The following is a 135416-nucleotide window of genomic DNA, read 5'->3' on the forward strand; positions in this document are numbered from 1 at the left end:
AGTGTGTGTTTTTGGACACGTGTACATATGTGTATTTCGCCCCTATCCTGTTTCAACTCTCGCCGCCTTTGCTGTTGCTGCCTTATCGCATTTTGAAGCCAGACACTGTCATCAAAGATTAAGCATTACTTTATGCACGTAAAAAGAACCTGTGTGCTTTGATGCTGAGAGAGGAGACAGAGGTGTGGCAGCTGTGCGAGTCATAGTTGTGGATATTTTCAGGATGCTGCCTGAAAACATGGCAGCAGTGAAGACATCATAAGCCCATAAATGATGCAGTCCCCCGTGTGGATGAAAAGTACGGCAGCTTGACTTATTCTGCTCACCATCAGGTGCTACAGTGTGCATCTGTTTACAGCACGGCCTGAGGCTCGACTACATTTACAATGAACTGACCTGCTTGAGCTGCCTTTTAGAAGTGAAGGATCATGGATGATGCTGGTTTCTCGCTGCAGTTCAAATGGGTTTTCTACACAATTCTGTTTGCTTGCGGAAGAATGTTTGTTTTTCATTCCATGAAAGACTCCCTTCAGACAGGAGGTTACGGTCCATTCGGACCAAAGCCTCACGCCACGAGAGCAGCTTCTTCCCCTCTGCTGTTGGACTGTTGAACACCAACTGACTAACATGCTGCCCTGCACTTTAGTTACTTCAGTACAGGAACTGATTTCTGCTCACGTCATTATCCACCTGCTGTTCATTTGCACTGTTTACCTCACCTACTCGCACTATACTTCCACCCTGCACTACCTCACTTTTGGACTACCTCCAGAACCATATTTATTTTACTTATCTTATTTTATTTTGTTTTACCTTATTGTATTTTATTCTACTATTATATGTTACTTGTTACTTTCTATGTATGCACCAATCACCAAGACAAATTCCTAGTAGAAACCTCTTCACTTACAATGGCAATAAAGACGTTTCTGACGAAAAGCCACACTCTCTGCTGAAGGGTAAAATGCAACACACATGAAACAGAACAAACCAAGCTCGTTTTCCCCAGAAGTCAAATCCTCAGTTTGACTGCACACCAGCACTGTTTTACATTAAGAACAAGCACCCAGATGTCCGAGGATGAGCTGAAAGTTACCCAGATGAGCTCTGAGCAGCTGCTGGACAGCTCCTGTCACTTCATCAGCGCTGACAGGGTCATGCAGTCCAGTGTGCTCATTTCTCCAGCTCTGACGCAGCAGAAAAACAAAGTGTGGAAATAGTTCATCTATGCAGGTCTTATGCTCTCCTCACTCAGAGCCTCAATGTCCGGTCAGACAACCTCCCAGCAAAGCTCACTGGAGAGCTGGACTACAGGGAAAGCTCCTGTCTTATCTCACCTTTTTGTGTGTATGTGTGTTAGTTAAAGGTTAATTGTTGCGAGGCTATTTAAGGCAAAATTGAACACCATCAGGAATGACCACTTGGAATGTCAAACATGTCGCTTTAGAGATAAGAATTATCACCAGCTCTGCAGGTTTGCTTAGCATTTTAGTCTCTTTGAATTAACTGTGTTAGTGTTACAGCACGTGTTATCACGAACAGGTAGAGCACGAGATATCTGATGAAGTGAGACAGCACTGAAAGGATGTCACATCACCACACAGACAGAATTCACTGATGGTGTGGACTTCATCCTGCCTTGGGCTGCTTTTCCATTTTTTCATTCAACATCACATGTACAGGGCCAGAAACACGACCGCTCCACTGCTGTAACAAGCCCAAACTCAGAGCCCCAGCCGACGCTGACTCGAGTGACATCACCGGGGGACGTTTAACAGACTTCACGCAGCCCGTTTCACTGGATGGGAAAATCCTGCCACATTTTTCACACTTTACATGAGCAACAATATCAGATAGGTAGTCCATCATCAGAAACTCTCGTTTCCCACTCATATTTCCTCTGCGGTTATTCAAACAAAGTTCAGCCGTGTGAGCTGCATGTGAAATCACTGTGGGTTCAGCAGGGCAGAGGTCACTTCTAACCAGAACAAGCAAAACAGAGGAATGGTGCAAGATTTAAGTCCCAGGCCTCATTTAAAAGGCCAATGTCAAGTTTAAAACTTTCCTCTGTTGCTGCTTAGTAAGTTGCAGTCATATATTTGCATTTTCTGGTGTCACTGCTGTTGCCTAAGTGCAGCTCAAAAGAGGTAAAAGATGACACTGAGTAAGATAAGTTATGTCAGAGCCACCAGGATTCATTACAGTTTAAAATTTAGATGTGGATTTAGCCAGCCTATCGAACGCTTCGGTGATGAAGTGTGGAGGAGTCTGCAGCTCTGGATGACCCATCCCCCACATCCTGTCATCCCTTCACACTCTGCTTGTGCTGATTAATTCATCACTGCTGCAACTTCGGTGGCTTTTCAGCATCTCTGGCTGCTGATTTATGTATTTGTTACTGTAAACGATGGGTTAATCGTCGTGTTCCTTCTGCTGTAGTGCCTTTTCCCTGTGTTTTATCATGTTTTTAAGTTGCTGGTTGAATAGGAGAAGTTTGTGGTGCTGAGTCATGTGAGAGCTGCAAATGAATTATATTTATGTCACCAGCCATTTCTAAATGCAAACATTACACATTCATAAAAATGCATCTCGTCTGTATCATCTAAATAATGTCAGGTTATCAGATGGTGTCTTACAGATTTCTGATGTTAGCCTTGGTATAATAATGATAATAACACAGCATGAAACCTTCATGTCTACAATCGTTTGAGATCAAGAAAAACATTTTGCTTACTGTTTGTGCAGATGTTTTACCTGCAGGGTTAACATTCAAGGCAAAAGCTAAAGATAAGCTTGGAGGAACACAACGACTGAATCAGGTTCTGATGATAACGTGTAAGCCTCAGCCTGCATGTTGCAGCAGGCGATCCCACATGCTCGGTGTTTGTTTAGTCACTGCATGTAAAAGTATGTAAGTGTTGTTCTACAATTTCAGTGTAGTTTTTCACCAGTGAAATGTTATTTTTTAAGTGTTCCTCCTAAGCGCTCTGAGGGCACACCTGTTCACCGGTTCGCAGGCGTTCATTTCCGTCATGACCACAGTCACTGTTTGTCCGTGTCGCTGTGACTGTCTCAGGTCTGTGCTCAGCCACTGGACTGACTAAATCCTGCAGTCGAGCACCAGATAAATCATTCTGTCATGTGTTTACTGAAACGCTACTCACCACAGAAGAGAAGGTGATATGTGAGAAGAATTTCTTCAGCAAACATTTAGAGCAGCGATTCTTACGATTAATCCATAAGTCTGTTTCCTCCGAGGACGAGTGATATGAGATAACTGACAGAGACGGCCTGCTCAGACACTTCATATTGCACAACATTACACAATGCAGCCTTATCTTGCACAGAATTTTGCACTACTCGTTTCATATTTGCACTACTCTTTCATTTGCACAATACTGCAATACCGTTGTAAATATTTCATCCCTGTCACTGTTTGTATCTTTTTTTATCCTGGTTGTTTTTATATATATATATACAGTATTGTTATAGATTTATAGTATTACATATATTGCAGGTTATTGGGCTTATACCGGGACCAGGGAAACTAATTCTGTTCCACCTCGTGTTTCTACATGTGTGAAATGACAATAAAGCTCCTTGAATCAAATCAAAGTGTGAGACATTTTGTTTCGTCTCACCGGGCAGACATTGTCCATCCATCCATCTTTCAAGTTGTTTAACATTTGAATTCACTGTCAAAAAAATGTAATGCATTTTGTTCTCTTTTCAAAGGTCAGTTTCTATTTAGCTTTAGTCTTGTTCTTGTCGTAAAGAAAAGAAGAAAGGAAAAGGAAAATGAAAAAATTTCACCACAGTTTTCACTGACAACATTAAGTCTGCCTGAGATGCATCGCTTGGCCTCACTGATGTTGTTTTATGTCGACATAATTGCTGTGATCACATGATTAAAATGAACAAATAAGATGATCCCACAAACATTACATTCTAAGTTTATTTAAAACTTATCAGCCATTTCTAAAAATAAAGTCTTTTTCCATATTGCAAATGACTACCAAACTAAACCTTCCTCTGGCCGCCCGCCTCGCAGGTTCGTTGCAGGGAACACAACCTAAAATACACAAATGTCATCCACCCTTTTTGGTGGTTGTAGAAACACAGACGACGGCTGGCGGTGAAAGGGCATGGATGGAGTGTGGAGAGCAAAGGACGGCATTTGATCTGTGCTGACAGATCTGCTGTTTCACCGATGCCCGAGCAAACACACTGTCACACACATGAAAGTGCGTCTTTGTGACAAAACAATGAGGTTTTTGAGGTTGAAAGGCAGAAGAGCGCTGAAGGCGGAAGGCCAGCAGGAGGGGGGGGGCGCTTCAGAAACAGCTGTGGGTGGGCTGCATCCAGTAACAGGACTGTAAATACAAATGGAAGAATAGTAAGAACACTTCAGGGTGTCTACTGTTCAGGTTTGAGCCGTTTGTGTAATCAGAGGCAGGCTCCACCAACAGTCAGCTTCTGTTAATACTCTTTAATAGGGAAACCTTAAATAGAATATAGCTTAATAATTCAAGAATTTATGATGACTTACTTCAAACGCATCTCATATGTTCTCTCTTCATATTTCTTATATGTTGTAGTGACATATAGTTGTTATAGAATATGTGTTAGTAAGTTAATATTATTGGCTTTTATCTGCCCAAACTGCTCCATCCGGTGGACTGAGTCGTCGTGTTAAAGGTGGAACATGGAACGTCTAAACGTGACTTGAGCTTTGTTCTATGACTTACATCATCCCAGATGTTTCCAATAAAGTTCAAACCCAGAGATATGTGAGATTTTATTCAAGCTAACAACAAGTTCAGCATCCTTTCCTCCATTTCTGTAGGCTCAGCAAGCTCAACATTTGGTTGCTTGTTATTACTGCTAAACACCGTTGGCTTGTTATTACTGAGAGCTTCCTACCAGCAGAAACTACATGTTGTGAAAGACTCAGGAACAGGACATCATGGTCCTGCTCCCATCCTGAACCTGTCCTCCTCCTGTGCTGCTGTCCTCAGATGGGTATCTTTGTGGTTGTCATGGAGACAGCTACTCTTCCCCCAGATGCTCAAAGTGGACCTTGAGTTAAGATAAGAGAGTGTGTTTGTGGGTGAATGTGCCTGTGCTGTCATGGTCTCCCTCATGTTTTATGAGCGTCATGAATCCATATGTCACTGTGTGAGTCACGCTCCCTCTCGGCACCCATCAGTCCTGTCCTCTCTGTTGTCGTGACTCATTGTGTCCCTCCCTCTGTCTTCATTCACACAGACTTTAAGACGCTCCGCTCTGTCACTCGTCGAGCTTCTCTTCAGCTCTCTGTGGAAATGATTATTCATCGTAACCATTAATGACCTGGCGGCTGTCATCAGGGGTTCCTAAAGTCAAATTCACTTAAGCAGCTGCTGTCAATCTCACTGACACGCACTCCTAAAAACTTTTCTGCCATATGACTCAAATGAAATTAAAATGCAGCATGAAACAACCTTCACGAAATGATTTGTCCCGTGTCAATTATTCAACCATTCACAATCATTTGTGAATGATTCCCTATGTAACTAAACATATTTACACAACACAATTTTATTTTTTTTATTATTTTTTATACATTTTTTGGGTTATATATGGTTTCCACTATATCAGAAGCACTTGTGGAAACGCAGGCAGGGGCGCCATTTAACATAACAGTATACTGTTTAAAAATCTTACACTGTGGTATATGAATTCATGTCAAAAAGAAGGTAAAGGGTAGTCAAATGTGTGCAGTTTAGACTGCGCCTCCCCTCTGATTTCTCAAGCTGTTCAGTCTGTTAGCTTATTTATTTATTCACTGTGCCTAATTTTCCTGAGCCAAGTTTACATAATTTCCATCTAACTCATTAGGGAACTTGTGCAAGTGAAGCTGTGGCAGCGCCGAGTGCCGTCCAAGCAAACAGCTTCTGAGTGTAAACCCCGTGAACCCAGGCTGACATCGGAGAGCAGCCTTGTAATTGGAGGCTCTCAGCTCTGATCTGAGGCCGTGCACCAGAGAGAAGCCTCAGCAGCGCCCGCCTGATTCGCTGCTCAACGCGTCTTTCAGCCGCGACAGCAGACATAAGCTCCACAGCTCCGAGCAGAGTTTTTCAAAGGGTTCAGTATTCACTCAGAAGAAATGGAAGCAATGCAGCTGAGATGTTGTACTCCTGCATGAGGGTAACAGTTCCATCAGTGACTTTTCACTCTTAATGCTAAGAAAAACATTTTCACGGCACATGTGGATTCTTTCTGCTGTATTTCAACATATGTCAGGTTTTCTGCCTTCACATTAGCACAATTTTAGGGGAGCTGCTAAACAAAACCGGCCATCGCAAAAATCATAGAAAATCACATCAAATAACAAAGTGCCAAAACACAGAAGAAAGTGGACTGGAAGTAAACGTGTTCTCATCCCAGCTGGTCACAACCCTCTTTCGCAATCTTTCATTTAGAGTCGAAATGGCGTGTAAATACGTCATTATCTCTTATCAAGTGTTTCAATCACAGCTCTGTTTGCTTTTGAGGCTTCACACATCTCTGCTCTCTCTCTGCCTGTTGTCTAAATCATGATCTGTTTTTATGTGAACTTCAAAAGAATCTTTCTTTTGTTGTCACTGGAAGGTAAAAGAAGAAAAGAATCAGAGAGCTGCTGCCTGTTAATATTTTATTCCACCAACAGCAGAACTAACCAGACACAAAGTGTGCGAGACAGGTTAAAAGTGTGTGTTTTAATAAAATGACTGGATGTTCTTATGTGTTCATTGAGAAAGTTTCTGGTCACAGTAATCACCCCTCCTCTCAATGCTTTTTAAGTGCTGCTCACTAAAAACACTGCATCTTTTGAATATAAGCACATGATGAATACTGAAAGGTGGTGATGGCAGACTGGTTATTACTGTGTGTGTGTGCGTGTGTGTGTGTGTGTGTGTGTGCGTGTGTGTGCGTGTGCGTGTGTGTGTGTGTGTGTGTCTCGCTATCCTTGTTCTCGCACAAGATTCCTTTCGCACTGTCATAACTACAAGCCTCTCTGTAAGGTGTGTAAGATCTGTCAGTGAGGGTTTTACCAGAACTGAATAAGTGAGCTTTGTGGTTAAGAACAGACGGCACAGCACATACTGTTCTCCTCGAGTAACAGTGAAACCTTAGTCTGGACTCAAGTGTGTTCACTCTTCTGTCTTTGGAATCACTGCAGCCTACAGCATGACGGGAATGAGGAGAAATGCACCACGTTCAAGCCTAATCCAGGAGTTTGCAAACGCTTACACTGTGCACGTACAAGACCTGGTTCAAGCAGAAAATCGAGCTGTAAAGTAAGTGGAGATGGTTGTGAGCACAGTGCAGGCCTTCTGCAGCAGCTGAAACTGTTCAAACTGAAGAAGATAATCATGGTGCACTTCCAAACCCCCATCAGTTCATCCCCACCTCCACCATCTCCATCTGGTAAACTGCACATAGAAACTACTGCCGCACATTCCGGATATTTTCACTCCATACTGAGAACGTGTTGCACTTTCCCTGGTGCATCCATCATGCAATCTTTTAAAAAAAAGATTGGTCATATTTTATGATATGATTTTAATATTTTCTTGCAATTTTCATTCTTGTTACCCTCCTTGACTTACTGCTTTTAATCTTACTTGCTTTAAATTTTTCCTATAGCTCTCTAAGGAAAACTAAAGTCCTTTGAGTGATCAGCTGAAGTGAATCGGTGCATTGCTCTCCGTTTGTGCGTCACTGCTCACTTTCGGGGATCTGTGGGCAGCAGGCTGTTTTTGTATGGACTGATCTCTGTGTACACGAGTCAGCTGATCATCTCGTTTTGGCCTGTTGTCTGCATTGGCAAGTTTCCACTATTCATTTACCATCCAGCCAATTTCCTGAAGATGAAACAAAACTGCTGTGAATGGGAACTGGGGGCCTCCCTCCACATGCACAGGAATATCATCTTCGTGATTATTACACCACCCGAGTGCATCCAGCAGTGATACAGGCATCTGCTGAGGTACTCTGGTCCTGAGTCCATGCCAAATGGCAGGATGATGAGGCAGCGAGGCCTGCAGGGAGAGATGAATGAGCTCCTGCTCACTGAGCTGCTTGTGTTTTGTGCACTCGCTGGACCAACATGCCAGAATCCAAAGTGAGCACAAGTCTTTGTAAACATTTCAGCTGTGCCAACAACTGGTCCTGGCAGCACACAGGATCTCCTTACCTTTAGAGACTCATTAGCTCTGGAGGTCAGGAACAATCTTCACTGTTATTCATGGATATTTAATGTAGTGAACCTGAGGGTAGAATGACAGACTGCATGGACAGGTTTAAGAGGGGAGGGAGACGTATGCATCTAAATCACATCAGTGTAGTCCACGACGATTGAAGTTAAGTTGACATTTTGCTTTCTGGAGTTCTGGGTGATACATGAAACAATGAATGAACCAATAGTTCAGATTTTTCACCAAATCCACTAGATTACAAAATGATTTGATGACTGACAAGCTTCTTTGTGTGTTGGCCCTGCAATTGACTGGTGATCAGTCCAGGGTGTACCCGTAGTCAGCTGGGATAGGCTCCAGCTCCCCCGCGACCCTGATGGATAAGCAGTATAGAAAATGGATGGATGGATGGCTGGACTGACAAGCAAACTGACATGACCCCTCCCCCACAGCAGTCAGAATGACAATATAAGCCAGGAAGTGTTGGCTCTAACTGATCAGCCCCAGTGGCCTTTTTTTAAACAACAGAACCAAGAACATTAAACAATTTTATTTAAAAAATCCTACAACGTCATAATGGAAAGACCCGAGTCTTCTCTTGAACAAGGTTTATCTCAGTATGGATGCTTTCCGTCATGCTGTCAGACTCTCAGCCTGTGGGGGCTCTTTTAGTGGACATAACTTTCACCACACTGCAGCCTGAGGAGATCTGCAGGAGCAGTGCTGACACTTTGGGTATTTAAGTGTTATCCATTACACAACAAACTGTGTAAATGTTTTAAGACAACTGCCCTTTAAAGTGTACTGATGCTGAATATTACATGACATGGTTAACCTGCATGTGAGTGGAAATAATGTTTCAAATTCAGTTGTATCAATAACACTTTCCACTCATATCTCAAGAGGTTTAATTTGAAACAGAAAAAGAAGCGACCTAATTGTGATGAATCTCTTCATGTTTTGAATCGCTCCACTCGAGTCTGCTTTTTGGGTCCTTTTTTCTGCTAATCATAACACACTCTGGTTTCCACTCAATAACTACCATCCATTTGTGATCTGAAGGAACAAAGACAAAAACATTTTCTCAAGGATCACATCCACTTTGGATGGTTGCTGTCTGTTTTAGATCAATTGGACTCATTGAAGAACTGGACCAACTTCAACTCAGCCACAAGCTACAGCAGACATACATTACGCACTCCAGCCATCACAGTCAAAATGTAAAAGAGTTCAAGTGTGGGTATTTTCACTGCCCATTTTCTTTTTAGTACTAAACTTTTATTTCTGGTCTCAAAGCACATAAAATAATATTTGTAGTTGTGTCAGCGCTGTCTGCAGTTAATAGCCTACAGTTTTGATAAGTTAAAGTAAGTCTGGCAGCCTAATGTGAACCAAGGTGCTTTTGTTTCTTAAACCAGTGCCTGGACTCAACCACGGACTCACGTGTCAAAGTCCTGCAGCGCCCTGAAGACCTCTTTGTGTGACATAAATTTGGTGTTTCATTCAGTCAAATAAACATCATCTCTCAACATAATCCAGGCAGCAATTTCTCTTCCCTCATAAAGAAATTTACCATTGCAAATTAGTTGTATATATAAGTAATTTTCAGTGGACAAGGTTGCTCAGTGTATCCAAATGTGGTTAAAAAGACATTAAAAAGACAGCTTTGTGCTGAGTGGACCCGGTCAGCATGCACCACTCATCAGATGTGACTCTGCATTTCAGAAGACTGTGCAGTTGTGTTTAAACTGCCAGTCCTGACTTTCCATTCCATTAAACTCAATCAGTTCATTAAGAAAATGAAGCGTAGGGCACTAATGAAGCCTTGTTAACGAGGGAGATCAAACTGCCTCTCTGAGCTCAGTGTTTAATTAGGGAGGGAGGAAGGACAAGCTGAGAAATGGGGAGAGAGAGCACTGAGCTTAGCATTCAGGAAGTGTGCACTTCACACCTAAACACACCTATGCCACAGTTTGAAATGCCAGGAGGTGCTTAAAGTTTGTTACTGATCGTGTCTAAATGTTTCGTTTGACCAAAGGTGTTTTTTAAGGTATTTTTTTGTCCACCAGGTTTGTTTCTCAGTGTTCAGCGGGGGACATTCTTTTCTCTGTGACAAATGATTTGGATCAACTGATGCCCAGAAAACCACAGACCATCAAAACAGCATAAATAATAAGCCTTGCTTACTTTAATGTGCCTCAGTTTAATTTTGTAGCTTCAATTACTAACTGGTCAAATGAAATGTTAGAGCACTCATTTTCTAAGTTGAGATGCCATGGAGTCTGAACTAAGACAGTAATTGTAATATACACTGTACAGAAGTATTGGGACACCCGACCATTACATCAACAGGGACTTGCTTTGTGCACTGTAGACAAAAGAATCCAGACACACCTGTTTATTAGTGAATTCAGGTGTGGTATGGACAGGGGCTGATCTCCAGGGTTTGGGCTCGGCCCCTGACTTCAAGTGAAGGGAAATCTTAATGCTTCAGCACACCAAGACATTTTGGACAATGCTATGCTTCCAACTTTGTGGCAACAGTTTGTTGAAGGCCCTTTTCTATTCCAGCATGACTGTGCCCCAGTGCACAAAGCAAAGCTCCATAAAGACATGGTTGGATGAGTTTGGTGTGGAAGAACTTGACTGGCCCACACAGAGCCCTGACCTCAACCCCATCCAACACCTTTGGGATGAACTGGAACGGAGATTGTGAGCCAGGCCTTTTGGTCCAACATCAGTGTGTGACCTCACAAATGCTCTACTGCATGAATGGGCACAAATTCCCACAGAAACACTCCAACATGTTGTGGAAAGCCTTCACAGAAGAGTGGAAGCTGTTAGAGCTGCAAAGCTGTCTGTGAGTTTACAATGAGACGTCATTAAAGTCCCTGTTGGTGTGATGGTCAGGTGTCCCAATACTTTTATCCGTGTAATGTGTCTACAACCTTTAAATCCTGTCGAGAAGCCTCCAGAATCATTTAAACAAACTTAGATTAGAGATTAGAGCCTGCTTCATCAGTTCCACAAGTTTAAACACTTGGCTGAACTGAAGTGGAGAACACGTTGGAGTTCAGGTAGCGTAGTTTGTGCGTGTGTGCCATAGCACACAAACCATCCATCTGTATTATTACTGCAGCTGTTTAGAGGATTCAGCTTGTTCCATTAGAGAGATTTGGAAGAATAATGAACTCACAGGAATGAAACTTTTTGTGCTTGTGTAGTGTAATCCATCTTTCTTTTTTTCCAGCCGGTTGGTTTGATAAACAGCCTCTTATGTAAAGACTGAGAAGACGCAGAGAAAAGGCCGCAACACATGCAAGGAAAAGAATGAGAGAGAGAGTTTTCATCTTTAAAACAAGAAGAAGTTTGAAGGCTCATATTTCATTAAGTCGTTATTACAAGGCGCTGTTGTCGGCCCTGCAACCTGCTATAATCTGTAAGCCATTACCAGCGCCTAAAAATAACAGAGTTAACACGCTCAGCTGCCGAGCCAACCGGCAAAATTTTAATAAACGTCATGTAACCGCCGCAACAATCAGATTTAATGGGCCTGAACCACGGTAACAATGCATGGCCCCACAGCGTAGTTTGCATAAAGAATACAACAAGGAAACCCAATAACAGCAGAATATTTGTTTCTTTTACATATTTAATTCATAAAGTGCTGTTGTGTTTACAGTACTTCACATTTGGCTTAATATCCCTGAACGCTGTGCTGGGAATCACCAGTGAGACGGCTGAGGAGGGGAACAGGGAAGTATGGAAGGCCAGAGGGGCCACACAAAGAACCTGGGACCAGTGTGGTGGCATTTCTTTTATTTTTCACTATTACCATCATAAATATATATATAAACACTGGGCAACTTTGCTTCTCACAAGTCAAAACTATTTATTTTCCTGTTTTAAACTTAACTTATACATAAGCAGTTATAATTTTAGTGCCGATATAGCCAATTATACTACTAATAATGATCAGTATTATGATACGATCGGGTCACAAGGACACTCACTGCTTGGCAAAGGTTAGCTAGAGAACATTAGAACATTGAGCTAAAGTTACAACAGCATCAGAGCATCACGCTGTGCTACCAAAACATGTCAAAAGCTAATGCTACACTATTTGGCAAATACTGCCTGCTCGATATTGACTGAACTCAGTGTGTGAGGGCTGGCAGCAGCTCTGGTTTGCCAGCTAATTTTTCTGCTGAGATAATGTTAGCGCAGACTGCGTGTGTGTAGACCAGATGGACTCAGTGACGTCAGCTACAGCTCAGACGTATTCAGCAATGTTGTCCAAGAAAGGAGATGAAGAAGTGGAACCGATCTGCAAAAACAGAAGTGTGTTACTCTCACAAAGAAGTCGTCCCATGTAGCCACAAGGGGGAACTCTGATCTGAGGAAAGTGATTTTCTCTAAGTGTTACTCATTGGTTTTAATTTTTAATGTAGACATTTATGTTCCATAAATGTGTAGATCACATTTACGTGTTTTAGTAGTTCTAGTAAATTCCCATAATGAGCTTTCACAAGCAAGTCTGAAAGATTAAATGCGTCCCTGTTGGGATGGTATTCATTTCAGCCTAGCTCTGTGCTTTAGATTGCTGAAGAAATGACATTTTCACAGTGCCGATCTGACCAATGTATGTGTGCGTGTGCGTGTGTGTGTGTATGTGGAGCACTGACATATGACCATCTCACTACATGTGTTTCCTGACTTTAGAAACAAAATCTGCAGCCTATCTATAGCCTTAATTGATGATGTTCAGGCCTACACAAGTGGTGCCACATCGAGAATAACAATACTATCGAGACTGAGGAGGCGTATCGGACGAGGAGAGGGTGACAGTTTTCCTTTAGCAGGAAAAAGAGAGGAAACATGTTTGTTATCACTTCATCTGACTTTACCTTGAACTTTACATCTCTAAAAGCAGAGTTTTCTTCCTGAATATGCTGAATATGTAAGTGTGTGTGTGTGTGTGTGTGTGTGTGTGTGTGTGTGTGTGTGTATGAAAGAGACGGGGAGAGTGTATCAACATGTTCTGATCTGCACTTGAAATAAAATAATCAACAACTATTTATGAAGGCCAAACAGGCTGAGATGTTATTCTCAGGAGAGTCTAAGTATTAAATAGCAACACAGCTCTGCATGATTGCATTCACCTTCCTCAGCATAACCCCTGACACACATATGGGCTATTACCACCCTCCCCTGACACCCCCTGACAGCACATCGCCCCCACTTCCCCAGCACAAAGGAATCTACACAGCACCTTAAAATGCATCTTCAAAGCTAATCCACTCCACACATTGATTTGAGCAGATTTTGTTCCCACCGGCCTTCTGCAGCAGAGGCCACGGGTGGAAGGAGGGGGAGGAAACAGAAGGAGAAAGCAACAAAAAAACGAGACAAATCAAACGACAAAGCAAAAGATGTGAAGGGTGGAGAGGTGATGGGGTGAGACAGCACCAGAACCACACTGGAGTGAAGAACCAATCGAGCTTGGAGGAAAAGGTGAGTTTGATCAGAGAGACGGAGAGGAAAAAAAACAGGGCATAGAGGAAGAGAGGAACAAACAGAGCTGAGAGCAGCGACACATGGGTTCACCCCCCCTGTGGCCTCCATCCAGTGCTTTTAGAGAGCTCAGTCTGAACATGTCAAGTGGAAAATACCCGCCGATTATAAAAGTCTTTTTGGGGCAGAACAGAGTTGATGCACCACTGGCTTCATCATTGGAACAGTCACAGCAGCTATTCAGAAAAACACAAACACACTCGAGGCTTCATTTCTCTTTCACTACAGTCAACAGCCTTCACCTGGAAATTCAAGACATTTTAAACCGTTTCCATAAAGCAGCCACCTGGGGAGGGATCCCCCACCCTCTTCACGCCGTCAGCGGTCCGATTAGCTGGCACCTGCAAGGCACAAGGCCCAACTGTTCCTCTGGTGCCTGACATGGCAGCTCACTGCTAATGTGTGTTTCACTGCATGTTGCATGTGTGTGTTCAATCAGTGAAGGGTTAAATGCAGAGAAGAATTTGGGTGTATGTAAAAAATATACTGACAATAAAGGTTTGAAGTTTTTTTAAAAAACAAAAAGAGTCTCCGCTGTCCATTACTTCTCAACCCGAGGAAGGCGATCACAAACTGGGCAGCACACCTGAGGTGTAAAAGTCAGGCAGACGTACAGGTGGGAGCTCACCATGCAGCTGCTTTGGAACACCTGACGCCCCTCTGTGAAGAGGACTTTCATTTCATTCAATTTCATTTTCTTCTCCCTCTTTAGGCATCGTTTTTTCAAAGTGCTTTATTTTGCAGCTTACGATAAATGAGAGTCGATTGTAGATCCTCAGTGCAGTTCAGAGTAAACGCCAGGAGGGACCGTGTGTGGCGCCACGCCTCAGGTGAGCATGGATTAAAGCTTTTCATCGATGGTGAGCCCATGAGAGATGAATGTTTTTCAAATATTGTACTTATGCACAATTTTGTGGTGCTTTGAGTATTTTGTTGTTTGAGCATTTCTGATGTTTTTCGCTTTATCTACATCAGCGATGCTTCTGGCCACAGCGTTTACCCTGAGTTTCCCACATATAGATTTACACTCTGCCAGGTTAAATGCAGAAGTTTGTCTGTAAGTAAGAAACAGGTTAAACACCTCTGGCCCAACCTCTTTCTGCAGAAGAAAGGACCCTTTCCATCACTACCACCTGTCTCTGAAGCTTTTTCAGTTCAACTCCATTTCCATGCGAGCAGTAAAAGGTTAGGAACAAACCCCAGCTGGGTAGAGGCTCTGTTTGGATCCTCCTGCAGGTCAGGGCCACCTCGTAGCTCCAGGCAGAGTCAGGAAAGCAGGCGGGCAGGCACCTCCGCCACTACTTTCTGCTTTTCCTCTCTGTCTATCACCCTCCCCTTGGCCTCTCCTTTTCCCCTTTTTCTTCCTTTTCACTTTTCTTCCACCCCCTTAGGCAGCACCTTCAGTCCATCAACACCTCCTCTTCACGGAGAGAGGGAATCGATAACTCTCAGGTCTGAAGAGGAGGAGGAGGCATCGATTGCTCAGTCCCGCCAACTGCCCTTTCCCTGTCTGTTCAGTAAGCTGGAGGGCAGGAAGTTTAAGGGTGTTTTCATGTCAGACGGCCATTTATCTAATTTTGGACCTCCGGAGATGCAGCATGGCAACGTTAACCACTCTTTGCTCAACAATGAATTTGTCAGCAGGACCATCAGAGACCCTCACAGAACAGCAGCAATTCACAATGGCAAAAAGCACTTTAAATAAAAAATCAGTGGAAATAACATTTTCCCAGAACCTCATGCAGCCAGTAATCACTGCAATGACACATGCATTGTCATTTTGGAAAGAAAGAAAAAAAAATCACCAAGGAACATAAAAATATGTCAAGCAGCAGCTTACTAATGTCTCTGCAGTCAGGATGAAACTGAGTGCTCTCAGTTCAGGCCTGTCAGCACACAATCACATGTACTCTTCTGAGGCACAAGAACACACGCAGACGTCACACACTGAAGTGCAAATGATGGAGCATTCCACTGATCAACACCACTGATAACACAACACGATCTATTCATGATTTGCTAGCAGTTTGAAAGCCTTGGCTATATAATTATATAAGTTTTGAATGGATCCCATAAAATTTTGCATAGACATTTCAGAAGAGACAGCACCCACAGGGTGAAGTCAACTGGATTTTCCTCTCAAGCATCTGACTGCTTGTGTTTGACTTCTGCTCTTATTGCATGTATATAATCACTGAAATGACACGACAAAAATAAGGTTGATGTCGTAATAAACTGTACTGGTTTGTAAAGTGATACAGAGTCTAAAATCTCTACAGGGTCAAACACTCACCCCCTGCAGACTTACAAAAGTCGTCAAATGTCTGCTTGTTCACAGAAAACAGCTGCTGGCTTGGACTGGATTCCAAAACACCCACAGGAATTTCTCAAATCACCTGCAGCAATATATATTTTCTGCAGCGCAGTATTTTTAGCATTTGGCCAAAATAAAAGTGAACATTGCTTCTGCTTGTAGCTCACACTTCTGAATGAGCTGCTGGTCATAAACAGCTCACCCTGAATCCCATTTCCATTAACTTCAGGCATTCATGGCACTCTGCGTCTGGATTATACCAGAGCTACATATCCGTAGGTGGCTGAAGAAGTTTCTCTCCTCTCAGACATGTGAAGCCTTTTGATGTTTGACTCATTCTGCTGTTCTTTAAATTACGTTGGGTGACGTGACCTCGAATCACCGCAGTTCCCAGAAGATTATTAAACCGTCTGGATGAGTGAATGTCTGAACATGCTGATTTGCTTCAGCAAATAAAATTACTGCTCAGTATTAAGGTCACCTGGAGAGGATTTTAGACTGATGTTTTACCATGTGATTTGGCTCTTCTAACCTTCTGCACCTGTAACTCTGAAAATGAAGTAAAGATAAAGGAAAGAATGGTACAATATGACGAAGATAACGTTTATTAAAGAAAGAACATATACTGATGTGGACGTAATACAGCAGCTCAGTACATTATACATCCAGCATGGAGCTTCAGTGCCACCCAGTGTCCAGACACAGGTAGGACATCCTCTGTTCACACAAGTCCTGGCACTGCAGAACATTGTTCATTTATCAAAGTTTTATCAGAGTTTCATTGCAATTTCCTTTCAAAATAAAATTGAGTTTTCATTAGTTTGGGATTTTGTTTTGCTTTTACTCAAATGAAGTGTGCAGTTCTCTTGTGTAATCCGCCTTAGCTAATATTAGCACACAAGTCAGAGCTCTGAAAGTGTGTGCCTGAAGAGGAGCAGCTTAGATCCCTACTTAAACTACTTTTGGGAGGATAAAAGCCTGCTCTGTGTAATAACCCAGAAATATTAGTGAGACTGGACAAACCAGTCACTCACTAAAAATACGCACACACAGAGGCACACAAACATGCACAAGCTTTTAACACACTTGCTTTTGCTTTTTCAGCAAGACTTTGTCAAATGAGGTACAAAACCGCTGAGGAAATGGTGTGCTGTGTTGAGGTCTTATCATGACTTGTACATTATATGTCCTAACCTTTAATTCTCGCATCTCCTTACAGTGTGATATCAGCGCTGAGCAGCAGCTTCTGTTTCTGCTCGGCATCACTGATGCCCTTTTGTGCATCCTTCTGTAAAACCTCTGCATGCAGCCATTATAAACTCACTATAAAGATTAATTACAGCCCCCAAACGCTGCTCTCCTTCCTCTTCTCAGCGCACAAATCGAATTTATTGTGGAGACAGAGTGTTTTCTCAGGAGACAGATTGAACCATGTGCTGCTGTTTTAATTATTAAACTCACGTTGTTTTTTGACTTTTATTTGTTCTTACTTTCATTACTTTTTACACATACAGCATAACACATAAGAGCTGTTTTACTTAATTTAATTATCTGATGGTTCCTGTCCCACCCAACACACTGGGCAACAGGCGGGATCCACCCTGGACAGGAGACACATGGCTCACATATAGAGACGAACAACCATTCACTCTCACATCTGCTCCTACAGGCAATTTAAAGTCATGAATTATACAAACATGTATGTCTTTGGACTGTTAGGAGGCACACGTACCCGTGTGCTGTTAGCGCTGCCTCTGTTGTCAGGTGCCTCTGTGGGTCATTGTGTGCCTTCCTGTAGGCCTCCATAGCCTCCTCGATGCCCTTCTTCAGCGAGGCTCTCACAATGCTGTCCTGTGCTTTGTCACCTGATCTGAAGGCCGGTGGCTACACTCAGCTCACAGGCCTGCACAACACCGAGAGGGCTTCGAGGTCAGGGCGCCAGTATTGGGTAACAGTCCTGCTGTTTGTGTAAATACTGAGCCCCCCTCCTTCGCTCTTACCCAACTTCAACTAAAATAAGAAAAGAAGATGCAGGAGCATTTGGAGACAAATTCCAGGTAAGATGACAGTGGTTTGGTCAGTAGCAGCAGGGTCAACGATCTGTGTGCACAGCTGTCTGATATGATTTGATATATGATATGATATGATATGATATGATATGATATGATATGATATGATATGATATGATATGATATGATATGACGTGAGACATATCATACAGATGATAGAATTATAATCCCAATTCCAAAAATGTTGGGATCCTGTGTAAAACATACATTAAATAGCATGTGATCATTTGCTCGTCTGTACAAACACAGTACATTTAATGTTTGACTTCAACAACGTCATTGATTTTTGTAAATATTTGCTTATTCTGAATCTGATGTCAGCAATATGTTTCAAACAAGCTTGGACCGGAGCAAGAAAATACTGGGAAAGTTGTTGTTTGGAACAGTCCAGAGGCAGGACAGTTCATTGGTGACAGGTGACAGGATCAGGACTGGGTATAATGAGGATGAGATCTTTGCAAATCTGATGTCTGCAAACACAGTTTTTTCTGCAAATAATTGTATTCTGTTTTCATTTACATTTTACACAACACCCCAACATTTTGGAATCAAGGTTATATAATGTATTTTGGAGTATAAAGCAAAGCATAACATTTGCCATGGCACAGTATGATATGGTGCATAAGGGATATGAAATATAGTTTGAGGTGAAATGTGGGAAAACAGCAAGGCCGTAACCTCGAGTCACGGTCAGAGTGGACCAGATCTGATCCACTGGTAAACCTCTTCGGTCCGCCTCCTAACACTACATTTATCCAGCCTGGTCACAGAGCTGGCCTTTCTCATCAGCTTTGTTGAGCCTGTCGGCCTCACTGGCCTTGTTGACCCAATCCGAGCACCACAGCAAAGACCGGTGCACTGGAGACTACAGGCTGATCGAGGATCTGAAGGAGTCTGTTGCACACACTGGAGGATCTGTCACCATAGGAAGAAAAGTCTGCTCTGTCCTTTCCTGAAGAGCCTCATGTTATGAGATCAAGGTACTTGTATGAGTCCACCCTATCCACTTCCTCTCCTTGAGGGGTGGGATGAGGGAGTCTCCATCAGAGGTGTGAATGGGGACAGAAATGATGGGTGAGGACCTACCAAGCAGCAAAGCATCTGAGAGGCAAGTTATCTTGTACTCTGTGGTCAGGCTTGCTGCTTCATCCCATTCCACACACGTTCCCTCCCCGTATCTGTTCGTGGACACTCCGAGTTTCCTCTTTAAGAGCTCCGTTTTAAGACAGCGGGAGCCACTTTTAGAGAACCTTCAGACTTTCTGAATAATCACTCAAGTTGAACTGAACATGTGTGGACATGTGTCGAGATACACAACTCATTTCCTGATGTTAAGTTAAGCTGATGTAGGTTACCTTATCAACTCCTCAGTCACTCCTTGTACTTCCTCTTTGCACAATGACTTACCCAGCTCATTTTTTCATACTTACTGCCCACAAGCAGCAGTGCCCAAAGTGACACTGATGAAGGATGATGAAGGAATCCGAACCCATCGTCAACATGTTGACATGCGCCAGGACTTTATGTAAAATTTGTAAACAAACCTTGAACAACTTATGCAACCTTGAGAATATTCTGTCACTCAAGTTGATAAATAATTAACAGAGAAACAGCACTGACACTACTGACCCTTCACCTGGTTATATAATGTCTTTTAAACATTAATTTGGTCTCAGCTAACTCCAGATCACATCAAAAAATAACACCAGAGAAAACGAGAAATGAGAAAAGACAATATAATGTGCAGGAAGCGGTATGACGATGTAAGCTGTGACCACTTCCTTAAGCGGAAACATGAGTTTGGAAAATATCTTTTCTCAGCGAGATAAATTGTGGTTGAAGCGTTGGAGAATTGATCCTGCTCTCCTTAATCCTGTTTATTCTTTAGGTTGACGGGCAGTATGTTATCTTATCGGGCCGCTCCTATGGGCCTGCAGGACTGGGACGAGGAAGGTGATTTAAGTTAGGAACACATGACAAAGCGCGGTGGCGCATGGAACGTGCGTGGAGGGAGGCGCTGGTGACGTCTGAGGCGTTTATATGCGTCATTCTGGCCAATAAGCGCACTGGGCGCTGATTGGCTAGTGTATGGAAAGGTAACGCCCTCTTCTGGCAGGTTTCCGACTGTTTGACACAAGAAGCGGTGCGGCTCAAACCATTGGTGATATGAGGGGGAGTCACTGTATGTAGCTTTTTAAAACTAGACTTTTATTTGTTTGAGAAGGGTAATAAAGCGCCCTGGTAGACTTACAAAGTAATATATTAATTTATTATGGAATATGGTCAACGTATTTTGCTTTTCTCGATAAGGCACTGCGGACCAGCCCATCATTGTCCAACCCCTCAGAAGCCGGCGTTCCGTGAGTCACTAGAAAAATGATGTAACTTTTGCCGGCGATTCTCTTACCTTCAAACATACAAAGAGAAAAAGAAGTTTGTCCTGTCAAACCGCGTGTAGGGGGAACATTCTAACGCTTTTTGTTGAATAAATGGCTCGGTTTCGTGGTGAAAAGACAGCGGCAAACTGCCAGTAACTTACAGTTGTCTCTCCGTTGGACTCCGTACAGTGGAAGAATGAATACGGCTCGTCGCTGTTCATCTTTTCTCAGCCAGCTGTGTGTGTCCTCGAGGGGAGGACCGACAGCCAGGACACAGATCCCATCGGGAGAGGTCTCAGTCCCGATGGGCACACGGTACCGTCACCCCGCTGCGGTCGGGGGAGGAGGAGGGACGTGTCCCCCGCTGAATCCGAGCGGATCGACCAACACAGGAGCAGCACCAGGTAGCGTACACCTTTTCCTGATACTGTAACTCGAGTTGGCCTCTCCGCCAAACTGCGTTCAAAAATCGAACGTTTAAATCACGCTTATGAGTCCATGACTCAGTCGGGTTTACCATACTCAGACAAGAATGATTTATACGTCTTTAAGTTGCGTTGTCGATGAACTTTTCAGTTAGACTCTGAGACATGGCAGCCTACATCTGTGAAGCTGCTGATGTAACAGTCCCCTCTCTGTTACTGACGTCAGGTGCGGTATGGGGCTGTTTTTCAGAGTACGTACAAGACATTTTGGACAATGCTATGCTTCCAACTTTGTGGCAACAGTTTGTTGAAGGCCCTTTTCTATTCCAGCATGACTGTGCCCCAGTGCACAAAGCAAAGCTCCATAAAGACATGGTTGGATGAGTTTGGTGTGGAAGAACTTGACTGGCCCACACAGAGCCCTGACCTCAACCCCATCCAACACCTTTGGGATGAACTGGAACGGAGATTGTGAGCCAGGCCTTTTGGTCCAACATCAGTGTCTGACCTCACAAATGCTCTACTGCATGAATGGGCACAAATTCCCACAGAAACACTCCAACATGTTGTGGAAAGCCTTCACAGAAGAGTGGAAGCTGTTAGAGCTGCAAAGTTGTCTGTGGTGGTCAGGTGTCCCAATACTTCCGTCTATATAATGTAGGTAGTAAGCTCAAATGGCTTTAGAAGTGAATTACAACAAAGTACCTCTGAAGAAACCAGGAAATGTCACAGTATGTTTCTAAAGTTTCTTAACGTACTCGTTGCCATCTTCTGAACGTTATGACCTGAAAGCTAACGATAGTGCACAGCTTTGCCAGACTTCCAACTGACGTTTTTGAATATCTAAATCCATCCATTTTCTATACCCTTTGTCCGTCGGGGCGAGAAGCACCTGGGAGCAATGTAGAGTCGCCAGTTAACCTAATGTACATGTTTCTGGGTGATATTTAAATCAGGATATAGAAACTTTTTCCGGAAGTGCAGCATCCTTCTCATCGTCTGCCATTTGCCATTTCTGGGGCCTTCAAAACTCTCAGATACTCAGTGTTCTATCAGACAAAAAAGCAGAAAACACTGACATTTGAGATGCCACAACCAGCAAATGTGGGGCTTTGTGAAAAATGATTGGAACCATTATTGGGTTATCACAGTCGAATCGGATTAATTTTGTGTTGATTGACTTTGCAGCTCTCATTAAATTTTCAAATATGTCAAACAAAACAAATTCTTGTAATAAAGGGTCATTTTAGCCCAAAATCAAAATCTTTTTTAAAGTGCTAGCATTACATTTGAAAATCTAAATGGCCAGGTGTTTTTTAAGAAATCATGATCCGATTACTGACGAGGCTAGTGCCATAAGCTAACTAACTTAAAAATGCTGTTAGGGTTCGCCCAGAACAATAATAATCCTGACGAGTACTAGTCCCTCAATGGCCTCTTGCTGAATATCATCCAAGGAGAGGTGTTCATGTCTTTATTCGACATGTTCCTCGGAGTTTCTATAGGTGGTGCTCTTTTCTTCATCTCATCACCCACGGTGGCTAACACTGCTCCTGCTAAGTAGCCACTTCTATTTATTCCCCCTCTAAAAGTGTCATACAGGATGTTCTAGATGTTCTCCCCTGTGGCTCTTAAGCAGGTTCCTCTGTCTAGTAATCTGCTGGAGCAGCTTTCCTTCGTGCCACTGCAAACTACTGGCACTGCACTTCTTATCTCACTGCATTTAGTGCCACACTCAACTTAGCTGACAAACTGCCTGACAAGCCGCTTCTCCAACCTCTAGGCCACGGCTGTCTCAGCATAAGAGTTCAATTCACACATGCAATAACTTATTGCAATAACTTTTTTTTATTGATTTATTTTTTCCATGTGGGGGCAGCAGAAACAACTTGTGACCACAGCTTGTTGTCTCACAGTCCAGCTTGTGTCCACCCAATGAATGTAACTCCAGTGTTCACTCTCCTTTCAGCTCTGCATAAACTGTGTGAGGAACTTGTGTCGTTGTTTCAGACTTGTAAGTGCACAGCGGTTTCAGCTGAGATGAGACTCTGAATGTCATAGCGTGGAGACTTTGACCAGCGTTTGGGTCAAAGTAAGCGGCTCCAACCAGGTTGAAGGTGTATTTTAGGTGCTGTTTTGAGGAAATAGGTCAGGTCTCTAGTTTCACAACTGGTCACATCCACACAACCACACACAAACACATACATACATATTTGTGGCTGGGTCAGCAGCACAATGCGGCCTTAAATTAGCCACTTCAATGGTTTACTGAGTGTGAGGCCTCTGGAGGCTAAAACTCTTTATCTAACTCCATGCAGACCGTTAGTGGCCTCCATCTGTAATGGGATTGGTCAGGCCCAGTTGCATAAGCATTCAAGGGTCGGCAGGGGGGGATGCCCTCCGTCAGTCAGACCTAGATTAGCTTCCATTCAAAAGTTAGATCTCTTGAGTCAGCTTTGGTGTTGACTCAACAGAACTAAAGCTAAAGCACAAAACTGATCTGATGACTGCAACGAAGTTTGGCCTGTTTGCATGGATGTAAAATCCTTGGATTCAGTACAGTCCCATTAGTTCTAAAATCATTTGCCTGATCACATGGTGATCTTTGTCGACATGGTAAATTTTAGAGATATTAGTCACGATTATTGAAGGTTTCAACTCAAATGATGGTTGTCGATATCATCCTGCCAAAGCTCGTCCTGTGTCTTCTTTTCAGTGGAATTCAGCAGTTTCACAGTCAGCTCAGTGTCTGATTAATGTTACATGCGCACAGGACAACCCCTCATTCATTTTTCACCCTGTATCGCTTAATCTAATTTGTCACTCTGGTAATTCAGTTAATTGGCATGTGGTTGCCTCAGCAGAGGAGACGATGACCTGGAATTTGATCTCAGTACCACTCAGCTTATTGTTCAGCAGCAGCCTCACTCAGTCCTGGACCTGGAGGACTTCTGCCACCATGTGATCTTTTCTTTACCGCGTGAAAAAGCCTCCATGATCATTTTAGAAGACCAGTCTGATTTGGGCAAAAACCAAGAAGATTAACAGGAAGCAATGACGCCTCTGTAGAATAAACAGAAGATATAACTGCTTCTGATCCTTGATGCTGCTAAACTGGTCTGTCTGATGGGGAAGTGAAGGTTCATCAGCTTTAATTTATTATTATTATTTTTTTTTTTTATTTGGCTCCTTTCCTGTTCGTTGTGAGATCGCACAGCCAAGTTCAGTTTGATAAGTCGTCCAAAGTTCAGACTCGGTTGGCGCGCAGTAACACACAAACTGAGGCCGTGTCACAGCAGGCCTTTTCCCCGGCACACGTTTTGAGCTTTCACAGCATTTAGACAAAATAAACTACAGGCACATCTCATCCAGTGCAACAGTGTGGCTTAGTGATGTATTTTTAATATTTTTTGGTCAACAGTATTTTATCAGGCTCTTGATTCACAGGAGATCCTGTCACTGTTGGTTTGGGTCTTTTTATGTTGTTGACAGTAATGTAGGATGTAATGCAGAATGAACACATTCACTCAGTGCGAACTCTTTTCCTGCCTGACAGTTCATTGTTGACTGTCATTCCAGTTTGCTGGGTTTTCCTCTCTGGACTGTCTGCTCTGCAACATCCATTGCATGTCTGCCCGTCCTGGGTGAGGGATCCCTCCTCTGTTGCTCACCCTGAGGTTTCTTCCATTTTTTTCCTGTTAAAGGTTTTTCTGGGAGTTTTTCCTCAGTCGATGTGAGGGTCGAAGGGCAGAGGATGTTGCTGATATTATGTTAAGCCCTTTGAGACAAACTGCTTGTAAAAATGGGCCATACAAATAAAGTTGTCTTGTCTTGTCGTTCTGTCCATGAGAGGGACAGCGTTCTTCAGTGGGCCATATGTTAGTCACGTCCTTCATCTGACTATCACAGCAGCAGTCAGCGGGGTTGTCTCGTGAGTGTCACACTGTCTTACACACATCCCACTCAGTCCAGCTGTGCAGAGGGCGAAGCGAGACGACCGCGAGCGGCGACTGCCAGAAAAGAGGAAGACCGTTTGGTGGATAACAGACTGAAAACTGTGTGTGTGTGTGTGTGTGTGTGTGTGTGACTTTCCTCCATCCATTTTGGTCTATGTAAGTATCTGTTGTTGTATGTTGATATTGTATGTAGCCAACAGTTAAACCTGGTCCGGTCCAGTCAGCGTCAGTCCCCTGTGACAGTGTGGACAGGATGCGCTTTGACTGATGACATTGTTATTGTAGTAACAGCTGATCAGCATCCAGACCTTTGGGATCCATCAAACTGTCTGAATGATGATGCTGAAAACAACGATCAAAGTCATTATTGATTATGTGGATTGCAGAGTTGAACTGCATAGTCGACTGGCAAAAAGTTACTCATCAACTATTTTGATGAATAAACTTTTAAAAAAACATTTTCCGGTTTTTCAGAATGTGAAAGTTTGCTGCTCTCTTACTGTAAATTAAATATCTTTAGGTTTTTGAGTCATTTTGGCTGTGGGAAAATGTGACGGACATTTTTCACTATTTTATGACAATTTTAATGATGAATGATTTGTGTGTGTGTAAATGGGTGAATGTGAGGAAAACTTCTAAAATGCTTTTCTGTTGGGGCAGAAAAGTGCGACATACTCTGAATACTGTCTATTTGCATTCCAGTATGTGAATGAGTAGTTGGGTGTAACCATCTTGCAGTATTTTTCTTTTTTTAACTCTAAAGCATAAAAGTATGCAGGACACGCAGACCCAAAATCAGATTAGTCAATTAAGTCTCCAGTCACATAAATGTGCTGCTGACAAAGGAAACAATCCACACTCTGTCTCTTTCTCTTCACTCTTCTTTCCTCACTTAACCAGAGATTACGTGACCTGTGTGTGTGCGCATGTGTCTGTGTGTGTGTGTGTGTGTGTGTGTGTACACCCACGCCAGCCCTGCCATCCCCACCTGTTCGACAACATGCACAGCTTTATGAAAACCCCACCCACTTAATCAGTTAGGCAACATCCTTATCCACACACACACACACACACACACACACACACACACTGAATACACACCTACTCACTCCAACATCGCTGGCCATCCTTTCTCTCCTTTTCATCTTCCTTTTTCCTGCTTCCTGTTCTTCAGTCAGCTTCTCTCGTCTCCATGGCTACCGTGATAATGAAGGGAGCTTATTGGTCCTCCAGTCTCTCCCTCCCTCCCTCCCTCTCTTCATGTCTGAGACAGGCTTACTGTGTCTCCCAGCTCTCCAGAGGTCATTCTGTCACCCAGCGGGTGAGATGGGGGGGGGCGGGAGGGAGGGGTGGGAACTGATGATTCAGAGAGAGAGAGAGAGAGAGAGAGAGAGAGAGAGAGAGAGAGAGAGACCTCCTGGAGGATGAGTCACTGCATAGACAGAGCGATCCAGCTATGTAAAGGATAAGAAGAGGGCAGGAAGGAGTGACAGACAGAGAGGTGGATTGTCCTGGTCTTCAGGCGGAGGAAGAGGGAGGGAGGAAAACGTTTGATCAGACATGGAGGCTGTGGGTAAGACATGTATACTACGCCCGGCTCCATACATGGCTGAAGCTGTAGAGCAGCAGTAAGGAGGTGAAAGGTGAGGGCCCACTGTTAACAACAGAGTCAGGAGAGTGAAGGAAAACGGAGCTCCAGCAAAGGATGAGAGAACATTTCCAACTGCAGGGTTGGGTGACACGACCTGATGTGTACTTACTGAGAGATGGGGCTGAACAGCTGGTCTTTTAAAAAGAACAAATATTGATTTCAGCACGATTTTCTTCTTTCCTTTAATGATTAATGATTGAATTGATTTTTTTTGGTTCATTTTAGCCACTCAGCAGTGCTGTTTTGTTTGGCTTTGCAACTAACCCAGAAGCTATTTCAATGGCTGCTCGTCGAGGTGATGCAGTCGTTGGAGTGTTTCTAAATAGTCTGCTCAAACGTCATTGGTTTCACGTCTCGCTCTGCTGCCCATAAACTGTTAAGTCTACCTAATGTGAGGAAAAATTGTACAATTAGACAGCCAAGCTCTTTGTTTCCAGGTGTGCTTCCTGACTTTGGAACCTAGCTAAATTACTTTTTACTTATTGCAAAAATTTCCCAAATTTCTGACACTTGCCAGGTTTCCATTCACACGTAGCACTAATTTCATCAGAATTTACAGAAAGACCGATTGAAGGTTAGAAACTGAGTTCATCAAGAGTTTATGGAGCAAATTCTGCAAAAGAAGAGGAAGCTTTGGTGGAAAACATGATGGAAAAATGGACTTTAAGTTGGTTCATGTACTTGGCTTGTATCTTTGTGCATGCATATATTTTTAAGTGTTACTCACACTACTTTATTACAATGTGTTCGTATACCGACACTTCAGCGCCCGAAGTCGACCTGCCCTGTCTTGCTCTACAACACTGTTTGAGCTAACTCTTCTGTCGCCTCAGTCTCTGCACAGTCTTTGACTTCTGACAGATGTGGGCGATGTGACCATTGGAGACACAATGCGTTGATGACAGGCCATTGAAAATGACATGAATGTCTGTCAGTGTCTTCTTGTACCTTTGCATGTCCTGAACTGTTGGACTGCTGTCTGAGGGTCAGCAAGTAATCCCACAAATGTCTGGCTGGTATGTTCTGAAACTTGGAACAGCCAAAGCAGCCAAGATGGGAAAAGCTCTGCTTTGTGGGCTCCACCTGTCTCAGCTGCAGATCCAAAAACACAACGAGCATGCAGGGTTTGATCAGATCACACCTGAGGTTCTTCCTGTTTTCTGTCCTTCTTCCAAGGTCTTATGGGTCACGTGAAAGACGTTTCTTTCTATAAAGACAAAGTTCATTTCATAAGCACTAAAACACGCTTGCTCAAGTTAGTACTTTCATCATTCACGCAGTCACATTGTTGGTCTAGTATGAGTATTAGTTTGAGGTGCCTACTGTTACCAACCACATACGTTTGTTTCCTCTCCATCAGTTTATCCAATGGGTAGCAACAGCAGCAGGTTGTTTGGTATGTTGGCCCAGTCCCTAAAGAGCGCCCCCTTGGCCCAGCCAGACCCGTACCTGGAGGAGAACCCAGACCAGGACCCGGACCAGGACCTGGCCGAGATTGACCCAGACCAGCTGCTCAGAGAGTGTGAGGAAGCTCTGCAGAGACGTCCGGCACGGCCACACCGGGATCTGGTCTATCCAAACGGCATGGCACCCTGCCACCATAAGCACAACCCCTCCATACGGATCATGCAGTGGAATATACTCGCACAAGGTAGAGATCTGTGGAGAAACCATACATCTGTGGGTCTGAGAGGACTCCAGTTCAGTTCAGTTCCATTCACTTTATTTATATAGCGCCAATTCACAACAAGAAGGCGAGGCTTAGTGAATTAGAAGCGCGGCACCGTTTATCTATACATCCAGTGATGTGTAGAAGTTTAGAAGATGTATTAAAATTCCCAACACTCTCATGCCATGGCTCACGGGGTGAAAAATGACCAGACCGAAATATTTCTACTGAGTGGATTGAGGTGATTGATTATTTGTGGTTTTGACTGAAGTATCTCAGTAACCATTGGATGGATCGCCATTTACTTCATCTCCAGCACCGTCAAATCTTTGGTTTATGATAAAATACCTGGGAACTATTAGACTATCCCATCAGCCCCAGCTGTACATTTAGCATGCTAAGGAGTATTATGGTTTAGCTCACAGTGCTGCTCTGCACTTAGCTGCTAGCTTGGCTGTAGACTCTTGGTCTTGTTTTGGTATAAACATCCTCTGTTTTTTTTTCCAGCTCTTGGGGAGGGGAAGGACGGGTTTATCCGCTGTCCACTGGATGCTCTTAACTGGCAGGAAAGGAAGTACCTGATCCTGGAGGAGATCCTCACCTACCGCCCTGACATCCTGTGTCTTCAGGAAGTGGACCACTATTATGACACTTTCCAGCCAATCATGGCCAGCCTGGGTTACCACGGCAGCTTCCTGGCCAAACCCTGGTCTCCCTGCCTGGATGTAGAAAAGAACAACGGACCTGACGGCTGCGCTCTGTTTTACCGCCGCTCACGCTTCTCCCTCCAGTCCACGGCTCACCTGCGGCTGTCAGCCATGATGCTTCCCACCAACCAGGTAGCCATTGTCCAGACACTGACCTGCCAGGTAACAGGCCAGCAGTTGTGTGTGGCCGTCACCCATCTGAAAGCTCGCAGTGGCTGGGAGAGGCTGCGGAGCGCGCAGGGCGCCGACCTGCTGCAAAGTTTATGCAGCATAACGTCCCGAGGCGGCGGGAGCAGCCAGAGTGAGATGGCACCCGCCACCATCCCTTTGGTCGTGTGCGGGGACTTTAATGCAGAGCCCACAGAGGATGTTTACCGGCGCTTCAGCTCCTCCCCGCTTGGCCTGAACTCTGCATACAAGCTGCTGAGCTCCGACAGACAGACGGAGCCGGCCTATACCACGTGGAAGATCCGCCCCTCTGGAGAGAGCTGCAACACTCTGGACTATATCTGGTATACCCAGGATGCTCTGAGTGTGGAGTGTCTGTTGGACATTCCCACGGAGGAGCAGATCGGCCCAGACCGCCTCCCCTCCTACCACTACCCCTCTGACCATTTATCATTGCTCTGTGACATCAGCTTCAGGGAGGAGCCCCACAGACTGATGTAAGCTGCAGCAGACTTGGACCAATAGGAGGACTGGATGAGTGAACTGCTTGTCCAGAAACAATACTGAACCTTCACTGTCAATCAGAGTGAGGAAGATGAACGTGATGTCATGGAGGGACGAGTTAAACCTGATTGGAGAGTGAATAATATGCAGACATGAGATGGACGTAAATCCAAGTAAGCCTGTGTCCCTTTCTGCAGTGTTGCTGTTAATTTACAGATAGACACAATGGAGGACAGTAGAAGTGAACTGAGACATTGTGACTTCACTTCCGCTGAACCAAGTCTTTGTAGTTTTAGGAACAAGTTTGGATTGGATCCACTGAGTTGTGAACTTCAACTGAAATGGCAGTGTTTATCTGCCAAGCTTATTTATTGTTTCCAATACACACATAAGACGATTATCACTTATTGTTATTAAATTATTCTTTATACTTTCTATCAGTCGGTAATCAACAGGCCCAAACGGAATTTGCAGATTTTCTTTTGCTTGTAATTTGATGCCCAGTATTAATATATTCAGCTGATCCTTCGCAGGTGACGTAGAGTCAAATGGGGCCTCCTCAGTTCATCTGCAGTAAATCAGATTTTTTGACACATTTTCGCACTGCAGCACGAACTGCGAACAACACACACCCGTCACACACATGCACAAGTAAACTCGGAAACTGTTCAGCGGGCACAGATTCTGTGTGGGCCTGCTAATCAACAGCTTTTCCTCATTAAAATAAGTTATTTTGCATTGAGGTTCTTCAGTTTGGTAATCTTGACAGTGTTAATGCTGTGCTGTGCAACAATGAACATGAGGAGAAATGTTTGAAAATAAAGTATTTATTTTTTACTCTTACTGTTGTCCTGTTTGATTTCCTGGCTTGCACATTTTACTGTTAATAACTTCAACTGTGAATTCCTCACAGTTCAGCGCACGCAGTTTTACAGCAGCCACCGTTTGGCGTGTGGGATAATCGACTGAGGCACAGCGAGGGGGATTCGTAGTTTGTTTAGTCTTAAGCGAGTTGTAAAAATGTTCCTCCATAAAAGGAATTTGTATCACCAAGGTGCACCCGTTTATCTGAAGGTTAACAAAAATAAAGAATTAATGTGTCAAATTATTTTTACTCCTCTGTGTCAAGCTGAAGGATGCTTTCACCTTTTCTACTCAATCTCACAGTATTTTCAGTGTTGGCATCTCTGAACACACCAACTCTAATCATTGTGGGCAAAAAACAAAAAAAACATGACAAGCAGCAGTAATAAACAAACACATCCTGCTGTGCCACGAGTGACTGGAGCTTTTGTCTCACTGCAGAGACAGTCGTTTGGTTAGTGTACAATAAGTCTCATATGTAACAACCGTACTGTCACGTGTTGATATTGAACTGCTGTAATAATGATCAGGAAACTAACATTTTCCACCTCCCACACACTTTTAAGTAGTTATTCTGTTAGTAAGTCTAACCCACTCGCTCAAAGTGTCTGGTCACTATTGGGTTAACTCTCCGCGAGTTCTTTCTTTAGGACCTGTCGGCACCTGTACTGACGTCAGAGCCGAGCCTCCGCTCGTTAGAGTGACGGAAAAGCGCGAAGGAGAAGCAAAGAGAGTCACGCGTGTGTTTGGGGAGACCGAGAGCTCGGAGAAAACTGTCCAAAAAGAGAGGAAAAGTGTGTTCGTTGGCAGAGCCGGATACTTGTTGATGTAGCTTTGAAACTCCGGTGAGTGAAGCCGTTGTTTATGTGTAGATGTCGGCTAGTAACAGCTAGCCAAACGTCAGCTAGCTAAACCGGTCGGAGGATTTTCAAAGCTATAGACGGCGAATTCGTAATTTCACCATCATTTAATTGGTTATGTTGTGTCTGTAAGTTGATCATTTCATGTTGAAAGCGTTACTAACATGTGTAAAGGTTAAAAAGTTGTTACTGTGTTATTTAAACATGCTCTCGTTTCATGGTTCGTGTGGATGTGAGGAAACTCCATAACAACACTGAAAAAACCTACCTGTGAATTCATGGGAGAGTATCTCTGTTTATGAGTAAAAGGAAGAAGAAGAATCAGCTTTATTGACAGTATATATATTTTTACATACACACATTGAATTCGTCTTCTGAGTAAAAAGAAAAGTTAAGCGTACAACTTAATGCAGTGATTGAATCTGATGTCATTTCATTTGTGATATCACTTTTTGTGAAGTTGATCAAGTAATTTGTTTTGTTGTTCTGCACTATATGTGCAGGCTGTTTCTTTGCTGTGCTGAGCGTGTGAAGAAGCGATGGCGAACCAGACCCGCGGAAGACTGGCCAGGGTCCTCACGGAGAAGTCATCTCACAGCACCTGGGATTTCCAGGTAAGAAAACACACATACACGTATACCTACCCGGGTGTAGTGTTCATCAGAGACAAACAGCAAACATAACACTTAGTACAGCAAGAACTGGGACTAAAACAGATTAATTTTGTTTTGTTCTAAAGAAAAGAGCTCTATTTTATTTTGTAAATTATTTTCTGAGTTATTGTAAACGTTGTATTTGTTTGTATTCTGGGACAAAACTGTCGGTGGTTTACATATTATCATACTCCTCATTTCTCCTCAGAACCTAGTTAGGACCGACACAAGTGCTACACAAGCACCACACTCAAGTGATGCCGTATCAAATGCTTCAGTAATTAATAGTTCCCTGTTATTGATCACTGGGGTGTTGCCGTTATACTTAACGTGGGTCACATAATCAAGCAGGTCAACACCATAAATGCATCACAGCTTTCTGTGTGCTCATGCCCCATTTATTTCCCCGAACCAGTCACCTGTCCACCGCTGAGCCGAACACTGCATGTACGTACAGCTTGTGCACGGACTCTGTGGGCAAAAATACCCAAACAGCTGCGCCACTTACATACGCAGACTCCACTTCCTCCCTGTGTTTAAAAAGAAGCTGATGCATCCTGTACACGAGCGCATAACATGAATCCCACCAATCAGAGCAGCGTTTTAACAGCCTCACCTCAGACAGCATCCCGTCGCTCAGCTTAACTAGACTGCATGTGCTTATTGTATTTATACATACTGTATTGTACTTTAAAATGCTTAAAATACTTAAGAGACTGTGGGTTTTGTACTGCTGGTTGGACAAAATTAAAAAAAAAAAATCACTTTAGGCTCTGAAAAACTGTGAATAGTATATAGTATTTTCATAATTTTATAGACTTGATCTATAGTGAAAATCATGGTAAGTTGCAGCCCTAAATACATCATGTATTACAGCGGTAAGGATCTTCATCTGCAGGGGGCCACTGTATGCATGTTTTCTTCTGCCTTTACATTTTCACAAGGTTTCCTGTGTTGTTCAAACTATTTAAATGTTTTTGCCGCTCACTATGTTACATACAAGTGACATGAGGTCTGTTATCTAGCATTTCATTTTTCAGATGGTTGAATAACAACATCACACAGTTTTAATTCACATTTGTTGTTTTTTTATAATACATAGTTCAGTAAAATCTACTTCAATACACTGATAGTACAAGAAAAAAAAATAGTATATTATACTTCAGACGTTGAACACACCATTTGCTTCTCTTGTGTTGATGCAGACATCCTTTCACTCCCTTTTTATGAACAGTAAAAAAAGACGAGGGTTGAGAGAATGTGACACACCAAGGGACCGTAACAGACGATCAAACAGATCAATTCAACCTACGTCTGTACTGATGCATACCTGCTGAGTATCAAAAAATGATTTTTACATTTCTGTTTACAGCAAAGTCTTGTCAGGCTTTTTATATTACATTTCATTACAAAAAGGAGTTTTTTTCATGTACAATCTAAGGCTGCCCGTGTGTTCTGAGCTCTGAAGGATCTCTGTGTGTCTGCATGTCTTTCTACAACAGTCCCTTTAATCCTTTGTGGGGCTTCAGCAGCTCCAGAGTAAGAGCATCTCCGTGGAGACCAATGTCAGGCCGACAGCCTGAGCCAATCAGAGAGGATCTCTGTGGCAGGACAGAGTGGGGGGTCCCTGCACTTCCTCAGCAGTGTCCACAGTCACTTCCTGTACTCCCCTGGTGGCCTCGGCTCAGGACAGAGTTCTCAGGATGATGGGGTTTCTGCTGATGTGGCTGGCGGGCTGGAGGAGAGCAGAACCTCAGATGCTGCCTCTGATTGTGCTGCCTCGGGCTGAGTGCTGGAGGGCTTTGGGGGCTGGATGGGGGTTTTGGGCAGGGCAGGGTGAGGCTGGCCAACCTGAACAGAGAGTTGCGGCAGCGGCTGGGCCACTGCTGCCGGTTTAGCCAGGATGAGCTGCGGTGTCGGCCGGCCTGCCGTCAGCTGGACTGTAGGCGCGTTGGCGGCAGGCTTGGCGGCGGCCTGTGCAACCTGCGTAGCAACAGGTTTAGCCTGGATGAGCTGTGTGATCTGGCCTGATGGGTTAGCCTGCATGAGTGTGGCCAGCTGGTTGGCCGGGATGGTGATGATGGTGATCTTCTCTCCTGCTTTGGAGCCAGCGGGTAGCACAGTGGGCAAAGCCTGGATGACCAGTTTGGGGGGGTTGCTGGCAGAGGCGTTGGCTACCGTTACTGGGACTCCCGTGGTAAGGATGGAGGAGGAGTTTAACGTCACCTGACCTAGTGAGTTAGTCATGACCACTGGCATGGCTCGGATTTGCCTGCAGGAGAAAACACAGGGAGGAAGTGATGATAGAGCTACATATTCAGGCCCAAAGGGCAGTTGGTTTGTTCATGGTTTTGTGAGAACACTTCATATTCTGTTTTATCAGAGGAAAGTATAATCAGATTTTGACATAAAAATACAGAGAAATTGACTTTTTGGAATTTTCTTGTTATACAGTGTTAAATAGGGGCATAACATCACCATAAATGTGATCCAATAGGTTTTCATTCCAGCTCGACTTCAACCTTACTGAAAACGCCTTAATGATGCAATACCAATCAGACCTGGTAGCAGTGTTGCTGGGGATGACGGTGACGTATGTCTGCTGAGGTTGGGTGGCAGGTGGGGAATTGGTGCCCAGGCTGATGGGGCCCTGCTGGTGAACCGGGTGCTGGACAGTCACCACGCCTTCGCCGTCCTCCACCTCCTCTCCATCCTCCTCGTCATCAATAACCCGGATGTTCTTGGGCATGTCTTTAAACTGGTAGGCCAGTCGCTGACCCTCGACTTTCGCCAGGATGCCACGCTGATAGTAATACCTACACACACACACACACACACACACACAGTAATAACACATACAAAAGCTGTGTTATTCTATCTGCCAGGGAGAGCTTCTCTTCAGGACTGTACAGGTTTAGGTGTTTGTGGAAAGGACCTGCTGACCTCAGGGCTCGGCCCATGGTCTCGTAGTTCATGTCGGGCTTGTTCTTGTGTTTCCCCCAGAGTTTGGACACGGCTTTGGAGTCGACCAGTTTGAAGATGCCCTTCTCCCTCTGCATCCACTTGATGTACCTGGGACATGTGTTTTTGTCCTGCAGCAGTTCCAGCAGAAACTCCCACAGGTAGGTGGTGTTGCCTTGAGGACACAACACATGATGAGACAAACATGTTGCTGGCATCAAATTCAGAAAAGCGTATATTTATAAAAATCAATGAAGCCGTTGAGGTCAAACACTAAATGTATCGTCTTTGGACTGTTTCCACTTGAGCAAATGTCTAAAAGAATTACCAATAACATTCTGTTTTGTTTAAGTTTTACGCAGCGTCTACAGCGTCTAAAGCACTACTCTGACCAACCTTTGCCCTCCCTCGGTCTCTTCTTGATCCCCAAGTCAAAGGAGCCATTGGAAGCAGGCTGGTGTGTCTTGGGCTTGCGTCCACCTGCAAAACACACACAGACACGCACACACACGATCATTCTGGAAGCTGAAGCCTAGATCAGTTTTTTCAGTGTGAACAGGTTCCTCTGTTAAAACTTTTAGTGCTCAGTAAGTTTAATTGCTGTCACATTCCCCCACATTTTCCCTGTCGGCCTGTTTGTTTTGTCAGCTGACAATTAAAAGATTGCTGCTGCTGGCTGACAGATTACACTCTACTCTCAGACTGTTACAGCAGACGCATCGCAGTGACACTGACCTCCTCTCTTCTTCTTGGCAGCAGGTTCACACTCAGGAGGGATGGGGAAGGACTCCTCTTCTATGGGTCCACACTCTGTAGACACCTCCACCACCGTCTCCATCATCACATCCTCTGCTGGGGTCAAACAAACAACATTCACAATTTTCTGTTTGTGGTCGCTAACATAATCAACAGCGCCAGCACAAGCTGTGGTAGGTCAAAACTGAGTGAACTCAGTGGTCAAATCAGCAACCGCCGAGTTCAATAGCTAATAGATCAACTCTGTTCTGTGAGCTGTACCAGCTGTAACTGGTAAAATGTGTATAATTATAACATAATAATATATAATTATCAGATAAGACATCATGCATTTTTTACAATAACTGGCCAACTATGTAGGTATTATCAATAAATATATCAGCATCTTAAAAATCCATGCAAGAAGTTCTGCACAGACTCAGTAAATAATCCTTCTCAATCATCACTTGTTACCCACCAGAATAAAAGTGTTAAAGTGTAAAAGTGCTCAGTGTGAAATTGCACAGAAACTCAAGAAAGCTGCCCAAGGACTGTTTACATTTTGCATGTTTGAGTTCGTTAAGAGTGCAAATAGCGTAGAAAGAAATGGTTCATGAGTCTGGTGATTCTCTATGGGTCGACACTCCTGGAGGGCAACAGCTCAAACAGGTGATGACCAGGGTATAGACAGTCTTACACCATGTTGTTAGCTATGCTCTTGTTGTCAAACAAGCAGTGAGAATAGTTGGCGATTTGAAGACCTGGGAATAAGACTCAACACTCAGCTATCCTTCTTCAGAATGTCTTAGTGGTGTATTTACAAACAGCAACAGACAACTGCTGCATGTTATGCCTGTAAGATTATTTACACCAAATTACAGGAGTTTCATGACAGAAAATCAAAGCATGAAAATAACCCGAATTGCATCTGGGTGGATCGCCACCTCTGCCAAACAACATCCTATTGGCTGCTGAAATCATATGACATCAGAGGGCTTCATGGGTCCACCTGAACCCTGGAACCATCACAGTTCAGATCAAAGTTTCATATTCGCTGCGGCTCACGTGTTTGTTTAACATCATGTGTAACAGCAGAGTAGATCTAAACGGACACAACTGTGATCAGACAGCAGATCATGTGCTACAACAGCAGCAGCAGGCAAACTGTAAAGTGCACCTGTGTCCACAAAGTGGCACCAAGTGACCTGCGTGAGCGACTACCCTTCATCAGGAGGCGAAGGGTCAGAGAACAGACCGCAGGTGACAACAAATTAGCAATGCTAACATCTGCCGTGGCAACGGAAGAGCGATTGTTATTACAGTTCATAAGGGCATAACTGAATAAACGTGACGAAACCGCAAAGTGTATTGTAAACAAGTTGTATTAGTGATCCGTCACTATGACAACAACTGGACTGGAAACTGAAATGACGAGTGGATTAAATATGCTTGCTTCAAATCAGTAACAATAACAGAAAGTCTGAATGTGTTTTTTACTTAATTTACATTCAGGAAGGTACTACATTTTGACAACTTGTAAATTAACATTAAAAATACTGATTGGGTCTGTGTACATTTCTGGGTCTTTTCAGGTTCAGGGACATATTTTTGAACCTGTGAACACCTCTAATTGACATCTAAAATACATGGATAACAGACATTGACAGCCATATGAACTTATGGTTCTCTGTGCACATGGGTTTTAATGTGCTCTACAAACTGTATTAACAGCGTGTTTACCTGTGTTGCGTTCACTGTGCAGTCCTCCAGGGGACTCCATATGGAGGAGAGCCTCAGCTGCTTCAAATGTTTTGTCAAAACACACCATGTCGTGACCCGACATTTCCACTGAGAGGAGAAGCAGAGAGAAGGCTGTCAGCACACACACCTCTGCAAACAGCACATTCCTCCGGAGAAGAAGCAATACAACTAGACCTGTGAGTCTGTAAAGGTTACATTCACAACAGTACAGCGCTGCAACCTAACTATTTTGAGATGTTAACTTCCTTGTTTGAGGATTGCAGAAGCAATCTGTTACTCCCTTCCTGTTTCCTGTAATCTGGTCTAAATAGTTAGACATCATAGATACCAGCAGAGGGCAGTATACCACTGTCACATATGTTGACAGCAGCTCAAGAGGAACATGCAGCACTTTTCTCAAATGAACAGGTACAATTAAATGAAACGAGTGACACAACAGGTATGGTCCAAATCAAAGATATTTTTAGATGAATTAAATTTAAGCAACATGAGTTGATATGAGACCTTAAGTTTTCTCTTTGAAGTAACATTGTGAAACAATGTGAATGTGAATTACCTGCCCGTGGTTGAATGTCTCCGCATACCGTTCAAGTTAAAGTTTACATTCATGTCTGTTAAAAGTAATGTGCCTGTGGTGGGCTACAAAGCTTCAAGCTACAAATTCTAAAATGTGGATACTACATACACATCTTCAACCGGGCAGCACTGAAGAACTACACAATCAGCAATGTGACCAAAAGCGAAATCTGGTCACAATCTCAGGAACAGAAGGCCTTGAATTCTTGAGCCATGATTAAAAATGTGTTTTGTGAGGTCACCACATCTTCAGGATTATGTTTTTACTCTGCAGTGTGAAGAACTGGCAGGTTTAGTCACAAGAGAGAGTAAAATCAGATCCTGCAGATTTCATTGGTTCTCATAATGTGGGCATGAGGACGGGTCCTCACAATAAGTCTCTGAGGCCTACATCATACACATGACAGACATTTATCACATAAGAAGATAAATGCAGGGGGCCCTGCAGTTAGAAACAGCTCACTCAGAAACTGTATTTTTTCACCTCACTTTGTCTTTAACCGAAGTCCTGTAGACACCTACAGTGAACAGGTATATCGTGCTTTAATTGTATTCTCCTGCAACAAATAGATCAATAAAAATCAAGTGTGTGCTATTTAAAAATATTTCAAAAATTACCCAATTATACATAAAAGAGTTGGGGCGAATGCAACTCCAGGCCCGAGGTGAACTCTTTCAAACCACCTCATCAGATTTACCATTCAGAGAACTGGGCCTCACCGGTCTCGGCCACCTCTGTGACCACCTCCTGCTCCTCGGCCACGTCCTGCATCAGGTACGTCTCGTCATCGTAGACCAGGACCTGTGCCGAGTAGCACTCCTCCACCTGGGCACTGGGCACCTCTTCCACGATCACTGCTGGACATCCCTCCTCTTGCAGCACCACACCCTCCTCCTCTTCCACATCTTCCTCCACCTCCTCTCCACCCTCCATGATCACTGCCTCAATTTCCTGCTGGACTACTTCTTCCTCCTCCTCCTCTTCCTCAGCAGGCTGCTGCTCACACTGAACACAGTTTGAAAAGATGTCACATGTTTTTTAGTGGTGGCCCTGGGTTTTCCACATCAATTGATGTTATTTTAGTTAATCAATGATGGTCTTATAGCTAATCAATGCTGTGTGCCAGACATTAACCAAAACCAGACATTAATCTGAGTTGTGGAATTTGTAACCCTTGATCTTATATGCCATTTTTAATGCTGGTTCCTTAAAGTATGAAATAAACATGTGTGTGTGTGTGTGTGTATATATATATATATATATATATCCATATACATATCTATATCTATATATATATATATATATATATATAGATATAACCTGCGAGTTTTATGGAGAAGTATTGAGTGAGTTTAATATAAAGAAAATATAAAAGTGTACATGAAAAAGTTTGCCTGAAATGATGAAAAATGAATTGTTTTATTGCTAGACTGAATTGACTAAAATGTTCCATATAATCCGACTGATGACTAAAGTCTACAATGTCAGCAGTTTCTAAAATAGCTTAAGCTTTTCTTTGACAAAGACAAGACTAAAATTCTCAGACTATTATGCAGTTAAAACAGGATGAAGATGAGGTTGAAAAAAAAAAAAACCTGACAAGGACCAAGGCCCTGATAAGACCTTGTGTTAACACGCATCCTGTGTGAGATCTAATCACAAGTGGACACCTCTGAGTCCAACAGTTCACACCAGTCACTAGAATGTCTCTCGAGTTACCACTTGTGATCAGATCTCATTTCCCTGCTCTGTATGCATAATGCATATTGACACATACATCATTTTACAAAAAGGCCAAAATAATAACAATTTGTTGCAGAAACCATTTCATAAAATTTACAATTTCTCCCAACTCCTAACTTACAAAAGTGAGGGATATTTACAGGAGTCTGGGAACTTCCCCTTGAAATTGGTTAATGCTAAATCTGAGATTTACCATCAATAAAATGTTGTCATCTTTCATAAATTTGGTGTAAGTGGTGAAATCAGCCTGAAGAGTGTGTTCAAACAGCTGCTAAATGCTGACAGATCAGACACACTTCAGACATGGAGCAGGGTGACAGGCAGACTGATGCTGTGACTAACTTTCTACAAGGAAAGAAACAAACTCATCCCTCTGCATGCAATGCTGAATTTACAAAAGAATTGGTCATTTGGTTTATTAAGATTCTCCTGACTCGGCAACTCTCAAAACTGCATGATTTTAAGGGAGTCTTGGTTGTTCACACACTCACAATAAGCGAGTGATTGTGTGAACAACCAATCGCTGATCACCCCTTCTTTTCCACGAACTTGTATGTTTTAGTTCTAAATGGTTTAATTTGAAGATGGTTGCAAGTGATGACTGAGAGCGAAAATCCTACTCATCCTGCCCATGAGTGTTACTTGACTTTGCAGTTATGCAAATTTTTGTGTTGCAACATTAGCACATGTTAAGTTTTCATAAAGACTGGAAAGTATGATTGAAATCAACACTACGTTTTCTCATTTGCTTCGTTACTGTATGGCTAAATAATCCTGTAAATCCCATATAAAATAATTAGAGCTGTGTGCAACTAATCGACTGCTACCCTCGCCAGTCAGCATCAGAAAAAACGAAATAAATGGTCAGTTAAATCTATCTTCTGTGATGCTTTGATGCTTGCCGCAGACAAAAACATTTTATTCTGTGATTTATAGACAAAAGCTAAACGAAAATGGATGTTATTATTATATATTTTTGATTGTCTATATTCTTACATTTTTAATTCTAACAAATGAATTCTTGGTAACTTCTCAGTAAAATGCTCACCGTCGTATATTTCAACTGACAACTGACAACTATACAACTGAATTTGTGCAACTCTATTATTCCTCCACTGACTTTGTAGCCATTGGCACATCCTCTCTTTTCAGCATAGAGCTTTGTGGGCCACAGTTGTGGTGATGCACAGGCTTACCTGCTGGGACTCCTCTACCACAGTGACATACTCCACTATGTTCCCTCCACCATCTGACACTACCACAGAGGTCATCACTCATTCCTGCCAAAACAAAAGTACTGGCGGTTAGGATGGAGAAGACAATATAACAGCTGAAGGTTTTGTTTAAGTATGATTTGGTAATCACACTTAAGTCTGGAGTGTGTTTGTGTGTGTGTGTGCAGGGGCTGGGGTCATGTGAAAGCCCCGTGGCTACCTGCTCACCTCATGACTTTAAGTGTTATGAGGAAAAAACACAGCACAGTCTAACATCATTTCCTAACTTCTGAACCAGGCCTATGCTAGATTCAGGTTGTAAGTGATCCTACAGCAGGCATTTTATTTCAACATGGTCACTAAATTCAATGAGAATGCAACTAAATGGTCACAGGCCTTGGCCAAGCATCGAATTCACTATAAGAGACAAGAACATCTTCATACTAGAGCCACAGGTTGCAACAACCAACAAAGGAGTCAACTCACAAATACCTAAGATTAATATGTGACATAAAAAAGCAAAAACAACAATTGGCTCTTGTATAAAGTTGTTCACATTGCATATTGAGACTTGGTGCCTGATTCATTTTAACTTAATGCCAACAGCTTTTATGAAGCAGATTTTCTTATAAACCCGATAACTAACTGTTCATTAGATAACACTAAATTTGGCATTTTGATCACATTAAAATTCATGAAGCATCTTCACAATGTTCATGTTAAATTTCTGTGATAAACTACAGTTGGTTGAGACTGAACACAATAGGTTTATAAATATTACATGATAAATATTTAAATTAAATGAATTAAATATTGGTTAAAGTTTGCGTGTTCAAAAACGTCTCATAAGTCTGGTATACAGCATAACACTGAGCTTAAAACCAAAATTGCTAAAAATAATATTAAATCGATATTTAGGGAGGGTTTTGGTTACAGCTGACCATTTACCGTAAACAAGGCAAGAATCCCGAATACATCTAACTCACTTGCAAAGTAAATCGTAACGTTGGCTAAATGCCAATTCTAATTCAAAACAGAAGAGTGGATGCAAATACTGTTGTGTTCATCAAGTCAGGTACACTTGTCTTGTTTGAAGAGACGGCAGACACTAACTGTTCTCACCATACAAGCTAATGTTTACTTTCTGAGCGGGCTGGCAAGTCTGTGTGCTCGCTCACTCAGTCTGTAGTTGCAGCTCCAGACCCCGTAGCTAACTACAGTTAGTTAGCTAACTAAACGCTTCTGCTACTTACTCAACAAGACTTCGTCTGAGCTACTACCGCTGCTAACATAAAGCATTTTGTTACGTAACGTCACATATTTAGTGCTATGAAAAATATGTTAATACAGGTGTCTCCTTTTATAGGAAAATCAGATAACTTTGCACTGGCTAGCAGGTTAGTTATTGAGCTCGAAAGAGTTAGCCGATAGCTAGCTAACATATATATAGATTAATATATAACGTGTAGTAGAATTACACTGACACTGGCCGGCAAGCAGAGCAAATTATGATATCTGCTCTGGGAGTTGTGATCTATCAGAGCCAACTGATATCTTAATGCAATGGGTTTCCTCTCCTTACCTTGTTTTTCTTTTGCTAGCGAAAAGTAAGCCCCACAGCTAGCACTAGTAGGGCCTGGCGCTAGCTAACGTTAGCCAAGTTTTACGGAGTCAAAACGCTTACTTCGCTTGCATAAACCAGTATTTGCAAGTCCTTCGTCCCTCCAAATCACTGTATAGACTCCCGCTGATGCCCTGTGTTGAAATCTAAAGGGTGAACGCAGATGACGGCCCTGAAGTTGTTTTGATTACTACTCGTTCCTTGCTATGCTGTAGCTTTCCGGCGCGCCGCCTCTTCGCGACAACGGATCCAGCGGGTCAAAGCACAAACCGCCATGACGTCACGAGGACAAACGCGTTATTTTTTTTTCCCCGAGACAGTTTCGCCCAGTCCCGCCCTTCTCTACTGTGATTGGCTACTGCTACTGTTCCGCCGGAGAGCTTTTGCTCGCGCTGATGACACGGCAGTCATTGTCTGCTTTTGTTTGCACTTTCATTGAATTTTATCTTTCAGAAAGCTTGACTTCCTAAAAGCGTTCTTACAAACAGTCCTTATTGAGAGCAGATTGTTAAATTGCAAAATTAATCTTGACTTACTTTTAAACGTATTTTCATTTTTTCAAAATTATTATCATTTCTCGGTCGCAGTCTGGTTAGATTCCTTGATAAGGCCATAAATCGGCGTGGGCGTCCTTGTTTTTATAGGCTTTTTATTTTTTGCTATTTATTTTCTTGCTTTTAAGATGGCTGGTCACAAGTCAGCATAATAGAAAAATTGAAACTACTTCTTCTCCAGCCATTCTCCAGTTTGTTAACATATGGAATTAACTTTTATTATTTAATTACTCCTCTCTTCATCTCCTCTCCTCTTATAACACTGATAAAGTTGTCATTTCAATAATGCTTTTCAAAACTAACAATGAACACTCACATTTCATTCTAATTTTCCACTTAAAAAAACAACAAAAACAACAAAAAACATATGAAAGTCATGAAATGCAAACACAGTACAGTGTGTGGCATTGTTTGTGCCAGTAGTGGAATGTAATCACATTTGCTAGTAAGACGTACTTTCCTTGAGTATTACAGTCATATGTAAAACCATTTCATGGTATCAGCTTCTTTTGTGTCAGGATTTGTTGTTTTTCTTTTAAATGACTTAATTTTATTTGAACAATACAAAGGTTTGTACTATTGGTTGGGCAAGAAAATGATTAATAGAGAAAATATTAATCAGATTAATAATCCATCCTTTAAAAAAATCATTAGTTGCTGTCCTGTACAAAATAATTCAAAATGAGCTCCTCTTCAGCCAACTACAATCTAATAAAATCCTGCTGTCGAACTGATGCACAGGTCAGAATAATCCAATGATATGACAAATAACAGTCACAGTGCACACTTAACTGCACTGAGTACTTACAGCTTTAACATTTTTAAAACCGTTTCCTCAATATATACTTTCGACATACTTTCGTCTTTGCAAAAATGAGTCAGATTAACATTTTACATACCAAACATACAATTAGTTTATGATGATTTAGAAAAGAGGATGGACTGAAACAGATTAAACTACCCAACAGCATTTAAAACAGTTAAAATTAGACACACCAAAACCAACTACAATAATAAAATGCTACTTAAATCGAGGTGTTAATATGTGACATTTTCAGCGCAGGACTTCTAGTTGTAATGGAGGATCATCATATTGCAGTATTGCTAAGTAAGGAATCTTCAAGTAAAATTCCATTCACCTTCACTGTGGTGAGCAGAAAATACTGAGTACATGAGCATTAAAGAAAACCTAGCTCTTGGTAAAATTTTCATTCAAGTAAGCAAATTCAAAGCAGAAAAAACACTGGCTATTATTCATTAAGAGTTGAACATTTAAGAATTCAGGTAAGGTGGTCTGGTGGTCTGAGTTTGCAGATCTGATTCGGCAGTAAGCAAACAACCCACCATTTGTCATCAGATTTTAATCCAACAGCTACAAAAGTCTGAGCAGTACCGTCTACTACCTACTTAAACCCAACTTCGAAATGTCAAATAACTAAAACGCATATATTTTGTTCAAAGAAATGGAGAATGCAGCAAGAAAATCAAAACACATTGTAATATTTTTACTCAAGTTATGTGGAAACATAACACAATTATATTACATTATCTACCAAGCCCTTCTATCTTTAAAACTTGGTCTGACTGAGATCTTTATCTCTTTATCTCTCCCACTAAGTCAACTTTGGTCAACTCAAATGGACAAATGTTCTTGAAAAAAATGGTTAAAAAAATGACAGACAAAGGTTATGTTTAATCCCTCTTTATTTTGCAAAAACAAACAGTAAAGTGTGTAACACCACAGTCCTTTGCTAAGTCACAGGCATCCCCTTAAATCCTGATAGACAAACCTGCCTGTGACCAACCTCACTTATTTAAAAATCCTAACAATAAGTTCAATTCTTCCCCAAGTGACCTCAGATCTATTGAAATAATACTGCATGCCAAGCTAACAAAGCCAGAAATTCAACAGTAAAGATGAGAAACTCTAAAAGCAAACAACAGAGCAGTCAAAGCACGTCACACTGCAGCCTTTTCTTCAGACATACTGTAACTCTTACCAAATACACACATTTCCTGTCACGCCAACACATCAATTTCATGACTGTTTGTACTTTCTGCAAGCCTTTAAACGACACACTAGCACAGGACTGACAGCTAGATCTAAACAAGAAAAACTCTTTGGAAGGACATAAAGGCGAAGAGTGAAAGAACACGATGCCGTTTGTACATTCCTCTACAACTCACAACTAACAACTTTTGCTCCCAGAACCACGATGCTGAGCTACACTTTAACGTACTCTGATCAGTGTCCCTCAATAACTTTCTTTCTTGGATCCATATCAATGGCTAAGGAGGAATCTGGATCTAAATTTAGTTAGAAGGACCTGGACCATAAGTGAATCTGGATTGTACAAAAGAGGCTGCAACTTAAAATCAGGAAGATGTTCCTGTTATTCTGCACATCCAATGTATATTCATTAGAGGAAAAAAGTGGTAATCACACTGAATATAGAGAAGAAAAAAAACAGCTGAACTGCTCTCTATGGCTTAAAACTTTCAGGTCAGTTTTACGTTTTAGTGTTTTAACCCAAGCAAGCAATGCAGCAGCAGGTTGTTGTGTGTTTCATTGCTAAATGGAACAGAATAAGATGTTTCACTGATCAAATTACAACATCTGAAAAAGAAAAATGCGGTTATTGTATAGCATGGTGGCTTAGCAGCTGCGTTGTTAGCTTGGAAAATGTAACACTGATAGCATCACAAAGAGGTCTGTTGTGTCATTTTAAAGACTGAAAACACATGGAAAAATGAGGTAGCGAGGTAGCTACTTTGGGATGCTCTAAGTGTGCTCAAAGTGTTTCCTCATGATAAAATAAAATAAAATGAAAAAAAAGGTAAACCACAACCTTGGCTTCCAGCCATTCATTTTCACACCAAGGGAAGCAGAAGAATAACCTGAGGTGGGGTACTGTAAAGATGCTGGTGACTCAAAACGGCCCTAGCTTAAGAGATAACACTATAGGTTCACATCACAAGTGGGTGGGCAGTGATTAGGGTAACAGGATGTGGAGTGCTTTTTAGGCCAAACATGGTAGACTGAATGGCTCAGTTTTGTCCACAGCAGTTAAGGTACAAGAACTGTTGAGGCTATTAAAAAAAAACTGACTGCTGATTGGACTCATCAGGGACTATGAGGTCAAGACATGCAAATCAGAGTCATGTAACAGTAATTGGGCTATGCGGGCAACACTAATGGTCCCACAAAGCAGACATTGACCTAAAAGCTGTATCTTAACTTTAGAACTACATATTAGTTGCCTTGTATTTTAAGGGCAAAAAGAGAAAAGTGAAGGAGAAAGGCACATCCTCTTCTTCTGCAGCTAGTCATCATTCAGGAGCTGTTTACTGTGATGGAGGACAGAAAGACAAACGTTAATAGCACTGTTAATTCTTTAAATCATAAGTGTAGGACTGTGGACATGACTGGCAGAGATGTTTAATTCCAATCACTGTGTCCACAGTCTACTCTACCATGATATAAAGAATCAAGAACTCAGTACCTTGGTTGGAACTACTGCATTTGCATCCTAAGAAGACGTCGCTTACCCTGAGCAGCAGAGTTTAAAATCCACGTTAGAGTGATTTTTCTAAAGCCCACAATGAGCAAGATAAGCAAGCATGAAGATTTAATTACATACATTATATAGACAAGAGTATTTGGACATCTGACCATTACAACGCATTCTAAATACATTAATATGGACCCCCACCCCTTTGCACCTATATCAGCTTCCACTCTTCTGTGAAGGCTTTCCACAACATGTTGGAGTGTTTCTGTGGGAATTTGTGCCCATTCACGCAGGACAGCATTTGTGAGGTCACACACTGATGTTGGACCAAAAGGCCTGGCTCACAATCTCCGTTCCAGTTCAACCCAAAAGTGTTGGATGGGTTTGAGGTCAGGACTCTTTGTGGCCAGTCAAGTTCTTCCACACCAAACTCATCCAACCATGTCTTTATGGAGCTTTGCTTTGTGCGCTGGGGCACAGTCATGCTGGAATAGAAAAGGGCCTTCAACAAACTGTTGCCACAAAGTTGGAAGCATAGCATTGACCAAAATTACTTGAAGCATTAAGATTTCCCTTCGCTAAAGAAGAAAGCCTAGCCCAACCCCTGAAAAACGATCCCTGTTCAAATACTTTTGTCTATACAGTGTATCTAGTAATACGGAAGCATCCTGGTGATAAAAACTTTCTTGAAATACTGTGACACCAAGCCTGAAACATGAGAAGTGTAATCATTTATGACCCAGATTCCAAAAAATTTGGATGCTGTGTAAAACTTGCTGAAACTTTATACTTTCACTTGCAAACTAACCATTTACCACCAACAGTTTCACAAAAATATTTCTAATCCCATGTAGTAATATGCAATCATACAATCATATTTCACACTCTTATCACCTGTTACCAATGAACCTATTTACCCCTGGAATGTTCTGGACTGGTGTTTTTTGAGCAGAACATTCCCAGTATTTTGTTGTCCCAACTTGTCTGAAATGTGTTGCAGCAATCAAATTCAGAATACATATATATTACAAAAATCTATGAAGTTGATGAGATCAAACACTAAATGCACTGTTGTACTGTTTACATGTAAGTATATGTTTAAAAGGATTGGGAAATTATCAAATTCTGTTTCATTGATGTTTTATACAGAGTTCCAACTTTTTTTAGAATCTGAGAAGTATGTATTGATCAATATCCATAAAAATATTTTTTAAATCAATATGAGATATGCCTATAAACAAAGTTATGTGGTACCTCAGAAGCAGGGGCATCATCATCATCTGGAGCCGGGATGATTCTACCAGTCATAGTCCCCACTCCCAACACCTTGGGCCGTTTTTCCGCTTTAGGGTTTCCTTCCAGAACCACAACAATGTACTCTCTCTTAGGATCTTCTGCAGGAGTCTCTGCAAGGGCTGTAACTGCTTCTTCCACCAAAGGGCTGGCTAGTTCTGCAGTGGGGGCTTCTGCAACTTCTTCGACAACTGTGGTGAGTGGTTCTTCAACTAGAGCTGTGGTAACATCAGGTTCTGCTGGTGCCGGTGCCACTGCTGAACCTTCAACAATTGGTGCAGCCTCTTCTGGTCCTGTGGCTTCTTCTACCACTGGTGCTGGAGCATCAACAACTGGTGCGACCTCTACTGGTGTAGGAGCCTCAACAACAGCTGCAGCCTCTACTGGTGATGGAGTTTCTTCAACAACCGGTGTAGCATCTACTGGTGCTGGAGTTTCTTCAACAACTGGTGCCACCTCTACTGGTGTAGGAGCCTCTACTGGTGCTGGAGTTTCTTCAACAACCAGTGTAGCCTCTACTGGTGCTGGAGTTTCTTCAAAAACTGATGCAGCCTCTACTGGTGCTGGAGTTTCTTCAACAACTGGCACAGCCTCTATTGTTGCTGGAGTTTTTTCAGTAACTGGTGCGCGAGCCTCTTCTACTGGTGCAACCTCCACTGGTGTGGAAGCCTCTTCAACAGGCACAACCTCCACTGGCACTAGGGCCTCTTCTACAGGCGCAACCTCCACTGGTGCAGTGGCCTTTTCTACAGGCGCAACCTCCACTGGTGTGGGGGCCTCTTCAACTGGCGCAACCTCCACTGGTGTGGGGGCCTCTTCAACTGGCACGGCGGCCTCTTCAACTGGCGCAACCTCCATTGGTGTGGCGGCCTCTTCAACTGGCGCAACCTCCACTGGTGCAGGGGCCTCTTCTACAGGTGCAACCTCCACTGGTGAGGGGGCCTCTTCTACAGGCGTAACCTCCACTGGTGCAGGGGCCTCTTCTTCAGGCGTAACCTCCACTGGTACCGGGGCCTCTTCTTCAGGCGTAACCTCCACTGGTACCGGGGCCTCTTCTTCAGGCGTAACCTCCACTGGTACCGGGGCCTCTTCCATAGGCGCAATTGCCTTCTCAACTGGTGCAGTTTCTTCAACAGGCTTTGCCTCTACTGGTGCCAAGGACTCTTCCTCTTTGACATCTTCAACCGTAGGCGTCACCCCTTCCTGTATCTTCAGTACCTCTAAAGCAGAGGCCGCTGCCAGCAGCACTGCAACACAAAATCCAGCCATCCAAATATCACTGACGCTCAAGTTATATTTTTGCACATTTAGCCTACATAACTTGAGATGGACAACCAAAGTAACTTGTGAGACTCCTCTAGAGACAGAGGATTTAGCGCCAGTCTCATGGACTGTGACGACATGCAAGTGCAAGGTCAACACCTAGCAGTAGATGTTGTTGAAGATTAAGACATTACAGGAAAATTGTGTTAGTCAGTTGGAGCATTGATGCAGTCCCACAAACCTCCACATAAAGAGGAAATATATTCCTCCTGTGAATAATCTTACAGAATGCAAGATACTGGATTTTTGGTGTAGAAAAAGGTACGTATTTAAGAACTATGAAAATAAATAAATAAATAAATAAAAACAAATGCAAATGTGAAAAAAATGTATTTCTATCTGAAAATTTTAATTTAATGTTTAGAATACTGCATTGTATGACATACATTAACCTCTGTTTCAAAGCAGGATAGTGGAGGGCATACAAAAGTATAATCTGTAAACAGAGCTAGAGGCAGTAAAAGTCCTGAAACTCTTCTGCCGTCATCTAGATTTTTGTCAGCAAAAGTGTGGGGGTATCTGGATGCAGGGAAAATGGAGAGAAGTGTAACATTGTTCATTTGCCTGTACTATAGACATTATGATAAAAAAAAAAAGTTTCCCTGTAATAATAAATGAAAAGAGCATGCTCGTGTCTGCAAGTTCACCTAAGACTTAAAAGTTGCACTGAATAGCTAGAAATATTGTTATATAAAACCTCCAACACAAATGATGGTAATAAGACCAATTCAGACAAATTAAAGAAGGCATTAAACTTTTCCCAGTTTGATAAAAGCTTTATTGCATGGCTCGATGAATTACTATTCTGTTCACAGTGCTCATTATCCAGTTATAAGCAAAATAAAAATATGATCACATATGTTTTGAATCACTCGGTAACCTATTTATTCCTCTCACAGTTTCTCTGACCTTTTGATTTTTTTGAGAGTTTCACATTACAGTTAAGGATAATAACACACTGCAGCTGTTACAGAGTTTGTACACAATCTCAGAGCCGAAGGACGTACACAACCGTCTTACAGTTTAAGGATAAACAGGGCATGGACCAGCTCTGTGATAATTACAATGGTTAATGTCAAAACAAAATGGCATTATGGGCTGCATAACAAAAAGATACCAACGACATCACAGCATTCGAGGGGTGTTCCTGCTTTGTTCTCTTGCACTGTCTAATCAACTTGCGTTTCGTAGGCTTCAGGTATTCTAACGGGGGAAATGAGCAGGTTTTTAGTACTGTTCACTGTGTAGAATCTGCATGAATGATGGCTGCATTTAGAGTGATCACATTTATTTCACCCATAACTGCAAATGAGCGTCACATTAAGACCTTGCTGCCACCAATGTCTCACTGTAGTGTGCAGCTGGAAATAAAGAGGAACCTGCTGAGAAGATGGCTTCAATGGTTTTTAAACATCTCTCGGCCACATAATAATCTAAAGTATGATGGATATCATACACAGTGATCTGCGCTGCACACCAAAAAAAAAAATCTCAAGTCACCCTTGCGTGAAGAAACACTTAATTTGCACACAGTGCTGACCTTTACACCCACTCCAATAAATAATGAGAAAATATAAAGCTTTAGGAAGATGAAAAACAATGATGAATAACAGGAGAAACCAGGCAACTGAGGAGAAGCAGCTAACCTCTGGTGGTTCTTAACAGTGACAACGAGTAACCAGTTTTATTGTTTCTAGTGTTGTGAGGAAGGAAAAAGACCTGCTCTTTAATTTAAATGGGTTACAGATAGTCAAGTACGTGTCTGGTAATGTGTGTGCGCACACGTGTGTGTGTGTGTGTGTGTGTCCCTGTAGTGAATGTGTAGAACCTCAGGCCTCAGAGGAACCTGACTCTTCCTCAGATGAAGAAGTCGTACCGTTGCTTTCAGGCTCCTCAGTAGCGACAGCTGGTGGTTCTGCAACAGCCTGGGCAGCCTCCTCAACAGCTTCGGCCACTTGGGCCACTTCTTCTGCAACGGTCTCCACTTCCTGCGCAGCCTCGGCAATGACCTCCGCTGCCTCAGCAACAACCTCAGCAGTCTCTGCGACTGCGTCAGCAACTGCCTCCACTACAGCCTCTGCCTCGCCATCAGCAGCGACCTCCTCTTCGCCAACCTCAGCCTCTGCACTGGCCTCCTCAGCAGCTGCCGCCGCCGCCTCCTCCTCCTCTCCACCTGCACCACAAGAACCACAGCAAGAGTATGAGCCAGGGCATTGGTTTGTTTGTGAACATTTTCTGTTGTCTGGTACAATGAGCAGCCAGTAGTCAATCTTCACTGCACAAACCCCCACCACCCACCCAATCTATCACTGGTGCAGTCACTGCTTTTGCTGTCTTCTATAGACATGTACTGTTCAAAATCTTGCATTTAAGAAGATAAACCAGGCAAAACATTCTTTTCTAAAGTAATATATTTTGATTCATATTTAAAAACAGCACCATACATGATCTACCATCAGTAGCTGTGTTTCCATCCAAGGTGTGAGATGGACAACAGAGAGAGAAATTCCTAAAATGTTATGTAGTACCCATAAAATCTTGTTTAAAGCACACTCAGACATAAAACTGTCACCTTTTCTTGGAAATTCAAAGAAGCTTTACATGAGCAGGAAAGTAAGTAATCAAATGGTACGAACTTTTATAAACTCAAACTCTAACTCAAATTTCACAGTCAGTGAAAAACAAAAATCTTGATGGCAACTTGGACTTTTGCAGCAAGCACACTGACTTGAGAAATTACTTGTCTTCAAAAGATTTTAAATTTTAGTTTGACTTTCATTTGATGTTTTGGTGAATTAACATTAAGGAAATGGCAAGCTGAATGTCATTCTCCCGATTATCATCATCCATTTCCCTATGAATCTGGTGCGCAGCCACAGAGGAGCAACAACACTGTGGTGAACACACCTGCAGCTGCTGAGACGTCTTAACATTTGGCTGTAATAACTTTACACAAGGCTCCAACTAAAGACACACTAAATGCAATGTCTGCAGTATCACAATAAATGATGCTGAATCGACCACAACAAACTTATCAGGCAGCTGAAAACACAACTGATAGGTGAGTCATTTGGTAATGGGAAAGTTAACATTAGCACCACAATATGCTTAGCTCAGCATCAGCTATCTAACGTTAGCCTTTACTGAACATTTTGAAAAGATGAGGGAGCATTTGTTTGCTTGCCAGGTGAGTTTTTGCTCATAAAAAATGCTGGCAATATTATGACTCAGCAACAGACAAGTGAGACATTTCTTCTTTATGTAGGACCTCGATACTTGATGTATACTGCAGAAGCATGTTCATATAACAAGGTAAGCTTTCAGTGTGTAATTTGGAGTTTCCGTGGAAATTTTTGACCATTCATGCAGTAGAGGTCAGACACTGATGTTGGACAAAAAGGCCTTCTTCCACACCAAACTCATCCAACCATGTCTTTATGGAGCTTTGCTTTGTGCACTGGGGCACAGTCGTGCTGGAATAGAAAAGGGCCTTCAACAAACTGTTGCCACAAAGTTGGAAGCATAGCATTGTCCAACATGTCTTGGTGTGCTGAAGCATTAAGATTTCCCTTCACTGGAAGTCAGGGACCAAGCCCAAACCCTGAGGAACAGCCTCTGTGAATAATTTTGCCTATATAATGTATGTTGCTTGCTGCAACAGACTGACATGACTGAAAGGGCAAGAAACTGGAAGTAAATTAGGGCACAACAAATAATATACAAGACGGTTTAGGATCCTCCTGCACATGGGCTTCATTGGAATTCACTGGAAAAGTTTTAGCATTACTTCTCATTTGTTCGAATTTGATTTATTTTTAAAAAGCGACAGCCCTAAACTGTAGATGACAGAAATACACGTGCTGACTCTCTCTCTGTTGAATTTCAGGTACTTTCAGACAGACAGCGGTCCAGCCTCCATTGTTTTTGGTGTAAGCATAATGGCAGCAGTGAGCTGGGCTCAGCGGTGACCAGACTCGCACAGCTCTTTGCAGCTGCTTTTGGAGTTTATGCTGGTTCAGGTTTATCAACTTGCCACCACAGCTTGCTGTGTGACCATGGAAACCACAGAGGCACAGTATACAGGAGCTGATTTCATTGGTATACGAGTTTCCTGAATGATTCACCTCATCACCAGCACAGAACAGACTGAGCAATGAAAATGAACGTAAGCTTCGTACGTGCATAACAGCTGGTAGGATCGGAGGTGTCGACGGAAATACTTCCTACTGCTGCTGGTCCAAAACAGAACAGAGGCAACCAATCCCTGTCCGTCTGAAAAACACCTTATGCACATCTAACAACAGACATCCAGTGTTTCTGTAGCTGGAGTGAGCATCTTACGCCATCCTTTCTGACACAAGTCTCTGGCAGAGGGTAAATAAATAGGAGATTGACTGTGCCAAACTGTTTGATGGAAACGCAGCTACTAACAGATGATCATACTTCCTCGGAGGCTGATCCAGAAGTACTCCTTGAAGACCTGCCACCCCAAACCTTACCACCGCCACAGTGAATACATCATCTGACAAAACCCAGAGGCGACACCTTTACTCCATAAACTGCATGCAAACGCAAAGACAGGGAGGAGCATGACAAAGACAAGAGGGAGGGGAGGAGGGGGAGGGACAGGAGTGCAGGTTAAAGTGCAGGGTAGAGGGGGTGAAGGTGAGTCTTGGTTCTTACCATCCAATTAACAAGCTATCTGTTATCTGGAAGTGTGAAAGTAAGTCTGACTGAGGGAGACAGCCCAGGTAGGTTGTGCGTCTTTAATTTTTACTGAGGATACCTCCACCATTTGTTCTGCATTCACAAACAGACACCAAACTGTGGGAGAATGGCTCAGGGACCAACTCAGACTGGAGCTTTGACTATTGGAAGTGATAGTAGCCTGTCGGGTACACTGGCTTTTCATGCTAGCACTTAAAGCAGGAACACTATGGCTGTTGAGGCTCTGCTGCATGGAGGAGCCACACGTCCTTTCCCGCTTTAAATTTTTATTTTAAAAGTCTTTATATGTACTGCCAACATTCCTTATCATAAAAACTCAGGTCTCTCCTGTCTAATGTGACAACTCTATCTGTATAGGTCTATGTCATGGCCATCAGTTTCTATTTAATTGAGCTTTATTTGATTTATTTGATCTCATGACACTTTCCCATTAGAGCAGGTCTACACTAAACTCTTTAATTAAACTGTAATATAGAGAACTCAACATTCTACAACTCTGAAAATATGTGACATGAAACAGTGCTGAACGTAAATCTTACTAACAGCTAACAGAGCACTTGGAATAATGCTAATGGTGTACTATCACTCACAATAGTGTATGCTAACGTTTTTGATCGCCAATTTCGCTGAGCGACTAGTAACACAATGTTTTCACATTCAAAACCACAGCATTGGTGACAAATGACGTAGTCCATCAACAGCAGAAGAATCTGGCAGAATTGGTTTGTGGTACTTCTGCCAAGTCCATTTATCCTCTTCACAGATTAACACGTTAACATTTAGCAGCAAAAGGCAAACAGAGTGAAGAAAGGAGCACAGAATCAAGATCCTTCACAGAACTGTCCAGAGGTTTTAGGCTGAGGAGAGGACTCTTTCTTTCTTAGCAGTACAGGAGAGGAGGAAAGGAGGAGAGAGGGGATTTGTATTCCTGTTCAGATCCAAAAGTCCAGTTCTAGGGTGAATATCCATGCGGCCACAGAGGACCTTAGCTTTACCATTACACTGAAAAGAGTAAAGACACAAAGAGTTAGAGAAACGGAAAGAAGAAATGTAGCTTTTTAAAAAAGCCATGTTCAATTTACACAGCAGTGCCATAGTCAATCTAAGCCACGCAGGCTAAGCATGTGAAAAATGGTAATGGCTGATAGCAAGATGAGCTGGTGATGCCAACGGTGAGAGCTGTATGAGAAGAAGCCTTAGTCATGAGAAAATTATGACAGTCACCAGTTTGTCCAACTTGGGGCGGAGACATTTGAAAGAAAATGCAGGACTCTGTATTTAAAGCCTAGCAAACTTCTGCTGATACAGGAGGCATGAAGACACGGTAGAGAATGGGGACGGGGTGGAACCGGGGGCTGAGTGGTGTTAAAGGAGGGGACAGATTTGATGATTGGGTTTTTTGGCCAGGAGGGTAAAAATCAGGAAAGACTGAGGTCACACAGGAGGAAACACTTGTCACCACTACGTTGACCATGCATGACCAAACTCGATAAAGTAAGTGGGACTTTTGTTTTACGTGTTCCCAAATACAAGCAGACGTTACCTTCAGATAAACTTTAGAGGTGCTACTTTCATTTCAACTATGAGAATTTAAAACTTGTGACTTGAAAATAATTTGTATTGTCAATTTACTGTTAAGAGGAAAACATCCGCACCATTTGTGTGTGCGATCGTATTTCTGCTCCTTCTTCATGAATCTGCTCCCAGCTCACAACTGAGGTTTTCAAGCTTACGTCAATTCAGTTGAGTTTTTGTCATTTTTCCTCCCCCACATTTCTTCTTCTTCTTCTGCTGCTTCCTGCTTGTTACAAATAAACACTGTACTTCCAACAGAAATTGGTTTGTTAGTGTACGTTTTTGATTTGAAAAGGCTTTGCATCTAAAATATGTATATATGACATGGCTTTGTAGTTATACAACACGCTCATGTCTTTTTTATTCATCTCTGATTTTTCCATTCGCAATTCCTATATTATCTGTAGATATTTTAAATTCAGTGTACAACATTTGGTTGATTTCATTCGCATGTTCAAATCTTTGAACTGTCAAACTGTGATTAGTGACTCAGTGATTAGTGTGATCATGAGCTACTGCTGTAATGAGGAGAGTGAAATTATTACAAGCACAACCAAGGCCATGCCAACTTTTCCTTGAATCCAGGTCAGCATTTCAGTGAAGCACTCAGGCAGTGACAAATGAATGAAATGAAGGCATCTGTGATGACAAGACTCACCCTCTGCATCATCGCTACCTGCAAGCAAACAGAAACATCAGCATTAGTTTCCAATAGAAACAAGTTGCAGTAAAGCAGTAAAGAAATGTATGGGTCACCACGGAAAACTACGGTTTGTTTAGTCAGCATTGCTGAAATAAATTTCAAGCAATTCTGTTACACATTATGGCATAAGGAAAAGCTGCTGCTTATTGTTTACTACCCCAATTTAATTTCTGTCACAGCTTTAGTGCTTTTGACACATATTTGAATAAGTCTGATTGCATCTATAACTAAAGCTGAAACAATTAGTCGATTAAGCAAACAAATGAAAACAACAACTGTTTAATTTATTTTTTTCAAGCATTTACTGGTTCCAGGTCATGAATGTCAGGATGTGATGCTTTTCTTTTTAATGATAGTAAATGAAAGATCTCTGGGTGTGACAAAAGAAACAAATTAAAGTTCTGAGAAATTGTGATAAGCATTACTGATGATTTTTGGACATCTTTTAGACTAAATGATCATAATCATTAAATGCAAGCCTACAGGTCACGCTATTGGCATTTGTAGATGCTCTCGTCCGTTCGTTCTCTTAAAAGTAGAGTGAGAGCACGCAGTAGCTCACACAGTGGATTTCATCTCCTTGCATCAGGACTGTGCCCAGCGACGCTGCTCGTACTGCTGGTATCTCTACCCTGTCTGCTGCCATGTTTGCTCTAATCATACTAGCATCAAGTAAACTGATGTTATGACTGTGTGTTAAGAGTCTGCTAGCCACAACAAACAAAAAGCTATCAGTGATCACAAGCTCTGATTCAAACAGGATATACAGAGTCGCGTGTGCTGGACCAGAGGATGTTTGTGCTTAGAGGAAACGAACTGTGTAAGAGAATACAGGGAGTTCAGCTCAGGGACGTCCAGTGGTCCTGCACAGTAAAGAATGACTAATGTGAGCGTCTTGGCAGATCCAAGACATATGTTGATCCGGATATGGGGGGGAAAAAAGCTGACGTTTTTACAATTTTGACAATTTGTTTCCAAGAATTTCACTCTTATCAGGGTGGAAAAACAACACTGGAACACAATTTAATAGTAACTAAACTTTCACACTGAACAAAAAACACAGCACATCCGGCATCAATCCCACATCAACGGACTCTGCAGTAGTCGCAGGTCTTCATGGGCTCCGACTCCACTCAGCACACAAAATTTTGACCCTTTTCTGAAGCAACGCTATGATGTACGTTGAAGTTAAGGACGTTGTTGCATGCATAAATTTCCATCTGTCATCAGTCAGGCAACACACAAAACATGTGTCAGTTTGCTCAGTTGTGATTGGTTATCCTTGAAAACAAAAAGTAGTAAGTGGACCTTTATTTTTGAGAAACTGAACTATTCTTATGAGCTTCATCTGCTCTCCACTTTGTAAATGGGCAAAAACCCCCACAGAAACACTCCAAATCTAACACAGCCCCAAAGGAGAGACACATGCCACACCAAGGTCCATGCACCTAGAATCTGTTGGTGTATTGATCAAGTGTCCGAATACCTTTGTCTATATAGTAAATGACAAAACAGTACATGTGTCGAGCTCTGCCATTAGCTACAGTCAAAGTCTGCATCTCTTCAGAAAGACTCCAAGATGACAGAAATGAGCACTAGTACGTGTGGATAAAATCCATACAAATGAACCCTGTCACTGGTTGTGTTTAAATGCTAATTAAACACATTAGTCTTTCAATTTAAGACAAATACAGTATTGTTAAATGTGATGAAATGGTTCTATTTTCCACACTCATTTCAGCACCAGGTGTTGTCTACAGCCGGACCCTCAGGTTTGGCAGTGGATTTACCTCAACGTGTCTGGGATTTTATGAAATTTAAGAATCCTCCCATTAAGCTAAAGTTTCTAATTTCTTTTCGAGGAATAAATATTTCCAGTAGCTCGATGGTTTAATAAGAGCAGTTCTGTATTGGACCAAAGATGGTTTGGTTGGGCCAATGCCAAAACTGATATTACGGAGTAAAGAAAATTCAGACAAACTTAACGGCCAATATTCAGTCCAACATGACATCCATGAACTCAAATTGTACACTTCAACAGGAATTTGAATGATTAATTCTGTAAAGAATTTACATATAATTATTTTATGGCCCCTTTTTCTAAATTACTAGCATTTCAGCATTATGAGCCTTTTAAAAAAGAGAAATAAAAGTTACCATGTTGGCACCTATTGGACAACATACATAAGATAAGATAATCCTTAAGATAAGATTGTCCTTTATTAGTCCCATAAGTGGGAAATTACATACATGCCAATACCAATACATACTGGCAATATAATGTCAGATGACTATCGTATTACTACATCTCTGTATGCTCAGTTACTCAAAGCTGTTAAGTCAGTTTGCTTAAACATAACACACAATGTCAAGTGTTTATTCATTCACTCATTCATTGATAAATGGGAGGCTTATCATGGAATGGCAGGCAACACTCTGATACAGTATATACGCTCTTATAGGGAAACAGCTGGACACATCATAACCCTCATTAACACATAGACAACAACACTGTTCACAGCAGCTTCCACTTGCATCCTGCCCATATGTGGACCTGCACCAGTGTCTCCAGGTGTGACATGTTGTCTGACTGCAGATGTTTGCTTTTGTGAGGCGGCTGTAACTTCAGCTTCTACACTGAGTGCATAATAACATTTCTTATAACACGATTGCTGTCAAATACTGAAGCTGTTTATCAAATACTAAATGCTCAGAACTGTTACGCTGATAACCATAAAATACGTTTCTCAAACAAATACACGTTTAACTGGAGCAGGTCTAAAATGAAACCATCAGAACCAAACGCTACCTGGTTTGGACCAACACGACAAGATCCAGTGAGATACTTACTCCTGGGGGGCCATGGTTTGGGTACCCACTCGGTCTTGGGTCGGGCATTGATTTCCGCAACGCGCTCACTGAACCTGATGCTGTCTGTCGTCATAGTATTGTATGTCTGAGGAGAGAGCAAGAGTGCAAATCTGATATTTCTGATTATTTCTCTTCTTGAAACAAAAAGTTTCACAAGACCAGCTTATATGTGCAAACTGTGTAGCTGAACCCTTTGTTGAAGACATGTTAGTGGTGTCAACCTTGCTTAAAGCATGTTTGTGTAATCAGATGTGTTGAACTGCTACACACAATACGACTTACATATGACATAGCACCAACAAAAGCTCCACCACACAGCAAGACGTAGACTATGTTCTCCCCAGACCCACCAGGAACCGAGGACATCGGTCGCCGCTGCACAGCTGGATGGGGTTAAAAAGGTCACATGTTAGATCCTTCCCAAACCGGTTATCAATTATTTGTTAACTCATGAGATTTTCCCTTGCACAGCGACATGTATTAGGATGCTCTCAGAGAAACAGCCTCTCATGGAATACAGTGACAGAAAGATGATTCAAGCAGCTGATAAATCTAAATCCGCTCTGCCTCCATGCGTCCCCTTTATCGATGATTCCGGAAAGACGCTCCGAAAAGATCCTACAGGATATGAACAATGCACAGCACAAGCCCATAAGCTTCAGCTCCCTCAGTGTCACGGGGATCAGAGCGAAAACGCCCTCAGGTGCTCTACTGGCTCACGATGCGTCCTGCTTTAGCACAATAGATTTAGAAGGCCAAAAATATACCTGTCAGCACTTGTTTGACGCATGCAAGGTGATTCGCTCTTCGCAGTGCACATATTGAAGGAAAAGAGACAGTTTGGTTCTGGCCTGTTATGCTCACAGATTTAAATGTATTGCAAGGAGCTCCAAATTCTGCAGTTAGTTTTGGACAATTTCTGCAATTTCAGGTGATGAAGTGGGAAGAGAAGTCAAATCAACGCTTGAGGCACAAGTCAAACTCTGCTTCATGTAGTTTGGCACTGCATTTTATTTGCTGGCAGAACATCTGGCACCAGCCCACTAAAGGAAATGAGGCAAGCAAGTTTTGTTTGCTATGGAAAAAACAGACAACACCTCTTACCCATACTGTGCACATCACCTTTCACTTAAACCGTCTGCAAATAGCACAAAATCCCACTTCAAAACACATGTGGCACAGTTAAATCTGATTTAATGCACCCTATGAGCGAAATACAAAGTTAATAGTTGAAGGTTTTAACCTCCTGGTATTGTCAGAACTAATCCAGTGACCAGGCCACGACTCCCTACTACCCTGTTATTTATACTGGCTAATCGGCTCAAGTCAAAGGTTTGAGATGGGGGATAAGGTGGTGAAAATGCATGACCGGTGGAGGGGACGTGGCTCATGAAGTCACAGGATTACAGCATGATACCCTTCTCTGGATAAGTGGGACCACTGGGGCGGAGAACCGCTGCAGAGTCAAGGTCTGGTGTCCAGCAAACCTCGAGTAGGACACCCACCCACACACCTGCTGCAGTCTTTTTTTAGGCCTGGCGAGTCGGGATCCAGAAGCCAGAAAGTGTTGTGAGGCAGTCGGCCAGGTGAGGACGGAGTAGCCAGGACATTAGGAAGGGAGGCCAGGCACTTGAATGTACGCTTCCTCGGGCAAACGCCGGCGGTTTCCGCTGCCACCATGTGCCGTTCAATGTTGTGTAACGCTGTGAGAAGTGCGGGCAGAAGCTGCGGCCACCGACAGGCCAGCAGCACAAGCTCTTAAACACTGTGGAGGTATGGCGTGCTGCCTCCGCACTCTTTACGTTACGCCACCTTCACACGCGCACACCACGTGACCAACAGCGGCGACCATGTTCGCACGCCACCCGCAGTATGGTGAAGGTCATACATACGCCGTGTGTATATGTGCTGTACATAAATGTTTCAGCCGGAGCGGAAATCTGAGTGAAGGTAACTTCACGGAGCACAACATCGCGTTCCTCGTCGGTGTGAATCAGCACGAGCGGTTCGGTTTAAAATGTGACACACTCCGTCTGTGCCGGCAAACAGCGGATTACTGATCCGGTCTGCCAGTCTGCTGCCCAGCTTACCCCCCCGGCAGAGGACATGCAAACGTGGGTTTCGTGTTATTATGAAATACTCCAACCGGGGCGCAACGTTACCTCCACGAGGAGCAACCCAACACATTACACAAGGGAAACACACGGGACAAGACAAAAGTGTTTGCTGTTCCAAAAAACAAAAGCCACGCTGACCTTCACATCACACGGGGCAGCCATTGCTGTCCTGCAGCTGGGGGATGCAGCTATGCGGGGACGCTGACATGAGGACAGAGTGTACTACTGCACCGAGTACAGTCAACGCGACAGATGGCGAACAGAAACGGGCAAACATTCACGTTTGTTTTCGGTTTTAAGGCTTTTTTGGCTGCCTGATGAAACTCACCATCCCGGGGCAACCTGTACGCTGCCGTCCGTGCCAAAGGCCCGCACCTTTGCCAGGCTGCTCTGCAGGAAAACATCTCGGCTCTCCCAGGGCTACGACAGGAATGCTGCAGCTTCAGCAAATGCAGGATGAGTGAAGGCTCTGGCTCGCTCGGGTCCGCTCAGAGAAACGTGCGCGGGGGCGGAGTGCAGACCTGCCCTCTGTTGCGCAACATCGGTTTCACGGTATGAAGGGCGGTTAATGCCGCAGAGCGACAGCAAGTATGAGGAATCGCTCGCACCCCGCAGGAGGCTGGGTTTATGGGAATAGTTTTTAAAGGGCGGATCCATGATTTTTTATGTTATGAGTTTCTGTCGCTTATGCATATAAACATTTGTCCAAGTGCTATTTCCCCAAGCCCTTCCTAAAAACTTTTCCCCACGTGACCTGACGTAGCTTAAAACCCTGAGCTCACCTGTGACTTGCTGACTCCTCGAGCCGCAGGTGTGTCTGTTTGAGCATGGCTGCGGGCAGGACAAAGCAGGCGCTCTCAGGCTGAATTCATTATAAATCTGTGAATGTGGCATCTTTTTGTGCTTTAGAACATCACCGCCATGAAACGATCGGAAAATTACTTTTCATTTCTCTGAGTCAATCAGAAATATCAAATATTAAATATTCATAGATGTAAATATGAATATTAATACATATTCGCCGTACATGGGCATAGCAGGAATTTAAAATGGGGGTCTGGGAACATCTCTCACAGAGTAGTTGTCAAAGACCCACCAGACTTGGCCTCTAACTGGCTTACCCTCATACTACAATAAATAGCTTTAAATGGAACAGTTGGAGTCTCTCCGCTTGTGTCTGTGTTTTTCTAGTGGGTGTTTTTATAAAACCCACAGCCCGCAGTGGTGCTGATACAGTGGGACGTCCAGACAGAGCAGACAGACCGGGCTGCCCCTCCACGCTCACCAAGGCTGGACATCGACAGACGGGGACAGGACTGACTTTGCTGACATTAATTGGTTTCAGCGGGTTGTTTGTGAGACGGACACTCGATCTGTCTGTTGTGTGTAGCCCAGAGAGGAGTGTGGTCTGGCATAAATTGGACAAACCAAACAAACCCTCAAGCAAAGAATATCAGAGCACAAAACTGCAATATGGATTATGCAATTGCAGCACATTATGCAGAAGCAACTCACGGTTCTCCCTCTTATTCATTAGTTCAAGGTTGTCCTGCTCTAAAAGGTGCAAGTAGAAAGAGAAATGCAGTGTGTATATCCCTCACAGGCCTCAGAAGGGGTCTAATTAAGGCAGATAAGCTGAAACAACAGTGCAAGGGGACCGTGTTTTTGTTTTTGTTTTCTTGTCTCTTTGTGTAACTGTGAGACGGATGTAACACTGAACTCTTCCTCAACCAACTCCAACAGTAAAATCCTGCATGAGTCACAATAATCCAATGAGATCACACAATAGTGGGACAGTCACAGGGTACACTTTACTGCACTGAGTACTTTTAATTTAAACAATTTGTTAATTCAGAACTTGTATTTCTAAAGGAGCATCTATACAGTGAGGTACTTAAATAAAAGCTGTGCGTTCTTCCTCCACTGGGGGAACAATTACATTCACACAATTTGTTCATTAATAAAGAGGTATGGAACAAACATTTGTAATTGTGAATCCAACAACTGTGAATTTATGTGAACAAAAGAGGTCAAGACTTGTGTATATTTCACACACATACATTTTTTATTTTACACATCACACAGAAGGACCAGCGGAAATAGAAACAAATACACAAACAGGTGCATCCCACAGACAGGACCCAGCGAACTCCTGTGTAGGACAAGAACGACACAGTGTCATGTTTTATTTGTTCATCCATTCATAGATTTTATAGGCTCACACTGGATGACAGAATACCTATAATGCTATGTGGAAACAGGTATCAGATCACAAAATCATAAACATTGCTCACATAGTTCATTTTAACATCCTCTAAACAAAGTGACACTCACATGCTGATGTGGTGGGTTATTCCAGGCCGTTCCTCACTTTGTACTCATGTACATCTGTGCTGTGCTGGTTGAAGAGCTGCGAGTGGAAGACGGAGAGCAAAACTCATTTAAATGTACCAATATTGGAACATTCTTCATATCTGAATTTTTCATTGCCTTGAAGATTTAGAAGAAATGTGTATTTGTCTTCAGTGTATCTGCAGATGTCAGAAGAATTAATTTAGAGCTTTGTGAGGGCTTTTTACTGTCAACTGGAATTCAATTATTATCAACGAAAGGTATTATCATCATCATCATCATTATTATTATTTATCATGATTTTACCAAAATAGGAAATACAAACTGCAATATAGACCTTGGATTAAAACAAACTAATGAACTCCCCTTTTGTGGTGAGAATGTCTTACCAGGTCATTCAAAGATTTGACCTTTAAACATGGCTTTGGCTCTCAAAAATGCATCTGCTGTATAAGATAATTTGAGATCTTTTTCATTTTCTACTTGAAATTCAGCACACAGTCCTTTACTTTGATCCACCAAACTTCACTGGAAACCAAACGTCAAAATTTTGAAGTTTTTAAACAGAAATATCTTTCTGCTCGTTGCTGCCCTCTCCTGGGTGAAATGATACTAGACAATCTGAGATACAGTGAATGCTGCATGGTGGAGCAAATGCTTGTGTACGCAGATTTGGCCTTGTTGCTACATTATTGGGGGGAGAAAAGTACTTTTATCTTGCTGCAAGACATGTATACATTGATATACATACATATTGATATATAAGACAATGATATTTTAAACACAACACTGACAACAAATGATCAATTTTAGCAATAATGTTATTTAAAATTTCAGTATTTAACAATGTAATGTTTTACCAGGCCCCAAAGGACAGCAGATGCTCCAAAGGCAAGACCCACTCGGAACCAGTTGGGTTTAGCAGTGTCAGGCTTGGAGCTTGTGAATACAGACCTGGGACCCACTGAAAAACACCAAAAATGTATGGCAAACCACACTAGTTTCAAAAGACAATTGAGTCAGTACTTGAAACAACCATGAAGAGAAGCCGCATCTGTGAGAAGAATGAACCCGTTCAAACCCAGCACAGAATTACTTTAAAATGCGTGTCTTTAGATGGAGAAAGTCGGCTGCGAGGCAGCAACGTTACAGCTAAGCTAAGCTAAGCTAAGCTAAGCTAAGGTCAGCCTCCAAAGTAAACACGACGTTCACGTTGCAAATATCAAGTCAAAAGACTGGTCTTTCCAAAATAACAACCATGAATACATAACCTCCATGTCATTATCTCACCTCTGCTGCCGAGAACAGCTCTGGATAATAACCGGTTGAAAGTCATTTTGCTAACAGATCAGCTCCCTTCATCCAACTTGCTATCCCAGCCTCACTGTGTTCGATTAAAGCTCCTGGAAGGACTGAGCAGAAGATCACCGATAAGTCGCTCCAACACTCACAGGAGCCTTACATTTGTTGTTATTAAGTGGCATTAATTTATAATCATATAATTTTAAATTCAACAAGCATGTGGATTTTATTGTTTATAAGCCATTTTATCTCCAAAATGTAGCTTCGTTCGCGTACAAAATCAAATTCCTGTTCTAGCGGGCTTGACAGTTGATTTCACACCAAATTGCCAGCTAAAATAATTTTGTACATGCGCATGTATTAGCGAATGTATTATTAACAGTTTCAAATCCCCGTGGCTTTTCTTAATTGCCTCACATTAAACAAAAGCATGTTTTTGAAAACAATTATCCTTCTGCACTCTAGTGATGTTATTAAAAATCGAGTCTCTATTCTACAAATAATTAATTTAAACAAAGCCGACGAGAGACGCAGGTGATGAACAGCATACTGGCCCTATACAGGCACACTCTTCATTTAACATTTATCCTAATGTTGTATTATTTTGTGACATATCCAGGCAGTGTTGATTTGATGTGTCATTAGATAAACCGCGCCGTGTCATGTCATTACGATCAAAAGGCCGTTCAGTCACTGTGATACGGCTTTTGCCCTGCTTGCCAACGTTTAACACGCAGACTCAGAGAGCAGCCTGACCCGGAGGAGAAGCACGTCGGCCATTTTGCTCGGAAGGGGGCCTCGGCTTCAACACGTGAGAGAGAGGAGCCTGAAGATACCGAAGCAGTGCAGGATCTGTGACTCCGAGAGGATATTATTCATGTGTGAACCGACAGAGGCATAAGAACCCAACACAATGCCCACAATCACTCTGCCGCCGAAGGAGAATGCTCTCTTCAAGAGAATATTGGTAGGCTCAATGCCTGAGATAACGTTAGCTTGCTAGCTAATGCTAGTTTGCCAAGTAGCCGTCAGTTGGAACAGTTTGATCAAGTGGCTAGGGAGTTGCCAGTACATTAACCAAAATATTCAGTACACCAAACGCATAGTAATGGTTGTGTCTCTACTGTTTTTTCAGCTATTACGTGTAACAATTCATTTAAACAAACAGCATAGTTGGCTAGCAACCGGTCATGTGGTGTCTTAGCTATGCTTTGGCCTTGCAACACAGCCAAAGTGTATCAGTGACAAAGCTGCTTGACACATGACAGCCATACACAACTTAGGTGAATAGTCGGGTTAGCTTTCTACTTAATAGCTGCAGTTTGGAAACTCAAGCGGATGGACTGTCAGTGAAGTTTATCAATATTTGTCTTGCATGTTGCGCCCAAAATTGTTGTCATTAGTTCGAGCAGTTCAGTTCAGTACATGGAGCTATCCAGATACCTGCCGGGTACTCGTCAAGCCAAATTCATTTGCTATTTTTGAAGTCTAACGGTCAGTTTCTTGTGCTTCTGTGCATAACATGAGCGTATATCACAAGACACGGTTATATTCGGCATATATCAAACATGCTAATTGTTGTTAAAGTCAGAGGTTTCTTCTCGGTGTTCACCATTGACAGCAGCTAACGTGCACAGATTATAATAATAATTCATATTACTAATACTGCTACTGGGCAGTGGGGGAGTTTGTCATTTTCTTCGGTCAGCCAGAGACTTGAGTGCACATACTGGAGTGGGAGCTGGCAGGGTTTCAATTGGAGGGGAGGGGAGTGCTCTGAGCCAGGCGCATCCATCTGCCGGCTTGTCTGATTACATCTCATCAACAGCCCTCCACCATCAACGCTGTTTTCTCAATTGCTGTTCCTCACATTTATCTCATTGCTACAGTCTCACACAGACTGGATTGCCAAGGGGACAGCCTTTGGTAGATGTGATGCTTTGCTTGCTCACAGTAGGAAGGACCACTTATTTCGGCTGACCGCTGGCACACAGCACATTTAGCGCACTTACAAAAATGTCCTTTTCGTGCACTGTACAAGGCTGTCCGAGGTTTAGTGCAGCAGTGAATAGCAGGATGTGGTCTCAGAAGCCTGATGTAAAGTCTGCTCTGTCTTTTGTTACAGAGATGTTACGAGCACAAGCAGTACAGAAACGGCCTGAAGTTCTGCAAACAGATCCTGGGCAACCCAAAGTTTGCTGAGCATGGAGGTAAGAGTACTTGACCTGACACCTCGCACTGAACTATTAGGAAACGGTGAGAATCATTATGCTTTGCTGTCATCTTGTTCCTATTTTGTTAGCAGTGAATTGACAAGTTGCTGACACACAATATATATAAAGTGTTTGAGGTGAACAATTTAACATTTGTTTCTGGAGAGGGAAGAGGAATGGCAGACACGCATTTGTTTTGGTCGGAGATGCTGATGCTCTAACACGACTTTAATTGCCTGTGAATGTCATGTATAATCATATGCAATGTTGAAAAAAAACTAAAAGGTAGTTCAACAGTGTCTATTCAAATCGTAGATAAACTCTGACACTTTAAAAGTTGACTTGAATGATAGTTCAGCTTCATGTTCTAATTGTAATTGTATGCACTGGCACCCACTTGGACATGAATGAAACACGTAACGTCAGCCTACCTTTGCGTCTGACTGTGTACTGTGACATTTTGTGTTTTCAGTCTTATTCAGTGTGCTTTGTGTTAGTTCAGCAGTTGCCAGATGTGGCTGCTAGGTTGAACAAATTCACTCACCACTACACAAAATCACCTGCATCTGGCTGGTGGTGGGTGCTGGTTTCCAACCCTGATCATGACATTGTGTCTTTCTTGAGGACCACCACCTTTACTGCTGCGAAAACTCAGGTAGTTGGTGTGACTGAGCAGTAAACATGGACTCTCCGTGGAGAAAGCGTGTATGGAATGAAAAGAAATAATTTGAGTTGGAGTACTTGAAGTTGTTCTGGTCTGGTCAGTTGCCACAAGAATTTGGTATGATTGTCATATTTTCAAAGATTGCAGAACACAGATCCTTCCTGTCCAAACAACGAGGGCTCAAGAAGCATCACTTAAAGTACTTAAATTGACAACTGGTTTTTCTCAGTATAGTTGTTTCTATCGGTCTAGGATTTATGCCTTCAAAACACCAAAATGAACTTTCCAAAATTAGGTTGTAGTTAGCAAAAAATTTATTCCCCACCTTCCCTAAATTGGACTGAATTATGTAAAGTGGGATGGATTGGTCCAGCGAGAGCCTTACGAGTTTTCCTTTATTTTGAAACAATACAGTTTTAGCCTGACATGTCTGAGTTCATTTGCCTTCAGTGACATTGCATGTCCTGCACTGTGACTGTTGCACATGTGTACATTGCCATGTTGATGCTGAAACAATATATTGTCCAGCCCTATTACGTACATTAGTGAGCTTTCACCCTTTGTGACAGCTTTGAACATGACCTTAAAGCCTCTTTTACACTGTCTGTTCAAATCAGGAATGACGAGATGTTTGTTTACAAGAGCCTCTGTCTCAGGCCGGTCCATAAAGAAATGGTCCTCTTGGTTTCCCTCAGGGTGAATGCCAGCTGTAAGCCAGACAGTGTTGGTCGGCACTAATGCTCTTGTGGATTGGAGCAGATCCCTGGGGCCAGGGTTCAACATTGTTGGTGAATACCTTGAAACCAGAAGAGTTGAGGCTGTCATGGCAGTACATTAATGCACATGCTTTTAGAAATACATGTTCAGCTGTCACATAGGGATTTGTTTAGGTGTCCACATACTTTGCCATGTTTACATAGTGTTGGCTGTATAGTGTAACTCAAAGCCCTCTTGCCATCAGGGATACTGCACTGGACTGGTTCAAATGTAATTTGTGACACTTTGTGGTTGCCGATGCCTCCTGTTCTGGGGCTCATCTGACCTGTGGTGTCCCCCAGCCTCCATTGTTTGACCATATTATTCTGTGTACATGCTGACGCTGTACACAGAACAGTAAAGAGTAAAGAACAGTATTCTCAACCTGAGGAAGATCTGTGGCTGCAAAGTCAGTTACATCTTTTAAATTACTAATCAAAACTTACCTTTTGGAAAAAAGCTTTCATTAATGCCACCACACTGTTGTTATTGTTGGTATCACATTATTTTGTATTGTTTTTAATTGTTAGATTTGATTTGCCTCATTACAGAAATGTTTACCATGTCCTGAAGGACAAACTGTAAAGGAATGATTGTTTCTGAACTACCTCAAACATATCATAGGATTTCTCTGCTGCACTTACTTATCAGCTGTGTGATAGTGTATTAGTATAATATTGTAGTTGTTCATTCTTTGTTGGCCTTGTTATGCGACAGTGACAGGATTTTAAATTAGTGTACCTGTCATGCTGTTGTTGTTTCCAGTATTACGTCATACATTACTATTCACGGCTGTTCCGTTTAGTTAGCAAGCACATTTTAAATGAAATACAGATAAGAAAACTGTAATTTTTTGAATGCCATTATGTCAGTTAATGTGAATGAACTGAACTAAAACATCGTGTCATTCTCGAATGGCTCACGCCTGTCCTCCCCACTCCTTTCTTGTGCTTCAGAGACGCTGGCCATGAAGGGGTTAACCCTAAACTGTTTGGGCAAAAAGGAGGAGGCCTACGAGCTGGTGAGACGAGGCCTACGCAACGACCTCAAGAGCCACGTCTGTATCCTTCCATCAGGCCCTCTCAGTGCCCAGATTTCATCCTGCGCACAACACTTTGATATTCACATTTAGTTAAACACCGCAGCTGCCGATTTCACTCTGTAACGCCTTTGAGAATTTGTTTGACTAAAACGACATTTATTTAACACCTGAATTTCCTCCTCAGTAAAGTATTATCTTAATTTCTACTTGGCTGCCCCTTGTTTAGGGCATAAGTCTGTTCCCTGTAAGTTCGTCTGTTCTTTTAATTTACGTGTTTTTGTTACATCGGTAAGCATATATAAACCTCTGTATAGTGTGTCCTTGTATTTTTGCTTCCTCAACTCATTTTCCCAGGCTGGCATGTGTATGGCTTGCTGCAGCGGTCGGATAAAAAGTATGACGAGGCCATCAAGTGTTACCGCAATGCCCTTAAGTGGGACAAGGACAACCTGCAGATCCTGCGAGACCTCTCCCTGCTACAGATCCAGATGAGAGACCTGGAGGGGTACAGGGTGAGGGTCGACAGAGAGACACAACAGGTTTAAACCGTTCAGATACAAGGTCTGAACGGAGGGATGCATGATGAGAATGGATGAAGGAGGCTGGGTACAAACGGTTGCACAGGGTCAGACAGTTACCTACAGTGACTAGAAAGTTGCTGATGAAGATGAGGTTGACTGACCAGTACAAGTCAAGGATGGACATGACAGTCAAACATAAACATTACAGCTCACGGTTGTGTCTGCTGTGATCGTCTTTTCCTTCTCCAGGAGACTCGGTACCAGCTGCTGCAGCTCCGTCCAGCCCAGCGGGCCTCATGGATTGGATATGCTGTAGCCTATCACCTTTTAGAAGACTTTGAGATGGCTGCCAAGATTGTGGAGGAGTTCCGCAAAACGCAACAGGTAGTTCAAAGCTGTAGACAACTCAACAGAACTGTAAAGATTTCTCTTAAGGGATCTAATTATAAGATCGACTTGCTCAAGACTAAAGCGCCATTTAGACAGGATCGATATTACAGGACGAGGTGGAAATAAAATATTGACGTCTTCAGTAATAAAGCACTTGTTTAAATTACTGGATGTGATCTGTAATAGGCATGTACATTTAGCAGGACAAAACTGGTCCTGTCAGTTGACTCAGATGCTGAGTTTGAGGTACAAAAACACTTTTTGTCCATTATACAACAGCATAACTCTTAATAGAAGGTGCTGGTTGTACAGATCTTCTGAGGAATGGAGTAGAAGTACTTGAAAGTTTTGTGTGTGTGGGTGTGGTGTGTCGTGTCGTGTTCGGCGTCACAAATGCACTAGAGAACAGTAGAAAGCAGCAGATCATAAACCTCATGAGGCTGCATCCAGAAGACGTTATAACTTGTCGTGAAAGGTCTTGATCAGTAACATACCACATTAAACACATTTTTTGTGGATGTGATTATGCAAACGGCTAAAGAGCGAGTCATGTGCTTCCAGTCTCTTCTGAGAGCCATGCATGTGCAGTACAGACATGGAGGCCAGCGACAGTGTAACGTTCCAACTTCTTCTGTCTTTTCATTCATTTTGTCAAACTGATGTTGGAACATGTGGGAGTGCTGCTTGAAAAGACTTGGATGGGAAAATATTTACATCCCCTAACTACAGCGTGTAGATGGTATGAAAATTAGCACGTTCATGTCTGCATCACAGCTAGCTGGAGCTGTCACTGAGTCGTTTGACATGCGAATGGATTTAATTTAAGTTACTTTATTAACTCCAAGCTGGGAAATTACTTCTCTGCATTTAACCCATCACTGATTGAAACACACACATATGCAACATGCAGTGAAACACACTCAAATTTTTCCTGCCCGTCCGGTGGGGGAATCGAACCGGTGACCCTCCGATCAAAAGCCGCTTCTCCAACCTCTAGGCCACGGCTGCCCCAGATTCTGCTGTACCTTTTCCCTCCGAAGACAACAAAACCGGATGTTATTGAGGTTTTGGTGAAGTGTGACAGGGATATTGTATGTTTTTTATTCCGTTCTCTTCTGCGTGTGTCCGCACAGACGTCTCCAGACAAGGTGGACTATGAGTACAGTGAACTGCTGCTGTATCAGAACCAGGTTCTGAGGGAGGCTGGACTGCACAAGGAGGCCCTCGATCACCTCAACAACTATGAGAAACAGATCTGTGACAAACTGGCCGTGGAGGAGACACGAGGTGGGCTGATGCTGTCGCTCCTTGAGCTTGTGTGTTTGTTTTCAGTCAGTTGTTTCTCTGGGCAGAGAGTTCAGCTGCTGCTGCTGAGACAACATGTCATCCTTTTTGATTTGTCAAGGGATTTCGTCCAGTGTCAGCTAACTGCAGGATTTAAATTGGCTAAGAGCCACCCATCACATATCAGTGTGGTTTAGTAACGACTGAAATTTATGTCATTTATGGCTTTGTATCTTTGTGTGTCATTTTTTTCAAAAAAGTGAACCTTCAACAGTCATTCGTTGAGCATAATTCTTACTTTAACAGTTAAAGCACTCAAATGTTGTCATATTGTCAGTAAGGAAAAATAAATAGTACAGATGTCAGCAATGCTGCGTCTTAAGACTCTTGCTTGATATGCCCGTCCTTAGATTCCACAGACATAACTAAATCGAAATGTTGACACAGTTTGACACAAATCTTCGTCCAGTTTTGCTGCCATAAATTTGTTACAACACTAGTGTTACCGATTACACCACTTATTTTACATCTTACTGCTGGCATTAATGAAAAACGTATCTGCAAAACAAACCAATGACCATTTTTGGCTTTTTTTCTTGGGACGGTGGGTCAGTTTGAGTAGTTTGTTCACAGTCTGTGTGAGTAATGGGGCAAATCAGAGCGAGCTGTTTGATGAAGAGCTGCAGGCACGGAGGTTTTCCACTCTCTTTAGTGGTACCGAAAGTCCACCACAGCTCCCCTGAATGTCCTGTCCTCTTCACTGTGAGCAGGGCTTAGGGCTGAATGTCATGGGAGGATCCTCAGCTCTTGTCTGTCTTTTGTGTTTGTCATTTGTAGGCAGTACAGTAACTCTGTGTGTGTGTGTGTTTAGGAGAGCTGCTGCTGAAACTGGACAGGCATGAAGAGGCTTCTGAGGTCTACAGGAGACTCCAAGAAAGGAACCCTGAGAACTGGGCCTATTACCACGGCCTGGAAAAGGCCTTTAAGCCAGGTGACTCTTCTCAGGCCCTTCTGTGTGCTGCACATGATATAAAGGATGTATGTAGTTATGGTGTCATTATTTGTGTCTCTACCAGAATCTCATCTGTCTCTGAGTTTATACTTTGGTACTTCTCTGTTTTGCATCCTTCCAGTGGAAGAGATGGAGGTCAAAATCAAAGCACTCGGTCCAGACAAAAATGTATTTCAAAGTAATCTGGAGATAATGCGATGATTCAGCAGAGTTAATCAGATCAGCTGGGTATCGTCTAAAAATACAGCCTTTTCACCAGAGATTTCCACTTTGTGTTTCGACAGACTGATTTTGTGCTGAGGAGGAATTATTACAGCAAGCAAAATCTGTTTAACTGTTGTTTTTTGTTCTAGACAGAACCGAAAAAAACATGAATGTGTCAAAGCCAAAGGGATGACTGCAGCAGGGTGAGATATGTTGACTGTTAGATCAGGTTTTCTCCTTACACTCTGTGTGTGTGTGTGTGTGTTTCTCCAGCTAGTATAGAGGAGCGCCAGAAGATTTATGAGGACTCCTGGGTGAAGTTTCCTAAAGGCCTGGTTCCCCGCAGACTGCCTCTTAGTTTTCTCACAGGTAAACACAGTACAGCCTGCAACGCCTCCACCTGTGAAGCCAAAATATTCTGTGTCTTGTGGTCTGTCAGTGAATGCAGTTTTCCCACTGAGTACTACAGTACAACTCCATCTGCTGATGACCACCGTGAAATGTGGACGAAAGCTTTTTTTCTGCACACAGCTGTTTCGAAGGTCGAAGTGAAAGTTATGTGGAACTAAACTGTAGTATAACCCTTTGACATAGGTTAAAATGGGAATTACTTTTGAAATGTACCTAATGTAATATATTTATGTAAGGGGGACCTGGTGCGTATTGGGTGTTGACAGGCTTAATCAGTGTTGTGTAGACTTGTGTGATAAGGACTTGAGTGTAACAGACATTCATTTATATGCAAAACCGCCACACTCCAGGTTTAACTTTTAATCAAATAAATTCAGTAGTGCAGTTACGTTTAGATATAACTTCTATGTAGGCTTCCACAGAAAACAACAAAAAAAGACAGTGGCAACACTGACTTTGGACTGGTTTTCTGATACGTTGTGAGATTCAGATCATTACAACGAAGTTTAAACTGTTTTGCTGTTCACATTTGTTTCATAGCTCTGTGATAAAAGATCTGCATGTGAAAGTGTCTGTGCTATGCAGCAGTACAAATCTCACTTTGCTGTACCTTTACTGTGTGTTGTGCTGGCCAGGGGAGAAGTTTTGTGAATGTCTGGACAGCTACTTGAGGATGAACTTCAGTAAAGGCTGCCCTCCTGTCTTCACTACCCTCAAATCCCTCTACAGCGACAAAGAAAAGGTTAGCAGGGTGGCATTTAAAATGAGTGCTTCTACACTGAGATTCTCTCTGAAATAAACCATTTCAGTTGTTTTTTCTCGATGCAGGTTACGATCATTGAGGAACTAGTAGTTGGATATGAATCCAGTCTAAAAAGCTGTCGAATGTTTAGTGAAAACGGTGAGTGTGTCCCGTCACTGGCCTCACTTTAAAAGCATGATCTTAATTGTTGTTTGTCGCTCCAAGCCAACTAAATTGCATAAAGGCAGAGGTTTCTTCAGGTGTGCTGTAAATCCACACACTCAACGTGACTTGTGTAAAAATGTGTGTACAGATGATGGGAAGGAGGAGCCCCCTACCACCCTGTTGTGGGTACAGTATTTCCTGGCGCAGCACTTTGACTTCACAGGCCAGCCCAGCCTGGCTTTGGAGTACATCAACACCGCCATCGACAGCACACCCACACTCATCGAACTCTTCCTCATCAAGGCCAAGATCTACAAGGTTCAGTCAAAACAGTTTAACGTAATGTTAGTCTTTTTTGATTGTTATTTCATGAGTATTTACTTTTTCCTCGCTTCCTTCCCTGCGTCCTCGGGCCTGCAGCATGCAGGAAACATAAAGGAAGCAGCTCGGTGGATGGACGAGGCTCAGGCGCTGGACACTGCTGACCGCTTTATCAACTCCAAGTGTGCCAAGTACATGCTGAAGGCTGGCCTCATCAAAGAAGCAGAGGAGATGTGCTCCAAGTTCACTCGGGTTAGAAACACAGAGGAGTGATAGCATTGTGAAAGAAAATGTTTTGAGTCTTATATGCATGCATCAGGCACAGGAGTAGTTTTGGCGCAGTATTAGGCTGGGCAAAAGAGAATACTAAGATGAAAATCTATCTGATGTGACTCAGAAAATGTTCACATCAAGTTTAAGGCACATTTGCTGACTTCTTTCCTCAGTCTCTGACTCTCTCCTGTACGTAATAACGTCCAAATGAAACAAGCTACACATAAAGGTCTAGACTTAATTGTGTTGCATTTGTCACCTGGCACCACTTACTAACCAGAGCAAACATCAGATTGTTGGAGTTTTTCCCAGGGTAGATGTCCTGACCTGCTCTGAGGGTCAGGGAACAGTCTAAGGGACATGTTGTCTGTTTAGGTGGCTCCATTTCTCCAGCCTGTTTTCATGGTGAATGACATTCATCAGTTCAGAGTGAACAAGCCATAATAAGCTTTGCACACTTCAGGGAGTTTCCTGAATCCGACTTTGAATGGGGACATTTTTTGTGAGGCTTGCTTCTAAGAGAGCATTAGGAGAAGATTATGAGGATGTTCTTGCATGTAGCTCAGTGTGTCTGTGTACAGTGTGTGTACAGCTTGTCTTTGACCACACAGTGTGATAATGGAAGCACGTGTGTGTGTGGTTTCAGGAGGGCACGTCTGCAGTCGAGAACCTGAATGAGATGCAGTGCATGTGGTTCCAGACAGAGTGTGCCCTGGCCTACAAAGACATGAACAAGTTTGGAGAGGCCCTGAAGAAGTGCCACGAGATTGAGAGGGTGAGCAGCTAACTCATGACCACCATCAGCCCCACCTCCCCTCAGTTTTCTCATTTATTAGGTTTATTATTAGACTGTAGCGCACTGTGGGCACCGTGAACATCAGCACATCTGAACGCTGGCTCACTCATCACCTTCCTGCCCTCCTTCTCTCCATCAGCATTTTGTGGAGATCACAGATGACCAGTTTGACTTTCACACCTACTGCATGAGAAAGATGACGTTGCGCTCCTACGTGGACCTGCTGAAGCTGGAGGACGTCCTTCGGCAGCATCCGTTCTACTACAAAGCTGCTCGAACCGCCATCCAGATCTACCTGGCCCTGCACGACAAACCTCTGACTGACGACAGCAAGGAGAGCCAGGCAGACACTGGTGAGACACTGTGTGTGTGTGTGTGTGTGTGTGTGTGTGTATGAACGCATGCGTGAATGGGGTTGCTTCATTTTAATAAAAAAGTCAGAATCACAAGTTTTTGCAGAATTTATTTTCTGAGTTTTTCTTTTCAAATGTACCCAAGATGTTTCAGTCATTTATTGTCAAAGGGATTTCCTCCCGTGATAGAGGTAACAGCTACACTCCTACGAGATGTTTGGAACAATAAAAATGATGCCACTCACTCGTAGGTGTGTGCGAGTAACCAGCTAGTCGTTTAAACGTTACTACCCTCCCTTGTCAGCACCAGAAATTAGGAAAAAAGTTTTAAAAAAAAAATACAATTTACTGTTATGCTTTCTGAAGAGAATCTGACGGACAAAGAGTTGAAGAAACTGCGCAACAAACAACGAAGAGCCCAGAAGAAGGCGCAGCTGGAGGAGGAGAAGAAGAATGCAGAGAAGGAGAAACAGCTCAAGAACCAGAAGAAGAAGAAGGAGGATGATGATGAGGAGATAGGAGGGCCAAAAGAGGAGCTAATACCAGACAAACTGGCCAAGGTGGGCTCCTGTTTACCCCTTCTCTCTGTTATCAGAGCAGAAAAATCATAGCAGATTAATGAAGACGTTTTTAATTTGTTGCACCAGCCAGAGAATCCTCTGGAGGAGGCAGTGAAGTTCCTGATTCCTCTGAAGAACCTGGTGCGTAACAAGATCGAGACCCACCTGCTGGCTTTTGAGATCTACTTCAGGAAAGGTCAGATACGTGGTGCCAGCCTGCCTTCCAACACATTTCAACCTCATTTCAGTTGTCTCAACTGTTTTTCTTTGTCCCCCCCACAGAGAAGTACCTGTTGATGCTGCAGTCAGTAAAGAGAGCTGTAGCCATAGAGCCTTCCAACCCATGGCTGCACCAGTGTCTAGTGCGCTTCTTCAAAGGAGGTGAGCACCACCCACACTGAGCTGATGTTTCATAGTGACGTCTACTGCATATCCCAAGTCTCATTAAGGCCAGGTGTTCCACATGTGACTTTGAAACAGGTGAAACCGCTTTGTGTCCGTATGTCAGGCTTCAGTGGATGGACATACTTCATATGGGTCTTGTATTGTTGTGTGTGTGGATATAGTGAGTGAGAGTGCAGACCTGGCAGAGGCAGTGAGGACGGTGTTGAAGCAGGAGATCTCCAGGCTGTTCGGAGAAAGCAATCCTCAGAGCTTCAACAAGAACTACCTGAGCCAACACTCCAACTCCATCCCACACCGACTGGCTGGTACGAATCAGTTATCTTTTTTATATCAGCATAAATAGCTGCAGCTGAAATAAAGCCCATACCTGTACCTTGATTTACTCTCAAAAGTGTTTGTTTTGTGTACCAAAGGAGTACACACCTGTAACTCAATGTGTCAGATTATTATTTAGAAATGTTGAAGTATCATATTGGATTGGGTATCAGGAGATAGCCAATGTTAAAGAACTCTAATCAGGATCAGGACCCAATCACAGTGCTCCTGAAGGGGAACTGGACTGATTGAAGATTATATTAATTGCTATTAGTCTAACACCCCTGACACTCTGACTAAGGTGTCAGTGGTTGAGTTGCATTGTGAGTAATGCAGGAACCATGTTTCTTGATACGGAAGAAGAATGTGAGGAATAAAAACATTTCTCTGACTCTGCTTCATTGGTTCTGAGACTTTAATTGGTGTTGCAGCAGCTCCGTGCTAAACATGAGTACTTTTTTTTTTTTTTTGTAGAACAGAAGGCCTCTAGACAAATGACATCTGCCCGAGGATCTCAAATTATCCTCCGGCATGTATGGTACTAAGAGGTCAGAGATATAGCAGGACCATGGACATCTTGGTTGAAGTTAAAAGTAGCTGAGTTCTGTACCGCCTGCAGTCGATTTATAGATTTTTGGTTCAGGCAAGTAAAAAAGCTGCGATAATCCAGGCGTTACAGATGAAAGCATGTAAAAAGGATGCCTCTGTGTCTTAAAAAGTTAAGTTAGCTCATATTTTTGAACTGTTTCTAGGATGATAAAAACACGATTGCACAAGTTTTGTGGTGTGCTGCTCTAAATTTAAATTACTGTTGAACCAGATGCTAAGATTCTTTACAACAGACTTGATGTTATTCAAAAGGTAACCAGCAGATGGCAGAATTGATTTTGCCACGTGTTGCTACCCAATTTTATTATGCTAACTTGCTCTGTGTGTGTATTTAACCCTGCGTATTTAACTTGACTCTGATGAAATTGGTGTTGTTGTAGTGTAAAAGCTACTTGTTTGCTTATTCATGACATGAGAACAACACATGGAGTTGCCATTTGATTTGGGTAACAAGGTCCATGCCTGAAAGGGGCTTTTGTTCTAAAACAAGTCGCCATCAGTCTGTGTGTCTCTTCTATTCCCAGCTGCTAAGATGATGGTCTACCTGGAACCTTCCTCTGATAAAATGGCCTGTGAGATAGCTACGGCCCTTGACGAATCACTGTCTGGAAGAAGCATTCAGGTCTGTGCTCATTTACTAGCACCTGCCGTACCAGACACCATGGCTGCCGTCTTTGATTCATAGTTTCAGAGACATCTTCAGTCGTTCAGGTAAACTAACTGTCTCTGTGTGTGTGTGTGTGTGTGTGTGTGTGTGTGTGTGTGTGTGCGCGTGCGCGCGTGCGCATCGCAGATCTGTACTGAAGTGCTGGAGGGTTTGCGTGACGGGCAGCTGGGCGAGGGCCAGCAGAAGGCAGTTGAGGCTTACCGTGCCGCCTGCCATAAGATCTACCCCTTCAGCCTGGCCTTCATGCCTCCCGGCTACCAAGACAACAGCACCACAATCAGTGCCAATGGCGACCTGTCAGCAGGAGAGCACGACGACATGGCAAACGAAATGTGAACTCTGAGAAGAACAAGGAACAAGAGGAGGAGGAGGAGGAGGAGGTGCGCCGCCAGACGCCTTAGTCCGCCAACACACCCATTTTCCAACGCCTCTGCCACCGCCCCCCCCCCCCCCCCTCCCCCCCAAGTTCCCGGGCTATGGCTGCTGTGAGCCCTCACATTGCACTGATCTGGATGGACTGAGCGCCACAGGAGAGACAGGAAAGGGAGCTGGCACATGGAGGAAAGCGATGCCCATTTATCTTTTTTAAACAATAAAACAGGCCCTGTCCACAGCTGTTCTGTAACTGAAAAAAACTGATAAATACGGTATGGGAGGCAAAAAGAAGATTGTGAGAAAAGTGGACATTGGCTGGCTAAGATGGCTTCTGTAAACACAGTCTAGGTTTTCTATAACTCCTGTGTTTTCACGCCATGTCCTTCCTGAAGGTGCATCTGCTTCTCACATTTTTAAAAGTAATTTATATATTACAAACTGACAAATGGATTAATAAAACAATGTTTGCAAAACCAAACGATACCATTGTGATATTGGTGGTGATGTCGGGCGAGTGTTGTTTTTGAGGATGTGAGCTGACGGAGTGGCAGTGACTGCAGTTCTCTGCAGGACGGCAGTAGACCAGCTGCACAAGACTTTATAGCAATCGCTCATTAACTCCACAGTTTGATCCTGGTAGGGAAAAGGCTGCGGTATCCCATCAAGCCACAAGCCCACTGGCTTGCAGTTAAAACATACAGATGGAATATACAAAGGAGAATTACTAAACTTGATAGAAAGGCATTAAAAGTAATGATAAATGTCTTTCTATAAATGTTGGCATACATTTACACACAAAGGTGTAGATGATGCAGATTAAAAGGCCATAAAGAAAAGTAACTTCATACTGTATGTATATAATGACATATAGAACAGTTTTACTCAGTCCTTTGCTTCTGCACTTGGTCTCTACACCATTTAGAAGTACAATGGTAAAAAGCTGTCAAAATGACAACTATTTTAGGACACAAGAAGATGTCCATTAAAAACAGCCTGAAGTTTGACTTACTATCTCATGAGTTTGACTTTTACCATCTTAGAATAGACTTGGCTTTAAGATAATATGGAACATTTCTGCATTAAAATGTCTAAATGTTCTGTGTTTTGTTGACTTGTGTAACTACTTATTATCCCAAATGTTCCAACACACTGTAATATTATTCAAACTAACAGTGCGTTTCATTTGGTTACCCATTGCTGTAACCTCCAGCAGAGTCAGAGTGAGGAAGGACTGAAACTTTAAAACATTTCCTCGTCTGTGAACGTCTTTGCCTGAGTCGCATCAGACAGATTTTAATTAACAAAGGTGTGTCTGGCTCTAGGAGGAAGTTAGAGGGAGGGGGATTTTCCACCATGTTTATCATGTGAATACATAGAAATTGTGTTGTTAGTGATATATTGCGGGTCAGTAAGTAAATCATTTACTTATTTTGTCCCATTTAAGGGTCAGTCATACCTGGAGGGTTGTGTAGATGTGTGCTTTATAACATAATCACGGTGAAACAATCAGAAAACAACCTTTTATTCCTGTTATTCTCTCAAGATTCTGTGTGAATACGCAGCTGAAGTGCAGGTTTCATCCTTTCCCGGTGTGCCTCTGCTCAGCCTGCCTTCGTTACACAGACCTGAATCTCTTTAGGAGAGACAGTGAGACGAGACAGCTGTAACCCGGTCCCTATATGTTTTTATAGAGTAGAGAAATCACACTTGTGTAAGTCTATGCTTCTATACTTTATTAAAATATCACATCTGCAGTTTATTTTAAACCTTGAATGTGAATTACAGAAAGATTATCTTTGTATTGTCTTGATGGATGTAGACACAGCCTTCAGAGCAATGAGCAGATGTCCAGTTAGACCTTCACAGTTTAGATTGGTGCGTATCTGTGTCCACTGCTACCACCTGTCCAGACATCTGGGAGCTGAGAAAGGTGTGGTCCTGATTCAGGTAGGTGGTGATGAACTCTGGAAAATCTCTCTTCAGGACCACCTCGAGGAACATGTCTGCTGCTGTGTGTAACCTCTGTTTAGCCCTGAAGCAGACAGACAGACACCAGACCAGTATAACGTGCTTGTAAATGAATGAATGAATGAGTACTGAGATAGTTGTTGTTTACTGGTCCTACTCCCCACCAGTTTTTGGGACAAAAATTAGCATGTCCATCCAGGTGTCATGTTTCCATCACAAGGTCGGGCTATGATGTGATGGTTACTTTGCAAATACACTGAAATTTTCTATAGCTAAAGAACATCAGTATTCTGACTGGTATCTGCACAGATAAAAAAATGTAAAATCTAAAATAAATGTAAAATTTCTCAAAAGAAAGCATGTAGATCCACAGAGTAGATCTGCATGCTGTAGAAAAAAAGCATTCAACAGGGAAACCTTGGGTTGTGGCGATAATGTGGATGTTCTTTGACACACAACTCCCATCTAAACATGGTGGACCAAATACAACACTGTTATGCTGTGTAGCTCCAGAAATGTTTTGTGGACTGAAAGACTTCACCTGACTTTCCGTCAGCGTGGGGGTGAGGAGATAATGAGTGATTTTTTGTTGTCAGGGGTGACCTGTTCCTTTAAGGAGTGTTGGCTCACCTAACAGAGATACAAAGAGCACTGAGCTCCATCATGACCTCGTTGGTGAGGTCCGCCACCAGCCGTCTGCTCACCACCCTTTGGTCGTCCTCCAGGTGAGCCTGATGACGGATCCACTGCCACACCTGACACGTACGAAAACAAACATCGTGTCAACTTATTCTTACGTCTCAGTGCTGTTGAACAATAAACCATCCCAAGTCTGAGAAAGGTGTGTTCGCCCTTCATGTTGTTTTTCAGCTGTCAAGTCCTGTAAAGCAGTAACTGTATTGACTGCTGTATTGTATTATTTGTGTTTGTGTGTTAATCTTTATGCGTTTGGTTGTATGATTTTCGTCACCTTTTTTTTCAGATTCTCCAATCAATGTCCCATTATTTTCAACTTGATGAAACAAATGGTGCAAACCAACAACCGCTTAGTGTTACATTAACAAGCAATTTGAAACAACGTTATGGGCTGATATCATGCTGCTCTACTTGTTTCCATTCCATCTAGCCCAAAATGATCATTTCTTGTAAGTGTGCCTCATTGCCCTGAGAACCTCCAAAAAGGGAATAATGATAAGAATTATTTATTTTCAATATAATCCCATTTCATGGGGCTCTGTGGTGTAATTTTAGGGGTCCTTAATGTGGAAGGGTTTGCAAACCGCTTGTCTACATTAAATCCTCTGTGCAGTGCACTTGGTGGGTGTTGAATGTGGATCATTTAATCCTGAACCCACCTGAGACCTGGAAATCTCTGCTGTGGCTGAATCTTCGACCTGGCCTCTGTAGAAAAAGTGGCCAGAACCTAAGAAACAGAGCATGATTTTAAACATCTACACGACCTCACCTCATCTGGTCTACTGCTGAAGATGAGAACAAGAATATGGAAATGTACACACCTGACAGCCAAGCATTAATAAACAGGACACCAACTGCTATGTTATACTTCAAACCATAAAGCGTTACTGCTCCCTAAAAAAAAAAAAATATATATATATATCAAAATATAGTTAAATCAGCATATCCTGGTCTTTCACATAACAAAGCCAGTGTTACATGTTTGCCCCACTGGCAGTTAACATCCTCTCATATTGTATTCGTTTCTCAGCTCAACTGAACATCTTTGGGGGATTTTGGAGAAACATGTTAGACAGCACAGGTTGCCACCATCATCAGGACACCAAACGAGGGAATATCTCTTGGGATAGTGCTGTTGGAAAATCAGGACCTCTGCAGCTGCTCTGAAGGTGGGTGGTGGAACAAAACCTGAGACATTTTGTGGTGATTTTTCCTCTCCTTTCATCTTAGCTTGTGTGAAATTTCCACCACTTTGTGTTTGGTGCTTTCCAACTCTGTAACGTGAAGTGCAGAGGCCAGAGAAGGCGTGGATGTGCAACCACTGGTTGAATCTGAATGAATTATTCAGTAATATTAAAATGTTACAGCTTTGCAAGTCATCCTCTGCTGTGGGACGAGTGACTGACTGACCGAAGGCATGGCCAGGAGGTCATCAGGAGTCACAGTGACATCATTTCGAAGCTGGTGAAGCTGGTTATCGCCTTCAGTGTGGAGCTTGAAGAGCTGTGAGCGGTGAAGAATTACAATGAACAGAAAATATATTAGTTACTAACAGCCACTCTGTGTTTATAGAACGCTTTGTATGACTCCACTGACTGATCCACTGCTTACTTTTTGCATGGGCTCAATCAACCCCAGGTCATACACCATGAAACCATCCACACCTGCCTTTATCTCCAGCAACTTCAGTCTAAGAGGTGGGAGAAAACAGTTGTCACAGCTGTCATCGTATTTCAGTTTGAAAATGCAGTTAGCATTCCTCAGAGATCACCGGTCTCAGATATGTTTATTTAGGGCTGGTACAGACTCGGCCTCGTCGTTTCAGTCTCCATTGTGCTTCAGGTTCTCTTTTAATCCCTTTCTACCTGTTCCCTGGTCCACCAGCTTGCCTTTGCCTGCCTCACCCAGCTCTGCCTTCAGCGTTCTCTGGAGTGTAGTTAGTTCCTGGATTCCTTCAGTCCTGTTCCCCGGATCCTCCAGAACCTCCACCATCACACCAGTCTCCCATAACTCCCAGACCACATTGCACTCACCTGCCGCACAGACACTCTGCCTTTGGGATCATAAGCAGTTGGACTGATTTTTCTCAGCTAAGAAACCATCTGTAAACAGTGTAAATAAATCCAACTCAAGATACCTCAAACCAGTCCACCTCACAGCCATCCTCAGGACAAACTGTACACCTGTAGACCCAATACTAACGACAGTACTGGATTTGTAAAATCGCCGGTATGCTATTCCCTCCAATACTTTTGTGCTCTGGGATGGTGTTATCAGTGCACACCAATGAATTGTAGTGTTGCTTTTAGTCAGGCTGTCCCATTGCCTAAACACATGGATATCCAGAGATACCATGTAATGTAAACCGTATGGCTATGCTGCTTTCCAGTGGCTGAGAGGCTGTGACAAAAAGCACACTAACCACAAAGACTCCATCTTTGATTTTCTGTACTGCAGTGCCATTAGCATTCAGTCTCATGACCACAGTGATGTTCCTACCTGGTGACAGAATCCAGCACTCTCCTGTGGGACTCACTGAGCGGGTTCTGGGGGAGCAGCAGGGCAGCCATGCCTCCTGTGGCCAGCGCTCCCCTCCGATGACATGTCTGAACCAACAGGTCCATGTAACTGCGCAGAAAACGCTTCTGCATGTTGACATATTTACTGCGATCGGGCAGCAGAAAGGCTCGTCTGTGTCCTGGAGGAGAAGTCAGTGAGACAGAGTGTTTTTCACCTTAACTCAAGGTGACGTTTGTGTCCAATCTTCTCATTGTGAAACACTTTTTATTAAAGCAACAGCTCAGTCAAAACAAAATCTAAATTTAGTCAGTAGGCTCTCTCCTCACTCCACGCCAATGAAAAATCCACAGAACATTTGTGGAGATTCACAGGAAGACAGCACTGCAGCGTTTTTATAAACGACTGAGGCTTGAAGACTTTTTTAAGTTTTAAAACCAGTCCCCAGCTCCTTCAGTTGTTAAGCAGAATGCTGTGATGCTGTCTCGCTGTGAATCTCCACAGATGTTCTTTGGACTAAGAAACTTCAAACGACTTTCCTTTGCCGTGGGGGTTAAGTAATGACTGAACTGCTTGTTTCAGAATAATTACACTTCATCATACCTATTTTTATGAACCCTAATTCTGACTTGGAAATGACAGGGGTGCGAGGAGCAGCTGAACGCCAGAGTGCTTGGCTTACCAAACTTGTTGACAAAGGAGGCTGAATAATCCCAGATGCCACAGTTGAGTCCCGCTGAATGGTCTCGCAGCTCGTACAGAATCTCCTCCATCTCAAAAGCTGCTAACACATTTTCAATTAGCACCGTCGCCTTGATGCAGCCCAGTGGCAGGCCCAGCTACACACACACAAAGTGAAAGTGAAACTTTAAATAAACTTCACATGCACCTGCATGCTACATCACCCTCGTCCCGCTTGCTTGGTGATCTGACTGTCACAAGAGCTCGGGAGGCCCATTGGAACTCTCTTACAATCCAAACAGGCCTCACAGAAGCAGAGCTTTGTGTCTGTGTGGGTTCACAGTCATTCAGCTCATCTTGTATAGAAGAGCTTACGTTGGGACAGCTTGACTTCAGTTTAGAACAAAGACGTTTCACCTCTCATTCAAAAAGCTTCTTCATTTCTGATTAACTGGTCAGGAGTCCCAGGTATTAAAGCTACATGGTAGACCCGCCCAGCCAACATGTGACTCATTAGAGTCTCACACCTGGACGAGTCACATGACACCCCCCCCCCCCCACATTGCATTATAAAAATCTAATTAATTTTATTCATTTCACCAGTCAGTGGTTTTCATGCTGTGGCTGATTGGTGTGTATGTGTGTGGTCTCAGATATATCTTTTCTACAACAGCCCTAATACTCCCCTGTAGGTAAAGCCAGGAACCAACAAAGAAATAGATAAATAATTAATACATAATAAGAAGAAGAAGGCGTAAACATCAAGTACAGATTGTCCTGATTTTGCTGTAATTTAACAACGTTGGTGTATTCTGTACTGCATGTTTTGTTCACTCCAGCAGACAAAAGTCTTTTTCTTTGTTTTTTTGTTAAAGGGTTTGTTTGGGGAGTTTTTCCTTATCCAGACTGCGGTCTATGGATGGAGGCTGTGCTGTTCACACTGTGAAGCCCCTTGAGGGAAATAGTACAGACCTTCTGTTGTGTCCAGACAAATAACTTGTTCCATAATCTGGCCTCCATGATGCTCTCCACCTGTAATTAATGTTAGTTTAATAATGTTTATTGTTATGGTTAAGCCTCCTGGAAATGATTGTAAGTCTATGTAATGTCCCCAAAGATGATGGAAACAAGACTCTGTGTGTGTGTGTGTGTGTGTGTGTGTGTGTGTGTGTGTACCGTCTTACTTTTGAGAGGTAGAAAAAGGGCCCACTCTGGTTTTCAAACAGTGTCCTCCCACAGTGAAACATGAGGAGTCCAAAGTCAAAGAGGGGACCAGGAACCTCCTTCCCGTCCACCTGACAAACGGCAGCAGAGATGTCCTCTTAATCGGACACTGACTACTTTAGTCCATAACATGTCAGTAATATTGACAAATAATAATCTGCCACAGAGATCCCTAGAGGGTTCCAGGGGGTCCCCCACCAAAAAGGAAAGTAATTTATTTTCATTAATTCCAGCCGTAGTTCAGGGGATCTTTTGGAAACCACTTTCTCCACCGTGATTCTCCCTCTAGGAGTCACCAAAGTCAAATTTCCAAATCCAACCCATATGGACTTTAAATCCCAGAAGGCACTTTCAAAAAACACATTAAACCCATTGTAGCTCCGCAGTTTCTTTTTTGTTTTTTTACATCAATTTTCTGAATTTAATTGCCACCAACTTGAGCTGCAGATTTGGATCCAAACCTGTACTGAATAAATTACTTAAATAACTGACATGACGTAGAGAAAATGATGTACTACCATCATGTTGTGCTCAACCATGTTCCAGGCACGGGGACGAAGCATCAGCACCGGAGCCTGAGATACATGTGGAACATCTGTTAAGACAGGAATGATGTGGTACATGAGCACATGTGTACTGTGGTTTTCACTTGATGCTTTACTGCAAGATTTTTGCTGCAGTATTTATACAAATATTACACATGGACAAAAATATTTGTATCTACACAAATATTCTATGTACAGCAGATCAGCGGTGCCACCATCAGTATTAATTTAAAATAAACCACTTACTTGGGAACTGGTTATGAACTGCCTTCAAAACATTATGAATGCCTTTAATCTGGTTGTGAAATGTGGGGCAGTTCCCGTCGTCAAAGTCAACCTGCCGAAACCAAAGACAGAATATCAACTGAGTGTACAGCGACATTAAAAAGATGGTTAAAAAAGATGTAGTAGCTTGAACAGGACTGGGACAATGTCCAAAACCAGTCCTGTGTCCACTCAGTCACTCGTCAGCAGGACTGGTCGTGTGGGTCGGCAAGCTGAGCGCAGTGAGGGGAAAGTCCATGCAACCTACAAAGAGGGTAGAGATGTGGGACCTGAAGTCTGAGGCAGGGGGGTTGACACACTGCTGTGATCCAGGACCCGACAGCAGAAACAGGGTTGTCTTTTTGGTGAGATGAGATTCTCACTCTGAAGTTTTTGACGCTGTGCATGACGAGTTGCTAGATTGTATGATGAGGGTTTAAATCTTCCTCTAGACCTTGCAGAGAACAATATCATCTAAAACCTGAGGCAATACAAGGCATCAAACAGTTTTTGATTCCTTGGTTAAAGTGGGTTTCCTGTGAAAAAATGTCAGAGAGAACAATCAACCACATGAGGGGAAGTTTGCGCAAGACCTACACGCAGTAATTGCCACAGTACATATGAGAACACCCAACTCTCCGAGTCCTCATACAATACTGTGGCAAGTGCCTCCAAACAGTGACTGTTCTTCAGTGTTTCAAAGCAGAGTCACTGGTCCTGCTCAGAGGGAGTGATCTGTTACAGTATGTTGAAATGATGATGTCCATGGTCCTTAAAGGCAGCAGCAGAGAAGGCTGATATGCTTCATGTGCAGGCCATGCAGCTTTTACCTGCTTGTACCACATGAGGTATGACAGATTTTATTTAAGCAGAAAACAGCTCATCTGCCAGAAGCAAAGTGGTTAACATACAACACAGTTCGTCTTGCAACATCAAAAAGTACCAGGAAGAGACGCACTGTGCTACAGCAGATATGCTGTTGGAATTTGATAAACAAACATAAGCTCCCAATGTTTTCACTAACAGCGATAACCAGTTCAGCTGCTGCAAAGGCAGCAAAACAGTAAAGTGATGTTTCTATGTTGGACTCACTTGATTTACAAGAACTACGAGTCAGAGTGAAACCAAAAGAAACAGAAGTGTTTACACAACGCATGTAGTATTGTGTAACACATGTAGTGTTGTGGAAATCCCCAAATGCTGCTGCTGGAGCTGTGTGAACAACTGTAATGAACTTTTCCTCAGATGACAGATGTTTATATTTAATTATGCCATGCTTTGGGTGAATACTCAGCTCCGAATGTCTGCAGGGTTTCATCTGATTTCTGAAAATGGACACCTGCTGAGTAATTCCAAGAAACTGTCTGTTCATTGTTCTAAAGTAATTCATTAATTAATTTCAGTCATGCTACGTCATCTAATGTTGCTGAAGGGCTGTTGTGAAGTTCAAGATTCCTCAATTTCGACAAAGAACCGAGTCCCTCGTACAGAGATCTGTAAGTGCCCACAGTCCTCTGTGCACAGGTCTTTTTGGTCTGGTCTCTTTAAAAATGGCAACGAGGGTGACGGGACAGCATTGCATGTGGCACAACATGCATTAAAAAGGGAGTCCTTTCACTGACACAGTGATGCACACACTCGTGAGCATGTTCCACACTACGTGTCTCCATGCTAGGTCTTGCAGAGCCTCTGTAGGACCACATTTGGAAGGACCTCAGCACAGGATGGAGACTGTAACACACAATCTGCAAGCAGCCTCCACTGCCTCTCTGAACCTACTCTGAGGGCTGCCTTGTAAGCAGTCATCTCACATCCCACTGAGTATTCAACTCTGCACTTCAGGCTTCAGCTGGCAGCACACAGACTATCATGTGTTGGTGAGTCTTGAGACTGATTCAGGCACAGTGACATGGCTGGATGGCTGGATAATTCTGTTGTTAAACATACTGACAACTGATATTTACTGACTGTCAACTGTACGCAGAGTTATTGACTTTGAATCTTGCTAACACAACATTAGGTTTCTGTCTCATAGCTGACCCAGAGCTTAGCAAGCTAAAAATGTCTCGTGTTGCCAAGTGCGGTCTAATCTGGAGCATCTGGAGGAGTGGCCAAGATGTGTTAGTTTTTCCTTAAATACTTTTAACTCCTTGCATGTCTATAATGTTTTAACATTGTAGTTTGACTCATTGAACTACATGTTTAACAAAGGGCTCAATTATATTCTAAAACAGATACACAAAGTAGCATTTAGCAAAAGTTATGTTTTGTTGTCTTTCAGTTATTATCTCAATATTATTGATTTGTTAGCTTAGAAAATATGATCTTGACAATATTATATTATCTATCTCTATAATCATTCTTCTTACATGGCCACATGTCTAACAGGAATTAAATATCATATATCCGCATCATTATTAATCAATTAATATGACCTTGATTGAAGTATGGTTAGGATACTCAAGTGTAAGCTTATGTATTTGATTTCCATATTAACAATAAAGGCATTTCAAAGCCAAACAGTACAGCATGTGATACACTGTTAATGTGCTTGTATTGTGTGGGCACAGGTAAATGGTGGAGGTAGTACTTGTATGCCCTGTGCTGGTGACAGGAGAGCTTTGATGAAGCGCTGGGTGTCGCAGGGAGCCAGATCCCCAATATCCACATGTCTTCTCTGGAGCCTCGGGGGGACAGGCAGCACCCTCCAGGAGGGGTCTCCCCTGATATGAGCGGTGCTCTCCAGAAAGCTTGGCAGATCACCTGAAAGGTCCAGGTTGGCCTTTCTGGACACTCGTAACCGCAGGACCTCAATAGAGAAGAGTAGAGCAGAATACTTTAGCTGAGTTAAACTAGTCTTCCATGCATTTAATTCAAAGCTGTCCTACCTCATCCACCTGATCATCAAATGTGGAGATCAGCTCATAGAGAAAGTGGAGCGATTCAGTGGTGAAAAGTGCCTCATACTCTGCTTCTAGACGTGAGGGAGGGGGACACAGCTCTATGCCGACTGGATGCTGTGGACGAAAAGAGTCAGCATGTGTGTGTTAATCTTCATATTTAAAGAAATGAGCTCCAGGAGAGAAAAGACCCATAATTTCTAATTATTTATCGCTAACAAATATGGAGCCATTGCAAGCAACACTTAAATAGATATACGGTGCAGGGTGCCAACTTTCAGAGACTGAGCAGTGGAGGAGCTGAGAAAGTCAGATGTTCTCTAACACACTCCTTTTAGATTCTCCTGGGAAAAAGTACCACATGATTGTTTTTCACTTCGTTACACTACATTCAAATTGTTGGCCACTTGGGGGAAGTGGAACCTGCTGTAAACACAACCTGGACACTCACATCGTAAAGATGCAATGCTGGCAGACAACTTCTTTTAATGCACCCAACATGAACATTCATCATCCTGTTTGTGTCCACCTGATGAACGTAAGTCCAACAATCACTTTCCCTTTTCCTCTCTTTTGGTCTGCACCAACTCTTTAGCTGCTAAATGCTCCACCATGTTCACCAGCTAGTCTCTGGGGGCGCTTATGTGCCCTCAAGCAAGGCACTTGACCACTTAACCCCCAATTTACCCCTTAAGGCACTTAACTTAACCCCGAGTTTGCTCCCCGGGCGCCTGACAGTGGCAGTCCTGTGCGTTTCACTGCATGTAATTTGTTGGGTGTTGCATGTGTGTTCAACTAAGGATGAGTTAAATGCAGAAGACAAATTCAGTGTATGTATGTAAAAATATATATACTGCCAATAAAGCGAATCTTAAATTATTCCTTCTAATCGTGTCTGTCTGCTGCTTGCTGCAAGTAGTGCACAGTGGGTTTATCAGAGCTGTTTCACTGAAAACTGCCTGCTGCATATATGGAATAACTCAGGAACATGTTGGTTATGATTATGTTGATTGATATGATGGTCATGACACACTAATCAAAGTTCAAATCCAACCTTTGTTGCATGTCAAATTCCCTTGTTTCAACTGTTGGATAAATACGTAATAAGACAATAAAATAAAATACAAAACAGGTGTTTCAGTTAAGAAGCAGCTTTGTAGAAATTATGAAGGCAAAGCAGGACAAAGTATTGCGTGTCATTTGTCAATACTGAAACATGAATCATGCTGATCGGAGTGTTCTACCACTTCCCAATTCCTTACAATGTACTGCAATCAACATGTTATCAGGGCTTGATAAAGAACAAGAACGAGTGGAAGAAGATTAAGCAGGAATTAACTACTTAGCTGTACATCAGTCTAGCTTTTTTAGATCAAAATTAGTGCCTATATGCAGGTTTCTGAAATGCAGGTAAACCCGCCACAACAAGGTGATTGACTCATTTCCCCTCCCAGTGGATGAGTTTGCATTTCTGTGTTTTTTTCTGCTGTGTCACATCTGACACCCAGAAAAACAGGAAGCGGTAGAAAGCAGCGTGGAGGCCAGCCGAAATTCTAGTGTGCTTACTTTTGATATCTTTTATTTTGCTCTCTCCAGTTGAAAGATGTATGAGCACTCCTTGAGAGGATATGAGTGGAAAGCTTATGGAACATCAACGTGGGTCACAGCATCACGCAGGAAAAAAGACGAAGATTTGCGTGTCCACCTGTGTGTCCCGTTTCCATCCTGGGAATTAATGCCATTTGTAATGTTTAGCACTGAAGACAAAAGTCGCATGTTTGTGGGTGCTAGTGGGCTTTTTGTCCAGTGTGAAAGGCTTATCAGAAATTCCCACCTACACGTTGCCAGCGTATTTCTTCTTTGCTTTAAGCAGCTGAAGATCTTGTATCTCTGATAAGCATTTATGTTGACCACTTTTACCCACAACAAGCTCCTAAGACTTGTCAAAGCAAAGAGGAGTCTGAAACAGCAATTATCACAGGACCCTCAAGCTAATGAAAGTGAGTGCAAAATCCATCATGCAGCACACTGTTAACGCTCCTCCACGTTGCACTCGTTTCTTTCCATCACCCACAATGTTGCATACTTTACAGTTCATAAAGTCTATTCATCTGCATATAAAGGAATATGGTGATACTCACAGACATGTTAACACGTGCTCTCTTCACCCAAAAGAAGTGGACTTTGGTTATGCATTTACTTTGGTCACTGTTTAAACAGGAAGGTGTTTGTTTGTATGGAGAGTTTAAAGTCCTATATGTGTGCATTCTGTAGGCTTCATTGACATTTAAGGATAAGGATAATAATGAAGGATAATTGGTAAATGTCTTCAGTGAGACTCTCAATGCCTAAAGATACTTTACATTTTTGTTTTGGTATTTACTTTGACTGTTTTTCAAAGTATATGGGCAGTTTTTTTTTCTGTCCTGAGCCAGCAATACCGTCCTGCAGTGTTTTAGAAACAAAAACACAGGTCTTCACAGAGACAAACTCTCAGATAATTTAGCATTCAGCAAATTAATCGTTGTAAAAAAAATGTGTTCAGCCTTTACAGTCCTCCAATCAGAATTTGGAAAAGTTTCTACACGTCTATTGACTGAAACTACTACTAAAATATTTTACTTAGAAATTATTCACCGGAAGTTTAATTTATTTCCGTATCCGTTTCATGCCACTGTACTCAAAGAAACTCTGATACAGCCCTTAGAAGGGCTGTGACTGTAGTCCTGACTGTAGCTGCCGGGTGTGTCAGTGGTGGTGGAAATTAAGTCAATGAAAAGCCATGGAAGACAAAGCAGAGATACAAGAAGCGATTAAGATCCAAGGTGAAGTCGTTCGGAAGCTAAAGTCAGAGAAGGCGAACAAAGAGCAGGTCAGTATTTAGATTTGAGCTTTGATGTCAAGACAAGTTCTTAACATGCGGCGAACAGCATGTCCCCCTGCAATTTATCAGAAGAGGTCTGCTAGCTAGCTAGCTTGCTCAGTTACACATAGCAGAACTCCATGTATATTGCACAGCTGAAATTTCTGTAAAAGTGAAAGCGGCCATCCTGTTGTCTACAACTGACTCATTACTGTCTGTTGGCTTGATGTTGCATCAGCTGCCTCGTAATGCTCGGCACTTTATTTTTGGTTTCAGTTTTGCTGAACCGGCTAACTGCTAGCCTTAAGTCGACTTGGCTCTCTCTCTAATGGAACGATAACTAGCCGTGTCGGCTAACTAGCCTCCTTCCATCCAGCTTCGCGGCTAGCGAGGGCTAACATACAGACATCATACTGACAGAAAAGTAGGCTCTTAAATCAGATATAGTAGCTGCATATTTTTTTGCGAAAGTTTTTTAGACAGCTTTGTCACGATTCGTTTAAACATTAATTTTAAATGTGTCAATCCAACATGTGTAAAGACTGCTGATGTAATAACGTGTCTGTATAGCTAATCGGGTTTTTTTAGGTGTCATCCTCATCCTCATATAAGGTCTGTGGTGTGATGGGGACATATAGTATATTTTACCATCTAACGCTGTTTGCACTGTCAGCTGTAGGTGTGTCTTTCTCTCGGCTGGTGTGAACTAAATAAGTCCATTTATTTCGTTTAAATTTCAAATTCCTTCATTGTTCCTCTGTGAAGTTTAAGATCTTCTGTTGCCGTGCACCACAGAGGTTGTAGCATCAGATGGAGAAAGGCCCATCCTGGCATTGTTTTAAAATGATAAGATCTGCATGAGACTCCTGATGCATGAGAAAATCCACCGAGTCCCCTTTAACTCGGCGGTCTCTGACAAGCAGTCTAAGGCCACATTTTGTGCTTTGTACTGCTTGTACGTTGTTGTGTCAGTCTGGGGGGCAAATGGGATCAAATTGTAGCCTTTGTGATTAGTAAACACATGTAACTGCGAAATAATCAATGTGGGTGTTTGGCATGCTTTGTTGGTAAACTCAAAGGTGCTCTTTGCTGTAAAAACTTTGTCCAGGTATATTGGAGTCAAAGCTGGTATTTGGTGCTCAAACGTTTTGAATGCTCTGTGTGAAGGTCACATTTCTGTCAAAACCAAAAAGATATTGAGCTCTTAGGAAAACAGACACACACACACACACACACACACTCACTTTTAACATGTTGTGAACATGCATCACTTACACTTATGTTCAGAATCCTTCACTCAGAGCAGAGATTTTGTGATTTGAGGACTGCAGTCAAACTGCCACTCAATAAAAATACTGTCACAGAAAAGTACTGCATTCAGTTTACCATGTGACAGGTTTTAGGGGCAAAGTACACACTTAGCCAAGGTTTTAAATGTAAGGAGTCTTTAAACTGCAAGACTCACGAAAAGCAACACACAGAGTGTGGATGTGTGTGTGTGTGTGTGTGTGTGCACATATAGATGGGTGGCTGGGTGGGGCTGAATTGGACTCGCAGCTTTGATTGACTTGGTACATTTCATGTTCTGTCCTCCACGCTGTGATGATGATGATGATGATGATGCGTCATGCCCCGCCCTCCCCTAGTGCTAGGGTTGCTTACCACTTTTCTCCTGTTCTTCCTGAATGACCCTGGATGACCTCGGCCTGCCTCACTCTTCATCATCACCATCGTCTACCTCACTGTCTGGGAAATCCCAACCTCCTGTACATCATTGCTCAACTTTCTGGCTCTCCTCCTTCTGACATTGTGATTGGCTGCTGTGGCTGGTCCTGGACTATACCACTGGACCTTGCTGTGCTCGTGATGCACTCCTGAACTTTTGCTTGTCCAATTTCTGGATTTTTTTTTTTTTACCTTATGTTTTTGTATCCCATGTGCTGTGGGATGAACATGTTGGGCGTGTTGTGTATTCGTGTTTGCTCTGGTCTGGTGGGCTCTCGGGCTGCGACACGTGCCCTGTCTCTGCACTCTTTCCCTGGGATCACTGTGGCTCAGGTAGGCCTCTGGTGCTATATTTTTTCTGTAACTAAATGACGTCTGTAGTTCTTTGAATGTTTGTTGTGGTCAGAAAAATTCTGCAATACGTGTGCACAAACATCTCCTTTATATGGGGTGTGTGTGTTGCAGATTGATGAAGAGGTGGCCAAACTGCTGGAGCTGAAGGCACAGTTAGGAGGAGATGATGGCAAACATCAGTTTGTCCTCAAGACAGCAAAGGTAAGACCACAGTGCTGCTGCATTCAAACACACATTTACTGTACATTAGATGTCAGTGTTGCAATAGAAGAAAGTCACTCTGTTACTAAGACCCACCTGGTACTGAACTGGATATCTTACATGGATAAGGAAAACCACATTAATGTAGCTAAAAATGTGCACGCTGCAATCTGGCTGGCGGGTTTCAGCCTGGTTAAATGGCATCCATGCACAACACGTTATGAACAAGTCCGTACAGCATACTGAAAAGGCTAACTTCATCTCATGCTGCTTTCTCAACCTGCCTGTCTGAAAACTACTCATCCGGGTCATGGTTGCCTCGCAGTGAAGGTGCATACCATGAACTGGGCTCACAACATGCATCACCTCTGAATGCACCTCTGGCTAATTATTGTAAGACTTTCATGACTAAACCTTAATACAATAGAATAAATCCAAATGCTTTTTTTTGTATTTTCATCTTGAGTTAACATGAAAAATGACAAAAACAGTAAACAAGACCAAGCAACATTACCTTTTGCAGAAATAAATTCTTAAACATTCAGCTTTCCAATCCAGCTGGTGGATACGTATCTAATTCACATGCTTTTTGGAACGTTTCAAAAGTTCAAGTAAAATTCACTTCACTGAAACCCTGTAAATGTCTGTTTCTGTCAGGGAACAAGGGACTACAACCCCAAGCAGATGGCCATCAGAGAGAAGGTCTTCAACATCATCGTTGGTTGCTTTAAACGCCATGGAGCGGAGACCATTGACACACCTGTTTTTGAACTGAAGGTAGAGATTCACACGGACTTTGACACAATTTAACACTGCGGGCACTCGAGTATTAAACAGAACTATGATCATTTCACATTCAAACGTGAAGGTTTGTTATCTCCACGTGGTGTGTAGGAAACACTGACAGGGAAGTATGGAGAAGATTCCAAGCTGATCTACGACCTCAGAGACCAAGGAGGAGAGCTGCTGTCTCTCAGATACGACCTCACTGTATCCTCACCGCTGAGCTGGCTGAACGTGAACATCAGGCAGACACAGATGCTGTTCATACTGCACAAACACGCCTCTCATACTTGAGCATTAATTAGTTGATCTGTCTGCTGCGTGATCGTTTAGTTTCTGTTCAGTTTTGACATGAATAAAAATCCATCTAAGCAGAGAGTGCTGTGTTGTCCTTGACCAGTCCTCTTTCAGGTGCCCTTTGCCCGCTACCTGGCCATGAACAAGATAACTAACATCAAGCGCTACCACATCGCTAAGGTGTACCGCCGTGATAACCCAGCCATGACCCGCGGACGCTACCGAGAGTTTTACCAGTGTGTGAGTCCTCCTCAGATATGTTTTCACTCCTGCCAGCTGCTTGTCTGTTTGAAATCGACTGGGTTTAATTCACATAAAAGTCCCTTTGGCTGGGAAGTTTTCTTTGCTGCTCAATGAACGCGTGTGTGTGTGTGTTTCAGGATTTTGACATAGCAGGGCAGTATGATGCCATGATTCCAGACGCTGAGTGTCTGAAGATCGTGCATGAAATTCTCAGTGAGCTGAACCTCGGAGACTTCAGTATCAAGGTTTGTCACAACCATTCAATTACATTTTCAGACGAAACTTTCAGAATAAGATCAGTCCGTGTCATCTCTGTAACCACATCCTCCATTTCCAGGTCAACGACAGGCGCATCCTTGACGGGATGTTTGCCGTGTGTGGCGTTCCAGATGACAAGTTCCGCACCATTTGTTCAACAGTGGATAAGCTGGACAAGGTATGGAGATTTACTGTTTTTTACTGCACACACTGCAATCTTCGTGTCCAGATTCAACCTGCGAATCCTAATGCTCATTTAGAAGCCCTGGTCTCTTCCAGAAGGTTTAAGTATGTGGTAGATGGTGCTCTGCAGAGCCACCTACTGGTATGAAGGCCAGACTTTCAGGCTAAACCATCAGAGGCAATAGTTAGCATTAGTCTGATGCTGACCCATTGTGACACTTTATACCCTAACCTGATGCCTTAGACCATCTCCTAATGTAATTTTCTGTTGTCCAAAACCAGTTGCCCTGGGAAGAAGTGAAGAAGGAAATGGTGAATGAGAAGGGTTTGTCAGAGGAGGCTGCCGACCAGATTGGGGAGTACGTGAGCATGCGGGGTGAGACGTTCTGCAAAATAACACAGGATGTTAGACATCAGTGGCTTGTTTATGATAGCAAAGTATTCATCTTTCCATCCACACCGACTGCAACCTCTGAATGAACAGGCAGTCCTGTCAGCAGCAGAGACGGCTGACACGTAAAAACTGTCACCTGATCAGTGGTGGAAACTCGTAAAAGTCTTTTTTTATTCTACAAATCTATTTCTGAAAGATGCTTGTTTAAGAAATATGTTGAACAGAAGCGACATTTGGTTTGTCTGTTGTGGTGTAACATGGCGGACTCCATGCTGCCTCTGTAGATCCGAAACATGAGTGAGGACGATGATTTCCAGTCAGTGATGTAAGGAAACACTTGGAGGCCACTTTGTTCACGTTGACATACTGTATATAGATTCAGTGGGCACCAAAAGAGATTCCACACTGGACAAGAAACACAGATGTGAGGCTGGAAAAGAGCTTGTTTTAACCGTTTACAATCCAGCATCTGGACAGATCATACAAACAATACTGTCCTCCTCTGAGGGACGTCTTTCCAAACCTCTGTTTTCCACTCGGATGCCACTGACACATTTTAGGAGTGTGGCCACTGAGGCGATGGAGTTTGTGCACCCGTGAACAGGAGAAACGTTCAAAATCCAGTTGTATGTAATGGCATGTCATGATGTGAATGCAAATCATGGATCTGCCTCCACCCTGAAATGTCCAGGCATGTGGACATTGTAGACAAACCGCTGCCAGATTTATACGCTGGACACAATTTATCTTGTTTATCTTTTGGATATTTTGATATTTAACAGAGCAAACGTTAATCGGCGAATGAATTGATAGACTGTTTGATAAAGCTCACACTCATCAACCTTGATTCTTTCATCAGACAAGCTCTGAAAAAATAATAGTACATAATACCTGTTCAGCTGCAAACAGTGGTCGAGCATTTAGCACCCAAAGAGTCTGCAGTTGGTTAAAAAACAGAGGTAAAAGGAGAGTGAATATTGGATTTACAGTCATCAGGTGGACACAAACACGACAGCTGAATGCTCATGTTGCTCTGTTTCTGCTGGATGTGCTGCTGTTCGCCCTGCAGGAGGAATGGACTTAGCAGAGCGCCTCCTTCAGGACCAGAAAATGTCTCAGAGTAAGGAGGCCTGTGCTGGCCTGTCTGACATAAAGCTGCTCTTCAGTTACCTGCAGCTCTTCCAGGTCACAGACAAGGTGAGACATCCCACAAGACTTTTTTTATAATGACTAAGTGGTATTTTGTTTGTTTGTTTCATCAGAGGTCTACTTTTCCCCGCGTCGTTGTTACTGCTAACTTTCTCTGCTCTCTTCTGTCTCGACTTCCTCTGTCATCAGGTGGTATTTGACCTCAGTCTGGCCCGCGGTCTGGACTACTACACAGGTGTCATTTATGAGGCGGTGCTGACTCAGGCAGGTGTTGCCTCGACACCCACCGAAGGCCAAAATGATGCACCTACAGAGGAGAGTGTCAGCGTGGGCAGCGTGGCGGGTGGGGGGCGATATGACGGCCTGGTGGGCATGTTTGACCCCAAAGGCAGGAAGGTGCCTTGTGTGGGTGTCAGCATTGGCATCGAGAGGATCTTCTCCATCATGGAGCAGAAAGCTGAGGTAATTCTGTTCCTCAGGTGGACGTGTCATATTTAGAGATGCACGGTACATGTGAGCTGGATAATGGGAAATGTTATTGTTGGCTATCAGCTAATAATAATGGAATTATAGCTGATCAATAGATCCACTAATATGAAGACAAATTGTTTTCATTGGCCTAACAAGTGGTGATATGCACCTCTGAAGTTTAAAATGTTGTGACACAACAAGTCTTGTTGGAGCTGTGGCGTATTAAATCATCCATCTTTGCTCACGACATCCTATGAACTTCTGTTTCAAATACAAAAGTATGAAATTCTGGGTTATCTTATCAGTATTGGCAGGGAGAAGCGGGTAATGATCGATTATCCTATTGACTTTAAATTTCATATTGTGCATCTCCAGTTATATTGATGTATTGATAATGTGCTAAGTGTGTGTCCAGGCTGTAACAGTGTTGTGTTGTCCAGGCATCAGCAGAGAAGATTCGTACCACAGAGGTTCAGGTCATGGTGGCGTCTGCTCAGAAGAACCTGCTGGAGGAGAGACTCCGGCTCGTCACTGAGCTCTGGAACGCTGGCATTAAGGTGTGTGAGTTCTGTGTGTCCTGTCTGAGTCACATCGGTCTCAGCCCCGATCGCTTCGCACAGCCGACTTTGAATTTCTGACATCTGGAAACTTGCATGCTTGTGACTTTTGCTTCGTGTCTTTGATTGAATATTTACTGCTCACCGTTAAAGTTCTTTATCAATAGAAAATCCACTATAATCAGGACTATGAACCACAGTGTCCCTAATCCCGGTCGAGCTGGAGAACCTGAGTTGCTTTCTCACTTTCTTTCTGCTGCGTTCACTGACCACTCTCCAACGGCGAACAAACTGCTTCTGGGTGTAAATGTGCCAGTGGGCCGCCTGTCTCGCCGCCTGTCTCCGTTGTAAATGAAGCAGCCTGTGACTTTTTGCAGTGCGCAGCTGGAATTGGCTTGAAATGATCTCTCATGGCAACCATATTCATTTCAAAGTTTCGCACAGAATGTTAGGTATGAGTTAGCAAGGTCACAATTTCAATTTTACACTACATAGACAAAAGTACTCGGCCGCACCTCTTCAGGAACCTCAACCCCACCCAGCACCCCCGGGACGAACCAGAACGGTGACCGTGAGCCAGCACTGTCCGTGCACTTACAATGTGATGTCACCCAAATCCCCGTTGGTGTAACGGTCAGGCTTCCCAATACTTTTGTATGAGCTTTCAGCTTCAATCAACAAAATCAAAAGCAGGATCAGCGACTCTCGTGGTATTTTTCTTTTCTCTCCATCTCTGCCTACTTGAGTGCATTCAAAGGGGAAAAAAAACAAAACAAAACAGCACTTTATTGGTAACAGTTGTGACACCTGTAGTGTCTGTAATCCTGATCTGTCCAGGCAGAGGTGATGTACAAGAAGAGCCCCAAACTGCTGAGTCAGCTGCAGTACTGCGAGGACTCTGGGATCCCCCTGGTGGCCATCCTGGGAGAACAGGAGCTGAAAGATGGAGTGGTCAAACTCCGCGTTGTGGCCTCCAGAGAGGAGGTACCGTTGATACAGCATACACACACACGTGTCCTTGCTCACATAAATACACACTGATACATAAGACCATGTGAGTTCAAGTGTCTTTTTATGATTAGCAGCCGCATGTGTTTAATTATCATCATGTTTCATGCAGGACTGCAGTTAATGATTGTTTACATTATGGATTGATCTGCTGTTTAGTTTAATTATTTTTCGTCCAATAGTGCAGACCTCCATGTTAGTAAAAATAAAATTAAATCATTCAAATGAGCAGCAGCAAATCTTCATAGCCATGAAATGCTTCTGCTTAAAAAAATTAAAATTTTTAAAAATTAATAATTTTGTAAATTTGCACTGAAGTATAGTACTTTGTTACATTCATCCACTGCTTGCTGCTAACAAGTAAGCTGTAAGTAACCTTTCCCCTGTTTTCTCTTCACAGTTTGATATTTCCAGAGCGGATCTCGTAGATGAGATCAGGAAGAGGACCTCTGAGGCCTAGTCATTCCACTTCTGTTCAGCTGCAGCCCAGATCACATCATCTTAACGCTTCAAACAGTTCAAACAGTGCAGACTCTCGTTCAGAATTTCTCTTCCAACATGTTATAGAGCTTGTTGTACATCGTGTAGCCCTGAAAACACACACACCATCCTCTAAAGAGCAGCCACACACACACAGACAGGAACAGAGCAGGAGGACTCCAGAAGCAGTGAAGCTGGCTTTAAGTGAAAGGGAACACTATCATGATAGAACACCATCCAGGAGATACGTTTTGGAGTAAGTCTGAGAGATGTATACTTGCTCTCAGTGTCAGATTTGTATGACCGTGTGCTCTGAGGAACAGATCATTAATGTGATCAAACTGTTCCAGTTCAACAAAGCTGCTGGAGATCAGTTTGATCAGATTAGAAAAACTGGTTTTCAGAGAGGTGCTCATTTTCTCACATGCTTTAGGCGTCACATTTGCTTTCTACTCGAAACCATCAGATGGTTTGCTGCAGTCAACTAGTGACGAAACATTTCTACATGTGTCAAACATGCCTGTACTGTCAAGTGTCTGAAATAAACAATTCTTCATTCTTTTCAGAACTAAAAAAACAAATGCTGTGTTGACTGGGACATAAGGTTGTATGCATGCTTAGTTTTGTGTGAAGACTTTATTTAGTTACAATGAAAAGGTCAGATTACTAATAAGCGAAGCAGATTGCACAAACAAATACGTTTGGCTTTAAATGAAATCTATGACTGCATTTTCCTTTAATGACTGAATGAATAGGCTTGTGATTATCACTGAATACCCTGCATGTCCACTGTGCAGAACCTCAGCCATCATAAACTGCCTGGTAACAGTGATCACAATGCAGGGATGTCACTGAACGTCTTGCCTCGGTGCGTGCTGTGACGCTTCCAGACAAAGCTGCCCCTGAAGAACCAAATGAGCTGCAGAGGGCTGATAATTGATATCTGCATGTTGGCCTGCTTTAGTTAACGGTCTGGATGTGACTTGGCACATCGCAACCAGGTGAGCAGCCTCATCTCACCCTCCCCTAAGGTGGCCAGTTAAAAGGTGAAGACCACGAAAGGACGTTTTGAATCGGTCTCTCAGAATCTGTTCTGGACTACTGGAGTGACGTGGTCCAACGTGGTGGATTCTGTGGAAGAAGAGCTGCTTCCCCTGCGGATATAAAAGCCTCATTCTAAGGTAATGAAAACACTACGAATGTTTGTCTCAGCTGAGTATACACCATGAAAATGTAATTATGAAGATTACACTTTGAACATGCATACATGACTTCAGTTCTTTGAAGAACAGGTTCATAGGACTGTCTGGATGTGGACCCTCTCAATCCTCCCACTGACATTTCCCCACGTTCTCCAAGTGGTCATTAATCACTTCTGTGGCTGTCACAATATCAGAATTTTAGACTGTGATACAATACTAGCATAAAGTAAACCTCTCCAATACCACAGCAGAAAGGAAGTCCCCGGCACAGAAAACGGGATATTATTTTTTCATCTTTTTGTATCAACAACCTGCGCACAATGCAGCCGCTGCAAAAATGCGAACACATACCAACACGTGCACCCAGTTTCCCCCAGGGATCAATTAAATATTCTGACGGTGTTAATATCTGTGAAGCCTTGGGTTTGAAACTGATTGGAGATCTGTTTACAGCTTCTGCAGTAAGTAAAAGCAACGACACCATCATGTTTTCTTTTCAAATCTCATTTAATTAAAATGAGGAACCAGCAGTAACACACAATAAAAATAAGGCATAAAACACAAAACCACTTTAGTTCAAACCAGACAAACAAGTTCTATTACTACTAAAAGCATGCATAAATTAACAAACAACACATAAGACCAAATGTCTTTTTTTTGATAGAACATCATTAACAAAACAAACGGAGCGAGGAACAGGCAGTAGAAGTTTGTGAACTGCATACCAACTGAGAAGCTTCAGTGGGCGAACTGGTTCTGGTGAATCCTCTGCAGGACCTGCTGGGCTGCAGCCCGACGAGCCTCCTCCAGCGTGGCGGTGGCAGTGGGTCCTGGCAAGACCATAACCACCCCCTCGAAGGCCATGCTCATCCCGGGGATGCACATCTTATAGGTGACGTAGAGGAATCCATCAGGCCCAGCGTGGCTGTAGTGCATCTCATAGAGCGGCTGGCCAAGCCGAGCTGCCTCACACATCTTACGCAGGAGCATCATGGGGCATGTGGACGATACTGCAGACACAAGATGCCCAAGATGGGAAGAGGAGGAGGAGGAGGAGGAGGTGGAGCAGCTGGAAGGGGGAGGGTGCTGGGGCGCAGTAGGTCCTCCTACTGCTCTGCAGAAGCCAGAGAGGACGGACTGGGGGCAGTCCAGGACAGAGGGCTGGGTAGAGTTGAGGGTGTGCCGCGGCGGCTTGACGGGCGAAGGCAGGTGGCCCTTCGAAGGTTTCTGTGGAGCGGTTGGCTCATCCGGGCTCCACTTCACTGCTGACTGCCACTTGATTGAGACGGTCAGCGCGAAGTGCTTCTTGAATGCTGGAGACCAAAGAGGAAGCCAAAGTAGAAAGGACCACAGCTGAATGGATGTAATACGACACGAGTATCGTTGCTCTCTGTTGTTCTCATGAAAAGAGACAAGCTGAATGTAGTCTACATGAGGCACGACACTGAACCCCAAAACTGCTCCTGATGAGCAGGTGGCACCTTGCATGGTGTCCTCTGCCGCCAGTACAATAAGGTGTGTGTGTGTGAATGGTGTCAATCAGCCAGACTATAAAGGGCTACACACACACACACACACACACACACACACTCCTTTCACCTACTGAATATTCAGGAAAATGACATCGTGATCAAACATTCACAGATCCCATGGAGCTCCATGTGCAGCTCACTGAAAGCTTCTTGAGCACTTTGAGTTGTGCGCTTACACTCTCACAGACTGGAGAAGCTGTACAGGATTTCATACAAATCTTCTTAGCTCTTTGCACTTTTTATTGCTTGCTAGATTAAAAAAACAAAACAAACAAGATTCTGCCTCATATCAAAAGTCAACACACTGCTGTACTCCCGTGTGTCAGTCCCCCTGCATCATTAGGAGCTCACCAACCTTCTACCAGCACCTTCTTGGCCATGGAGGCAGCGTGGTGGGATGAGAAGGCGACTATAGCAGACACCCCCTCGATACCAAGCCCGGTCTTCAGAGAAACTCTCTCCACCCCCTCCGTCAGCACACGCAGCACCTGGGAGCAACGGCAGAACACTAATCTAAAATGGTCTGTTTTGATATTTCTGCTTTGCAGCGGCCTTCAACAAACACTGCTTCCCTGAAGCGAGAGGCATCAGCAGGTTACATGGTGTTTTAGACAGCACAGACAGACCAAGAGGGGGTGGTGGGATATCACAGGTCTGAATCCTCGCGGTGTAACCACACAGTGCAGTGTTACTGCCTGGCTGCAGTGAGCACAAGGGCAAAGGCTGAAGCTAAAAGGGAAGATCTTTATATCATTACGCCGCGTTTCTGTGCGCGAATAAAACCTGCAAACATAAAAGTGTTCAGCGTTCCCATCCCAACAGGTGCAACAAACCCAACAGGTGTGAGGAGGAATTAGGCGTATGCAAGGCTGTCACGATATCAGACTTTCACTACACGATTACTGTGGCCAAAAGAAGCCACAATCACAATAATGGTTATTTACACCATATCATCATCACGTGTGCGTTACTGACAGATTTATATATTGTAAACATGGTGGATGGTGTCTGTTGTCATTTCCAAAGAGTTTTCCAAAGTGACAGAGCTGTTGTACCTGCAGCAGGTCCTCCTGCCTGGTCGAGGCTGGCAGGTCTCCCACACAGAGGTGTCTTTTCTCTGTGCTGCGGCGGACACTGAGGTGGAAGCCGGGCTCCAGCATGTGGCCGTGCAGCAGCCGGATGGCGTCGGTAGCTACAGCCGGAGAGCCGTATTTGGCGTAGGCGAAGCCGCGGTTCTGGCCGCTGAAGTTCATCATGAGCCGAAACTCCCAGAGGGGCCCCACGGAGCTGAACAGAGGGATCAACAGATCCTCGTAGGCATCCCGTGGAATCTGACTGATGAAGACCTCGCAGCGGGCTCCTGGGGTGGGCCCGTCCCACACTGACAGCAGAACAGAGAGGACGTGTCACCTGTCTCATCAGGTCAGCTGTAAAATCGAACTATTTTTCTTGCTAATTTGCCTCCTAGGATCTCTAACAACGGCTGCAGTTATTGGATCCTTTTCTTCTTGGGAACAACGATCCCCTCGAAGAGACAAAACCCAGCAAATAAGTGACAGCAGGTCTTGTCTAACAGCCTCTGCCTGTGGGCCACAGCCTGACTTTTGAGCTTTTGGTTTTTCCGAGCTTTCAAAATCCAGAGCAGAGAATCCAACACCCTTAAACCCGCAGTGTTTAAGAGTGTATAATTTTGGCTTCCAACGATTATGAAAACACCAAAATAAAATGATTATTATTCTAGGTTTTTTTGTGTTCTAAATTCAGAGCACTGATTTAAGTTAGGTAACAGATCATACAGTTAATTTATGAGAGCGTCATAACACTGAATTGAAAGCCGCCTCTCCCAGCTGCGTACTGTGCCACTGCGTTAAATCTCTGTGCACCACAAACGTCTGAGTAACTTTTGTTCAGATTTCACTGCAGATTTCTCACTGGATGTTTGGACTGTTGTTGACAGCAATACTGAAAAGAAGACGGCAACTGACAACGAAACTCACATTTCAGTTGCAGTCTTATTTTTAGTTTCACTGGAGTGTAAAGGCAGTATGTTTGAGCCTCTCTCACCCTCAGGTGGTCCTCCATACTTCCTCTGGCCGTTCACTTGAGTCAGCTTCGTATCGGTGCTCTTCAGCCAGGTTTCCAGCTCCTGCACCCGCTTAAGGTTCAGCACCTGAAGGGGGACACATAGTTTGAACAGCTCCTCAGCAACGGGACCTTTCAAACTAATGGACAAGATCAGGACTTAATAACAGGATTAGAGCGCTTCAGTCTATTTATGCCAAATCAAGGACGTTTAAGCTGGTTCTCAGGAGGCCTACGGCGGAGACATGAAACTGGGCATCACTCGGGTTTTCATTTGATCACTGTAATTACACACCAGTTTGGAGCCCTGAAGACCTTCTTCAGGCCCTTTTCAGGTCTTCAGGACTGTGGTGAGATACTGCAAAATGAAATTTAAGTCTGGCAAGATCACCATTTCAAGTATCTACACAGCAATGCACAGAAAACACCTCTTCTTCAAAGTTTGGAAATCATTCAAAATATCTGGAACATTACAGTTTACTTTGGAAATGGTGAGGAGTAGCTGAATATCGGATTATAGTCTCACTTGTCACCTCTGGCTGTCTGGTTTGACAGGCATTGGTTTCTATTCGTTTACAAAGCTCGTGCTGATGTCAACCGGTCGATACAAGCCCATCACATCCCTGTTGGACTGGACCTGTGGTTAATGCTCCAAGCTGTGCGTATTAATTATCAAACCAGGACTGCAAACTACTTTCAGAGTAAGTTTTAACTGTGTTCACTTGCTTGTTTGTTTTCTCGTTAATTACGTTTTGTGCGTTTTTATTCCGTTTTACGCGCACTGTGGACATCATTTGAAGGTGAAGGCACACGCCCTCCGTGACCCCTCGACATTTCGAGTCCAACACTGGCGGGTTCTTCATTGAGGTAACGAACTGCAGGTGGGCCTCGACCAACAGGTGCTGCCGCGAAAAAGCGATTAAAAACAACAACAGCAAAGCAATTTTTAACATAAGAAAACATGAAAAACAAAACCACCGCGTGCGCCACGAGCCCGGACGCTTTTACACAAAGTTGCCGACGACGCGCGTGTTTAAAAACAGCTCGCGGGGCTCGTTACAAACTAACTTTGGTCAAATCAAAGCTGAGCTGCCCCGCGCCGCCACTGCAGCTGCTCAAAGCACGTTTTTATTTCCTTACGAGCCAATTTAAATGTACTTTAATAACCACATTTTAAAAAGCACGCAAAAGTCCAGCCTTCACAAAGTTACCTGGTTCTGCTTGCAGTCCATCGTCTCCACCGTTGTCGTGCTCGCTGTGGCAGTGACGCCTCTCTGTGGCTCGTGCCAGCACCTGGAGCCCGCTATTGGTCAGTGGATTACACTCGATATCACACTCCAGCCCACATGCTCAGCACCGATTTGCCGCGTACTCAGTTCAAATATGAGCGAAAATGAACTCACAGGAAATGAGTTTATTGAAGATAGATAGATAGATATTATAGATAGATTTTACTTTGGGGTTCGGTGGCCACCAAATGTCGCTGTTGCGCAATGTACGACATGATCAGTAACTTAATCTAACTTAATCTTAATCTAAGGGGACTTCCACCAGGTATGTCTGCAGGTGTGTGTGGGGGGGGGGAGTCCTACTACACCTTTACTGTCTGCAGAGGGAGCCGTGTGAGGCTGATTCAGGTCTTCAGTTGGAACTGAAGACTACATGTTTGCAGACTTCTGCGCTGCTGCTCTTCATCTCTGCTTGCAGCTTCAGGCTCCAGGCTAAATTAGCTGCTACGAGAGCAACACCACCAACAGATGGTGTGACTGAGCTGTCAGTGGCAGAGTTGCATTGTGGGTGATGTAGACTCAAGATTTTGACAAAAACTTTTGGAATAAAAAAGATGAGGTCTCTGCTTCTGTTACCTTTTGATCCATTGTAAGTCTGACAGCAGGACTGCAATGTTAAAATAGTGTAGAAGTCGTGTGTGCACACAAAGTGCTTTTGCACCATAAATCCATCAATGATAACAAAGGAAACTTGAGAAAAGGTTTTGCTGCGTATAAAACAAAACCTTTTATTCCACTCACAGTAGCAGTTTACTGTACGTGACCTGAAACCATCACGTGTAATACCTGCAGAATTCCACCAGGTGTCAGTGTTGGATCGCGTCTCTTTTCCCCGCCGTGAGGCGCGCACGTCCATCTGATCTGCTCGCGCTGCTCTGAGCAACTTGTCGGCGCATATGATTGGCTGTTAGTCTCAAAAGTCTTCTTTTCCATGTGCGCGGGCTCATTGGATTGTTATCGCGTAGTTAAGAGAAGCGCAGGGTAATCAGCTTTGTAGCACCAAAGTGACGCACTGAACCGGAGTGAGCGCACCTCATTAAATACAAATACCTGGGGGTGTACTTAGACCACAAACTGGACTGGTGCAAGAACGTGGACATGGTCTACAGAAGGGGCCAGAGTCGCCTCTACTTTCTGAGGCAGCTGAGGTCCTTCAACATCTGCAGGACGATGCTGAGGATGTTCTATGAGTCGGTGGTGTCCAGTGCCATCACATATGCTGTTGCCTGCTGGGGCAGCTGCCTGAGGGTGAGGGACACTAACAGACTCAATAGAATCATCAAGAAGACCAGCCATGTTGTGGGAGAGGAACTGGACTCTCTGACAGTGGTGTCTGAGAGGAGGATGTTGTCCAAAATAAGAACTATACTGGACTTTCCCTCTCACCCTCTCCACAATGTGCTGATGGGCTACAGGAGCTCGTTCAGCAACAGACTCTGACTCCCACGATGCACCACAGAGCGACACAGGAAATCATTCCTGCCTGTCGCCATCAAACTGTTAAACTCAGCACTGTGACGGACACACTCACTTGTATATACAATGTACATATTGGCTCTTTCACACATGTACATACCTGTATTTTTAAATTTTCTTTTCTTTTAAATTTGAATACAGTTTTTTATAAATACCTGTACTTGAGATTTTAGTTTTTTGTTTATCCTATTTTTATACTCTGCACTTGTCTCCTTTCTTGGTCGGGAATACTGCATGTGCAATGTCTGTAAAAACAAGAATTTCCCTCCAGGGATTAATAAAGGAATTCTGATTCTGATTCTGATTCTGATTAGCTGCCCATCACAGCTCAGGTGACGCACGCCAACATCCGCCCCCCTAAAGTCTCCTGTTCAGGAGATTCAATCCACCACCCCATAGAGGAGCCTTCATGTAAAAGTACAAATAATGATAATAACAAGCAACACTAGTAATTATAATACTAATTAACACACGAAAACAAAGGTTTACTCCGCGTGTGCAGCCAGGCTGAAACACGCGTCTGCTTCGTCAGCGACATAAACGTCATCATCACACAGCAAAACGCTGCATCACACAGTAGTTTAGAGGGGAAAGTAAAACGCTGCCATCCCGCTGACTCTGATTTTCAGTGGAGCTATTTGTTTTAGTTACAGGCCTTCTCTGTCCCCTCTGCCTGTGTGTGTGTGTGTGTGTGTGTCACACTCCTGCTGCTCTAACAGAAGCAAGGACTAACTGAGTACGTAATTGAGCCATCGTCCAAACTGTAGCATCAATACTCTGTGAGGAGAATTTTTGATCATCTTTACTTTGGTGTGGTAAATCATCCCTAAGAGACGAGCCGAGCATCTTTAGGAAAACCTCTTGTGTCCCTCACTGGCCACAGTGAGAGGAGAAGCTCCAGTCAGGTGCTGAGTGCTGCTTGTCCAAAGTGTTCTCTTCATGTCTGAGGCTGTCAGGTTTGAATGCCGTCACAAAGTTCAAGTGACTCTCGGATGCTCCGGTCGGTAGCTTCTTAGCAAGAAAAATGTAGAAAGTGAGACGGTTTTGGTGGGTTCTTCTTTTCTTTGGCTGATAACACTCGACTTTTACTGGAAGGAGAACTGACGTGTTGTAGCGTTTAAACAAGGGAGACATCATGTGTTTGTTTTGTTGTCTTTGGACTGTGCCAGGCTATCTGTTCCCCCTGGTTGTGGTCTTTGTGGCCGTTTCCTCCTGGTTCTGGTCTTTGTGCTAAGTTAAGCTCTCTTGTCCGCTGGCTGTAGCTTCATGTTTGACTCATGCAGGACTGCGATCAGTTTTCTCATCTGGAACTCCAGCAGAGAGGAAATAAGAATGTTTCTCAAAATGTCAGTCTGTTCCTTTAACTAACATTTTGAGTGTGATGTAAATGCTTATCAACCAGTCCAGGGTGTTATACTGACTTGACGGGCATGTGGCCTGGGCCGTCTGTTCATGCTGTCTCCCAGTGACATGGTCACATGGTAACAGTGTGAGAGTGTGTGAGAGAACAGCATGAGCACGAACAGTGTGAGAGTGTGTGTGCCGAGAGGGGAGCGCACTGCTGTTCGGTCGGCTCCCCGCCACATCTGCACATCAAGGCTCAAACGGCTCCCGCAGCTCGGCTTCTGCTGGTTAAAAAGTGCGTTTACTCGTGTCTCAAATGTTTTATTCAGCAACAGCCGTCTGTCCTTGACAGTCAGTGTATGCTGTGTGTTCCTGAGACGCAGTTTGAGTTTGAAAACATTTTGGACGCTCAGTCAGTGTCAGGCCTCGGATTTACAGGATCAGGGGCTAAAACTGAACTTAAGAAATAATAATTATTATTATTTATCAATTATTAGAATGTCACTAGAATGCTCAAAATCAAAGACAACAGACAGAGGAGGGAGGAGAAACAAAAGAGGAAAAAATAAACACCAGACTTTAACATGCTTCTTTTTCAAAAATCCAAATGCTCAATAAACACATTTGATCACACTTGTTAAATTGTTTGCGCAATTAAAAACAAAACAGCAAAATGCATAAAATAAAACAACTCGATGGAGGCGTGAAAAGAAACGAGCGAGCCGTGGGGGCCCGCACAACATCCTTTTAATCTGAGAAGAATTTTAAAGACAATCGAGTGTAATGCGTCTCAGCCTCCAGATCCACAGATTTCCTCTTAGCTCGCTGCTGATGCTCTCACACTCAGCACAGTCCACTGGCTGCCTGGGAGGTAGGAAATCAGTCTACAAACAAATGGTACGGTTTGGAAAATGGTTGGCCGTAAATAGGCCATTTATGGTTTATGGGCAAAAGTTATGAAAAAGGCACTGAGAAGGTCCTTCAGCGCTGCTGCAGACTGTGGCGTGTCCAGCCAGCGCACAGCTTTGTAACAGGCAGCGTCGTTAACGTGTCATAAGGAAAGTGACATATTTTGTCATTGGAGGGAACTCACTCCAACGAAATTTGTTCTCTGCATTTAACCCACCCAAGTGACGTGCACGCACACACAGCAAACCCGGGGCAGTGGGCGACCGCGTGCAGCGCCCGGGGAGCAGTGGGGGTTAGGTACCTTGCTCAAGGGTACCTCAGCCATGGACACCGGTACGGGGACTCGAACCAGCGATCCACCGGTTACGGGTCCGACACCCTAACCGCTGATCCACGACTGCCCCTGTCATAAGAGTAATGTGTCACAGTAACACGTTATTTATGACAGTTACAAGCTAACGTGTAACCAGCAGGATAACATTATTACGTCTGCTATGGAAAATAATGTGTTACCATCTGACCTCATCGTTTTAGGTCAGCAATGTTGTGCGACACGAAAAGCAGCCGACTGATAACTTATGCTGCCAAAACGGCTCTGAGCTGTCAGCAGGCTGTCGTTGTGGTCCTTGAGAAGTTCCTGAGCAGTTTTCCAAATGTGACGGGGTTCGCTGTGTGCGTCAAAGAACATCCACGTGAGTGCCAGAACCCGAAGTTTCCCCGCAGAACGCTGCGTTGTAATCAGATGGTTAATGTTGTTTCCTTCGCCTGTCAGTGGTTTTAACGCTGTGGCTGATTGGTGTGCGTCTCACTAAACATCTCTGGAAAGCTGCATTAGGCTTACGCTGATGATTATGACTTTCTGTGTTTCTGACTGAGGGCCTTCATAGTTTTTTTTTTAATCATTATTATTAAAGTGACGGAAAAAGCTGTATAATTAGTAACACGTTACCCTACACAGACAGTAATATTAAAGTATCTAAATACTTTAGAATGAGAGTAACTTGATGCCCAAAGTTGGTAGCTTTTGTTCTGTAAAGACCAAAGCCGGATTACCAACAGGGAGACTACATTGTGGTGCCAGACCTCCAGGAGCCCCAAAATCAGCCTTTTTGTGTCTCATCATATTTAAATAATGTCATGTAAAATTAGCAGATGAGTACACAACACCAGATAATACAATATGAACTGATGACGTGATAGTCGGGAGATATTAGCCTCACAGGGGAGCTCAGCAGAGATTTAAGGTTCTTCTTCCATCAGGCTGATGGGCTCACGAGAGACGAACTATAGGGGGAGCGGTCAGACTCGATGCTGCAGGGTCACGATCTGACTGTCAGGTCCGAGTCGGCTCCCACACTTCCCCCAATGCCTCTCACTGAATGGTAAGCGTTGAGCTGATGTAAACGCCACGTGACCCGTCTGTTCAGGATGATGTTGTTGAATTCTCGAACTGATCAAAAAATATGAAATGACAAAACTGTGGATTGACTTGCTTAATATGTCAGAATACAGGGTGGATAAGAAGGTGTTTCACAATTCTCCATGGGCTGCGTGTTTCTGAGGATGGACTATTTGTTTCAATCAATCAGTTAAAACATAATGCGGTGACTTTCTGTTAATGGGACCAAACCTTCATAGTCACTGCACAGCGATGAAGACCATAGGTGGACTGTAGACAGTTCTTCAAAAACACCAGTAAGTGGACCTTGAATTGACGTCATCATGTTCAAACTGAAAACGAAATGAAGATGTGAACAACAGGACTCAGACGTCCTGACTCTCGGCCCTGCAGAGGCAGAAGCACAGAGCGAACTGATGACTGGGCTCTGTGAGGCCTCTCATTCTGAATGAACGCATCATTAATGCGGAAATCATTCATTTCATGGCCTGCGGAAACAATACATGTGTCTCCCCTTTAAGAGACAGTCTGTGGACATTTCTGTCCAGGCACAGCAGCTTGACTCTACTGTGCAAAGTGCTGCTCAACAAATCCACGTGCCCTCGACTCCTGCATGGACTGGGTGTGTGCTCCTGCATTATTATCAACAGCGATAACCTGCTTATGGGTACGTCCTCTGCCTCTCGACTGTAGCTGCTGTGGCTGTTTTCACATACAGGAGATTATTTTGGGTGCTGGGGAGGGCATTTGGACCCCCCAGTTTCCTTCCCACTGTTACAGCCTTGCACCCAGGTTATTGTCTCAGACTTAATAAAGCTCCTGCACTGTTTCCTTCATCCAAACAAAAACACTCAAATGGCATTAATGTAACTAGAAGGTGATTTGCTTTCCTAAATGCATGTTGTTTTTAACCTAACACTGTTTATGTTACGTGAAGTCGATCCAGACACACATTTAAGCACTGCTTTCACACCCTGGCTGTTGCTTCTCGTTGAAAGTCAAGCCTTTTCTCATTAGCACTCGCAGCAGGCGTCTGTATGTACGGAGAAGGAGGCACATGTTTCTCGGTTTTATGGAGACATGAAAACGTTTGCGTGGCCTTGAAGAGCCTGCACAAAGTGGAAGCACTGTGACCCAACAGCCCCAGTGGGACGGCCTCTGTGCAGCGAGCAGCTCCTCAGGTGACCACTGTTAGTCATACAGGTGATGATGTACTCTGGTGTCTATACGTGTGTGTGTGTGTGTGTGTGTGCGTGTGTGTGTGATTTCTGTTAACTTCCGGCCTGATATGACAGTAAGTCAAGTCAATCCAAAGTCCCAAACTTGTGTACCCTTAGCAAAAAGTAGTTTATTCAAGTGTACTACAAGTATACTTATTTTATACTAAAACTGAAGCAGTATACTTGAAGTTTACTTTTTATGTACTTTATTTTATATACTTAAGAATAGTATAGTGAAGTATACTTGACTTATAAGTATAAAGAAAAGTCTAAGACTAAGTACATTAATACTTTAATACTAAAGCTTAAACTTGTACTGTAGTATACTTTTACTTCTTTCTGCCACAGTACTAATGCTTAGTATATCTTGATCCAAGTACAGCATAAGGTCAAGTCACTGACTTATGCTTACATTTGATTTAGCAGAATATAAATGTTTTTCACTGCGCACATTTGCTTTGAGGTATCACCCCTGTTATAACCCTACACGTTCGGGATCATATAGTGCTGGAGTTTAAAGGTTTACAGTAAATAATATGTGTGCTCAATTGCATTTTCTTTATGTACCTTTAAAAACATGCACAAAACCAGAGAAACATTTGACTTGACTTTATTGATCAAGTTCCAGTTCCTTCATAAGGGTTTGGCAGTGGTGTTACGTACACAGAATCATCTGTTTCAGCAAGAACACATTTTGTTTTAATCATGTCAGGCCAGACAGCATTGACAGTTTCAGGTTTTTTAACCTCGTACAATGGCAGTGTATAGAAGAGTGTACTTGTAGTATACTTTAAGTATACTTCAATGACTAAAATGTGGACTAGAAGTATATAAGTAGTACACTAGTTGTATATAGATGAGTGTACTTGTGGTGTACTTGAAAATGTACTTTTGTAGACTTAAAATGACCTTATTACCTTACCTTATTCAACAGTGAAAAGTAAATAAATTTATTCTGGAACTTTATTGCTTTATAGTGACTGACATGAGAAAACAACATGAGGGGGGAAGCAGTGAATTCACACGCCTGCTCTCAAAGCATCATTTGTAGGCACGGCAGGCAGCTGTTTTCTGTTCACACGTAATAATTATATGAATTAATATTATTCAGTCAGACAACTCATGATTCAAATGTTTATTATAGCAGCAGAACATTGTAGAGTTTGGCATCTGGGCTCCGACCTCATCGCTCCCCGCAGATTTGCTTAACACAAGATACTGAGGAGTGACGAGAAAACACCTGCAGGTGGATGCTGGGGTGGTGGTGGTGTGGCTGAGACAGCAGGCAGCAGAGGGCGAGATGGTGTGTTAAGGGACCAGTGGGGAGTGCAGTACGTAGCAGCGTCTGAACCAGCTCTCAGGTTTCACTCTGTTTAGGCCTTTTAACAAATGAACTAACTGCAGCCTCTGCCTTAAGCGAGGTGGCCTCGTGTGCCTAAAGTGCTTTGTGCTGCAAAAGTTCACCAGGTGTAATGTGTCGTCGTGGTTGTGTGTAAGGCTGTGTTTGTGTTCGCTGTCGCGGATGAGAAATCCCTGTTCTACAGCAGGGCTGAGAGAAGAGCTATGCACCAGTAGACGGTGAGGGTCCAGCAAACCACCGCGATCCAGTTACTGCATGCTGCCCAAGTGTGCTGAGTTCATGCAAAACAAAATGCAGTTTGTAGTGAAGCAGACCAGAGGGTGACTGACCTCACTGATTTTGCCAGCTTAGATTTTTACGTTTCTACACATTTGACCGGGTATTATCGTTATTATTGTTCTGTGCTGATGCATTGGCTCAGTCAGGTACAAACAAGCGACCGCAGATGTTCTTCCTGGGGACGCTGAGCATTGTGATGTTCCAATAGTTGGAGCCGACCCCCCTTGGTCCGCCTTTCTGGTTCTGTCCCAGACCTCCATGCAGCACTGCAGAGACATGACAGCCACGACAGCCCAGCAGTGTCCAGAGCTTTCAGCATCTCGGGGAAACTCTCATTCCCCTCTGGCATCTTGCCATCGAGGAGCTTCTCTGTCAGGAAAACCGGTGAGGCTTCGAACTCGAACTCTGCGTCCTCCATGGAGGATGTTTCAGGACTTCCCCCACACACTCTCTTTGCAGAATATATCCAGTCAGGGTCAGCAGTTCCCTAAGTCGGTTTGCCAGAACTTCCTTGAGGACAACTCAGTTTTTTCCCAAACTTTATTGACTAAATTATGCCGTTTTTCTTTTTTCTTTTTTTTTGGTCTGAGATGCTGGTGCTCCAGTGTGATATCTGTTGGCATTCAAAGCTAAATATCTCACCTTTAAAAGGAGATTCTTCCACCCCTGAAGTCCTCCTGAATGCAGTGAATGAAATGTGTGCTTAGCAGCATATACTCAAACTGTTAATCAGAGTGTCTTTTTGGAAGGACAGAATGAAAAACAAGCTGTGAGGGACCTGAGCCACTGACGGCACTCGGATCCCAGAGCTGACTGCCAGCTGTCACTGCGTGTGTGTGTGTGTGTGTGTTAGGATGTAGCATTGGCGTTGTTCTGAAGGTTTTACTGATCAACTTACCCCCTTTTCTCTCTCTGACTGAACAGCTCGCTGAAGCAGCGGATCCAGAAATGAAAAACAACAAAAACACTGATGACTTTTATGGATTTTTTTTTTATGCCTTTGCTGCAGGATGTGGTCTGCTTGGTTCATCGTGCCAAAACAAAACAAAAAAAAGTTGGAAAAGTTGCAGATGAGCAGGAAGAGGAGGAGGAGGAGAAATAAGAGCGAGTGAGGGAGTTCATCATGAGACAGTATCTTAGAAAGGCCGCAGAGAGGAACCTCGGAAGACGTTTGGAAGGACTGAGGAGACGAAGAAGGGAAGGAGGAAGAGGGGAGGTTTGTGGGGGAGGATACTGAGTTGGGAATGTGGTGTTTCCTCCTGCCATGTCTGTCTTGTTGTTGTTGTGTTCCCAGCAGAGGAGTTTATCTGAAGTATCTAGGATCTAAGTGAATTACTGTAGCCTATCTCCAGGCAGCAGATAAGCAGCCTGGGCCGCTTTCAGGACAATCAGATCTGCATCAAGGTCTCAGGGCATTTTTATTGACCATCCAAGGGTCCCCATGGAGTTAATATAGAGGTTGTATTTACGTGGCTCTCTGTCTGTGTGGCATTTAATTCCTGCTCTTTTCAGGTTGTTGCTAAGTTACTCTGCCACTGGTTCACATCAACACGTTTTTTATTGGCATGGGCTCACACACACACACACACACACACACGGACAAACACGAGTCTATTGTGTACCGGCCTTGTAATTTCCCACAAGAGCTGGGTGAGTGTTGGGCAGCTGATGAGTGGATGTGGCATTGTGGTGTGGATGGCCCACTGAGTGTGTGTCTTTGTATTAGATTCATTTTACTGGCCTTGGTGCTTCAAAAAGATGCGAGGACTTAAACTTATGGCTGCTGTACAAAGTGATACAAATAGGTTTAAACGTGGCAACTGCTTGAGGTGGCGTTTAAGTAGTGACCTTTCTTTCAGAGATATGTGGGTGTGTGTGTGTGTGTGTGTGTGTGTGTGTGGTGGAGGGGGGGGGGGGGGGTGAGTAGCTGCTTCTATGGTGAACAGTTTCAATACCTTTGATGTTTAACTTAAAAGTTTGATGATGCAGTCGTTAATGCGCATGAAAATCATTCAGCCTGCTGATTTTTGACTTCTCGATCTTTCCGCCCAACAATGCAACATAATGTGTATTTTATCAGTAATACCATTTTTAATATTCAGCTTGTTACACAATAATATCCCCACGTGGTGGAAAACTGGACTGTGTGCCAGTGAGTCTCCACTCAGACAACTTCTGTTGTGATCAGCTTGTCTAATAAAACAAAAAGCCACCATGACAGTCACTGATGGATGGACACATGGATCTAATAGTAGTTTATGTTTTAATTCATGTTAAAGTCACATGTCTGCTTTTGCACTGTGCAGTGGGTCAACACAGCAGCTGAGATCTGAGATCCACATGTTCAAGCATTCTTTGTGTCGTCGTTTATCCTGCACAACAGTTTGCTTTGACAGCTTCCAGACCAGCAGAACAGAACTGCACTCGAGTTTGGCTGAAATCTACTTTGCAACTGAATGCTGAAAAAGTTGATTCACACCACATTCAGAAAGGCAGAAAGCTGTTTGTTAGCCACAGATGTGTGATGTAAAATAAGGTGTGCGATGCCATCACCACCCATTACCACCGTCGCTCTCATTCCTGAGTGTGTGTGTGTGTGTTTTGGTGCTAAGCCCATCAGGAGCAGCAGCTTTGCAGCGTATTTTTCACTGGCAAGATGTGAAAAGTTTCTTGAACGTCTTGTGTCGTCTTCCTCAGAGTCAAATTAGTTTGTGAAAATCTGTCAGTCTGTCGCTAAGAAGTGTCAGCTGCTTAGCGACAGAAGATCCTGAGCCGCAGGGCCTTTTCTGACACACACACCCCTGTGCAAACACACACACGCACGGGCCAAAACTGTCAGAAACACACACGAACTGCCATGTAGGCACTTAAGATTGTGTGTTTGTGTCTGTGTGTGTACATGCTCATACTGTACGCTCATTCTCTCTCTCTCTCTGCACGCCTCCTCACACACACACACACACACACACACACACACACACAGCTGTGCTCTCCGCCTCCCTCGCCTAAACATCAGCAGGGGTGATCTGCCTTCCCCAGTCTCACCTGAGGGTGAGCTGCGAGCGCCAGCAATCTGTCGGCTGTCACTCTCCATCACTTTTCAATCCTCATTCCCCTCCGATACACACAAGCCAGAGCCCGACTCCGACAACTCTTTAAAGACTTTGAAATCAACTTGAGTCATCTGACTGCAGTTCAACAGCTGCTTGGTAATGAAGGGACCTTGATGTTGGGAGGCCCAGCCCTGCATGCTCACGAGCTTTTCCCCCTTTGTTGTTTTTGTTATTAGCTCTTCCCTGTTTGTTTGGTTTTTAAATGTGAAAGCCTGTTAGAGTGTGAACTAAGCCTGTTAGAGTCCACTAACGGCAGGCAGAGCATCTTTAGCTTCTGTAATGTGATGTATTTCTGAGATAAGCAGAATATCCTATTATTATTATATTCTCATTTTTTGGGGATACAATTGCGTTTTTTTTATTCAGTGATTCAGAAGTGAGAAAGAGTGTGACTATTAGACATTCGTCGAGTGGACACAAACATGACTCCAAATGAATGATCTTGTTACTGTGTAGCTGAAAGGTTTGTGCAAAAAGCAACTGCTTGGTAATAATTTTGCCATGTCAACTTGAGATTTTAAGGTGATGTATGTAACCGTATTGTTCACAACTTGTTTTAAAATATCTTTTGCTGTGACACCACTGTGGCGTGTGAACTCTGAATCAGGTCCTCTTCCTTTTCAAATATAACATTTATGGCTCTTTTTTAAAGCTTAGAATACCTGAGTTGAGACTTAAAATGATTTGTGGTTGTCTGAAAAAGACAAGGCAGAAAATGTTATGAAATTTGTAGTATATTGGGAACATCTTTCTTTCTACACAACAATCATTGTACAACAGTTGAAACAGTTTTTATTGCTTTAGTGAGTTTAAAATAATCATAGAGGAGAAATAATTAGACATGTCTGATGGAATTCTCATTATGATATGAAGGAGAGGTGTTTTATGTTGGCAGCTAACCAAAAAGACAAACTCATTGGGCTCACAGAGCAGCGATTTTCAAACAGCAGTTTAAAATTCTGCTGCTGCATCTGAAGCTGTTTCGTACCTGAACAAAGTGCGACTTCCTGTGAGAACAAGTTTTTTGCCTGTAATGAGTTACATACAATCACCCTTCACTTTAAATACATGAAAAAGAGGCATTGCAATGAAATCTCCATCTTCACTGATCTAATTAAGCGCCCTCAAGTTGGTTTCAGGAAAAGGTAAATTGGCTTTTGTTTCCTTTGTAACGTAATTAGTTCAATCTTTTTAAACACAATTAGACTACAGCAACTGCAGTTCTGAGGGTGTGCACACGAACACAGCTTGGGTGTTTCAGTTTCCCTGTCATTACTGGTATCTGAAATTAGTGGTCAGTATGTTAAAAAAATCTACTTTTGACTTGGACCTCTTTTTCACAACATACAATGTGTGGACATTAAGAGTATTTATGCGTTTAGGTTTTCTCTCTGTGTATGCATGCTATTTTTCACAGTCTGAATTCCACTTCCTGCTGCACCATATTTCATTTCTGCAGCTTCGTTAATTTCAAAGATCTTTGCACCCTCATTTGCACCCACCCCACTTGTTTGTTTGTCAGTCTGTATTGAGACACTCTTGCTGATGCCACTCTGTTCAATTAGCAACGATAATAAGCTCAATAAATCCACTCAAGGGATTTGTTGTGCGTATGCATACTAAGCTCACAGCACAGAGTGCATTTTGATGTTGAGGGAGTTTGTTTTAAGATGTTGTTAGCGCCATGTGACATCCCAGAACCACAAATAAATAGATAAATAAACAAAAAAACGAAAACTCGACCTGAAGCTATGTCTCCATACAGATTTGTTTTAAAGCTAATATGGAAGCGGTTTTGCGATCATCCAAACAATATCAAAACATGATTGAGGTGGCAGCTCATCAGAAGTGAAACTGAACAGATGAATCAAATGAAAATTTAAAAAATTTTATGACTTGAGTTTTTGTTTTACTTGTCTTTTTAGTAATGTTGTTCTCATGTTGTTAACTGCTTTCCTGCCTGTACAACATCCCCTGGACGTCTGCCCGTCCTGGGTGAGGGATCCCTCCTCTGTTGCTCACCCTGAGGTTTCTTCCATTTTTTCCTGTTAAAGGTTTTTCTGGGAGTTTTTCCTCAGTCGATGTGAGGGTCGAAGGGCAGAGGATGTTGCTGATGTTATGTTAAGCCCTTTGAGACAAACTGCTTGTAAAAATGGGCTGAACAAATAAAGTTGTCTCACTTGTCTCACTATGGAGACTTTACTGTCTTCTTCTGTCTACTCCTCTGTAGTTATAAAGGCTATAAATACTGCAAGCCCATGGATTGTCTGATATTACCGTCAGTAACAGTATGAAAATGTCATGACTCATTTTCATCATTTTCTCACATTCTTTCAGCTATGAACATTTTCTACTGTTAACAGCACATGGATGTGGTGTGTGTGTGTGTGTGTGTGGTTATTGTTAGCTCAACTGATGACGCAACGCTTCACTTTTGACATGTTTTAGTTAGTTCATGACATGAGACGTAGACCTGCAGGTAGACTGCAGTGATCATCTTGTTTGATTTGCTCAGTGAAGTACAAGAGCTCACTAAGATGGATTTTTTTGTGCTCAAAAGCTGAGAGAAATAAGTCTTTTGTGTGTGTAAGTCTTTCACATCTTTTCGTACAGTATTTTTCATAGACTTTGCACTGAGTAGCTGGCAGCCAGTGATAGTAACTATAGGAACAACAAAGAAGACGCACTCTGTTGTGTTCAGCGCTCGGTTCAGTTTATCGTCTGCTAAGTGATGGTCTGTTTGTCCCAAACACTTTTTCTGTAGCCTGGTTGGCAAAGTATTCTGTCGGGGACGAAATACTGTTCGAGCCCTGCAGTCTGCTTTGGCCTTTTAGTACAACCAAAGCGTTCAGATCAAATCACGTATAACAAATATCAGACAACAACAGCTGATGGTCGATCAAATGGAACTTTCTTTAATTTGTCATTTACAGGTTTTTCAGGAAGCTCGTTAAACCTCAACGTAGGAGGCAGTTTGGTGTGTGTTCCAGGGCAAATTAAGGATGAATTTGTTGTTTTTCTGGGATTCTTATTTCTAAAGTAACAAAGAAAGAGAGAAAAACAGCGTAGCAACTTGTCTCTGGTTAGCAACTGTATGACAGTCCTAATCCCCTTTTGCAGGTCTTCCTATCCGTACATGAGGTGCTGCAAAAGAATAAACATCCAAAAAGGGAATGAGTATCCTTTGAAATACGACAGCAGCTACAGATCCAAATACTGCACAGCTGCAGCAGCTCCCTCCCTCCCTCACTGTGTGGTGTGTTGGTGCTCAGCCTGACAGACGGAGGCTAATTCATCCAGGTGATAAGGCGTGTCATTGGCTCTTTGTGCCCTGTGACCATCGCTACTGTGCTTAATTTGACCTGCTGCATGTCGCCGAGCGCTCTGGTCAATATTAGCTCTGCATCCACTGACTCAAAGGGACATGTTTGTCCACCCTGCGCCTCCCCTCCACAGCAGAAAACAAACACACACACACCGTGCTGATGGCTCTGATAACAGTATGGAGTCACTCACCAAATCCCAAGGCCAACAGCAAAACATAGCAGGTGTTTGATAACGGAGAAGTGCTCCGTGTGGGAGATGCAGTGTGTTTCTCCAGGTTCTCGCCTAACTGAGGCCTGGACGCTGATACTTCAACGACGCAACACTAAATCCACCAAACAAAAACAAACAGTCAAGCAAAAAAATCTATGATGTACACACACACACACACACACATTTTCATAACCACTCTGTCTTAAGAGTCTGCACTTTTGCGCTGGCATTTCTTCCACTCGTTTGTCGTGTTCTGTCTTTGGCACTGGTTTGCGCTTATGTTTGTTTAGATGCATCGTGTTGTCCTTGAGGTCAGGATTCTGCGTAGGCCAGTCAAGTTCGCCCACACCAATCAGAATCAGAATCAGAAAAACGTTTATTGCCAAGTAGGTTCCACCTACGAGGAATTTGTTTTGACATCTGGTGCAGCAGACATACACAGGAAAAGAGAATAAAAATGATAAATAGTGAAATGCAAAAAGTCTGTATACATAGTATACATATACATACATCTGTATATACAACAGTGGAGGTAAACATTTACCGTGCATTTTTATAAAGTGCAGAGTGATGACGTGCAAGGGAACTGGATGTGCAAGGGGAAAGTGCGTGTGTGTGTGTGTGTGTTTGAGGGGGTGTCAGTGGTTGACTTCTCATTTGTTCATGAGCCTGACAGCAGAGGGAAAGGAGCTGTTTTTGTGGGAGAGGTTTTGGTCCGAGAGGTTTTGGTCCGAGAGGACCGCGGCCTCCTGCCAGAGGGGAGCACCTCAAAGAGTTTGTGTCCGAGGTGAGAAGGGTCGGCTGCAAATCTTTTTTGCTCTCCTCAGGATCCTGGAGGTGCACAGATCCTGAAGAGAAGGTAGGTTGCAGCCAATTACCTTCTCAGCAGAGCAGATGATACTCTGCAGTCTGCTAAGGTCCTTAGTAGTGGCAGCAGCATACCAGATGGTGATGGAAGAGGTGAGGATGGACTCTATAATGGAGGTGTAGAAGTTCACCATCATTGCCTTTGGCAGTTTGAACTGCTTCAGCTGCCTCAAGAAGAACATCCTCTGCTGTGCTTTTTTTTTTGAGGTCCTGTGTGATGGTGGTTCCCAGGAAGCAGAAATGCTCCACAGTAACCACAGGGGAGCCACACCGGGTGATGGGGGCAGGTGGGGGTGGGTTCCTCCCGAAGTCCACTGTCATCTCCAATGTTTTGAGGGCGTTGAGCTCCAGGTTGTTGAGCCTGCACCAAGTCACCAAACGGTCGATCTCCCATCTGTAGGCCGACTCATCCCCATCAGAGATGAGTCCAATGAGGGTGGTATCATCTGCAAACTTCAGGAGCTTGACATTCTGATTGGTGTTTGTATACAGGGAGAAACTCATCCAACCATGTCTTTATGGAGCTTTGCTTTGTGCACTGGGGCACAGTCATGCTGGAATAGAAAAGGGCCTTCAACAAACTGTTGCCACAAAGTTGGAAGCATAGCATTGTCCAAAATGTCTTGGTATGCTGAAGCATTAAGATTTCCCTTCACTGGAAGTCTGGGGCCGAGTCCAAACCCTGAGGAACGGCACCTGTCCAGATACTTTTGTGTTGCTCTGCTCACTTGCTCTTCCACTGTGAATTTAAAGGTTAAAATGACTTTGTGTTTGTCGTTACACAGCTCATGTGTGTGTTTAAGTGTCTAAATCCTATATGACGATTTATGGTGGGTGGGTGGGGGCGGACTGTGTGAGCGTTTCAGCTCGTATCCTGTTTGTTTAGACTCTGCAGCTCTACGAGGGCAGCAAGGCAGCGGCTCACTGGGTTTAGATTGTTTGTCATTTGGCATTTCAAGTGGAACTAACAAGCCTATAAAATGGTAACGAGAGGAAGATGGGAGGAGGTGGAGGATAACCTGGGTGAGACATTCAGAAGAGGTGGGAGGAAGGAGAGAGAGGAAGGATGTTAGGGGTGAGGAGAGCAGAGGAACAAGAGATAGATGGGTACAGTCAGATGGCGTAAAAGAAAATACGAGGTATGAGTAGGTATGAGAGATCGGAAGGAGGTTGTGTGGGAGAAATTTCATGTGAAATTGTTTGTGAGATTTGGGAACAATATCTGGTTATTTCATGCCTGCTTGGATCTGCACCCCCACCTCTCACTGCTGTCTGATTATTTCTCCTATTTTCATCCAAGCAGCAGAGATGGGATGCAGTTGTTGTGCTGAAGCCAGCGCTGAAAGGGTCAGTGGAGCTTCTTTGTGAAACCGACACCTTCTATAGTACAGTGAATGGTGAAAATGTCTCATGGTGAGCGTGTTTCGTAACAGGGAACAACTAAAGTTACACGTGGAAAGTGCAGGACAAACTGTGATATAAAGAAAGGACTCTGGTGAGGAAGACAACCAGGAGGGGGTTTTGGCAGAAGGTAAAGTGTAAAGAGCAGAAAGCATGGAAAGGTTACATAACAAGTGATATGGAGAGAGGCTGGTGACAAGGGGGGTATACTGTGAATATCAGAGTGTTCTGGTATGTTCACTGTCTTTGCAAATAAACTCATAGGAATTCATAAGTCCAGTTCCAGTTTTTTTCTGTCAAATGTCTAACTGGTGACACGACACTTCTAATCAGCAAAACCCAGCAGTCACAAGAGACCTGTGTGGATCGTAGCTGTGCCAAGGCCAGTTAGAGACCAGAGCATCTTTGGAGTCCCTCAACGGCAAGTTTGAGACCAGATGAGTCCAGTAAGTTCATTTATTTTGATTTTTGCTTTCAGAAAGAAGAAGAAGAAAGAAAGAAGCTCTGCATTTAACCCACCCAAGTGACGTGTACACACACAACAAACCCGGGGCAGTGGGCAACCGCGTGCAGCGCCCGGGGAGCAGTGGGGGTTAGGTACCTTGTTCAAGGGTACCTCAGCCATGGACACCGGGACGGGGAATCGAACCAGCGACCCACCGGTTACAGGTCTGATACCCTAACTGCTGATCCACGATTGCCCCCACCTATCTATCATAATCAGCCTCTGAGAAATTAATCAAGTAGAATAGATTACTATTGGTCTATTCTCCAGCCTCGCCAAATCAACTGTGGAGTGACTGCAGTTAATTCAAAATGCAGCAGCACGCTATCATCAGAACTAAAACATCTGAAGACATTACGCTTGTTCTAAGACCTCTGCACTGGCTGCCTGTCAAAACTAACATTCATTTCATGATTCTGCTGTTTGAATAAAAACCTCTAACTACCCTTTCACCGCCATATAAATAAGACGGTCTAATTACACACGGTGCCTAATGTGGCCTCTACGGTGAACCCTACAAAAGCACATTAAAAAGCCTTATTTTTCACGTTGAATTTCCCTCAGGATCAATAAAGTATCTATCTATCTAATGCTTGTTTGAGCGTGTGAGTTTTGTGTATTTTGACATTAGTGTATTCTGCACTGATTCTTGTGCAGCTGCTCATCTTCTGCACTACTGTGGCTCTGCTGTGTGTACATTGTTTTGCTTTAGATGAAATGTGCTATTTAAATAGATACAATTTGTCTTGACTTTGTGGACTGACAGATCTGACCATCCACACAGAAAGGCCTCTGGCATGGCCCAAACGTACGCATCATAAATCATGTGACATACAAGTCGTTATGGAGTTTTTGGTTCCTCTGAACTTAAGAGGCTCCTGGGAAGTTATCCGATCTGCGGTGTAGCTGCTAACTATTGTTTTATGTAATTACAACATCATTTCACATCACATTACTTAAAATAAGCACGACCGTCATCGCCACACGATGCTCGCGCCTTGCAGTCGCTGGCAGCAGACCTCCACAGTGGAGACACATGTGGTCACAAAGAGATTTATGACACCACTGCAAAGCCTCTTTTGTGATGTCACAGGGGTGGTTATTTCCTATGATGTCACAGTGCTGTTCACCATATGTCCCTCCCTGGAGAGCGGAGGCTCTCCACTGATTAGCTGAACAGCTTGTTGCCCAGCAGCCCATGAGGGTGAATGACCTCTGGGGGTGAACACAGAGGCATGTAATTTGCTTGATAGGACAAGGTTATAACACTTTTGTGTGTGTCTGTGTGTGTGTGTGCATATCACCACTAAAATGGGCCCATTGATTATGGTTTGTGATTTGTAAGTGAAGCTGATAAAGCTGTTAATACATGAACAAAAGCATTCAGTCTGTCATCGTCTCCCTGTTGCTCTTCTGTCTGTGCAGGCTGATCTCATGCTCACGATCCTGTGCAAAACACAAGCACAAAGCTTTGTTGAAATTATGATTCTATTATCTTGTTTCGCCTGGTGTCATTGAGACTAACCTGCGACATTCAGGCATTAGCATTTTGGGCCATCTCGGCTGCTCCTATCGACAGTTATAGAAACGATGATAGTGAGTGTATCTGTGTGTGTGTGTGTTTGCGAGCCAATGTGTTACTCCCATTTATGGTTGGCCAGCCATAAAAGTGTCTCCACGAGCTCTTCTCTCCTCCATTTATACAACCATCCCGTCCAGCAGTGCACCTCACGGCCCACACCACAGCAGTAATGTACACTTGCTCTGCAGCAAATCCAGACACCATCCACACTTTGAGCACTGACACCACTGGAGAGCACAGCACAGAAGACATGCTCTTATAAAAAACATTTTATTTGTTAGAGGTGAATTTTGTTAAAAGCAAGTCGTTAAGGTGGAGATCGGTTAGGGTTAAGTGTGTCGTCTGTATCAGTGATGTTAATTTTGTTAATGTTTCATGTTAGTATCAGAGATGATCTAAAACTCAAATAAAAAAGCAAAACGAAAGTGAGTTTTTACACATTTCCTCTTTCTGAATTTGTTGTCAGTTCAGTATCGGTGGCTGGTTGTGCTACAAGGCTGAGGACTTTGTAGAGACCAGGGTTTCGATCCAGTATCCTGTGTGTGCTTATCTGTATGATTCAGTCACACTTTTTTGTTTAAGGAAAGATTGTGATTTCAATTCAGTTTGGAACAAAAACACGTTCTGTAAGAAGAAATGCACCGTGATACATTTTAATGTGCATCACACTGACGTTTCTTTGCAGACACATTTCCTCTTACAGTTTAGTACATGAATGCCAATCACGCATTTGTTCAAACTAGGAATCAGCTCGTGGTTAGCCTGCTTATCGGAACCAGTGGAACCAGTGGAACCAGTGGAACCAGGGGAACTCATGTCCTGTTTATGAAAACACATCTAAAGCTGCCTCACTAACAGAGTGCACCTTGTTTGATTACCCAGTTTCTGTAAGAGATGTAAAAGCAACAGTTTGTGGAACTATTTGTTGGTGGCAACACTTGGCTGCAGCGACTGTGAGCAGCTCACCAAACCAAAACCTTCAGTGTTGTTACATAACTTTGAACAGAGACAGAGACTGTCTTTATGCTGGGCTCATCATGTCCTGACTCCAACTCCAGAGAGCAAACTATTACACTTCCCAAATTTAGCCAAGATTTCCGGAGAGGTACGGGCAAATACAGACATCACAAACAGGTATGAAGAGTAATGTTGCTGCTCATCTTGCTTCATGTAAGGCTTGGGAAGAAGCAGCCTTTTAAGGGAACTTCACAAGAGACAGACACGAGTTGTTTTTTGCTGTGATTAATACAGAAACATTTTCATACTGTAGGCAGTGAAGTGTCATTCTGTTGTGATTCTGTTGTGGCATTATGTGCGAATGAAATGAAAGTGATGCTACAGTGTTTTAACAGGTGGAGCCCCTGCGGCCCTCTACATGACCCCAAAACAACTCTGAAGGATACATGTGGGGCAATGCTGCTACATTGCATAAAATTGTAAATTTGCATCCTTTTATAGTTTCTACCACCTTCTTGTCACCAGAGGCCCCTTCAATGGTTCTCATATTACTGTGTATTCAGCGTATATTTCTATGATATTCCTTTGAGAAACTATAACATGTCTCTGCACCCACTGAAACAAATGGGATCTGTTATACTGAACTAAATCACGTCTGGCCTGCACATTACAGTTAAACATGATTATACTGCACAGAGATAAAGCGAACTTGACATGAGTGCCAGAAAATGAACTGATTGTGTTGTCATTCAGAATTCCAGCTAAAATAAGCTTCAGCTGAAGGATGTGCTGCAGGAGAAGCAGAAGACAGAGGACAGGTATTACGGGGGCAGGACTAAAGCTGGATACCGTCCTCCTCGTGTCCAGAGTGGACTGATGTTTTCTCATTAGTCAAGTCAAGTCAAGTCAACTTTATTTGTTCAGCCCATTTTTACAAGCAGTTTGTCTCAAAGGGCTTAACATAACATCAGCAACATCCTCTGCCCTTCGACCCTCACATTGACTGAGGAAAAACTCCCAGAAAAACCTTTAACAGGAAAAAATGGAAGAAACCTCAGGGTGAGCAACAGAGGAGGGATCCCTCACCCAGGACGGGCAGACGTGCAATGGATGTTGTACAGGCAGGAAAGCAATTTGCAACATGAGAAATGACATTACTAAAAAGATAAGCAAAACAAAATCTGAACTGTTTAGTTTCACTTTTTGCTACCACCTCAATATGATTTTAACATTTCACAAGTTATAAGAAAATTATAGTAATGAAAATTATAATGAACTGCTGTAACATTCATGTATTCTTTTTTTATGTGATGTTGAGAATCACTATCCTATCAGTTCGATTTCGGCCCATAGGGAGAACCACCCCGCCCATAGTCGGTACATAGAGGAATGACAGGCAGATGTCAACAGTAGACATTGGGTTGGTCATAGAGCCGGCTACAGTTCAACTTGAAGATCTGGATGGAGAGATACCTGCAGAAAGATACAGAGAGAGAGAGAGAGAGAGAGGGAGGGAGAGACTACGAGGAGCACTGGACACACAGTTAGTATGCCAATATGTAAATCATATGCAACTTTTTTAACTATAACCTTTCCCAGGCTGTTGCTGCAGCCAGTTTATGTGCAACTAATGACCATGATTCAGCTGTGTGAAACAAAACCCCTTTTTTTTTTTGCATTTCATGGCAAACCATCAAAGCCATGGCTGCATAATCTGTCCATTATGAAAATTAGAAGGTACAAAATCATTTCATCATGCATCATACACCATGTCGATAAAGTATTGGTATGGAGATGTTTTTCAGGGTTTGGGCTCGGCCCCCTGACTTCCAGTGAAGGGAAATCTTAATGCTTCAGCATACCAGACATATACATACATACATACAAGACATTTTGGACAATGCTATGCTGCCAACTTTGTGGCAACAGTTTGTTGAAGGCCCTTTTCTATTCCAGCATGACTGTGCCCCAGTGCACAAAGCAAAGCTCCATAAAGACATGGTTGGATGAGTTTGGTGTGGAAGAACTTGATTGGCCCACACAGAGTCCTGACCTCAACCCCATCCAACACCTTTGGGATGAACTGGAACGGAGATTGTGAGCCAGGCCTTTTGGTCCAACATCAGTGTGTGACCTCACAAATGCTCTACTGCATGAATGGAAACACTCCAAGTTGTGGAAGCTGCTATAGCTGTCTGTGTATTTAGAATGAGATGTTGTTAATGTGGGTGGCTTGGTGGTGCAGTGGTTAGCACTGTCACCTCACAGCCAGAGGGTTCAAATCCCGGTTTGGGTCCTTCTGTGTGGCGTTTGCATATTCTCCCCGTACCTGTTTGGGTTTTCTCTGGGTGCTCTGCCTTCCTTGCACAATCCCAAAAACATGCCCATTAAGTTAATTGGCTACTCTATGTTGCCCCTTGGGTGTGAGCGTGAGAGGGTGTGGTTTTCTGTCTTTGTGTGTCACCCCCCGCAACCCTGATAAGCGGTTTAGAAAATGGATGGATGTTGTTAATGTCCCTGTTGGTGTAGTGGTTGGTTACAACCATTAAAAGTATTGTCCCAGTACTTTTGTCCACATACTTTATTTCAAGCCTCATTCATTTAAGGTTCATTTACCGATTTAGTTGCAGTGTGGAGGCTTACAAAGTAGTGCACAAACCATGAACACGCTATTCTAATAACTCCTGGGAAACGTCCTTGAGAAAAATCCTTGTAGTCTTTGAATTATCAGCGTTCAGATCATCAACAAACTGCAATTATTAGCAATACAAAATATCAGAGCTTTCTTAACGAAAGTAAGACTAATGTCTGCTTTAGATCTGGGATTTCAGCAGATCAGAGGAATGTTTTTTTAATTTCATCCAGTTACAGTTTTTCGTTTCTTTGTTTGTCTCTGAGGGTGATGATGATGATGATGATGATGGTGATGATGATGATGATGGTGGTGATCTGAGGTGGGAGAGGAGGAGGCAGGAGAGGAGGGGGAGGGCTGTCGTCAGTGTTAACCTCAGCCTCCTGCCGGCAGCATCATGACCACGCAACGCACCGGGACCGTTTCACCAGTGGAGCCCGTGAAGCAGCGACGACTGTCCGCCGGCAGACGAGCATCCCGGTTACGCTTCGCATTTCCTCAATCCAGTAGTTGATTTCTCAGGCAAGCAGCGCGGCGTGAAGCTGAAGCTTTGGCACAAACATTCTCACACGCTCCTCGACACACTCACAACTGCCTCTCCGGCGCGCACTTCAGTCCGACGCGTTCCTGCGAGGCTTCTTCCTCCTTCCATCTGGGGATCCGAAACTTGAGGGACTTCACCGTCACGGGCAGAGAGCAAAGGACGGACGGACGGACGGACAGGGTCGGTGCGGTGAATGTAGCGGCAGGCTGGGTGTCTGTCTGCGGGGCTGCTGGACCAAGCCGAGAACGCACCAAGTGTCGTCCCACGTCTCAGCCCCCCTCTCCTCCGCTCCGGCGTCCCGAACACGGCAGAGATGGTTCTCCTCGGGTCTGTGCTCGCTCTTTTCCTCTCAGGTACGTCCTGTGGTTTGTTTGTTCCGGTGAGGAGAGAAATCTTTCTGGTGAACCTCTTGAACAAACATCTCAGTCTTTGTCTGGATGCTCTTTGACTCGCAAGTTAGATGGAGACGAGGATCCGGACCGGAGAGTCTCACTTCATTTGTCGCCTCACGTTGTGCTCCAGAGTGAAGGGGGGTTTTGCTCCTTTCGGTGGGCCTCTCTAGTCTACTTCTTCTATTAAGTCCAGTTTTTTTGGCGCTCGTTTGGTTAATTTCACTGTTTTGGGGGCACAACTTTTCGTCGCTGTTACTGAATGTTAAAACTCTCTCATTTTTGTCTCTCTCTGTGTATATATATATTTATATTGTTTTCTTGGCTGTAGTCCAAGCTAGACAGTAAGTGTCTCCGCTGTGTTTTCGCCCTAAATGCCACTAGGCTACGCCCTTCCAGCTCCGAGCCGTCAGCTCAAACTTTAAAATGATGAGTGAATACAGAAGCGCGGTGACTGACGGCCATCAAAAGCCTCAGTCAGGCACGGATACGTTTTATTGTTTGGCTCCTAGCAGTACAAGAATATTTTATTTCATTTTATTTATTTATTTATTTTTATTAATATTGATTTCAGAGGCTAAAAAATGATTTCGTGATTGACTTCATAAAAAATAGGCTGCAACAATAGGCTTTAGTCGACATATACGTTTTTATTGCCGTATTTTGCGCCAGTTGCAGATGAGGAAGGGCACAAAAAGAGCAAGAAATAAAAAAAAAAATCAAGGTTAAAGTAAAGCAGAATATTCATGATGAATGTAAGTACATAGAAATGATAGAACGCTTTCATTCACACTAACACCTTCTTAAATGTGCCATGTGGATTAAGAGGAAGGTTGATGGAAAAAGTGAGTTCATGTTGATCCTCTGTGAGGCTCAGCCACCTTATTGCAGGCACATGTAAGCAGTTTGTCTTTCAGCAAAGGAAGGAAAATATTCAGGTATGAAAGTCATTGATTTCAGGGACCCACAGTTTGACTACAATTACTGATGTATTCAAATAGATGTTTTTCCCACTGCGCCACTTTATACACACTTACAGGCACCTCTTTACAGCTGCAGAGAGGCTTTCACTTGGTTATTGAAAATAAAGAACTTTTATAGATATAAATGTCTTGTATATAGAACCACTTTGCCTTGTTTTTTCACTTTCACTGACTGAGTCTGAAATGATGAAATGATTCACTTTGAGTTGGGATTATGTTGTGTGCTGAGGAGGCCGAGCTCGTAAAAGACGTGAAAAAAAAAAGAAAAAGACTTCATTACAGCACCATGAGCATACTCCTGAAGAACGTCAATACAGAGTTGTTTATGTCAGAGTACTGGATTGTGATCAAGCCTAAAATACCTGCGTTGAAGTGAATATGACAGTATGGATGTACTGAGAGGTCAAAACAGCCAAAGAAGCCTCAGGTCAGAAGTGCAAAGCTGATCTAATCTTTAAAATTTAGGAGTACACAGGAAGAGATGCGACAGCACAAAACAAAACTTGAGCGTCAGTTTTGTCTCCTCTCTTCGTTGGTTGTTTGGTCAGATTCAGAGCATTTCAGAATGTGAGGGGACTGTGGACCCAAATCACGTGTCGTGGACTGGAAAACACTCGACACCTTCTCCCAGCCCAGAGATTAAACCGCATGTTGTTTAAAACGTGTGCCGCGAGTTGGTCGTTTCCCTTCATTTCCTGACTCGGCTGACACCAGCTCAGCACCAACAGAGCAGATTCTCAGTGTGGGCAGTAAACCTCAGAAGACCCTCTGATACCCGACAGGTCGTGTCTTAAAAACATCTGCTGTGTTTTGTTGTCACTTATGGGCGCGTTGCTTCTGTCCTCTGCTGTCTGTCTGTGCTGAGTTTGATATCCACGGGGACACGGACTCTAAACTCTGAAGTGGTTTGTATGGCAAAGTGCCAGGGTGCCAACAGGGACTTCAAGATGCATTCAAGTGCACCTTGTGAACAAACCACCTCAACAAGTGAACAGCTGCAGTATTTGGAGTTACGCTGAGAAGAGCAAGTCGAGGCTCTGCTGTTAGAGTGCGGTTACACTTGGTGAGGAAAGCATCGTTACTTGTTCAGGATTTGAAACTCTTGCAACTTGTTGAAATGCCTGTGACTTGATCCCACTTCTGTTTGGCTCTTGTTGGATGTTTTTCATAGACAAATGAGACAAAAGTTGATGTAGCACACAATGTCTCAGATACGTTTTTTGTAATTAATTACATCCATATATTCAATCTATAAAATAGAATGTCTACAAATCATTTTAAGCTGTAATTTTTCTTATACTACATTAGCTACAGCTGTGGTTGGGCACATTTTTGGCTGTATGTGGCTCCATACATGACACCGAGTTCATGCAGTTGTTGTTATGTTTGTCTTTGTGTTCTTTTGTGTTTTTGTTTGTTTCAGTTTAGTTTGTATTTGCACTTTTAACATTTAACCATTTAGTTGGCTCTTCTCCGGCTAATTTTCGCACAGTCTCGGTGCACTGGACTCGGGCTAGTAGAAGACTGAGATGTGTCTTATGCAGTCAGGCTACCAGAACCGGTAGATTATGCTGGAAATACATACTAGAGATATGTCTCACACAGTTGGAAAGCATATTTCTTTGTTTGTTTTCCTGCTAAACACACGTGTGGATGTGTTATATCATATCATCATTTTTACTTTTTACTTTCTTGTCAAATGAGCTGAGCTACTCCCCAAACGTGCCAGCTGATGGTCGCAGCAGAAGTAACCCCTGGCGTTGGTGCACCCCTGCCTGGGAATCAGTGGGTCATGTGAGTACTGTAGCAGGACTAATGAAATTCCCCCACAGTGGCTTTGTGCGAGCACGGCGTGCACTGCAGCACGGCCCTGCTGTGTTCATTAGCCGTGTTAATGATTGTCCAGCATGTAGTGACACTGTAATGTTGAGTGACAGGCTCACATATCTGTCTCTCAGCCTCAGGTCTACCCCCCCCTCCCCCCGACTGTCTCTCCCTCAAGGCTTTCAGGTCTTTCCCAGGCTGTTGCTGCAGCCAGTTTATGTGCAACTAATGACCATGATTCAGCTGTGTGAAACAAAACCCCTTTTTTCAGGCATTTCATGGCAAACCATCAAAGCCATGGCTGCATAATCTGTCCATTACGAAAATTAGAAGGTACAAAATCATTTCATTGTGCATCATACACCATGTCGATAAAGTATTGGTATGGAGATGTTTTTCAGGGTTTGGGCTCGGCCCCCTGACTTCCAGTGAAGGGAAATCTTAATGCTTCAGCACACCAAGACATTTTGGACAATGCTATGCTTCCAACTTTGTGGCAACAGTTTGTTGAAGGCCCTTTTCTATTCCAGCATGACTGTGCCCCAGTGCACAAAGCAAAGCTCCATAAAGACATGGTTGGATGAGTTTGGTGTGGAAGAACTTGACTGGCCCACACAGAGCCCTGACCTCAACCCCATCCAACACCTTTGGGATGAACTGGAACGGAGATTGTGAGCCAGGCCTTTTGGTCCAACATCAGTGTGTGACCTCACAAATGCTCTACTGCATGAATGGAAACACTCCAAGCTGTGGAAGCTGCTATAGCTGTCTGTGTATTTAGAATGAGATGTTGTTAATGTGGGTGGCTTGGTGGTGCAGTGGTTAGCACTGTCACCTCACAGCCAGAGGGTTCAACTCCCGGTTTGGGCCCTTCTGTGTGGCGTTTGCATATTCTCCCCGTACCTGTTTGGGTTTTCTCTGGGTGCTCTGCCTTCCTTGCACAATCCCAAAAACATGCCCATTAAGTTAATTGGCTACTCTATGTTGCCCCTTGGGTGTGAGCGTGAGAGGGTGTGGTTTTCTGTCTTTGTGTGTCACCCCCCGCAACCCTGATAAGCGGTTTAGAAAATGGATGGATGTTGTTAATGTCCCTGTTGGTGTAGTGGTTGGTTACAACCAGGAACGTGCAGGTGGGGCAGGGGCTCAGTTCATAAAAAAGGGCACAAAACATTTCAAGCAATTGAACTTTATTTAAAACTGAATTTCAATAACAACTTAATTTCTGCCTCTGTGTGTGTGTGTGTGTGTATTCGAAGCTGCCACATTACTAAATCGATGAGGTTGCTCTACATTACACAACCCAACGCAAAAAACAGCCCTAAACAATGTATTGTAACGTCCCTGCAAGAATGTTCAGTGCTGTTAATGTTGATAGAGTTGATGTTAATGTTAGAGTCAGATTAGTTAGAGTTGAGAGCTAGGAGTTTTATAGTTTCCTACGGTCTGTGAATGCATGTGTGGTTGGATGTGAGAGCGAGAGGGCGGGGGGCGCCGAGGGTGAGAGAGAAGGTGCCGGGAGAGGAGAGACTGAGCGGGGAGCGACTGGGAGAGTTGTTGTTGTTTTGTGGGACACCTTGATTGTTTTTTTGCGTGGTTACGGCCGACAGTAACCGACTGTTCTACAATAAATGAAGGTTTGTTGAACAACTCTCATCGTTCTTACACGTCCGGCTGGACGTTACAGTATTAACTTGTCCTTTCACGAATCATACAACATGAATGGTCAGAAGAGGAATGAACACTGTGATTCACTGCGACCTTACCACGCGCCTCTCCTTCTTGCATCGTCTCACTTGATGGCCGCATGCACACGCTTTCGATGGGTTCGCTGACCATGTGACGTCATGAATCGTGGCCGCAAGGTATTTAGGTGTAAAACGTTTTTCCCCCCCAAATGTATAACTTCGCATATGATTTAGGAGACATTGTGGAGAACTTAGTTGTTGGAACTCATTTATTTATTAAAAAATAATAATAATAAAAAAACAAAACAGCCCTGTCAAAAGGGCACTTTGAATGTCCATCAGGAAAAGGGCAGGTGCCTGAGCCCCTGTAGCCCCCCTTATCTGCACGTGCCTGGTTACAACCATTAAAAGTATTGTCCCAGTACTTTTGTCCACATACTTTATTTCAAGCCTCATTCATTTAAGGTTCATTTACCGATTTAGTTGCAGTGTGGAGGCTTACAAAGTAGT

General features: G+C 43.3%; 8 protein-coding genes and 1 long non-coding RNA gene across 18 annotated transcripts; 4 read left to right on the forward strand and 5 right to left on the reverse strand.

The window, feature by feature from the left end:
* The first annotated feature begins 20337 nt into the window (after positions 1-20337).
* On the forward strand, positions 20338-30480 carry nocta (nocturnin a). 2 transcript variants are annotated; one of them, XM_046406560.1, is made up of 4 exons: positions 20825-20961; positions 27766-27844; positions 27950-28240; positions 28766-30480. In XM_046406560.1, the coding sequence occupies exons 3-4, from the start codon at positions 27958-27960 to the stop codon at positions 29632-29634; spliced, it is 1152 nt and encodes a 383-aa protein (XP_046262516.1). In that variant the 5' UTR covers positions 20825-20961; positions 27766-27844; positions 27950-27957; the 3' UTR covers positions 29635-30480. The 2 variants fall into 2 exon arrangements, with proteins under 2 accessions (XP_046262515.1, XP_046262516.1); XM_046406559.1 differs by lacking the exon at positions 27766-27844 and having other exon boundaries at positions 20338-20961.
* Positions 30481-31066: 586 nt separating this feature from the next.
* On the forward strand, positions 31067-35136 carry LOC124067994. The gene is made up of 3 exons (XR_006844856.1): positions 31067-31346; positions 31865-31975; positions 35018-35136. It is a non-coding gene; the product is annotated as an uncharacterized LOC124067994 (long non-coding RNA).
* elf2a (E74-like factor 2a (ets domain transcription factor)) lies at positions 33080-42911 on the reverse strand. 3 transcript variants are annotated; one of them, XM_046405823.1, is made up of 9 exons: positions 42690-42911; positions 40988-41071; positions 38768-39053; positions 37451-37558; positions 35711-35827; positions 35372-35455; positions 34958-35150; positions 34576-34830; positions 33080-34286 (listed from the first exon to the last, which is right to left on the reverse strand). In XM_046405823.1, the coding sequence occupies exons 2-9, from the start codon at positions 41060-41062 to the stop codon at positions 33713-33715; spliced, it is 1692 nt and encodes a 563-aa protein (XP_046261779.1). In that variant the 5' UTR covers positions 41063-41071; positions 42690-42911; the 3' UTR covers positions 33080-33712. The 3 variants fall into 3 exon arrangements, with proteins under 3 accessions (XP_046261779.1, XP_046261780.1, XP_046261778.1); XM_046405824.1 differs by having other exon boundaries at positions 35711-35824; positions 42588-42911; XM_046405822.1 differs by having other exon boundaries at positions 42588-42911.
* Positions 42912-44866: 1955 nt separating this feature from the next.
* Positions 44867-61932, reverse strand: mgarpa (mitochondria localized glutamic acid rich protein a). 5 transcript variants are annotated; one of them, XM_046405818.1, is made up of 9 exons: positions 61631-61931; positions 59468-59568; positions 59165-59270; positions 56270-56287; positions 51185-51481; positions 49018-49232; positions 47947-48945; positions 46684-46730; positions 44867-46528 (listed from the first exon to the last, which is right to left on the reverse strand). In XM_046405818.1, exons 1-8 carry the CDS (start codon positions 61704-61706, stop codon positions 46695-46697), a joined length of 1848 nt encoding a protein of 615 aa, XP_046261774.1. In that variant the 5' UTR covers positions 61707-61931; the 3' UTR covers positions 44867-46528; positions 46684-46694. The 5 variants fall into 5 exon arrangements, with proteins under 5 accessions (XP_046261774.1, XP_046261775.1, XP_046261772.1 ...); XM_046405819.1 differs by having other exon boundaries at positions 47947-48363; positions 48460-49232; XM_046405816.1 differs by having other exon boundaries at positions 47947-49232; positions 61631-61932.
* Positions 61933-63344: 1412 nt separating this feature from the next.
* Positions 63345-65096, reverse strand: ndufc1 (NADH:ubiquinone oxidoreductase subunit C1). The gene is made up of 4 exons (XM_046405830.1): positions 64945-65096; positions 64515-64618; positions 63637-63712; positions 63345-63454 (listed from the first exon to the last, which is right to left on the reverse strand). Exons 1-3 carry the CDS (start codon positions 64988-64990, stop codon positions 63653-63655), a joined length of 210 nt encoding a protein of 69 aa, XP_046261786.1. The 5' UTR covers positions 64991-65096; the 3' UTR covers positions 63345-63454; positions 63637-63652.
* A 538-nt stretch (positions 65097-65634) lies between these two features.
* Positions 65635-79512, forward strand: naa15a (N-alpha-acetyltransferase 15, NatA auxiliary subunit a). The gene is made up of 20 exons (XM_046405815.1): positions 65635-65923; positions 67082-67166; positions 69546-69650; positions 69986-70143; positions 70402-70536; positions 71676-71829; positions 72698-72817; positions 73316-73411; positions 74089-74195; positions 74282-74354; positions 74509-74678; positions 74781-74933; positions 75601-75729; positions 75890-76103; positions 76470-76663; positions 76751-76859; positions 76946-77044; positions 77230-77373; positions 78517-78614; positions 78786-79512. Exons 1-20 carry the CDS (start codon positions 65870-65872, stop codon positions 78993-78995), a joined length of 2607 nt encoding a protein of 868 aa, XP_046261771.1. The 5' UTR covers positions 65635-65869; the 3' UTR covers positions 78996-79512.
* A 1234-nt stretch (positions 79513-80746) lies between these two features.
* Positions 80747-92107, reverse strand: mlsl (malate synthase-like). Its single transcript, XM_046405821.1, has 15 exons — positions 91971-92107; positions 89818-89946; positions 89520-89738; positions 86912-87002; positions 86639-86715; positions 86081-86191; positions 85869-85928; positions 84898-85054; positions 84198-84396; positions 83310-83388; positions 83109-83201; positions 82520-82592; positions 82358-82425; positions 81633-81757; positions 80747-81066 (listed from the first exon to the last, which is right to left on the reverse strand). The coding sequence occupies exons 1-15, from the start codon at positions 92094-92096 to the stop codon at positions 80895-80897; spliced, it is 1779 nt and encodes a 592-aa protein (XP_046261777.1). The 5' UTR covers positions 92097-92107; the 3' UTR covers positions 80747-80894.
* Positions 92108-92505: 398 nt separating this feature from the next.
* On the forward strand, positions 92506-101376 carry hars (histidyl-tRNA synthetase). 2 transcript variants are annotated; one of them, XM_046405825.1, is made up of 14 exons: positions 92563-92701; positions 94339-94750; positions 94883-94972; positions 95630-95749; positions 95867-95962; positions 96167-96292; positions 96433-96540; positions 96633-96731; positions 97019-97112; positions 98200-98327; positions 98469-98741; positions 99191-99307; positions 100145-100291; positions 100716-101376. In XM_046405825.1, the coding sequence occupies exons 2-14, from the start codon at positions 94613-94615 to the stop codon at positions 100773-100775; spliced, it is 1596 nt and encodes a 531-aa protein (XP_046261781.1). In that variant the 5' UTR covers positions 92563-92701; positions 94339-94612; the 3' UTR covers positions 100776-101376. The 2 variants fall into 2 exon arrangements, with proteins under 2 accessions (XP_046261782.1, XP_046261781.1); XM_046405826.1 differs by lacking the exon at positions 94339-94750 and having other exon boundaries at positions 92506-92701.
* Positions 101377-102485: 1109 nt separating this feature from the next.
* On the reverse strand, positions 102486-106932 carry dnd1 (DND microRNA-mediated repression inhibitor 1). 2 transcript variants are annotated; one of them, XM_046405828.1, is made up of 6 exons: positions 106823-106917; positions 106361-106513; positions 105594-105699; positions 104585-104910; positions 103885-104017; positions 102486-103310 (listed from the first exon to the last, which is right to left on the reverse strand). In XM_046405828.1, the coding sequence occupies exons 1-6, from the start codon at positions 106841-106843 to the stop codon at positions 102736-102738; spliced, it is 1314 nt and encodes a 437-aa protein (XP_046261784.1). In that variant the 5' UTR covers positions 106844-106917; the 3' UTR covers positions 102486-102735. The 2 variants fall into 2 exon arrangements, with proteins under 2 accessions (XP_046261784.1, XP_046261785.1); XM_046405829.1 differs by lacking the exon at positions 106361-106513 and having other exon boundaries at positions 106823-106932.
* Between the last annotated feature and the right edge of the window lie 28484 nt (positions 106933-135416).

The sequence above is a fragment of the Scatophagus argus genome, chromosome 12, assembly GCF_020382885.2.
Source record: "Scatophagus argus isolate fScaArg1 chromosome 12, fScaArg1.pri, whole genome shotgun sequence".
NCBI classification, from domain to species: Eukaryota; Metazoa; Chordata; class Actinopteri; family Scatophagidae; genus Scatophagus; species Scatophagus argus.

What these genes read in the sequence shown, in the direction of transcription:
- nocta (XM_046406559.1), top strand. Translation starts at nt 20,754, where the DNA reads ATGAATACGGCTCGTCGCTGTTCATCTTTTCTCAGCCAGCTGTGTGTG. An exon ending in CAACACAGGAGCAGCACCAG is followed by an intron (nt 20,962 to 27,949) that starts GTAGCGTACACC and finishes CCTCTCCATCAG; the next exon opens with TTTATCCAATGGGTAGCAAC. An exon ending in GTGGAATATACTCGCACAAG is followed by an intron (nt 28,241 to 28,765) that starts GTAGAGATCTGT and finishes TTTTTTTTCCAG; the next exon opens with CTCTTGGGGAGGGGAAGGAC.
- elf2a (XM_046405823.1), bottom strand. Translation starts at nt 41,062, where the DNA reads ATGACCTCTGTGGTAGTGTCAGATGGTGGAGGGAACATAGTGGAGTAT. An exon ending in GAGACCGAGGGAGGGCAAAG is followed by an intron (nt 35,151 to 35,371) that starts GTTGGTCAGAGT and finishes TGTGTCCTCAAG; the next exon opens with GCAACACCACCTACCTGTGG. An exon ending in CCCAGCAACACTGCTACCAG is followed by an intron (nt 34,287 to 34,575) that starts GTCTGATTGGTA and finishes TTTCTCCTGCAG; the next exon opens with GCAAATCCGAGCCATGCCAG.
- mgarpa (XM_046405816.1), bottom strand. Translation starts at nt 61,706, where the DNA reads ATGTTTTCCTGCAGAGCAGCCTGGCAAAGGTGCGGGCCTTTGGCACGG. An exon ending in TTGTTGGTGCTATGTCATAT is followed by an intron (nt 59,271 to 59,467) that starts GTAAGTCGTATT and finishes CTCTCTCCTCAG; the next exon opens with ACATACAATACTATGACGAC. An exon ending in ATGATGCCCCTGCTTCTGAG is followed by an intron (nt 46,731 to 47,946) that starts GTACCACATAAC and finishes TCTGCTGCTCAG; the next exon opens with GGTAAGCGACGTCTTCTTAG.
- ndufc1 (XM_046405830.1), bottom strand. Translation starts at nt 64,990, where the DNA reads ATGACTTTCAACCGGTTATTATCCAGAGCTGTTCTCGGCAGCAGAG. An exon ending in AGCTGTTCTCGGCAGCAGAG is followed by an intron (nt 64,619 to 64,944) that starts GTGAGATAATGA and finishes GGTGTTTTTCAG; the next exon opens with TGGGTCCCAGGTCTGTATTC. An exon ending in CTGCTGTCCTTTGGGGCCTG is followed by an intron (nt 63,713 to 64,514) that starts GTAAAACATTAC and finishes TTCCACTCGCAG; the next exon opens with CTCTTCAACCAGCACAGCAC.
- naa15a (XM_046405815.1), top strand. Translation starts at nt 65,870, where the DNA reads ATGCCCACAATCACTCTGCCGCCGAAGGAGAATGCTCTCTTCAAGAGA. An exon ending in AGTTCCGCAAAACGCAACAG is followed by an intron (nt 70,537 to 71,675) that starts GTAGTTCAAAGC and finishes GTGTCCGCACAG; the next exon opens with ACGTCTCCAGACAAGGTGGA. An exon ending in GGCCGTGGAGGAGACACGAG is followed by an intron (nt 71,830 to 72,697) that starts GTGGGCTGATGC and finishes GTGTGTGTTTAG; the next exon opens with GAGAGCTGCTGCTGAAACTG.
- mlsl (XM_046405821.1), bottom strand. Translation starts at nt 92,096, where the DNA reads ATGCACACATATAGGACTTTAAACTCTCCATACAAACAAACACCTTCC. An exon ending in CCTTTTTCTACCTCTCAAAA is followed by an intron (nt 85,929 to 86,080) that starts GTAAGACGGTAC and finishes CATTAATTACAG; the next exon opens with GTGGAGAGCATCATGGAGGC. An exon ending in ACCTCCTGGCCATGCCTTCG is followed by an intron (nt 82,593 to 83,108) that starts GTCAGTCAGTCA and finishes TTTTTTTTTTAG; the next exon opens with GGAGCAGTAACGCTTTATGG.
- hars (XM_046405825.1), top strand. Translation starts at nt 94,613, where the DNA reads ATGTTTTTGTATCCCATGTGCTGTGGGATGAACATGTTGGGCGTGTTG. An exon ending in CTGGGATCACTGTGGCTCAG is followed by an intron (nt 94,751 to 94,882) that starts GTAGGCCTCTGG and finishes TGTGTGTTGCAG; the next exon opens with ATTGATGAAGAGGTGGCCAA. An exon ending in TCTTCCAGGTCACAGACAAG is followed by an intron (nt 98,328 to 98,468) that starts GTGAGACATCCC and finishes CTCTGTCATCAG; the next exon opens with GTGGTATTTGACCTCAGTCT.
- dnd1 (XM_046405828.1), bottom strand. Translation starts at nt 106,843, where the DNA reads ATGGACTGCAAGCAGAACCAG. An exon ending in GTATGGAGGACCACCTGAGG is followed by an intron (nt 104,911 to 105,593) that starts GTGAGAGAGGCT and finishes TTCTGCTGTCAG; the next exon opens with TGTGGGACGGGCCCACCCCA. An exon ending in GGCAGGAGGACCTGCTGCAG is followed by an intron (nt 104,018 to 104,584) that starts GTACAACAGCTC and finishes CGTTGCTCCCAG; the next exon opens with GTGCTGCGTGTGCTGACGGA.